General features: G+C 42.0%; 1 protein-coding gene across 1 annotated transcript; it reads left to right on the forward strand.

Annotated features, from left to right (window-relative positions):
- The first annotated feature begins 43,499 nt into the window (after positions 1 to 43,499).
- TAF4B (TATA-box binding protein associated factor 4b) lies at positions 43,500 to 120,825 on the forward strand. The gene is made up of 14 exons (XM_054985235.1): positions 43,500 to 43,628; positions 44,506 to 44,607; positions 49,678 to 49,833; positions 50,855 to 50,977; positions 51,725 to 51,814; positions 52,678 to 53,355; positions 56,245 to 56,380; positions 64,198 to 64,303; positions 71,582 to 71,751; positions 76,493 to 76,623; positions 80,408 to 80,533; positions 86,466 to 86,522; positions 106,204 to 106,323; positions 119,158 to 120,825. Exons 1-14 carry the CDS (start codon positions 43,515 to 43,517, stop codon positions 119,299 to 119,301), a joined length of 2,253 nt encoding a protein of 750 aa, XP_054841210.1. The 5' UTR covers positions 43,500 to 43,514; the 3' UTR covers positions 119,302 to 120,825.
- The last annotated feature ends 23,354 nt before the right edge of the window (positions 120,826 to 144,179 follow it).

Consider the following 144,179-nt stretch of genomic DNA (forward strand, 5'->3'; position numbering starts at 1 on the left):
TATATTTTTTCAGCTTTTTCCAATCTTCCAAAAATGTTTTTGGTTCTTGATCCTTCAGGTTTCTTGTTAATTTGTCCATTTCAGCCATGTACAACAATTTGCTTGTTCATTCTTCAATTTCAGGTATTTCTTCTTTCTTCCAGTATTGAGCATATAATATTCTTGCTGCTGTTATCATGTAATATAGCAATGTCCTATCATTTCTATTAACATCCTCTAAATGCAAAGACAACAACAGCATTTCTGGATTTTTAACCACATTCTACTGGAGTATCAAAGACATCTCAGCACGTATTTTAGCCCCAAAGTCTCTAGCCTTACGACAAGTCCACCACATATGAAATAGAGAACCTTCATGCTCCTTACATTTCCAACACTTATTATATAGCTGCTTATTGGCTATGGCTAATTTTTTCGGTGTTAAATACCATCTATATAACATTTTATAGCCATTCTCTCTAGTACTGGTACATGTTGATATTTTTAACATATTTTTCCACAATTGTTCCCATGCTTCCATCCTTATTTCATTATTAGTTTATTGCCCACTTTACCATTTGTACCTTGACTGTTTCATCTTCTGTGAACCATTTCAATAACAATTTATACATTTTAGAAATTGCTTTATTACTGTCTCCTAACAAAAGTTCCTCAAATTCTGAATTCTTAATTCTAAAACCTGTCTTCCTTTGATCTGTATCAAATAGGTCTTCAATTTGTCTGTATTGTAACCAACCATATTTAAATGGCAACTCCTCATTTGGTTTGAGTTTTACCTCCTTATCTACTACTTCTGTTAAGTCCTTGAGGGTAAGCCATTCTTTTCCTTTATATTCTAGGTTTGGGTTGATCACCTCAGCTGGTATAATCCACAGTGGTTTCTTCTGATCTATAAATTTTTTATACTTTAGCCAAGTCAACAATAAATTTCTTCTCAGATAGTGGTGCTGAAACATTGCATCCATTTTATACTTATCGTACCACATATACGCATGCCATCCAAAAAGTTTGTTATAGCCTTCCAAAGTTAACAATTTATGATTGGCTAAAGACACCCATTCTTTTAACCAGACTAGACATATCGCCTCATGGTAAAGTCGAAGATCAGGTAATTGCATTCCACCTCTTTCCTTAGCATCACAAAGTACTTTCATCTTTACTCTTGGTTTCTTCCCTGCCCACACAAATTCCGATATTTTCTTCTGCCATTTTTCAAATTGTTTTTTGTCTTTTATGATTGGTATTGTTTGCATTAGGACCATAATTCTAGGCAGCACATTCATTTTAACTGTGGCAATCCGACCAAACCATGATAAGTTTAATTTATTCAATTTTATCTTATCTCTTTCAATTTGTGTCCAGAGCTTTTCATAATTATTCTTGAATAAATCAATATTTTTAGCTGTCAGCTCTATTCCCAAATATTTAGTCTTGTGTACCACTTCACAATTTGTTAATTCACTCAGTTCCTGTTGCTTCTTCTTGGTCATATTCTTGGTTATTATTTTTGACTTATTTTTATTCCTTTTATGTTGTCATCTTCTCTAATCTACCTTAGTAATATTTCTAAGACCATAACAAATAACAATGGTGATAGTGGACATCCTTGTCTTGTACCTTTCCTTATTTCAAACTTCTCTGTCAGGTCGTCATTGACACAGATTGTCGCTCTTTGTTCCTTATATATTGTTTTTACTGCTTCTATAAATTCTTTACCTAAGTCCATCTTTTCCATTGATGCGAACATAAAGTCCCAGTTCAAGTTGTCAAAGGCCTTCTCTGCATCTGCAAAGAAAAAGCCAACTTTTTTATCTGGTCGCTTGTCAAAATATTCAATGGCATTTATAACCACTCTCAAGTTGTCTTTTAGTTGTCTGTTTGGTAGGAATCCAGCCTGGTCCTCTCCTATAAAGTCCATTAGCCATATTTTAAGTCTGTCTGCTAATATTCTTGCCAATATTTTATAGTCATTATTTATAAGTGAAATTGGTCTATAATTTTTCACATCTGTCAAATCTTGTGATTCTTTCGGGATCAGAGCAATGCTCGCTTCATTCCATGTATCTGGAAGCCCTTTTCCTTGAAGTATATTATTCATTATATTTTTCAATATCGGTACAAGGTCTTCCTTCATTACTTTATAAAATTTAGCTGTGATCCCATCTGGTCCTGGTGCTTTTCCAATCTTTGCTACTTCTATTGCTTGTACAATTTCTTCCTCTGTTACTGGAGCATTCAGTCTCTGCTTCATTTTTTCTGATATCCTTGGTAAATCCGTTTTTTGTAGATATCGGTCTATTTCTTTCAAGTTTACTGCCTTTCTTTGAAATAATTTTACATAATATTTGTAAAAGGCACGCTTAATTGTTTGCTGGTCTTTCAGTTCATTTCCTTCTTCCATTATCCTGTTAATAATTTTCTTCTCTTTTTTCTTTTTCAATTGCCAGGCTAGGTGCTTTCCTGGTTTGTTTGCTCCTTCAAATGATTTCTGCTGAAGTGTCTTTAACCTCCATTCTAGTTCTTTGTTACTAATGGCTCTTACTTGTTCCTGCAGTATTTTGATCTCTTGTCTTATTGACACTGTGACACTGAGAGATCTCTGCCTTTTGGTGCTACACCTCTGAAGATGCCAGCCACAGCTGCTGGCGAAACGTCAGGAACTACAATGCCAAGACCACGGCAATACAGCCCGGAAAACCCACAACCACCATCGTTCTCCGGCCGTGAAAGCCTTCGACAATTAGTAGCTCACCCTTCTCCGAGGGGACCTCAAGGTGGTGGGGAGAATCCTTAATTCAGAACTCCCCCCCTCACCGAGATCACACTCTCTTGGGGTGCATAGCGTTCAAGCCCAACTTCTCCCTGAAGTTGGGTCGGTAGCAGGCGTTCTGGCACCTCGCTTTCCAAAAAAATAGTGACTCGGACAGCCCAGATCTCTAGGCTCCTTCAGATCGCAATTAATCCCAAACCGGAAGTCGGATGTGCAGGTATTAGGAACCTTAAAATATCATGCAGCTCAACACAGTGCATAACCTTTAATACAAGAGGCCTAGTCTGGCCTAAATCAGCCCAATACACAACACCAATGTAAAATCTTTGTCCCTTTAAATTACTAATTATGGCCCATGCATCCTAAGTAAGACTAATCCACCACTTAGGATTGTATGTGGAAGGAGAACTGAGTTTCCATCCAGGGCTACATTTTATGGTGACTCAAATGCTCTGAATACTAGTTATGGTATTATCACTGGCTCAATCCTTTTTTGGAAAGCTGCCACCATGATCACCTGGGCAACCATTTCTCAGTAAGGTTACTGATCTTTAACGCAGAAACTATCTTTAGAGAGTCTAAGGCAGTGGAAGAAGTTGCAGTCATATCACCTTCAGTCTTTCTCACCTGCTTGGGAGAACCCAGTATATTCCATTGTTTTCTCAAGGTGTAGCAGAAAGGGAAGTGCAGGGAAGATATGACTGGATGATCAGCCGTCACATTCTTTTTCAATTAACTGTATAGGCACACTCTACAGTTAAAAGCTTTATAACTATGCACAAAATAGCTATAGCCTGCATCACTGTTAGTAATAATGGATCTGTTAGAAGTAATCGTGTACTGTGTACACCACTGAGCCTAAGCTGAACAGTTCTTTTTCTGTTGGGGCTCATTCACACACAAAAGTTTAGCAAGTGAAGTTTTTTCTCCCCGGAGCATATGGCTAAAATAACAGGAAGAATTTTACTTGCTAAATTGTCACCTATGAAAGGGTTGTCCTGAATAATCCCTGGTTTGTTTGTGACATACATCAGTCTAGCTGTCAGTTTAGTCCTGGTTAAGACTCCAATTATTGGGAACAAAAATCTCAGCTGGGTGAAAAGACATACTTAATGGGAACAAAACACTCAGATATCAGGACCAACTGGTGTTAACTGAAGGTTTCTGTCTTCGGTTTTGGCACACTGCACAGAGGGAGCAGGGAAGGAACATGTGACCCTGGCAGTTAACTGGGTATGTGACAGTCAGCAAAAAACTGACTGTCACTTTTTTAAAAAATGTGTGAACTAAACCCAGGTGTTAGGAATGATGTACACTATGGCTTCTGAAAGGATCTTCTGGTTTGGTATTGACTCTCCAGAAAAAGATTGCTGCCATAACTCCTGAAGCTTGGAAACAGTGCTCTGTATTCCAAATTATATACATCATTTGTTTGCTTTCTTTACCTGTTCACTCCAGCAAAGCATTATTTACTTTCTGTTCATGTGCTTATTGTATAGTAGGTTGTACAGTGTATCAAAAACCTAGGCTAGGCACCGGAAAAAAGAAAGCAGCCATTGCTGCTATGAGTGATTAGTTAACCAGGAATAAACAAACTACACCTGTATAGAATTATACAAATTATCCTAACCAGCAACTGTGCCTTTCAATTGAAAATTCATGAAGTGCACAAGGTGTCCCCTAGCATCTGGTGGTACAACGTTATGTGACTTTTGTAGTCTCTCTCTCTAGACTGATGATGCTGTGAGCTATAGTAATTGATGCTAATTTATAATATACTTTAAGAAGCCCCATATTGAGAACATTACGGGTATGAAAGGGTTCTGGGAAAGCATATGAAAACATAATTTTGTGTATTATTTAGGGGGAAATTACCATCCTAATTTCCACAGTGTGACAATCAGTTTTGTTAACATACAATTCTGAAGAATAGATTCTACAATTAATATTTCAGGGAAAACATACTGTAGCTCTCCTGATTGCTTCTGTGCATCTGCCACAGTGGGAAAGATATACTCCAGGCATAAAAAAATTAAATGGAAAAATATGGCATGCACAAGGATTTTTTTTATTACAAAAAGCAATTTTCCATCTTAAGTATGTAAACTATTTTGGTAATACAATCTGTAAGCACTGTCTGGTTCTACACAGATCCAGCTGTTTGTCTTCTATGAAGAGATGCCTGTGAAACTTTGTTCATCTTACACTTTTTGAACTGTCCAGCTATGGATCATGTAATGGGTGGCCCAATCCCATGCATACGTACTTGGAAGACAGTCTCACTGACTTCAGAGTCTTCCTGTAATAAAAAATCCCTGTAACTGATCAATGAAGGTATGTAAAATGTATGTAAAAATGATTTAGTTATGTTTGTATGATACCAACAGAATGAGAATGGAAGAAGTCTGGAGATTCTCTTCAGTAATTATATCTTTCTGCCCCATTTTAAAAAGCTCCGAAGGCTGCCTCGTATGCTTTAGTCATCTTGAATTACAGTCTATCATATCCCCAGAATAACATGTATTTGCCATGTGTAGTAAAATTTCCCTTTTCACCAAGCTTTTCAAGATGATTAAACCCAAAAACTAAGGCCTATTTCTGTTTCTTTTAAACTGGGGAATAGGTGGGGGACAGAAATGAATGCTTCGAACTATATATAAAAAAAGAAAATTCACAAAATGGGTGACTAGGTGTTGTAGAGGGCATATGCTTTGCTACTGTTTGCACACCTTTTAAAAATAAAGTTTCTAAAGGGTTGCATAACTACAGCTACACTATAGTTCTAGCGATGTCACAAGCATTATATACTAAATGCATGTTGCCATGCTACATTGCCATGCTACAGTGTCAGTAGCTGAGAAAGCAGCTCCACACTGACACAGATACTGCTGTTCTGAATATTGGGGGGAAACTTATTTCCTAATAATAAGTCATAGCTTGGAGCACCTAATGCAAAATCTTATGTGCTTCCAGATATTAGACACAATGGCACAGTCATACAGAACAATGACACAGTGTTCATCAAGAAACAACCAAGTCAGCTGTTGTTTCTATATGTATTATTCCATGCATCCTCAAGAAGACACGTGTACATTATACACTTGTCTGTAATGAATGAAAGCTGCTTCCTCCTTGGGTCCAAATTCACCCTGGGAATGTCAAACATAAAAGAGACACTACTTTTTTCTCACATTTCCATGCAAAGGAACAGTGGGCCTAAGATCTAACACCAGTACTAAGGGGAACGACATAAACATCTAAACAAAGGGACAAAGTTCAGGTGTAGAAGGAAAAATTAGGTGGGAATTTAGCAAAATAGAGAGTTTATTGTGGGAAAATGGGTGTATGGTCAACGCAATGTTCAAGGACATTACAAACTACTAAAATGACCACATTACCCATCCTGTTCCAACAGCAACACAGAACCCTTGTGTAATGTGACCCACAGAAAACTAAGGGTGGGTATTACATACAAATGCATACAGAGATCAAATGCAGTAGCTGATGAGTATTTGGTTACCTGATGAGCCACGAGGCCCCTGAGGTTCAAAGTTCCATGAAGGATCACTTGGCACGGAAGCCAAGTGGAAATCTGGCAAGCATTCAGGCAGTAATCCAAGGGCGATCCAGATAGGAAGTACATAGTGAAGAATTAGATGTGACAAGTGAGCCACAATGATGTACAATTTGGAATACTAAAAACAGCTCTTGTTACACAGCCCCAAGAATAAAAGATACAACATAACACTGACTTTGTTCACTGCTCTGAGTGGGGCACTCATCTGACCAGAAGAGTGGTATATAAGCACAGTCATTTTATTATTAATTTCCTACGTTTTGGAGAGGCAGGGAAAGTTATGTGACTCATTCTGCGGCTGCTTGCAGCTTGAGCAGGGAGTCAGTTTTGCAGCCCTGCCGGAGGAAGGAGGCAGGCTCCCCTCCTCCCGAGCATACGGGGCTTTGGCTGGGGGGCGGAGCCAGGAGCCGTTTTCTGGCGGCTCCGCTTTCCCCCGGCCGCAGTTGGACGCGTTCTGGAGGCAGCAGGAGCGTCTTTAGCTCTGCTCCACTAGCGCGTCTTGTGGTGGGCCCGGCATTGAGGCGCTGCGTTGGGGCAGCGGGGCCGTGGAGCAGCGTTTCTTCAAGCGGCGTTTCTGGCCGCTTCTGACGGCGGTGGCGAGGCCTTTGGACGGCCGCAGTCTCGCGGCCGTGGGCGTCGGTGGCCGCTTGGCGCTGGAGCGGCCAATTCCGGCGGGCCGCTTTTAACTCGGCCTTTTGTCTGGGCGGCTGCTTTTCCGCAGCTTTTCTGTGCCTGTGGTAGAGGCACAGTTGTGCAAACAAGACACATGCCCGGGGCGGGGCAGGGGTAGCTCAGGGTTTCCCCCTCTATTACTCCCCCCCTTCCCTCCCTCCCCCCCTCTTCGGGTAGCCCCTGGTCAGTCGGTGGCGGCCATTGTTCGGTCTCAGGGGGTTTATAGTGGGACGGGCAAGGCGCAGAGCGGGATATTAATCTCTCCCGATAGGTTCTTTGGCACCAAAACGGCCAATTAGGCAGCTGCCACCCCCCCCCCTCCAGTGGCCATTTTAATTTGGCTTCTGCAGAGGCTGATTTTGTATATTGGCGCCACCTAGGGGTGGCCCTGTGGCTTGGCAGGGGCTCTCAGGATTGGTACGCCATCTGGTGCCTGGTTTGGGTTTCTGCAGGACCTCTGGCTAGGCTGCTTGTCGGGAGCGCCCCCTGGGGGATAGCTGGGACTGCTACAGCAGTGCCCTGCACCGCGGAGTGGTAAGCTGCGGTACTGCAGTCTACGCTTTGCACGCAACCTTAGATTATTTGTGACATAGTGGGGTTAGGATACCCAGTATGAAGGGTACTGGCCCATCCAAAGGGAAGCAGCCAGCAAAACGGCGTGCGCCTAAGAGGCCAATCCCAGTGATTTCGTCCTCCGATGATGAGGATAGCGGTCCCACTAGGAAGGAGCTCATGGAGCGCATAGCGTTGTTAGAGAGGGAGCGGGGGGCCAGTTCAGTGACAGCCCAGGCACGCCCGGGCCGGGCGGCCAAGAAGGTGCCTAGGGAGGTCTTTTATAACGAGTTCTTGTCTCATTTGTCTGCCCTCGAGGGATCATCTCGGGATGTGCCAGGTCCTGTTGGTGGCGGTGGGCAACCTGTTACGTCTATGACTGACGTGGGAGGCGAGCTGGAGGGCACAGCGGAGGATGCTCAGGTGGCCATAGCGGTGGAGCCACCTTTTGATGACAGTAAGTCCCCCACGCACCAGCAGGAAGGTTCTTGGCTGTGGGGGCCGATTGGCCACCAGGAAGCCTCGGGTGTTGCCGTCCAACCGCCAGTTTATCCCTCTATGGGGCAGGGCTGGCCTTCCTATCCTTCCACCTCAGCGGGTTGGCCTGTATCAGGCCCTTCGGTATTGCCAGCCTGCACGCACCAGCAGGCCCCCCCCCGCGTTTGGGGGTGGATTGCCGCCTGCGGCTGCGGGCTGGCCATATGGGTATGGCTCCCAGTTGGGGCCTTTTCCACCGGCCTATGGCACTGGTCCAGCGTATGGCACTGTTCCATATAGTGCCTTGCCCCCGGGGGATACGGCATTGCCCTTGGGGGATCATTTGACGCAAGCTACCCGAGAGAAAATTATCCGTGGTGAATATGTGGACGTCTTTACCCTTCTCTTCAGGGAACTGGAGAAGAAGGATAAGGATGATCTGGACGACAGGGATAAGGAAAAAATCCGTAGGCGGAGGATTGACAGGTCCTGGGATCACTGGCTGCCCGGTTTCCTGGTATACGCTGGGGTTTTGGCTAGGGCGCAGCCACATAGGGCTCTCCCCTTATTCCAGTATATGAATATCATATACAGGGGGTATACAGATTTTGAGGGGGTCGCCTGGCTGCGCTATGATGAGGAGTTCCGCATGCGTGCGGCCTTGACCCCGAGTCTTCCCTGGGACCAGATCTTAACTCAGCTTTGGGTGCAGGTCATGGGTCCCACCAAGTCCTCTGGCAGGGATAGGACCGACAGCGGTCACACGATTATTCGGCCCGCCCCAGGTTTTGGTTCCCGCACCTCTGCAGGGCAGCAGGTTCAATCATGGCTGCTCTGCTGGGACTTTGCGTCCAAAGTTGTGTGCAACAGGAAGTTTTGTAAGTTTAGGCACGAATGCCCAGTGTGCGCTGGATCCCACGCACATACCGCTTGCCCCAGAGGAAGACAAGGGGGAAAACGCTTTTGGGGTGGCGGCGGTCAGCAAGGGCCTGGAAAAGGGGCCCAGCCTAGTAAGGCTGAGGGTACTTGAGCGGTTGCTGCAAGTATATCCAAGGCGCAGGGACGCTGACTATTTACTTTTAGGTTTTAAGCTTGGATTTCGCATCCCTTTTCAGGGCCCCAGGACTCCTTTCATGGCAGCCAACCTTAGGTCAGTGGCTGGCATGGAAGATGTAGTCCGCCACAAGATTTTGAAGGAGTGCGCTGAGGGCAGGGTATTAGGGCCTTTTGATGCCCCACCTGTCCCGTCCCTGAGGGTCTCTCCTTTGGGGGTGGTGCCAAAGAAGGCGCCGGGGGGAGTTTCGCCTCATTCACCACTTGTCTTTCCCCAAAGGGAGATCGGTGAATGATGGCATCCCCGATGAACTCTGCTCGGTGCACTACACTTCCTTTGACCAAGCAGTCAAGGTTGTGCGCCAGTGTGGGGAGGGAGCTGAGATGGCGAAATGCGATATCAAATCTGCCTTTTGCCTGCTCCCTGTTCACCCGGAAGACTTTGATCTTCTGGGTTTTGCATTTGAGGGCAAGTTTTATATGGACAGGGCCCTTCCTATGGGGTGTTCCATTTCTTGCTCTGCTTTTGAGCGCTTCAGTTCCTTTCTGGAATGGGAGTTGCGTCATCGCTGTGCCTGCCCAGATACCGTTCATTATTTAGATGACTTTATGGTATCTGGGCCTGCCGGCACTGGGCAGTGTGCCAGGCTACTGGCGCGGTTCATGGAGCTCGCGGAGGAACTAGGGGTTCCCTTAGCTCATGAGAAAACGGAGGGACCAGCTGTTGTCCTGACGTTTTTGGGCATCGAACTGGACACAGTTCAACAGACCTTGAGGTTGCCACTGGAGAAAGTGGTAGACCTTAGAGCTAGGTTGGAAGATTGCTTGAGCAGAGACAAGGTATCTCTACCTGAGTTGCAGCAATTGGTTGGCCATTTAAACTTTGCCTGTAAGGCAGTGGCGCCTGGGAGGGCATTCCTCAGGCGGCTGTGCGATGCTATGGGGAACTTGCGGTTGCCCCATCATCGCTTGCGAATCAACAAGGGGATGCAGGAAGATTTATTAGTGTGGAAGGAATTCCTTGCCACCTTTAATGGGGTGACCTTCTGGAGGGAGGACCTGCTGTTAGAAGCTGAACTCCAAGTCACCTCTGATGCCTCCGGGTCCACAGGCTTTGGAGTCTTTTTTAGGGGGCATTGGTGTGCTGACCAATGGCCCGTAGATTGGGTAGCCCAGGGATTGTCCAAAGACCTTACGTTCTTTCCCTTGTTAGTGGCCGTGTGGCTGTGAGGATCCCAATTGGCTAACCAAGCTGTCCACTTTTGGTGTGACAATTTGGCTGTAGTGCACGTGGTCAACACCATGGCATCTAGGTCCCCCAGGGTGATGAGGCTGGTTAGAGCCTTTACATTGAAATGTTTGCAGATGAACATTTTGTTCAGGGCCAGACACGTTCCTGGGGTTGACAACGGGGTGGCAGACGCTTTGTCTCGCCAACAGATGGAACGATTCTGGCAGCTTGCCCCCTGGGCCGACAGGCAGCCGGTGAGGATGCCCCAGGAGCTGTGGGAGCTTGGACGGCGGAAGTAAATAGAGCAATCCAGCTGTCCATTGCCCCCAGTACGCGCCGGGCCTACGACTGTGCGGTAGAGCAGCTTTTCCAGTTCAGGGCATCAGCGGGCCTTCAGCAGTCGTGGCCCATCCCACCTGGGCACCTGCTGCACTTTTGCGTTGTGCAGCGGGGCTGGGGCCTTGCCGTGAAGTCCATCAGAGGACAGCTGGCAGCTTTAGCCTTTGCCAGCAAAGCACATGGCTTTCCTGAATTCACGGGTGACTTCAGGATTAAGAAGATGCTGGAAGGATGGGCCAGGGAATCAAAAACACCAAGTGACCCGAGGCAGCCCATCTCCCCATCAATGCTGAAGGGGCTGGGAACCGCATGGGCGGCAATCTGTACATCCGTTTTTGAGCAGAAGCTTTTTCATGCTGCTGCATTGATGGCATTTTTTGGGGCCCTGCGGGTTAGTGAACTGGTGGTGTCATCACGAGCTGATGCATCTGGCCGGGCCTTGAGCGCCCAGGACATTAAATTTGTCGGGGCCAAAGTTAGCATTGGAATTAGGAGGTCCAAAACAGACCAGCGGCAGCGGGGGGCCACCTTGCTCTTGGGCCCCTGCGCTGAGAAGGAGCTATGCCCTGTTAAGGCCCTCAGGGAATATGTCAAGCTTCGTGGGGACGCCCAAGGGGTCTTATTCCGCCACGAAGATCAAGCCCCTTTGACTAAATTTCAATTTTGGGCTGTGACTGAGAGGGCTCTTAAAAAGATGGGCTTGTCGGGGGTCAAATTCGGAACCCACTCCTTCCGGATTGGGGCGGCCTCCACAGCAGCTGCTATGGGATACCCTCAGCAGGCGATCCAGAGAGTGGGCAGGTGGCGGTCAAGGGCGTTTTGGTCCTATATCTAGCCCCTGCAACCGTTTTAAATGGCGAACTAATTGCTCTTTCCTCAGGTGCCGTGTCGGGCCATGCGAGGAAGAAGATATAGATTTGTGGCCACAGCATGGTGTTCTGGGCAGCTTACCAGGCCAGGAGAACGCCGCATGGATCCCAGCTTGGTTTGAGCGTTGTGGCCACTGTGGAGTGGCAGGGCCGACGGGGCCTCAGATGGCCCGGCCTGCTGCCCCTCTTGTTCCAGGACTGAAAGGGTCTTCCACCGCACATTGTGGTCATTCACCTGGGTGGGAATGACCTTGGTTTGATGCAGGGCAAAGCCCTGTCGTTGCAGGTAGCTGAGGACCTGAGCCCTATAGGCAGTCAATGGCCGGGCGTGCTTATAATGTGGTCAGAGACGCTACAGAGACGGGTGTGGCGGGAAGCCTTAGATCCCAGGGTGATAGAGAGGGCCCGACGCAAGGCTAACCACGCCATTAAGAGGTCTTTGGGGCAAGGCTTCGGCATTTATTTGCCACACCCCAGGATTAGGGCCGAATTTGCCCACCTCTACAGAGGAGATGGCGTACATATGTCGCCGGAGGGCAATGATTTATTCATAGACGACCTACGGCAAGGGCTCCGGTTGGCTTTAGGCCACCTGTGGGGCGCGAGGGTCTAAGCCGAGGCTTGGCCCTTGCGTTGGCAGGAGATTTTGGGAATAGGGTGTGGGATGGTGAGCTGCCAGTGGCGTTTCCCCAAGTGTGGGGAACAGGGTCTGCCATTTATGGCGGTATGCTTGTTGACGGCTACCGTACCACAGGCAGAATCCTGCGGGGATCCCCAAATACAAGGCTTCCCCTCATGCCGTACGGCTGCGGCGTTAGGTGCTTGCTGGGGGGATCCATTGCCTGGCTGGACCGGGTGGCAGCCATTCTTGGAATGGCCTATATCCGGGGCGATGGGGCAGGTCAAGGCGGAGGTCCCGGTGTTGACCCCAGGGCTTGACCTGTACCGCTTAGTTGGCCCTTGCCTTGTTAAGTTATGGTCTTGTTAATAAATGGCCCTTTAATCCAAGCCTGTGTCTGCCTCTTCATTCCGGTTGGGGTTGCAATGTGACTCACCCTGCGGCTGCTTGCAGCTTGAGCAGGGAGTCAGTTTTGCAGCCCTGCCGGAGGAAGGAGGTAGGCTCCCCTCCTCCTGAGCATACGGGGCTTTGCCCGGGGGGCGGAGCCAGGAGCCGTTTTCTGGCGGCTCCGCTTTCCCCCGGCCGCAGTTGGACGCGTTCTGCCCACCCACCTCTCCCTGTTTTAGTGCAGGATTAGCTGGCTGCTGTTTCAGAGCCAGGTAGGAATTTTTTGCCCATTTTTCCCTGATTGGCTTTGGGAAAAGGGTTTTTTCGCCTACCTTGCACTAATGGTAGGGTTGAGGAATTTATGAGGTGGTTCCGTAGCTGGTCACTTGCAGGAGATTTTGGGAATAGGGTGCGGGATGGTGAGCTCCCAGTGGCGTTTCCCCAAGTGTGGGGAACAGGGTCTGCCATTTATGGCGGTATGCTTGTTGACGGCTACCATACCACTGGCAGAATCCTGCGGGGATCCCCAAATACAAGGCCTCCCCTCATGCCGTACGGCTACGGCGTTAGGTGCTTGCTGGGGGGATCCATTGCCTGGCTGGACTGGGTGGCAGCCATTCTTGGAATGACCTACACCCAGGGCGATGGGGCTCGCCCAGGCAGGTCAAGGCGGAGGTCCCGGTGTTGACCCCAGGGCTTGACCTGTACCGCTTAGTTGGCCCTTGCCTTGTTAAGTTATGGTCTTGTTAATAAATGGCCCTTTAATCCAAGCCTGTGTCTGCCTCTTCATTCCGGTTGGGGTTGCAATGTATGTGTAAGCTTTCTGACTGGAGCATGGGAGAAGTTTGAGGCAGGCAGGAAGAGTGCTTTCATGGTAGAATGCTCTACATTCAATGTACAGCATTGCTAACTAACCATTCTTGCTGTTACAAATTGGATATTTTTTTTAGCTCCTTTGGCCAATGCTGAGTTGCAAGTTTAAAAAATACAGAAGGAAAAACAAGTGTTTCAAGACTCATTGCTATTGGAAGTGTCAAAATTGCACCACACTATCAGCAGCTGAAAACACCTGGTTACTACATTAAGGTTGAATTTTGAAACCTGCTGTGCAAGCAAATAGATTTTAACTTCTCCGATTAAAAGGAAACTGCTTATCATTAGGCACAGTTTTGTATTTAAAAGGTTTTTAATTGCTATAAATCTGTACAACTGTTCTGGTGTTTCATTAAACAAACATAAGACTTTTTCAAGATACTGTTCAAGATACAGATAATTATGTCTCTATTTTAAGCAATAGTTATTATTAAAAATACTAAGCAAGTCTCATGAGAATTGGAATAAAGACTTCAAACATGGAAAGCAATCCTAATCAGAGTTACACAGAATTCTACTTGATGAGAATGAGAATAACAAATTGCGAAGTGGTTCAGAAAACGAAATACCTAGGAATTGAGTTAACAGTACATAGATTTGTTTAAGAACAACTACGAAAAACTATGGGCTCAGATAGAAAAAGATATGATTAAATGGAATAAGCTAAATCTGTCTTTGTTAGGTCGCATTTCAGTAGTTAAAATGAATGTATTACCTAGAGTGATGTTTTTATTACAAACGATTCCAATCGTAAAAGACAAAAAGCAGTTTGATAAATGGCAGAGAAAAATTGTAGAATTTGTGTGGGCAGGGAAGAAACCAGGAATAAAAATGAAGGTGCTATGTGATGCCAAAGAAAGGGGGGGGGCTTGCAATTACCAAATATGAGAATATATCATGAGGCAGTATGCCTAACTTGGCTGAGAGAATGGGTAAAATTGTCTAATCATAAATTATTGGCTCTAGAGGGACACAATAAGCTGTTTGGATGGCATGCATATTTGTGGTATGATAAATACAAAATGGACTCTATGTTTTTTCATCATTATGTTAGAAAGAATCTCTTTGTGGTATGGCAAAAATATAAGATGTTTTTAGGTGAAGAAAGACCATTGTTGATAGTACCAGCCGAAGTCGTGAACCCAAGTCTGGAATATAAAGGAGAAGAATGGATAACCTACAAAGAACTGTTGAAGTGGGACAAAAACGAACCTAGGATTAAAGACAATATAGAGTTATCATTTTAATATGGATGGTTACAATTTAGGCAAATTAAAGATCTATTTGAAACTGATAAAAGAAAGGTTTTAGACAGGAGCATGGGAACCTAGAAGAACTTTTGTTAGGTGAGGGCCTAAAAATTATCTCTAAGATATATAAACTTTTGTTGAAATGGTACACGGAGGATGAACAGTTAAAGTTCAAATGGTAAAATGGGCAATGAATTTTAATAGAGAAATTACAATTGACACTTGGGAATATCTTTGGAGAAACACAATGAAAATATCGACAGCTACTAGTCTAAAAGAGAACAGCTATAAGCTATAAGATGATGTACAGATGGTACACCAAAAAAACTAGCAAATGCTAACAATCAAATGTCAAACAAATGCTGGAAATGTAAAAAACATGAAGGTTCAATGTATCATATGTGGTGGACTTGTGAAAAAACTAAGCTATTTTGGTCTAAGATTTTTGCTGAAATGTCATCAATTTTGAAAAGTAATATAGCAAAAAGCCCGGAACTGTTATTATTGGGGTTAAATATGGAAAATGTTAATGTTAAGGATAGAGTCCCGGTTTATTACATGACGGTGGCTGCAAGACTACTGTATGCTCAACACTGGAGACAGGAGGAGCTACCAGAAATTCAAGATTGGTTTCAGAAATTGTTGCACATGGCGGAAATGGACAAATTAACAAGGAAATTGCAAGAACGAAATCCGACTTCCGGCTTGGGATCCATGGAGGTCTAACGCAGCTCAGGGAGCTGGGCTGTCCAAGTCGCTGTTTGTAGGGCTGGAGGGGTGCAAACTGCCCGCAGCCCCCTGTTCTCAGGCGGAGAACAGGCAAGTACGCTCAAGACCTTGAGGGCGCGTTGATCTCGGGTGTGAGGGGGGTTCTACGTAACGAGCCCCCATCCACCCTTGAGGTCCCACCCGAAGAGAGGTTGCTGAGATCTCTGCAGCGACTTTGGAGTCAAATTTTGGCATAAGACCTACATGCCCAAGCTTCAGCAAACTAAGAAGGGAACCTGAATCGATTGGATAATCGAAGCAGCGATTACAACCCAAGAGAAACATCTAAGAAGGTAAAGATTGCTATATCTCATTACGGGACTGATTACAATAAGAAATAAAGTGACAAAGAGATTTAGAAAACTGCAAAAGACTTGATATATAACTGAGAAAACTCCGGAAATAAATTATTAAAAAGTGACATTGTAAAGAAAAGTTAGAGTGGAAAAACGATTATTGTTTACATACCTGTGGCTAGAGAGAGATAGTGGACTGTGAGAAACTTTCAACATCGCGAGAACTGCTGTGAAACGGAGAGGAACAGGAAGTGCATCAGAACCATAAAGAGCTTGGCGAGAAGCGGCTTGTAAGCAGCGGAAGTGGAATATCGCCATTTTTGAAGAGGGCAAAGCTGCGGCTTCAAGGAAAACGGAAGTAGGCCATCTTAGACAAGGGTAAGGGCGGTTGCCTCAGAATAAAACCATAGAGAAAAGACGCCCAACATTTTGGACCGAGTAAACATCAGTTTTTACAAAAATAACTTAAACCTTGACTTTTAAAAATAAAGGAAAATAATAAAATCGTGCCACGGAGCTAAGGAAAAGAGCAGACTCATGGGAGCGAAGTAGAGCTAGCCCCACGATGTCGAAGAAGGAATGGCAAATGGCACTGGAAAACCTAGACAAAAAAGTTTCGGAAGGGAATAAAGAGCTTAAAGATATGATGCAAGAGATGGCGAAAAATTTGAAAGACTTTAAAGAGACACTTAAATCGGAGATGGCAGAATTAGCGAAGAATATGGATCAGGTTCAAAAAGAAATGCAAGTTACACAGAAGAGAGTTAACGCAGTAGAAAAGGCGGCAGATACCTTGGCAGACGTGCAGAGAATGGAGCTGAGAGGCGTGAAGGGAAGAATGGCCGTAGCTGAATGTAAACAAATGGAAAGACAAGTGAAATTTCGTGGAGTCCCGGAAGTTTTGGAAAAAACAGCCCAAGAGCAGATTACAGAAATTTTGGCGGCATACCTGGGAAAAGAAGAAGAGGAGATTGCAGCGCTTCTGGACATGGCATACAGAATTAACTCAAAATTTGCAGCTCAAAGGAAGTTACCAAGAGATATGATTGTGCAATTTACAACTAGAAAGACAAGAGAGTCAATTGTGAGTAAACAATTTCAGGACCCATTAGAGGTTGATGGGAAAGTGGTGAGAATCATGAAAGAACTGCCCAGATCGGTGTTGTTGGAGAGGAAGAAGTATAGAGAGCTGGTCCAGATGTTAAAAGACATGAAAATCAGATACAGATGGGAAATACCTGAAGGACTGGCTTTCGAATTTGGTGGTGTAAGGAAAATCATCAAATCTGGCCAGGAGATGGAAAGGTTTATCAGGGACAATGAAAAAGACTTACCAAAAGGAGCTAAAATTTGATCATGGAGTGTAAAATCATATCTTGGAATGTAAATGGACTAAATTCACCTTTTAAACGTAAGACTATTTTCCACTGGCTTTTAAAACAAAAATGTAATATAGTGTGTTTGCAAGAGACACATATTAAAAAACAGGATGTGAAATATTTGAAACTTGCAAAACTTGGAAATGAATTTGTAGTAGCTTCCAAAAAGAAAAAGAGAGGAGTTGTATTATATATAAAGGAGGAGCTACAGCCAAAACTGGTTCTAAGTGATACAGAAGCTAGATATATTGCAGTGGAAATAATTTGGAACTCTAAGAAGTTTTTGGTGATTGGAATTTATGCGCCCAATGGGGCAAAAGAAAATTTTTTCAAGGACTTACAGGAACAATTAGATGAATTGACTTATGATCAAATAATTTTGGCAGGTGACTTCAATGGAGTTACAAATTTGGAAGAAGACAAGAAATCTAAAAGTGCACAGAAAAAGAGAGGACTTTTGCCAAAATCGTGTTTTGCGATTAAGGAACAAGAAAGTCTGGAAGATGTGTGGAGGAGACAAAATCCGAAAAATAGACAATATACATTTTACTCTGCAAGACATTTTACACTATCAAGAATTGACATGATCTGGGCCTCCAAAGAACTGGTGGTATGGACTAGAGATGTGGAGATAATGCCCAAGGTAGGCTCAGATCACAATCCAGTTATGTGGAGATTTGGGAAAAATAAAAAGAAAAGAGGATGGAGGATAAATGAAGACTTGCTGCAAACGGAAGAAAATATGCCGTTGTTACGAAGAGAGACCAAATTTTTTATACAGTGCAATTTGAATAAGGATGTACCAACTAACAAGGTATGGGACACATATAAAGCTGTTATTAGAGGAACGCTAATGGATCTGAATGCAAGAGCTAGGAGGAGTAGGGAAGAAAAGAGACTTGAAATTATGGAAAAAATTAAAGCCAAAGAGATACAACTTAAAAAAAGACCAGGAAAAAAGAAAATATTTCAGGATATGAAAATCCTGCAGGAACAATTGACGGCAATGAACAATAGAGAATTGGAGTGGAATTTTAAAAAAATGAAACAGAAGTCGTTTGAAGGTGCAAATAAGCCTGGGAAATATTTAGCGTGGCAATTAAAAAAAAAAGGGAGAAGAAAATCATAACTAAGATTCGAGAGGAAGATAAAACATTGACAGATAAATCAGCCATTAGTAGAGCCTTTTTTAAATTTTATGCAAAGCTGTACCAAAAGAAAGAGGTGAACAGAGATTCAATAGCGGAATATTTGGAGAAAGTGAAGCTTCCAGTAATTTCAGAGGAATGGAAAGAGAAGTTAAATAGGGAAGTGACAGAGGAAGAAATAAAAGAAGCTATACAATCAACAAAATTAGGGAAAGCACCGGGACCAGATGGAATAACAGCAAAGTTCTATAGAATGATGGCCAATGAGCTGACGCCGTTTCTAAGTGAGGTAATTAACGGAATATTACAAGGCCAAAAGATTCCTGATTCATGGAATGAAGCTAATATATCATTGATCCCGAAAGATGGACAGGATTTGACCGTTAAGAATTATCGGCCAATTTCGTTGCTGAATAATGACTATAAAATATTTGCGAAAATTATGGCGGAAAGATTAAAGGGATTGATGTCGGAATTTATTGCAGAAGAACAAGCTGGATTCCTACCCAATAGACAAATTAAGGACAATTTAAGGACAGTAATAAACACTATTGAATATTACGATAAGGTGCAGGGTGGCACCTGCAGGAGATCCTGTTCAGATGAGCAAAGCTGCCATGGAGAAACATAGGGAGGGAGGCGGTCCTGTAGGCATGTCACACTAAGGCCATGAAGAACTTTATATGTGATAACCAATACCTTGAACTGAGCATGGTAACTGATAGGTAGCCAATGGAGTGACTGCAAAATGGGAGTGATGTTCATGCTCCTGCTCACTCCTGATAACAGTCAAGCCGCAGCGTTTTGCACCAATTGGAGTCTCCTAGTTAACTTAGACAGGAGACCTATGTATAGTGAATTACAATAGTCAAGTCTTGATGTTATCATAGCATGGATCAAGGTGGCCAGGTTGGCCATGTTAAAGGAAGAAGCCATCTTACAGGCTAGAGGGAGACTGTAGAAAGTATATTTTTGCAGCTGCCTTAATTTATTTTTCTAGTAGTGGCACTGGATCCAGTATAACCTCTAGGCTCTTAAATGAGTCTGCAAGGCTCAGACAAATTCCAGCAAAAGTGGGGAGTACATGTCCATCAAGATCTCTGCCTTCCCAACAAGAATCACTTCTGTCTTGTTTGGGTCCAATTTCAAGTTGTTTTCAGCCATTTCACCACAGCTGTCAGTCAGTGATCGAAGATTTCTACTGCATCCCATGGGGACCTGGATAGCGAAATATAGAGTTGGATGTCATCTGCATATTGATGACATCCAACTCCATAGCTGCAAATGAGTTTTCCTAAAGGCTTTATGTAGAGGTTGAATAACATGGGGGATAGGATTGTGCCCTGTGGAACCCTGCAAGATAGTTCCCATTCTGGAGATAGCTGATCTCTGATGGCAACCCTTTTGAGTCCTTTCCATGAGAAAAGATTTAAACCAGTCCAAGGCACATCCTTTGATGCCCACTTCTGTCTCTAAACGCGTCAACAGGATGATTTACTGTGTCAAAAGCTGCAGATCCAGGAGGAGCAATAAGGAGGCATGGCCTTTGTGTATGTTCAGACAATCATCCACTAACGCTACTAGTGTCTTTAAAATGACTTTAAAAGGGCAGCAGTATATTCATTGCTTCACAAAAGGCCATCATATCTAGTTTGACTCTCAGCCTTCTATGGTAGGCCAGGATCAAGCATCATTGCCAAATTACAAACCTGCTCCATCAGGGAGTGCAATCCCCCCATAGGTTAACTTTTCAGCTATTGACCAACAGCAGCTCAGACATATGGAATGAGCTTCAGTTTACTGACCCTCATCCATCCAGTTACCTTCTCAAGGCACCTGTATAAAACAACACGGGAGACACTGGATCCCTACAGGACCACATAGTAAAAACTGAGCAGCAGTTTTGACCTTCAAAACTGGCAAATCGACAGTGGAAACACTGAACCTAACCTAGCTAGCTTCTCCAGGATTCTTGTACGCAAAGATCAACAGACATCTCTACGAACATAACAGCATGCGTGATTACATATAGCCAGTGAAGTATTCCATGATAATTAAATGATAAAAATACTCAATTATATATTGTTTTCAGGGATCAAAGTGGTTCACAGATGTTGCCTTGTAATATTTACAACAACTCCGCAAAGCAGATAAATATTATTATTAGCTCCATATTGAAAGATGAGTAGCTTGCCTAAAGCTATCTAATGAGTTTGTCGCAGAGGAGAAATTTGAATCAGGGATCTTATGAAACATAATTATTCTCTTAGCTATTACACTTCAGTAGCTGTCCTAGGCCATGGTATGAGTGAACTGAATTTGGTATTGGGAAAGAACAATAGCTGAGTGAAAGCTTTGAGCTTATGCTGGCAAGAAGTCTAGACTTGTATTCAATGGAAAAGATGTGAAAATAAAACAGTAGTTAGACTATTTTGCAGTTAAATGCTTTGAGCAGTATAACAATTGTGGGGTAAAAAAGCATTAGCTTCAACCTTGCCAATGAGTTATTTCCTCAGCTGGCCTAGGTCTCAAGGTACTAGATCTCAATGAAGAGTTCACATCTTCAGCTTTATTTACACTCTCCCCACTTTACTCTCAGCACTAACCCAATGGTTAAAAGAGCATTTGTATGCCTGGTACCCAGACTCTTGTCTCTTAAGAAACTTTTTTCTAGATCCTCTTATTGTAGCCCCACTATGGAAGCAAGAAAAACCCTATCAATTTCACAACTGAACAACTATTACAAGTTGTATTCACACGGTTCAATATAACAGGGATGTAAAATAACTGCACCATCAATAGCAACTGACTCAAGGCAATTCCAATCCGGGGCCATGGAGCTTTTATGGTGGTTTGCCGTTGCCTTCCTTTGCACAGAAGCCCGTTTTCTTTGGTGATTTCCTCCAAATTCTCAAACGATACTGGGGAGGGGGAGGGCAACCAGTACGACACTACTTATTACCACTCATACTTGTGATTGTTCGATACCTGTCCACACCAGGACGTAGCCACGAGGCGATGCAAGAAATCACATATTAGTAACTCATTAACATTCTAGTAAGAGAACCCCTTAAAACAGTGGTTACAGAGTTCCTCCTCCTCGACTCAGCGACGTGCCTTACTCGAGACCTTTGCTTTCCACAGCAACCTCCTCCCCGAGTTCTCCTTCGGTCGTGCGGGTTCTTGCCTCGATGACGCAGCCTGCGCTGTCTCGCCAATGAAACCGCAGAGGGTCGAAGGAAGCCCCGGTTTGCCGTCCTGCGCGTTGTGGCGCGTGCGCCGGGGCTCCGCATGGCTACATAAACACAGCCAATGGAGACGAAACCCCGGGCTTCGTCTCCGTTGGCGGTGGGAGGAGACCAGCTAAGCTCCAGGTGACGCAAGCTGCTGGGCGGGCGCTGTCGTACATAGCAGCATGTGCGTCTCTTTGCTAGGCGCCGTCTGCTGAAGGAGGCGGCCTAGGTGGACCCGCGTGCGCGTTTGCGAGGAGGCGAGGAACCGGCAGCGGATGCATGACCATGTGTTTATTGCTTGGAGGTCAATAGCTGCTGCTGCTACCGAGTCCCTGCGCGGTCTGGCGGCTGAGGCAGCCTGTGCGCTGGGGACCCTCCTCCCGTTGCCGCATCGTTAGCTGCTGAGTCTTCTCCCGGCTCCTGGGAACTCGTGGCGGCTGCTATGCTGTGGAGAAACTTAGGCTCTAATGGAAGCTCCCCTTCGCTGCCTTTCAGCGCCGACCACCTCCTCCATGAGCATCCCGCCGCCGGCGGTACCGGCAGCCCGAGGGAAGGGGACGCCCCCCAGGCCTCCTAAGCACGCTGCCTTGGCTGCAGGCCCGCCTGTGAACGGGGCCAATGGACTCCGGGGAGCCCCCGCAGTGTTGCGCGTCCAGACCTCGGTTGCCTCAGTCTCGTGTCCAGGAGCGCCCATGGGGAGCATAGCTGTGGCTTTGAGCCCCGCGAGCACGAAAGCTCCTCTCAGCCTGGCGCCTCCCGTCTCCCAGCAGCCCCGAACGCTGTCTGCTCCCGGAGGGACTCTGGTGGCCAAAGTGGCTCCCGTCGTTCCTGACCAGCAACTTTCCAAACTTCCCAGTGCGGCTGCGAAGCTGGCCCCCCCAGGTGTATCTAAAGCCCCGCAAACGGCTACGGTGCAGTTGCCTGCAAATTTTCAGATTCCTCAAGGTAAGCAACTTCCTTGGATCTCTGATAGACAGGACGGTTCTTATTGATGTGATGTTTCTGCAGATGTAAAGGGACTAAAATGAATTTCGTGAAGGTTTTTGGTGATGGAAGTTTATGATGAATTGTTTGTGGTTAGGAGGACAACTATTGTGTGTGAATTTCTAGAAGAGGTAATCCAGTTCGTAAAAGTAGAGAAGACAAAACGGTAGACTTTGTGAACTTGAGAAATTAGAGGTCAGATCAGTTGCTTCAAAGTTATGTTTTGTGTGCTGGTACACAGTGGTTATGACATGTGCTGAAATGTAACTACAGAACTTTTGCTAAATTACTATATCTTGTTAAGGATCATGACTACACTTTAGCCAGACTTCCTGCCCTGGTTAAATGGCTGGTCTGTCTTTTTTCAGAAAGTGTGCTGCTGATCATGTTTTGGCTCTGCAACTTGTACATCTAGCTTAACTTTAAAAAGTTGTGTTATCACTTATAAAATACATTTTAAATCCGGTGCTGCTTGGAGTTGTTCAATTTGAAAATCAAGTGCACCCTTCTAACCAAGCCTATTAATTTTCTGTGCCCAAGCTTTGTTCTTGATGGGTACAAATGGTAAATATTCAAGTCTGAGAATATTAGGAGTAGAACAAGCTAAAAGAACAAGAACGATGACTGGACACCAAAATATAACACATCTGCCCCCATATAATACTCTCGGAGAGGCAGTAAGGGTTTGTTCTATCATTACTGTCCCTGACTTCTTATGCATAACAACATATAGAAAGGAATGTCTGAATAAGCTGAACTTATAGTTTAAATGTGGGTAGGATAGACCAGAGAAAGCAACTGTATGTCATGCTGTTTACTTAATGAGGAAATAAATGGCATTCTAGTTGCTTTACTTCATTTACATGCTGTTTCTTTGACTGAAGACAGATGTGGTAGTATAAGAAGCTACTGCTGTTCACAGCCTCCCTGCCTTTGGAATATAGGACCTTTTTCTGTATTACATTCCTTTTTTGAATAAAAGATCTGCTTTGAGTTCCAGTGAGAGACGCTATCTATAAGTAGGTGAAGTACTGATGGAGTTGTTCTTGGTCATTTGGAGACCATTAATTGCCATATGAGAGTGCCAAATCACAGGATAAGCAACAAGTTAAGAAATGAAATGGGCAACTAATACTACATTTACCCCACTGGTAAAAGTTTACTAGTTGAGGGAGGGGACAAAAAGGTAATATGCAACAAGTGGAAGTCCTTCTATTCCTAGAAATGCTAAGCAGAATCCAAAACAGAAATGGCGGCTGATTCTTCTTTAAAAATCCCAGTACTAATGCTCTCTTCCCATTGATAGGTGCCTGTTAGTCAACTCTTGTTTTGAACTGGATGAGGTTTCAACTGACTAGCTAGTATCAGTTTTTTAAAACAATGTTGGTAAACTTTGTTTCAAGGGTGAGGCATACAAATCTCCCATTTTTGTATTGTTCTAGTAATTGAGCTGTTGGATTATGTGCCAAACTTCTAGTTTATGTTAGAAGCAACTGCTTGTTGTTGTTGTATAAATGTCTTCAAGAATGTTGACAGAATATTTTGGGTGGCAAAAGCCACTGTTGTTCAGGTAGAATTTGTGTTCATCGTGGCTGATGATCAACCGTTTTGAGCTGAGTAGATAGTTCATTCACTCCTAAAACAAAATATTAAGAGACAGTTCTTAAGTAGATTTTGAGGTGGCCAAACTTCTCCAGGAATTTCTAGATGACATGTGCTGGGAGATGGACAGAGGGAGTGCAACTCAGTTGATTCTCCTGGACCTTACAACAACAATCTATTATGGTATCTTTCTGGATTGGCTTTCTGGGCTGGGAGGCACCATTTTACAGTTATTCCAGTCGTAATTTGAGATACAGGTTTCAGAAGATGGTGCTGGGGGACTGGTTCTCAGCCCCTTCACCTTTGGCATCTGAGGTCCTGCAAGGATCCATCTTGTCCTCTGAGTAACATCTATATGAAACTGCTAGGTGAGGTCCTCTGGAGATTTGGGCTGGTTTTGTCACCAATATGAGATGATACTCTAATTCTCCTGGTTGATCCTAGGGAGACAATAGAAATCCTGAATTGGTGTCTCAAGGCAGTTTTGGAGTGGATGCAAGCTAATTAACCGAAGCTTAATCCCAACAAGATGGAAGTGCTACTGATGAGCAGAAGGCCTGACCCAAGATTTAAGGTGTCATCAATTCTGCAGGGGGCTGCACTCCCCTTGAAGGAACAGGTCTGTAGTCTGGGGTGGCTCTTGGACTCTGGCCTAGTACTGGATAAGAAGGTGGCAGCTGAGGCCTGGGGTGCTCTCTATCAATCTTGACTGGTTAAGTGCAGCCTTTTCTAGGCAGAAAAAATGTTTAAAACCATACCAATAAACTGTATGAGTGGTACAGGTGTCAATCAGAATCTACACCCTCAAAAAAGGCCCAGCCATATTCAGCAGTCTCGCAAGTCTTCCAAAAGGCTGGAAGGAATAGAGTAGTGATCCCAGTGTGGTACTGCTGGGCACCACAGTGCTTATGAATGTATTCACTAGTGCCCATATGCATCTCTCCCAAAGTAAAGAGCCAGTCCTGGTATTCATCTACTTCACTGAAATAGTAGGTGATTCTGAAAAGCCTTGGAGGCATTCGTTCTGCCTTGGACAGGATCACCTATTTGGAAACAGCTACATCAATCAATCATAGCATGTAAGCTTAGAAACTCAGCATGTTGCTGCTCCTGCCAACGTGTTGTGATTGGTTTCTCTGCCCACTCCAGCAGTTATTTTGTTGTGGTGCCTGCCACCTTTCAGAACATTCCAGAAATACCCAGGTGTTCAACATGGATAGGGTCCATGGGCTGCTTCCACAAGCCCTTTATGGAGGGTAGGAACAGCAATAGAAATAAGTTGTGTGATCAGCAGTAAGTACAGCTTGCAGTGAGGATGCTGCAAGGAGCTGTTGGTGTATCCTTTTACAATTTTTAAATTGTATGTACCTTGTGTTGGATACCAGGTACAATCTGGTGCTCCTGCTGTTACACAAAGGGTTTAATGTAATATTCATGTGATGGTCAGATTATTATCTACTTAAAGGTAAAGTTAGTCATGATGTCTGTGTCCTGCAAAAATTGGGGAACCACGTAAATGTCTTGCTCCCAGAAACAGGGAGTTGTTTTATACTGCTCATTCTACCCTAAGAAAATCCAAGACCATAGATACTTCCTACAGTCCCGTACAATAGCACACAGCAAATAAAAATTGTACCTAACATTAGAAGTTGATTGACTGGCCATCAGGCACAAAGGATTCATTAAATGCATGCCTGGGATCTGTTATCGTATAAGCATGCGCATGCGCACATTTATACGATACACACACTTGTATAGTTAAAGCTGTTTTGTGCTAGACTCCCTTAGCTGTTTTTTTAGGAGGCTTTGGCTGGCCCACCTGTTAGCAGTCAGACCTCTCCTTAAAGGAAAGTTTATGGATGGAATATCATAAACACCCCTTCTTCATATTCATAAGTGCAAGACACTGTCTGTCTCAGAGCAGATACCAGCCAGCAGGAGCCTGGAAAATTACCAGCGTGCGAGTCAGAGCGGCTTATTGTCTGATGCCCCTCCATGCCCAGACAGACACATAACTTAGAACAATGAGGCTCCCAGGACCTCCTGACTTAATCTTTAAATGCCTGAACTCACCTACCCTGATCAAAACTATTCAAAAACTTGGTAGCTTTTCCCATCCAGTGCTTAAAAGGTCATCAAACACTTTTTCACCTATAGTCTACCTCAGATAGGAACCATCAAACCTCTCCCATTTTATTGTCCAACCTCTGGATGACCCATTAAGATTGTTTTGGGGGCGAAGATGTCAGCTTGTCCCAGGGATCAGGTATAATTGGGCTCCCTTGCCATCAGCAAGCTTGTGTGTTTTTTGCGATCCACTATACACCTCCAAATATGTTTGGGCCTCTTCTCTTTGTTGTGAAAGGCTGATCGTTTTGCTGCTGTCTTTGTGGATTTCTATCTTCAAGGCTGGTAATTACCGCCCTCCTCAAACTGCTTTCTCCACCTTTCCTCCCTGATTTTCTTAGCCTTGTAGGCATGCTGTGTGTGGTTTTCTGTACATTTGCCCTTTTATTTCTCTTTAATAAGAGAAATAAAATAATAATATTAAATAAAATAATATTTTTCTCCTTAAAGTTAATTCCCCCAACTAATTAGGAGACTGCCTATTTGGGTAACACACTGTCTTGATCCTAATGCTTAAGTTACACTCCAGGGTAACTGTTAACATCACTCTGATGTTTTATAAAATGCCAGAGCTAGCTTTTAATTCAGTTTTTTACTGATTAGAATAACTACAGTGGAGACTACATAACTCAAGGCATAGTCTTTTCCTTAGTAGAAGAGATGAAGACTTTATTACTTGCTATTGTGCAGCAAGAGGAAGTTTGACTGCGCTGTTTGACAGCAGAGAAAATTACTTTTTGGCCAAGACAGTGGCATCAACCTTTCATCAGAGTGGCACACTAATCCAGTCGACGCAACAAATGTTAGTATAGCTCTTTCTTAGAACAGAGCTGAATGAGTGTGTTATGACCCTTGCTTTCTCTTGGGTAGATTTTACCTTTAATCTTTCTCTTACACCCTCTGGGTAGATTGCTGCGACCAGGAATATTATATTCCAAGATATTTTATTTAAATTTTCCCTTTGGTAACGTGCCTAAGCGTCAGGCTCCTTCATGGTTCTATGTGGCCCTGAGGATAGGAATGGGATATAGCAATGACAGCTACTCTGGGATATAACAAAAACAAAATAAACTTTTATTTTTTCAAGAAGCATATCGGTTTCATAAAAGTAGTTCTCAGTTCTTAAAGTTACTTCATTTAAACTCATTCACACAGATCTCTTCTAAGGCTTCACGCACAGTTAGCCTCTTTCTCTGACCCAATATTTCTCACAGACGTGCTTAAAGTTACTCAGGCTGCACACAGCTTGCCTGCTTTCTCTTGACTATTATTCACAGAAATAATAAACCTGCTCAGGCAGCACACAGCTGGCCTCTCTTTCCCTGACTGAGTGTTCTTTCACAAACATGCTCTGTTCAGGTTCCACACAGGTTATATTTCTCATAAATATTTCAACATACTCAGGCAGCACACAGCTAGCTTGCTTTCTTCTGACTGAAACTTTACTCTCCACTCTCGTTTAAACTGCATTCGCTCCGCCCACACTCTCAGTCATCAACCAATCATATCACTCACCCTCTCTTTCACCCCTACTTCTTACCTATCTCACACCAAGCATTTAAAGATACATGCACACATTTACTTGAAATCATTACAGAGTGCCTCATAATTACGAGTAGAAAGAGCTAACATTGAGGAGATTCAGGGTGTGATGTTTGTGGATTTCATTTAGGGATCCCCTTTTTCTCCTAGAATTCAAGCACTTTCATCTACCATGCAAAGTAATTGGATGCAATCTATTCATAGTCGCAGAAGGCAAACTGGTGTTTTTGCACAAATGGACTTGAATCTGGTTTGCTGGGTGAGGGGCAGCACTGTGACAGTAGATTGTTGTTGTCTGTCTGGAGGTCATAGCTGAAAAACTGTTGAAGTGTAGATGACAATTTATGGTTTTCCGAGGTTATGTTTGGATCTGTCTGTATTCACACAATGCTTACCTCAAGTGCAGGAACAGGTAAGTTAAGACCACACTTCACATGAGTAAAACTTCCATAATATTCTCTTGTGCCACAGTTGTTCGGCTCTGAAAATCATAACAGGCAATAGGATGGTTTCTGTACAGAAATACTTTGTCTGTGGCCATATTTATCTATAGTACTTATCCATTTGTAACAGGATATATTTTTAAAGTTAATTTCTCTTATTTCTGTCTTGCTAAAATGCTTAGTAATATCTTGATTCTCGCATAAGATGCTAGACTAGCTTTTAATAAGGCTGCCTTGGATAAGTTGTTCTAGCAGTTCTTGAGATTCTCTCTGAATGTTAATGGTCTCTTGTGTTCCATGGATAGAGATACACATCCCCTAAATACGAAATACACTGAAACAACAACGCTTCAGTGGCTCAAGTTTGTGTATTCCAATGCTTTTAAGACCCTTGGGGGGGGGGAAGGTTTGATACTTAACTAATTTGTTTTTGTAGTTAGCTTAAATGTTGAAAAAAATTATTAATTTTAAACGTCATTAGGTATGGTTAACAATACTGAATTATTTTTTGTAACTGAGACTGATCCTGTTTCTTTTTTGAGCTCTTATTCCAGAACAACAAGGTAGGGTCATCTTAAACTTTTAAAAATGGGATTAAAATAATAGCAGCTGTTCAAAATAAGGTAGTTTTGTTATGTAGACCAGTTTTTGTTCTTTTTATGGCAAAGTCTGCAGTTGTAGCAGTGGTCAGTAGGAAAAACTTTCTTATACTGCTAGAGGACAATGTGTGCTTTTATTTTAGAATTTAGTGACTTTGTTTGCACATTTACTGATTCCTCAGAGCTAGAGAGATGAAATTTCTCAAAATTTGGAGAATTTTTTTGGGAGAAATAATTTATTTCTCTTTTTCAGGGGGAAAAGTGAAATGTAGAGAGGAAATATGTAATACTGACTCCTATTGAACCAGAACTTTGCTGATTGATTGTAAAATGCATCGTTTATAGCTTAGTTAGCATATAAAATCATGCTATTTGACTATGGAATTTAAAAGTATGTATATCCATTTTCTATAAAAAAAATTGCAAGTACATCCAATAATTGAGAAAGAGGTGTGAACTGCTGCACCTTCAATTTTTGTTATTTGAGAGGTAGGGGGAAAACATGAAGGGTAAGTGAGAATGTATCATTCAAACAGAAACTTAGTCATAAAGCCAGCATTAAGTATTATAGCATATTAATTGTTGCCGACATTATTTACATTTGAACAAAAAAAAAACATGGAAATGTTGTATTCCTATAGTATATGAGGGTTTTTTCAGTGCTCACTAAAATTTCCCATTTCCCCCCCTGGAAAAATCAAGAGTAGAGGTGGGCACGAATCGAATTACGGAACAAAAAAACACATGGAACTGGCCAATTCGTGGTTCATTAACACGTGTTCCATGGGGCTGCGTGTTAACGAACCTCCACAACATTTCAGGCCAGTTCCGTGTGTTCCATGCACAATTTGTGAGCCCTGGCGCCTCTCAATTGATTTCCTAGGCAGCAGAGGCCTGGAATGTCTGCAGGCCTTTAGTTACCGTGGAAACCCCAATCTTAGCCAACTTTACCTTGATAGGCACGTCTCCCTTCCAGCCATGGAGCTCCTTGTCTGTTATATGGGAGCCAAGAACTGGGGTGGGGGGAGCCTTGTAGCCATGAGAACTCCAATCTCATCCCTCCAAACCCTGTTGGGCAGGTCTGACTGCCAACCAGAGAGCTCCAGTTCTGCTCTATCACAGCGTTTGTTATATAAGGCACTGCTCTCTGCCTCCTGCTTTCAGTTTCAGCAGACAGTGGGAGAGAGAGGAGCTGTTGCTGGCATTGGAGGGAGAGAGAGGGAGAGTGGAAGGGAGCTTGGCTGGCTGGTTTGTGGAGAAGAGAGACAAGCCTCTCCAGCTCCACTCTTGGCATTGCTGGGAAGGGTGCCTTTTCCTACACCCCACCCCAGTCCCCCAGCTAGGGCCTGAGCCACTTGGCTCTGCCTGGGGCCAAGCCTGGCTGAGGCCTACCCTTTTTTTTCCCTGGGATTTTCTTTCTTTATTTTTCTTTATTCCTTCTGGGTTTTATATTTTGTGCACCACAGTCCTGCCTGCAAAGATCAGGTCAGGTGGTGTCTGTGTGGGGTGGTAGGGCTCTAAGGGGGGGTTTCAGGGCCACTGTTCGGCTCTGGGGCCAAGCTCAGTGGGCACCTCGGCTGAGGACTCACACTGTTCTTTGTTTTATTTGATAACTATCTTTAACTTATATAGTGTGTGTGCACCTGTCCTCCCCACAAAGGTCAGGCCAGGCCTCTCTCTGTGGGGTGGTAGGGTTCTGCCCCCCTGGTCTCAGGGCCACTGCCCAGCTCTGGGGTCAAGCTCAGTGGCCACCTCGGCTGAGGGATCACCTTTTTCTTTCCTTTTTAAGTCTATTATTCAGCTCTTTTTTACTTTGTTCACCTGTTCTAGTTGATCAGGTCAGGTCTCTCTGCATGTGGTGAGGTGGTGCTCTAGAAATCTCGGGAGGAATTAAGGAGGGGCCTTATTTTGTGACTCTGTCATGCCTTGCCCAAGGTGCGTCAGCCCCTCTCCCTGCCAGGGTGGAGAGAGGCCTTCTTCCTTGCTTCCTGCTGTTTGCTGTGGCGGGACAATGGGTTTTGTCTGTAGCCGCATCCTCCAAGGGCCCAAGGGGCCTTATTTTGTGTCCCTGTCCTGCATGGTCAGGGGACCATCAGCAGCCCCTCTCCCCACCGCGCTTGGCAAAGGGCCTTCTTTTGCTTCCTTGTCTTGTGCGACCATTGGTGCGTCTGCAGCCCCTCTCCCCGCCGGGGTGCAGAGGGGCCTTAATTTGTTACCCTGTGCCGCATGGCCAAGGGTGTGTCTATGGCCCCTCTGCCCAAGGGGGTGGAGAGGGGCCTGCCTTTGTTTCCCTGTGCTGCCTGACCAGGGGTCCATCAGCAGCCCCTCTTCCCGTGCCCACACAGAGAGTGAGGCCACCAACAAAGCCCATCATCCTTTGGTGGTGGCCGCCCATAGAGGTGGGCGGGTGGGGGGGTGCCACCAGTTGGCAGCGAGCCCGCACGGAGAGGGCGACCACCGACAAAACCCGTCATCCTTCAGTGGTGGCCGCTCGTAGAGGCAGGCAGTGGGTGCCACCAGTTGCTGGCAAGCACACACAGAGAGGGCAGCCACCGACAAAACCCATCATCCTTCAGTGGTGGCTGCCCGTAGAGGTGGGGGGGATGCCACCGCTGTTCTTCGGTGGTGGCCACACGTAGGGGTATGCTGGCCTCCGCCTAGGAGGGAGGCAGCCAGCTGTCTCCCTGACATTGCCCATGTTTGGGGGTTCCATAGTCAATTGGCATGGATGGCTCCAATTGTATTGAATGGGACTTTCCTGGGGGCACCGGCTTTGGGGGTCTATAACTTGGAGATCCGTATTGGAATCTTGTCCAAACTTGGAGGGTGGCTGGAGGAGAGCCTGCTGAAAACTCCCTGTGAGTATAGCCTCTCTGAGCATGAAGGGGGCTGCCTTGGGCTCCCAAGAACAGCAAACCGGTTTGTGAACCAGCCGAAGTCCGTTAAAGTTCATGTTCCATGTTCATGCCTACGTCTAATCAAGAGTCCTCAGTCTTTTTCATGCTGACATTTGGAATGAGTGAAATGTTTTGTAAGGCTAAGGTTTTTTCCTAACTCAGATAAAATATTTTAAGGAAGGGTTTTTTAGTAACTGAAAAAGTCTTCAGTCTTCTTACTAAACTCTTGCGTGTGAAAGACCTTGCCATTAAGAAGTAATTAACTCCTTCAAAAAGACAAAATATTTCATAGAGGAGGAAGATTCAGGTCCAGTAGCACCTTATACACTGACTAGATTTCCAGTACATGAGCTTTCGAGAGTAAAAACTCTCTTCCTAATCAAATTGGCCGTTAAGATGCTACTGGACCTGAGCTTTATTATTCTACTATAGACCAACATGGTTACCCAACTGAAACATATTTCTTAGCCTTTTTAAGTGTTCCTCTAAATTTTTGTAGGGTTGATAAAATGCACAATGCTGCTTTGAAGAAAAAAACCCTTCACAAAATAGTCCCTACCCAACCACCCTGGTGTCTTTTCCCAGCCGCAGCAGTGCAGAAAAGAGTATATAGATAAAATCCATCTCCCTTGCTTTTATAAGGATGATGTGTGGATTAGTTAGATTTCCTTTACAATCAGTTCTTTGCCTTTCCTGGACTTTCATTACCTGTCTCTTGCAGTGAACTCACTAGGGTCTGGTATCCTGCCCTGTTGCTCCCCTATTGCTCTTTGAACAAATTGTATGTGGATTATAGAATGTATAACTTGGGTGTCTATGGCAGAACAAGCTGAATCTAAAGAAGACAGAAGTGATACTGGTTAGGAACATGCATGTTCTAGAGGGACTGAAATCTACTTGTAGTGTGTGGAGTGTTGGCTTTTGCAAATCATATTAAGAACTTGGCAGTGCTTATGGACCCAGCCTTGCTGTTTGAGAAGTAATTTGGTATCGTGCCAAGAGTGATTTCTGTCAGCTGGGTTCGATTTGCCAGCTCTCTCCTTTCTTGGTCTCTGCTTATCTGGCCATGCTGATCCATGCTTTTGTATCCTTGATTGTGGGTTACTCTAATATGTTCTAGGTTGGACTGTAGTAGGTTCAAAATATGGCAGCCTGATTATTGGAACGAGCAATGAGAATATATCTCACCCCTCCAAAAATAGCTACATTGACTTTGTTTCAGAGTCCAGTTTGGAGTGTTGGTTATGAACTTTAAAACCCTTGATGTCCTAGGTGTGGGCTCTGGTATATCTTAGGAATGATCTTAAGTCTGATTAAGGAGTTAATGAAGAGAGTTTATTCAGTAATTACAACTTTGACATAAAGGAGAGAAACAGAATAGATACTGACTACCTCAGTAAACAGGGAGGAGGGAACGATGAGGAAGGACAGAAGAGAGGAGGAAAGAAGGATCCCACTCTGCCAACTAACTGTCAGACCCACTGCCTCTTGCAGGTATTCTGTGTCTTCTGCCTTCTCTGTATACAATATTACAATACAGAGAGTAACACTGTAAGAAACTTACAAAAGCAGAGAAAATTCCATGTAAAATTACTAATAAGAATTAGTATATCAATCAAGATACAAATGTAAGATATTTAATCATAATCTACAACAACTTAGGTCCACAGTGGAGCTTCTTAATATACAACAACAACCTTATAAGAACTCAGACCCAGGCCATTTCCAAACACATTGAATAATGCACGTTCAATGCACTTTCGCAATCCTTTTGAAGTGGTTTTTTTGTTCCACACATGGAAAATCAGTTTCAAATGTTCACTAAAGAGTATTGAAAGTGGATTAGCCAACGTGTGTGGAAGCAGCCCCACTGTTGGAGCAATAATTCATACAAGTGCTACAATATTACAGACCTTAAAATATGAATATAAAGTGCTAGTGCTAAAGTGCCTCCTAATTATATTATTGCATGTCCCTTACAAAGTGCAAATACAAACTTAGCACAACACAAATACACAATATATAAGTCATAAGCACTATGTATCCAAAAGGAGATGAGTCTGTACATAGGACATGGTATTTCCAACACCCCTTCTCAAGGTCTAGTGTACAAAGTCCACAAGGTTTAACTTCTTGTGTAGACTTTCAAACTTATCTTTAGGGAGTGGCTTAGTGAGTATATCAGCGATCTTCTGTGTGGCAATACTCCAACTCAATAAGCCCATCCTCTTGCATATTTCTCACTAGATGTTGTTTCGCATAAATATGTTTGGTTCTAGAGTTCATCTTTTCTGTTTGTGCGTTTTATGCACCCTTGATTGTCCTCAGAGTTTTATTGTAGTCTTCACCGTATTTCTGAGTGTAGCCTTTAGCAACCAATCTCACCTTGTATCTTTGCACTTTGCGTTCTGCAATAAGTTTGGTTTTGAAAATTCACTTGCATTGAACTGTTCTCTTCCCTGGAGGGAGTTCTTCAAGGGTCCATGTCTGATTTTTGATGAGAGATTCAGTCTCTTCCTATGCAGACCTTCTCCACGTCTCTGCTTCTCTGGCAGACATTTTTGTTATATCTTCCCATGTGGAGGGTTCAGGCACAACGTCTGTCTTTGCCAGATAGGAAAGTCTTTTCGGTGGTATGTTTTTGTTTACTTTCCCTGATTTCTTGGTTCTGCAGCCCCTTCTGGCTTTGTGGCCCCTTCTGGCTCTGCAGCCTCCACTGCTGTGTCGTGTGTGCAGTCCATGATGGGTAGTTGTACTGCTCTTTGTTGCTGTTCTTCATTTTCTCCTGTTGGTACACTTTCACCAATGTCTACTATCTTCCTTTCATTAACATAGACAATGTGACATATTTTTATAGCTTCAGTCTTTGGGTTAAGGACTCGATATCCTCTACATTGCTGTGCATACCCCACAACAATTTCTTCTTCTGCTCGGCGCTCCATCTTAGACCTTTTTTCTTTAGGAACATAACTAGGCTTTTGATCCAAAAACCTTCAGGTGAGTCACACTTGGTTTGTACCCATACCATAGTTCATATGGGGTACTGCTTGCACCTTTGGTGGGCAGTCTGTTTTGCAGGTTGGTAGCAGTGTTAATTGCTTCTCCCCAGAATTTCTCAGGTAGCCCTGCTTCAAGGAGCATGCACCTACTCATTTCAGTGAGAGCTTTTCTTTCTCTCTGCTCGTCCATTCTGCTCTGGCATGTATGGCACTGTGACTTGATGCTGAATCCCCAGCTCGGTCATGTAATTTTTCATTTCATGTCCTACATATTCATCTCCATTGTCAGTGTGGAGTGCCAATGGTCCTTTCTGGAATCTGTTACTGACCATTGCTACATAAGCTTTAAATTTTTCCAGCACTTGATTTTTCTTCCTGATCATGTATGTTACAGTATACTTGGAGAATGCATCTATGAAGATGAGAATATATTTGTTGCCACTTGGTGTTGCTATTCTCATTGGACCACATAGGTCACTGAGTATTAAATCTAATGAGATCCTTGCTCATTTTCCTTAGCTTCTTTCCCTTTAAAGCTGGGTCCACTTGCTTTGCTTCTAATGCAGCATATACATTTTTCTACATAGTTTGTAAATTGCATGCCTTTCATCAGATTATTGCTTTGAAGTTGACTGATTGCATTTACATCTCGATGCGCAAACTGCCTGTGCCACATTAATGAGCAATTCTTATGTTTACAGGTCTCCTTTGCATTTGCAAAGTCAGCTACTTGCTGGCACATTTCCAGGGCATACAGACTGTTCCTCTTCTTAGCTACAGCTATTATTTCTCTGTCTTCCTTAATGAGACATTGTTTACCAAAAGATATTTTCATGTTTTTTTCTGCAAGCACATTTACAGAAAGCAGGCTAGTTTCCAAAGTTAGCCCATAGAAGTACTTTGTTAGCAAGATTTCCCAGGTCTGTTCATTTGGAAGTTTGCATCTTAATGTTCCAAACTTTATGCTTGCTATTTCTACAGATCTACCATCTGCTACATGCAGCATCTCCCTTTTTTCTTCCTTTATTGTTTCAAAGAAAGCTTTATTCCCTGTCATGTAAGCTGTAGATGCAGAGTCAATATACCAAAATTGCTCTGTAGGTTCCCTTTCTGCTAGCATAAAGCATTTCCTTGCAAGCTTTGGTTTGTCACGTTGGAAGTTCCTCCCTGCTCCTTCCTTTCCTCTCTGGGAGGGAATCCCTTTGTTTGGAGAGAGCGCAGTTCTTTTTGAAGTGACTGTCTTTCTCACATTCATGGCAAAATGCTTCAGCTTTCTTGCTTAACTTTATAGCACCCATAGCACTTTCACAGTCCCTCAGTCCAGACCCTCTGTCTTAATTCAAGAGGAGTTAGCCGTGTTAGTCTGTAGTAGAAAAAATCAAAAAGAGTCCAGTAGCGCCTTTAAGACTAACCAATTTTATTGTAGCATAAGCTTTCGAGAATCAAGTTCTCTTCGTCAGATGCCTGATCCAAACTGGGCAGATACAGATACACCACAATATGCTAACATATTCATGGCGGACTTAGAGCAATGCTTCCTCAGCTCCCATCCACTGGAACCACTTCTATACTTAAGATTCCTAGATGACATCTTCATCATTTGGACCCATGGGAAGGAAGCCCTTGAGAGATTTCATCAGGACTTCAATAACTTTCACCCTACTATCAACCTAAGCCTGGACCACTCTACACAGCAGGTACACTTCGTGGACACCACTGTACAACTACATAATGGACGAATAAATACCACCTTATACCAGAAACCAACAGACCGATACTCATATCTACATGCCTCCAGCTTCCACCCTAAACATACCACTCGGTCTATTGTCTACAGCCAAGCCTTACGTTACAACCGTATCTGCTCCAATGCTCTCGACCGAGACTCACACTTAAGAGATTTACAACAAGCATTTTTGGGACTACAGTACCCACCAAATGAAGTGAAGAAACAAATCAACAGGGCCAGACTAGTACCCAGAAACAGTCTGCTCCAGGACAAACCTAAAGGAACTAACAACAGAACACCACTGGTTGTCACCTATAGCTCCCAGCTCAAACCCATCCAACGTATCATCAGTGAGCTACAACCCATCCTGGAAAACGATACCTCTCTCTCAGAAGTCCTGGGTGGAAGACCTTTCCTTGCCTACAGACAGCCCCCCAATCTTAAACGACTTCTCACTTACAATCATGAATCGGCTAGCAGAGTCACCAGCACAGGTACCAGGCCCTGCAACAGACCCAGATGCCAGCTCTGCCCCTATATCTACCCAGGGAATACAATTACAGGACCCAATGGCATCAACTACACTGTCTCTGGCTCTTACAGCTGCTCATCCTCCAATCTGATATATGCCCTCATGTGCCAACAATGTCCTTCTGCTCTGTACATTGGACAAACCAGCCAACCTCTACGCAAAAGAATAAATGGACACAAATCTGACATTAAAAATGGAAACGTCCAAAAACCAGTGGGAGAACACTTCAATCTACCAGGACATTCCACCAAAGACTTAAAGGTCGCTGTGGTTCAACAGAAACCTTTCAAAAACAAAATCCAACGGGAGGCTGCTGAATTGGAATTCATATGCAAATTTGACTCTGTCAAGCTGGGACTGAATAGAGACTATGAATGGTTATCACATTATCACAGGTAACAGATTTCCTTTACAGAGGCGTGGTCGGGGGGAGCCCAGTGACACCTGGTGTGGGCTTTCGGGGACCACAGTTCTCTTTGTCAGATGCAGCTGGCAGGGAGAGCTGTGGTTATCGAAGGCTTATACTACATAGGAATTGGATACTTTCACTGCTACAAACTAATACGGCAAACTGACTGCACACCAAAAGGAGATGTTTACATTTCCAAGCAAAGGAATGTTTTGATTGCCTCCACGCTAATTGCATTCTGTCCCCTTGTGATATATGTCCCCTTCTTTCCTCTCTCTCTTCTCCCCTCCTCTTCTGTATCTGCCCAGTTTGGATCAGGCATCTGACGAAGAGAACTTGATTCTCGAAAGCTTATGCTACAATAAAATTGGTTAGTCTTAAAGGTGCTACTGGACTCTTTTTGATTTGTCTTAATTCTGGAATTCCTTGTGTCTATTATACTCCTTATGGTTTGACTTGGAGTCAAGTCTTTCTTAGCTTCTACTTGATTTATAAAATTTTCATACTCTGGTCGCAGGCTGATCAGCAACAGTACTATCAGATCTTCAGCAAGGAGATCTTTTCCAGCTGAGCAAAGCTGCTGGACAAAAGCCAGAAAATCATCCAGGTGCTCACACAAGCTCTAATGCTCTCCCATTCAAATACTGAACAACATCCTTTGTAAAAACTTTCTACTCTTAAATGAAGTATCTACATGGAATTCGTTTTCGTTTTCTCAGCCATGTCGGACGCTCCTCTTCGCAGAACCGAGAGGAAGCGCCCGAGCACCCTGTCCGGGCGGCTGATCTGCGAAGATTAGCCCCCAAAACTCCCAGTGAGGGAGGCTGGGTCCGGGACGCTGCGGGAAGAGCCCCCCGGAATCAATGCGGGGGGTTAATTGCCCATTTGTCCCTACGGAGGCCGGCAGACGTGCGCGGCGCCTCGAGTGCTGCCGGGCCATGGAAAACGGCAAAGAGCAGAATTAGGCGAAAGCCTGCAAGTAAGCGAATCCCTTCTGTTACTACAAGCGCACGCGAAGGAGTGGTGGGATCTGAAGCTAAGAAGGCTCGTTCTTCCCCTTCGCTGAGTTTCAGAATCTGGTTGGCGGTTTCCCCCCCCCCCCTAAAATGGCAACGAAAAAACAAAGTCCCGCTCTGGGCAAGTCAGTTTCGGCTGCCCTGAAGGGAGAGTCGTTGGAGGAAGTAGTGCGGAGGGTGGTTGGTGAAGCCATAAAACCCTTTGTTGACAAGCTGAACGAAACAGATCAAAGGGTGGGCTTAATTGAGAGCGAAGTGAAAACCATTAAGGAAGCAGCGGGGGGAGGCAGAGAAGTCTGCTCGGGAAAGTGTGTCACTCGTGAAGGCTACGAGTAAAGAGCTTAAGCTGGTGGAGAACCAGCTGATCGGGCTACAAGTGGAACGAACACAGACAATTTTGCGCCTCCAGAATGTGAAAGAGGAGGAAAATGAGGATTTACGGGGTCTGGTCTCGGAACTACTGGCGACACCCGCGAGGGCAACTAAAGAAGAAGTAAAAAGCGCCATTTTGGAAGTCCGTCGGGCTACTTCAAAATATGCAATGAAGCGTCAGCTGCCTCGCGAGATCATCATTGATTTTTCATCTAAGAGGATCCGGGACACTATCCTATATAATTCATACAATGCAGATTTGGACTTTTTGGGTAATAAAGTTAAGATATTGAAAGACGTCCCATTTCTAGTTCGGAAAAGACGTTTTAAGTATAAAAAGTTCGCAGCTCTTCTGAGAGAACGTGGAATAAAGTACAAATGGTTATTTCCGGAAGGAATCTGGTTCAGTCACAAAGATCAAGCTTTCAAGATATTATCAGAAGATCAACTAAGGGATTTTGAGGATAAAAATCCGGAATTTCAGTGCACCAAGCAAGACGAAAAGGAGAAGTCTGAGGGGGGGGGGAGGAAACGAGCACTGCGGCTGCAGTTGCTCAGAGAGAATTGCATCCGGGACCCAGGAGGGGAAGGAAAATTTAATTTGAATTTAAATTGTAATTTGCATTTAGTAAGGTCAACCACTCCATCAATATAACATAAAGCTTTAACTTTTGAATAATCGCAGTATGAAGGGAAAACATTTTGTGTAGCATAGTTGTTACATGTTGTAGTTGTTGTGTTTTTTTTTTCCCTTCCTCCCCTTGTTCCCTTTCTTCCCTTTGTATTGTTAGTTAATGTAGTTAATAAAAAATAAAAATATTATTTAAAAAAAAATGAAGTATCTACATAACGTCCTTGAACTTCTTCCCAGATATTTTTAGCTTTATCAATACAAATCACTCACAAAATATCCCAGTCCACCATTTGCTTCGCTTTTCAGGTTCCTCATTTGCTGGTGTTGAATCTTTAATTGTGTCCCAATGAGATGGATTCCATGAGATGGGTCTGCATGCGGGCTTTCCAGATTACATAGTTTCTTTCGTCCAGCCTTTCTATCACTGCAGCTTGCTTAATGCCATAGGCAGCCATTTTGTCCCTTTTTTCTTCTCTCTCTCTCTCTCTCTCTCTCTCTCTCTCTCTCACACACACACACACACACACACACACACACACACACACACACACACACACACGGAGGGAGGGAGGGAGGGAGGGAGGGAGGGAGGATGGTTTGTGGATTGATCTCCGATTAAAAAAATAAGGCTCACTCACTCGCACACGAGCGTGCGTGCGCACACGCACGCACGCGCGCACACACACACACACACACACACACACACACACACACACACAGCCTCTGGTGAGTTAATCGGAGATCAGTCCACAAACCATCCTCTGCTACTATGTAGGCTCTGGTATATTTTAGGAATGATCTTGAGTCTGATTAAGGAGTGAATGAAGAGAATGTATTCAGTAACTACAACTTTGACATAAAGGAGAGAAACAGAAGAGATACTTAACTACCTCAGTAAACAGGGAGGAGGGAACTTCTGTATACTGATCTTCAAAATTTTCTGGATTATCATACGAATTTGTGAATAAAATTTGTTTTGCTTTAAGACAAGTCCACCAAAGACGATATCTTGTTCCTTCATATTGCTCACGTTGCCAACATTTGTTTGACATCTTTTACTCATTTTTGCTAATTTATCAGGAGACATATACCACCGATACATCATTTTGTAAAATTTTTAAGTGTGGAACTCAAAGTAAATTTGAGCCCCTTTACCCACATTATTTTCCCACTGATCCATTCGTATATTATACCCAAAATGTTTAGCCCATTTTACCGTACAGACTTTCATCTATTCTTCTTCTGTTTCAAATTTCAGCAAAAGTTTGTGCATTTTGGAAATAATGTGTTCATCATTTGTGCAAAGCTCTTTTTCTATATCCGATACAGTTCTAACATTGTTTTTCAACTGTCTTTTGGGCAAAACCCCCACTTTGATCTTCATGAATAAAACCTTTGAGAACATACGTTAGTCTTTCTGCTGTTATTGTGGTAAATAGTTTGTAGTCATGATTAACAATATTAAGTCTATAATTTTTTACTAGTGTCAAATCTTGCCCTTCTTTGGGTATCAAGGTAATGTTAGCAACTTTCCAAGTTTCTGGCATCTTTCCTCCCAATAAAATCAAATTCATGGTATTTTGCAAAGGTACTAAAATCTCATCTTCAAGGCATTTATAATATCAGCCTGATAGTCCATCAGGATCTGATGATTTCCCAGTTTTCATCTTTTTAATTGCTTCCACCACTTCTTGAATCGTTATTGAGTCATTCATCACCTGTTCTGTAATTTTGGGTGGCTTCTGTTTTGTTAAATAATCACTCAGTTTCTTTGAAGAAATATCCTGCCTTCTTTATACATTTGAATAATACTCTTAAAAGGTCTTTTGAATGGCCCCATTTTCTGTTGGCATAGTATTCCCATCTTGCAATTTTAAAATCATTTTCTCTCTCTTTTCTCAGTCTATACACCAACCGCCTTCCTGGCTTATTAGCAAATTCAAAATTTCTCTGCTGAGCAAAATCCAATTCTTTCTCTAAGTAACAACAGAATTTTTCTTGAAATCAGTGCACGTTAAAGGGTCGGACAACTTCTTGTACAGAGGCAGTTGCTTGCATTTCAGTGTGCCAAAGCCAGTTACTAACTTTACCATTAGATGGCAGTGTTAGACAGCCATAGTATGTTGTACTTCATAGACTGGTTTATAGCAGCTTTTATAGTTGCTACTTGCTAGGCTATGTGCCTTGTTCTAGAGGTATTTTTGCACATAGTGCTAAAAGTGCCTTTGAGCCTCAGGTATCATGCACATGAATGCTGATGTGTAATAACATTGCAAAGATGCTAAAACTGCATACGCATTGTACCCTTTGCAGGTTTTACAGTTTGTATTGAATGGGAAAAGATGAAAGAACATATAATCCTCACTGACAGACTTTGTAGTTTTACCCTAAGCATGCATAGTCATAACTTAAGTGCACTCATTTCGCTTGTTTATTGTTGCCTGAAAGCAGGGTTTTTTTCTGGGAAAAGAGGTGGTGGAACTCTTAAGAGGGAAATGAGGAAGAAACACACAGGATTCTTTGAAATCATATTATTTTCAAACACTATTGCCGAGTATTTTCAAGAGGTGCCAGAACTCCATTCCCCTGCGTTCCCCCTGAAAAAAAGCCCTGCCTGAAAGTTAATACATGCTCCTAGGCTGAAACAAATCTGCCGCTTCTACTCTCTTTTGGAAAAGGAAGGAAGAAGAACTTTTGGATGTGTAGAAGTGGATAAGTACAAACATGGCCTCTGAAGGAGGAGGAATGCACAACAAATTGTTTGTGATCTTGGATAACTTAAAATATCTGTACATATGAAGCCATTGCTCCATCTTCCCAGACTGAGATCTCAGGCAGGGAGAGGTCTTCTCCTAATGCATCCTTTTAATTGGAGTTGCCAAGGACTGAATGTAGAACCTGAGCAGGAAGCAGTGTGTTCTACCACTTAGCTACAGAAAACTCCCGAATTAGTTTCCGGTGGGTCTGTAGTAGAAAAGGAGATATCTGATGAAGAGAGCTCTGACTCTCAAAAGCTCATACTCTGGAAATCTAGTTGGTCTTTAAGGAACTACGGGACCCGAATCTTCCTCCTTCCAAATTGTATATCTAAGAGCCATCTCTCTCACACACACATGAATCAAAAATTCCTCAAAATTGGGGGCATACAGGTCTATGGTATATATCTGCAAACCCAAGGGCAACCGCAGGCCTGTAGGGGAAAAAACCAAAAGCTTTAAAGCAAGTTGGTGGCTAACCATCCCAACAGTAAACTTCTCTGCATGCATGCAAGTTGGGGTGGAACATTTTGGTTTGTCAGAACAACTTAAAATGGTTCCTGATAGACAGTAAGCATGGGGTGGTGGTTCTGGTGGAAGCAGGAACAGCAAGAGAACGGGTTGAGAAGTGGAGCCAAATGGAATAAGTAGCTGGAGGGGGCAGCATAAACTGTGAGAAAGAAAGCTAGAAAGGAGGCAGGAAAGCTAAGGCAGTGTTAGTGGGAGGAAGCAGGCACCAAAATGAAACTGGGAATCTCTGGTAAGAAGGCAGTTGGGTGAAGAATGGAAGATCAGGCGGTATATTACAAGGTGGTGGAAAAAGAAAAGAGCAAGGGGGATGAAATTAGGTGGAGGGAGGGACAAAGTAAGATGGAGCAGAGGAGAGAAGTGGGACCAGTAGGGGAAATGAGATTTACCCCTCCCTTGTGTCCCCCAACTTGTTCAGAGTAGCAATAAGGCAAGCAGATTTAGTTACATAATACTTACATGGGTGCGGAATCTGTATTTTACAAAGCTCTAACTGCCCAAACTGGTGAGCAAACTCACTGTAGACTGGATTTCTTGATTCTTGAATGTGCTTATTTGGTTTAAGAACTGAATTTGTTATGAATTGGAGCATTCTGCAAAAGTGTAGTAGGCAGTCATTCAAGTAACTTAGATTGAAAGTGTGTAGTAGTCATTTAGAAGTACTATGCATGAGGCAGCAGTACAAATTCTCTGAGTTTAGCACATTGCATTTTGACATGGATGTTGGCAATTCTGTTTTGTTTAAATTATGGAATCTCTTCATTAATCATTCCACATAATCTAAAGTAGGGCGCTTTTTTTTTTTTTTTTTTTGCAGGAACAGTTCTTGTGAGAAGTAACACTGGCCAGCTGATGTTAGTATCTCAACAAGCTCTTGTGCAAGCCCAAAGCCAGACCCCAAATAATACAAGTTCAAGACAGTCTTTGCCTACAAATGCACCTACAGTCAAAGTACGGACTGTACAGGTAATTTCAACAATAACTATAGTCTATTTCTAAATGCCCAACTATTTATTTTCTAAATGCTATAACTTGTTTTCATAAAGCTTAGATTGGTGTCTTATTACTTCCTTGCATGTTGGCTTGTAAATGAAGTTGGTCTAGTTTAGCTTCAGGATGGCTTTTACAGTTTTATTAGTGCAGGTTGACTAGGGAAAAGAGCTTAAATTTTTAAAAAGAAATTTTAAATCTGACCAATTGCATAATTGTCTAGAATTGAACAGTTTTGAGTCCTTATCTGCAGCTGTTAACATACTAGTGGGCTGATGAGAGAATACACGTGGATTAGAGATGGGCACGAACTGTAAAAATAATGAACTATGAATTTCATGGTTCATCGCATTTTATGAACCACGATCTTTCACAAACCTGCCCCGGTTCGCGAACCAGTTCATTTGGTTCGTGAAAATGTCATTTCCAGGTCAGCAGAAGGTCTGCAGAAAGCCCAATCCCTGTTGCCTAGGAAAATGATTGATTGGTGCCAGGCTGTCTGCAGTGAGGAACCAAAAAACGAACCAGCCTAAAGTTCATGGTGGTGTGTCAGAAATGGGCTCTGACGAACTGCTGGTTCGTGAACCAAAAACCGGCCCGGTTCGTGCTGAACTTTGGTTCGTATTTTGGTTCGTGCCCATCTGTAACATGGATATAAACATGTACTACCATAGACTGAAATTTCCTGCGAGTTGCCATTTATTAGCATACTGCTAGCATTCTTATGTACATCTTCTCATGCAACTATGTCATACTTCCTGCTTCCAGTATGCAAAAAGCAATTGTTAAGTGTCTGTAGAAGAAAAGGATACCTGAGATTGTTTCACTTTTTACCATGTGTTTTTTTATGAAGAATTCTGCAACTCAGATACTTAAAGTACTAGCTGCTCCTGTAAAAACAGTGCCTCGGACAACTCTTGTTACGTCAGCTGGTAAGAAACCTGCTGGAATACAGGTATGATTTGTCTTACTTTCTGCCATTTAGAGTTCCAAATAGAATTTTAATCACTATATTAAAAAAAAATTGCAAGGTTGTTGATATTCTGTCACATGTTTTTAAATAGATACCTGAAAGTGCATGCATCAAAGTGGCTCAGGGTAGCAAGGAACTTGTTCAGCTCATCATATGAGCAAATGAATGGTCAGTGCTCTCCACATTTGTCAAGCCCATGATCCGTGTTGTCCAGCACCAATGATAGTTGTCTGGGTTCCTCAGAGGCCATGGGGCAGTAGAGCAAGTTGCTTAAATCTTAATGGTTTAAGCGTGCTCTGTGTGTTCTCAGTTTTTAGTATCTGAAAGTAATGTAAATGTGTATCGTTTCTTTTTTTAACTTATCCTTTGAATTGTATGAATTGTATAGGTGCTTGTACTAATGTTTCCGGAAGATTTTAGTACATATAAATGGGGGGAGAGATTTGAAAAGAGGAAAGGAATGGGTAGCTTTTGCTCTTGCATACCTGTAAAGTTCCTTGACTAGTAATTCTTCCAAAGTTGAGTGATGCTGGAGACTCAAGGAAAAGGCACAGGATTTAGCAAGTCAATGAAAGAATGAAGCTGCCTAGGTGAAGTGGAAAGGAAGAAGGGTCCAAAGCAGGGCCAACTTGTTAAACCCAGTCAGAAAATGAAGGGGGTGTCTGGGGGAGACGAGGGATGTCATTGCTGGAGGAAGTGATGCAAATGTGGCAACTGATGGAAACAAGGAAAACTGGAATCAGAAGCCAGAGGAATAGAAGGCAGGTTAACCAAAAGGAAGTGAGTAGTGGGGTCTCCCAAGGGACTAGTGCTATATGTTTTATTTCTAAACTTGAAATTTTGAGGAAGAGCAGAATAGTGACCAAGTTGGCAGATAATGCCCAATTATTCAGGATGATGAAAACTAAAATAGATTATGAAGTGTTACAGAAAGATCTCTAAATTGGGTGAGTGGGCAGTAAGGTGGCAAATGGTTAACTGCAGATAAGTACAGAAAGGAATAAAAGTTCTAAAAGTGAATATATGCTGATAAGGTTTGAACTGGCTAAGACTGACAAAGAAAGAAAGCATGGGGTTGTAGTGGATAGCTCCAGTGAAAATGTGAATACAGTGTGGAGCAGTGGTGAAAGGCAAGCTCCCTGCTGGAGATTATTAGGAAAGGGACTGAAAAGAGAATACCTAATATTTGTATAGAGCTGTGGTCCAGCCGCATTTAGAATATTGTGTACAATTCTAGTTGTTGTCTCTCAAAAAGGATACTGCAGGCCTGGAAAAAGTGCAAAAGAGGGCAACCAAGATGATTAAGAGTAGAACATGATTGGGAAGCAAAGACAGTCCGGGGGACGGAGTTTTAGAAGGCCTCCCTTGAATGGTTCTGGTGACGTTTAAGGGTGGACCCTAGTAGGTCAAAGGAAGCAGAACTAAAAAGGTCCCAGCAGCAGCAGGAAATGAGGTGTGTGTGTGTTGGGGAGGGGTTGCATTTTCTCTTGTGCAGAAACCAGGGTTGGGTTTTTATCACTGTTCAGGGCAGCTCCTTAATTTTATTCACACAACAACCTTGTGATACGTTAGGCTAAGACAGAGAAACAGAGAGCAACTGGCTAAAAGTCATGAAGCAAACTTCCTGACTGAAAGGGAGATTGTCCTGCATCTCCCAGCCCAACACTCTAACCACTACAGCACACTCGCTATCAAATATTTTAGGTGGGGACTAAGAGAATGGTTTGCCTAAGGCCACCTAGTGTGAATGTGATAAGAACTAGCTACTTTACAGAATATCATGAATGTAAGAACAGGCTGTGAGCTTTCTATATCAAGCTCAAACATAATCAAGATAAGCACATAGTGGCCACTGTTCCCCCTAACATGTGCTCGTGTGCAATCACGCACAAATTTCTACCCCTTAGCACACAACCAGGAAGCCCAGCACACGGAGGGGTGCCCTGGGCCCCGCCTTTGCTGTTTCCTGCCCTTTTGCAGGCCCACCCAGAGGGCCTGGTGGGACCCTGGTGCAGAGGAATTCCCTTTCCACAGTGCCTGCCAAACAGCCTCTTAGTCCTGGCGCTGGAAGCTGGAGAAGGAGGTGGCGGCGGTGGGCAGGTACCCGTGTGGCCTCTCCACCGTGCCTGCCAAGCAGCCTCTCCATCCTAGCGCCAGGAACTGGACGAGGTGGCGGCGGTGGGCAGGCGGCTGAGCAGCCTCTCCACCCATTGAGTGGCCTCTCCGCCCCACGGTCCCTCTGTCCCAGCACTGGGAGCTGAAGAAGGTGGCAGTGGGCAGGTGGTTGAGTGGCCGCCTGGTGAATGACCTGTCTGCCATGCCGTCCCATCCCAACACTGGGAGACGGAGATGGAGGTGGCAGGAGTGGGCGGGTGGCTAAATGGCCTCTCTGCCCATCAAATGGTCTCTCCACCACATGGTCCCTGTATCCCAGTGCTGAGAGCCGGAGAAGGAGGTGGCAGCGGTGGGTGGGCCCCATGCAGCCTCTCCGTTGTGCCGCCCAAGTGGCCTCTTCATTCTGGCTCCAGGAGCCAGAGGAGAAGGCAGCAGTGGGAGATGCTGATGTTGGAAGGAAGAAAGTAGATACACCCTACATGAAATTGATGACTGGAATGTGTTAGAAATTTTACAGAGCATTGTCGCTCCTTTTTATCTTTGCAGCCCAGATGAGGATGCTCAAGTTAAAAGAGACACAATGTTAGCAGGGACTTGTAGTTTAAAAAGACAGAATGGAAGGCTCTGTCCATACCCCTTCTCCACAGGCAGGCAGTTTAAAAAGACAGCAGGCAGATATGCTCCTCGGAAGGTTAGGTAATTAGATGCAATTAACAAACCCTTTGAGGAGTGATGGGGCTCTGTCTTTTCAAACTACCCTCCTGTGGAGAGGGGAAATGGACAGAGCCATCAACTTTTAAACTATGACTTCCGGCTATCATTGCATCTCCCTTCATTTGACTGTCCTTGGGGAAAAGTATTGTATAGAGAGACTCTTAGAAAAAGTCACAGACTGTACTAGTCTTTTAATTATAGTGTTTATACTTTTTCTCTATATTGTGTGCATTGTTGAGGGGATCCATTTTGGTCATATTCTGTATGGACCTCCCTTTTCTTGTGTCTGCTTTTAAAGACCAACTTTCTGGAGTTCTTATCACTGAACTCCAGCATCAAGTGTACTTTAATTTCTACCAAAATCCAAGTCTGAAGCTGTTTTAATACCTTTTGAAAATAATCACCTTATACCTACAGATATTTTTCACATATAGTTTCAATAATCTAGAGAGGCTGTGTTAGTACAACCAAGATATATAAACCACATTTTCCAAATTTCATCCTTGGACATTGAAATAATAAAAGCATTCAAAGAAATATATGAATACATTGATTAACAATTGAGATACATAAACACTGGTCTGAGTTTCAGTGGGGAGAGCATCAGTGCAGTTTTTATGTTGAAGCATAAGAACGTTTTTTACTCAGGAGAAGGTCCTGTAACTCTACAGCAGGCTCTGTAGAGTTAATAAGGGCAGGGGGAATCAGCTGACTTTCACTTCAAATTCAGCCACAGTGCTAGGAATAAGGACTCCTTCTCCATAGGCAGTGATTGTGATTTTTATGATCTTACTTAAATGAGGATTACTTTCAGCTAAACATGTATTAGGTGCTGGCTGCAATCATAAACACAGCATACTCACAAGAGAAGGTGCAGCTTTGGGATTACCTTAAAAAACAAAACTTGAGCTAGGCTGGAGCTGCCAGAGAAACAATCGAGGAATCTTTTGAAGAAGGGAGTCCCAAGCAGCTCTTCCCTTCCAGGACAGGGCCACTTCTCTCATTATATCCCCTCAATTGGCCTCTGTCTCTCCTTGCACTCTGTTTCTTTGTAGATGCCACTGTGACTGACAGCCCCTTTAGTTTTGTCACTGGACCTCCAGGGACGAGGCCCACTAAGAATTGTCCTGGTGAGATTAATGGCCCATCCACCCCGATTTAGGGGTTGAAACAACTTTTATGTGAAGAAATGCAAAGGAGTCTGGGAAGATCATTTTAGAAAAAAAGATGCGTAAGGAGAGGCATGACAGATTTTATAAAATTATGGATGGGATGGTGAAAGTGGATAGAACTTTTTCTCCCTCTCCCATAACACTGGAACTTGGGGGCATCCAATAGAATTGATTGGCAGTAGGTTCATGGTAGACAAAAGGGAATTCCTCAGTGAGCGATTGAATTGTGGAATTCACTGCCAGCGGGCATAGTGATATCTAGGAGCAAAGATGACTGGAGAAGAGATCCCATGGTAGGTAAAGGGAACTTCTATATACGGAGGCAGTGAACCTATGAGTGTCAGAGCTTGTATGTAGCATCAGGGAAAGGCCTTAGCCTCTGTGCTCTGTTAGTTGGCCCCGTAAAGCAGGAGTCCCCAACCCCTGGTCCATGGACCGGTACCGGTCTGTGGCCTGTTAGCAACTGGGCCGCACAGGAGGTGAGTGGCGGGCAAGCGCAGAGCCGGCTCCAGGGAGCAGGCAAGGTAGGTGGTTGCCTATCACCCCCAGATGGGACCGTCAAGTAGCAGGAAAACAAAGTCAGGGCTCCCACTGATTCTGCATTGTGGTGAGTTGTATAATTATTTCATTATATATTATAATGTAATAATAGAAATAAAGTGCACAATTGTATCATTCTGAAACCATTCCCCCGCCCCCAGTCCAAGGAAAAATTGTCTTCCACGACACTGGTCCCTGGTGCCAAAAAGGTTGGGGACCACTACCGTAGAGTGACTGGTTTGGCTGTTGTGTGAACCAGAAGGCTGGACTAGATGAAAAACTGATTGTCTGTAGCAGGGCTCTGTGGCTTGTCACTTGCTCATCCATCTTCAGTCTCTCTTCCATGCCATCGAGTCTTTTGGGTATATCTCATTAAGATATTAATGAACTGATATACTTTAAAGCTAAGCTTCTTGGAAATGCTTATGGTTGAATCATACCATATGTTGCTTTTTTATTGCTTATGCATCTTGAAATAGAAATAGGCAGTTAAATGTTTGATTTCTTACAGTCATCAGCATCCACAAACAGTACTATTACTACTGTGAAATCTTTTCCTGGACTGCTGTTAAAACCTCCTGCTTCTGACTGTCCTGCATTCTCTGTTACTCAAAAACCAGCTCCTGACCAAGAAGACATAACAGGGACACAGACCAGCCCTTCTACAGTAAGAACAAAATGGTCTGAGAGTATTATTTTATCTAAAACATTTGTATCCTACCTTTTTGCCTAATTAGGGTCTTCAAGGCAGTGAACAGTTTTAAAAAAGACATTAAAATTGTAAAAACAATGTATAAAACAACAATTAAAACAAACCAGGCGAAGGGTCAATGAGGTAATGCTAAGCAATGCATGCCTTTACCACTGATGGAAGACAATGATAGAGGGGGACAGACTAATCTCCCTGGGAGGGAATGCCATTTTTGTAGCTACAACATGATGGCTCTTCCTTAGGTGCCGCCTGTCTGCCCTCAGATGACTGAGGCACCTGAAAGAGCCCCCAAAAGATTACCATGAATGATGGGTAGATTTGTATGGGAACAAATGGTTCTTCAGGTATGCTTGCCCTAAGCTGTATCAGGTTTTAAAGGTGAACACTGGCACCTTGCATTGGGTCTCAAAACAAATTAGAATCCAACATAGGAAGAACAAGATCAGAGTTATATGGTCCCTGTGATCCACTCCAGCCAGCATTCTGTATCAGTTGTAGTTTCTGGATACTCTTCAGGGGCAGCTCCACAGAGAGTACATTTCAGTTATCTAATCTGGATGTTATTGGGGCATGCACTACAATGGCAAGATCTTTTTTACCCTGTATATTCAAAACTGGTGGAAGATTGTCCTGGCTTACCATGCAACCTGCTTATCCAGGAGTCCCAATTATAAAGAGGAAAAACCTTGGAGGTACACTGAAAATAAATTAATAAATTAATTTATTTATGGGTCAGTCCTTCCACTCCCCAGTAATACTTCCATCTTGTTGGGATTAAGTTACTATTTTATTTATTTATTTATAACATTTATAGTACGCCTTTCTCACTGAGGCTCAAAGTGGATTACACAGTGTGAGTCAGTACGATGAGCATCAAAGAAAAAAAAAATACATAACATCAGTGGAACACCTGAGGGGAAAGGTAGGTCTTCATACTCCTTTAATTTACCTTGTTGTTCTTGACTTCTGCTGTCAGGAAATGTTGGAAAATGTGAAGAAGTGCAAAAATTTCTTAACAACATTAATAAAGTTGGCATCAAGTGGACCTCAAGCTCCTGAAATGGGGCAGAACGTGAAGAACCTGGTACAAAGTCTGTTGGTAAGTGTTCATTCATAAGCACTTATGTACTGATCCAAATGCTTAAGTCTTTGGGATATATAGTTGGAAAGAGGCTAATTTATCTAAATAAGCATACCCCAAGTGGTGGGAACCTGGGAATCTAGTTTGTGAATACAAATTCTTGAATAGCTGAAAAGATCACTTCTACATGTAGAATATCCATTAGAGTTACAAACAATATTATCAAAGACCAGGCATTAATCTTGTTTAATTTCCTAGTTACTGTGTTGCATAGAGAGACTATGTATGATGTCATATTTTCTAGTTCTGTTTTTATCTTGTTCAATACAAGTAGAACAAGTACTGCCGCTTAGTTCTCGTAGTTGGTGATACAAAGGCTTTTGCAAAGCTAGGCAGTGGAAAAAGTAAGGCTGAAACAATAGGAGGGAAATTCTCACCAGTTGATTCTGTTGTAAAACTATAAGCATATTCTAAGCAAGTAGAAAACTGCCTCAGTTATTCTAAAGTGTTCTATTGCATCTCCCCCTCTGCACACACCCTGAATCACAAAATTGCAAATATTCATTGAGAAGAGCTTGACTTCAAGGATACCACCACCTCCATGCATGTTGGTTGTAAACAGCATTCTGTTTGTAGTCTGTATGTATTGGAATATAATAGTCCACACACAAAAGTGTGGACTCTCATAGTAGGAAGATGGTAAATTGGTGGGTTCTGGAGGAGCTACATCCTGCATTTTTTGCTACAATTTCTTTTTCTACCTAGGAAGGTAAAATTGAGCCTGAAGAATTTACCAAAAAGCTGTACATTGAGTTGAAGTCTTCCCCACAACCATATCTTGTTCCCTTTCTTAAGGTATGTCTTGAGAACAGTATTCTTAATTTTAAAAAAATCTCCATGATGATGCCTTCACAGGCAAGGTTTGAAGTACCAGGGCAGTTAAATGGTAAGGCTCAGTTGCGTGAGCCATTTGGGGTTGGGTGGTGGTGGCTGGGATGGTAAACTCTAAGGCTTCAGTAATAAAATTTGGTCTCTGCAGTGTGGTGGTGCAGCTGCATCACCACTGAATGTAGAGATCTTGTCACAGAGACCTTTGTAGCTGTATTGTCTGCCTATGCAATGTCATAGCAAGTATAAACATAGAGGATTGGTGGGAACTCTTTGATCCCGTAATGGCTAACATTTGTTGTCCAAGAAGATGCAGTTTAAAATCCATCAGGTTCTATTTCAGGCTTTATGCTCACTGAATACTTACTGCTTTCAGTTCTGAAAAACTTGTATAATTCAGCTTGATTATAATTGGGCATTTCCCATCACAGTGGAGGAGATGAATTGAGCACAATTTAGGGCTTGGTGAACATGCTTAGGATGTGTCAGATGTTAATTTTCTAGAACCAGCCTGCAACAATATAGGTATCGTCTTTTGAACATTAACTGCATATGTGCTAGAAATATTCTGTTACTTTGCAGAAAGTTCTACATTATACATCAGACAGTGGCACAGTTTGTACTTGTTACAGGTGATCGAAACGCTTGCAGCAACTTCCCCATGGAATAAATTTGTAATATTTAAAGTCTTTAAAGTCCTGCTAGTGATAGTCATAGTGATAATTTCAGTGCCTTCATTTAAAATTGTCAGTGTTTTCTCATAAGTAAATTCCATGTAAGTTATGGAAAGAACATGGAATTGTGATTTTTTTTTTCTGTTTCCATCTTAGAAAAGCATGCTTGCCTTGCAGCAGTTAATGCCAAACACAGAGAGCTTTGTACAGCAATGTCTTCAGCAACCTTCAGCAGAGACTACTGTTTCAGCTTGTACTACAGTCGTAACAGCTTCCTCCATGGTTGCCTCCAGTGCTCCTTTGAATACAGCGTCTGTTCAGTCTGCTAGACCTGCCTCTCGGACTCAAGTGGGGATACCTTCTCAGTTCTCAAACTCTATCTCTCATACGTCATTGGTGACAAGAGGATCTGGTTCTTTTCAGATTGCACATCCAGTGCAAGCCTTACTACCTGGGGTACTCCAGGCAGCAAATCCTGTCCCACCCTCTCACATGACAACAGGGTTAGTTACTGAGACTGTGCAGCCACCCAATTCTATTGGAAGGACAATAACAGGATCCACTTCCTTTCTGGCTGTGAAACCATTTCTCTCCTCTACAGTGTCATCCCCAGCCCTTACTGCTGTTGATGCTGTAAAATCAGTCACCTCCTCTTCTGCTGTGGTAAAGCCAGCTTTGACTACTGCTATAGCAACACCTACTATGGCAGTAAATACGTCTCTTCAATCTGTAATTCCAGTCGCAAGGACACCAATCACCCTCAGGCTCACCCATCCCAATTCTGTCCTTTCCCAGCCAGCTCGAAATTCACAAGCTGTTAAAGTGAAACAGTTGGTAAGTTTGTTTGTTACTGGAATATACATGACTTCAGAAAGTGTTCCTTTTTTTGCTGGAGGTTGCTGGCTTTGTAACCAATGTCTTTTGAAGTACAAGATGGATCCCTGCCCTGAGAAGTATACAATCTTAAAATTTCATGTAAAAGAAATAACCCAGGGAAGGAAGGGAGGTGGAGATAAATGCAGAAGAATAGACGTTCATTCCAATCACCCATGTTTTTAGCTTCATTAACTTTATTTTGTAGCCTTCTTCAGTCTGTTGAAAATGGTTAATGTTTAGCAAGAAAATATAGCAAATAAAAATCTATGGCAGCAGGTTGGTTTAATCTGTCATCACATGCAATTTTAGCATATGTTTATTATCTGCCACCAATGGGCAGCATCCAGAAACAGCAATAGAATAGTTTCCCCCACCTTGTGGGTCAGAATTTTTCTACCTCTCCCTGCTGGTCTTGCACCCTCCAAAAAGTCATTTCTGAGAACAAAGGAATCCTTTTGAATCACATGGGAAGTGACTGGAGGTGGAGGTGTGGCTACAAGGCAATCTGTAGAAATTGCAGGTCCTGCCCCCTTCTGCTGTAGTGTTTAGTCAGAGAGGCATGGGCGCTAGACTTGTCAATATGAATCTGGCCCACTTTTCACTAGTGTTGTGCAGCAAACTCTCCTCCTGCTCTTTTTAATTTCTGTGCTAAAAGAGCTGCTGGCTTAGTTCCTGTACCTGGCTGAAAGGATCACCCCACCACTCCAGTCTGGGCAGTGAGCAACACAAATGGCTGTAGGGATCTATTGCCAAATAGTGAGGTGCCTCTACCAACCTGGAAAGAATACCAAAGAATCTGGAAAAAGTAATAACGGAAAGCTTGAGGGAGAAATAAAGTACTCTGGGCTGGAATATTAGTGAACTGAAGCAGTTAAAATAATATCAAACCTTAAACAATTACTTCCTGCCCTAGAAAACCTATTTTAAGAAATCCAAGCATCCACACACTCTGCAGCATGCTGCACTTGTGGGGAAGTGATGATAATAATAATAACAACAACAGCATTCGATTTATACACCGCCCTTCAGGATGACTTAACACCCACTCAGAGTGATTTACAAAGTATGTCATTATTATCCCCACAACAAAACACCTTGTGAGGTGGGTGGGGCTGAGAGAGCTAGAAGCTGTTACTGACTCAAGGTCACCCAGCTGGCTTCAAGTGGAGGAGTGAGTAATCAACCCCGGTTCTCCAGATTAGAGTCCCACACTCTTAACCACTCTTAACCACTACACTGAACTGGTAGAATTGGTGTGTCTCTAGGCAGAGAGGAGGTATTCCAAAGGCAGTGTTGGTCAGATTGACATTTAGCTTTGGCAGGAAATGCAGATGTTACAGTCATATTATCAGCATAGTCTGCCCTGTTTGTTGAGTCTGCTAATTTAGTACAGTTCCTTCATTGGCAGCATGCTAGTGTGCCAGGTTGCTTTTGTGGCTGAAAGCACTTGAGGCATTGACTAATAGTTTGCCTGATATTGGGCAAGGCTCCACTTCTTTAAGGATCAGCTGTTTTCCTTAAGTGTGGCAAGATTGGGTGCAGTCCTGCTTATTCTTCTGGCATGCCTACCTTTGTAGTAATAAACTAATGTTCATCCATTGCAAGACAAGGAGAAGGGAAAGCTGTTTCTGGCCTTAAAATGGAGGAATGGCCATTGGGAGAGCAGAGAATGCATAGCACTGACTTCAGAACATTCTTCTGTGGAAAAAAACTATTCTTGAAAGCCTCCAGGAAATAAGCTCGGAAAAACATCCAGGAAAAAGGCTCCCTTTTCCCCTGGGACATTCCTCAAGCTGTTGGTGGACTGGCATGGTTTGGAGTATTTTATATGTATTTAATGCACTGAAGCAATCTGAACTCCTAATGAGCTGTGTAGTGGGGGAGCTATTGCTTCTAGAGGATTCTTTATTCTTTGCCTTAAATTTATTTTTTAAAGAACCACCAGGTGTTCAGAGAAAAACTGCTGTTCGACTCATTGCTGCCTGCTCTTTTATTATCTGAATAAGTGAGCTGTGACTCAAATTTTGTTAGTATTATAGATGTTACTGGACTCTTGCTCTTTTCTACTGCTCTTAATCTTTCTGACTCAGGAAGCACGGCAGGTCAATTTGATACACCTCAAGATTCTCTCAGATCTTCTCTGCTTTCTGGCAGAAAAAAAGGGTGTCCCTGGCTCCTGAGCTCTGTAGTTAGATAGTAATGGCTTCAATTTTCTTGATCCTCTTGGCTCTTTCCTCTTTCTTCTGAGCAGTTGGGAAAGAATGAAAAAAGAATGGAAAAAAAATGAAATTTCTCATCTTTTGTTGCTCCCTCTCATCTCAGGCAGTAAAAGGGTAGAGAAGCATCAAAGGCACTCAGAGAATTTGCTCTTGTTCCTGTTGCCATTGTACTTGTGGGAAGGGACTGTGTACACAATGGGCCAAGCAGAAAGCCTTATCAACAAATGACAAGTGGCAGCTCCTGACTTAACTAGAAAATCTGGTGCAGAAAACATCCCAAGCATGGAAGTTGTTTTGCTGGTGGACCTACCTTCTTGTGCTCTACAGTTTTTCAGAGTGGCTAAGCATCTTTTTGAGGAGAGAAAGTTTTCAGGCCAGCCATCGTAACGTTAGTCACCATACAGCTTTATCAGATGCTGGAAATCAGTGAGAAAAATGTTCTACTCTGAAGCTATCATGTTTTCCCTCTGAAGGAGAAGGCAGTGGAATTCAATTGTGAGACTTCATGGAAGGGCTTTTTCTACTCTGAAATATATACATGAAGTGATTGTAGTCACTTGTATTTTTTTGAAATCTGTGTTTTGTATCATTTACCTTCTTTTAGAATTTTTATGCCCTTTTCCCCTAGATAGTCCAGCAGCCATCAGGAAGCATTGTGGAAAAAGTGACCACATTCCAACAAACGTCATCACTCTGTGTTGCAAACAAATTGGGTGAAAAATTACCATTAAATGCATTGATCCAGACTAACCAATTTCCTACAGGTATGGTTGAATTTTCTCTTCTTTAAATCTAGTAGATTGGTGTGGTGGTACTTGGGATATAGCTGAGGTGATAAATTGTTGATAATGACATGTTTTCAAATGAGGAATAATACTTTATATTAGACCATCCTGTTGCTGGAAACATAACAGCACGGAGCTTGGGTAGCATTTCTGCAGGAGGATAGCCAAGTTGCTTAAAAATGAAAGTACATGCTCTTGTGTTGCAGAGGATACTTACAGGTTTTTCACAACTCTGAGGACAACATAAAGACATAAATAAAGCAGTGGTCAATCTAGCCCAGCATACTGTTCCACACAGCAGCCAACCAGTTGCCTTGAAGGGCAAGCAAAAAGGGTATAGAGGCTGAGGCCCTGCTGAGTTATATGAGCACAGCTCCATGGTGCTTGGCCTCTAGAGGATGGAAAAGCATTACGTTCATAAAAATGTACTGTATAATGAATAATATAAAGGAGGGTTTGATATTTCACATGGTGTTAGACATCAGTAGGTATCCATGATATATGGAGAGCAACATTTTACAAAGTACTCATACATGGGGCTTCCAGTGATGAACTATGGTGGACTGATGTTTCTATGAATGCCGAGACACATCATGGATGAAATTAATGGCTGGAAAGTCATCAGCCTCTCTAGATAAAGAGAGGGCACAAAGATCATCCACTTTCTCTTCAACAGTGACAATCCAGTTACATTTAGAGCAGAGACAAAGGTCTGTGTTGTAAATCAGGGAGAGATGCTGAGCAACTAGGGTAACCGCTTGCTCTGACTCGTGATGGATGCCCTGAGGGAACTCAAGTCCAACCACCCTTCACCTCTTAATCTTTTGAGGAATTAACTTACCAACATCTATCTGCTGTGGAAAGAGACTGACCTTTTTGGGGGGGGGGGGTTATAAGAAAAAAAGGCAAGTATTCCAACACAAGAAGGGAATCTCAACCCTTTGCCATCAAGTGTCAATGCAAACACCCAGGCTACAAGCTTAAATTGTTTTTATTTAACATTCAATTCACAATTCTTATCAAACAGCGGAGGCTTGGTTGCTGGAAAATAATTTCACAGTGTCTACAAGAAAAATGGCAGGATCTGCAGATGTACCTAGTGTTCAGACGATTACGCCAGAGTTTATTCAAAAATGGTTTGAACAGACATACTAATCGGGAATCTTTTGAGGATAGAATGGACCAGAGATTTTGAAAATTTGATGATAAGAGTTTCAGAAATGGAAGATAAATTTGGGAGAATCTGAGATAAAATGTCACAACAAACTAAAAAATTGGATAACTCGTTCAAAACTATAACCACTCATGTAAAACCGACTATTGATAAAATAGAAATTTTGGAGAGTGGTAAATGAATTAACAGGACAATCTGGCACTTTTGGAATTAAGAGAGAAGGAGTTTTACCTGAGGTTTAGCGGTATACCAGAAAGTTCTGGGGGAAATATTAGAGGCAAGATTGTTGAAGACCTAGCAGACCTGTTTCAGGTGGAAGAAAAGGACATGGGCTCAGAAATTACCAGTGTCTACAGAACAAACTCATATTTGCTAAATAAAAAAGATTTCAAGAGACACTCTAGTTCATTTCTAAAGGAGGAGAGTAAGAGACCAAGTCCTACAACAGCATTTCAAAACAAGGTTGAGGATGGACAACATGGATATAATTGCTATGAAAGAAATACCTGTAAGAATTTTACATAAGTGAAAAGACTGTACCTTTCTTAACTCAGAAATTAAAACAGAAAAAGATTTCATTCGGCTAGGATGAACTTGGAGGGGTAGTTTTTACCTATAAGCAACAGGGATTCAGACTTGATTCCAGTTTGAAAGCAAGGGAATTTTTTGAAAGATAGTGATCTGGAGACAGGTACTAAAAGAATCAGCAACACATCCACAACAGATACAACTGGATTTGGAAAGCCAGAAGAAGGATGCAAAAATGGATTTTCTTGAAGATTATTAGATATGGAATACAAATCTATAACGTGGAATATAAATGGAGTAAAATCTCCTCAAGAGAGAAGATATTTCATCATTTGAAAAAATTAAAATGTGATATGTTTACAGGAGACCCATATTAGAAAAAAGGATATAAAATATTTTGTTTATCAATGCTTGGGAAAAGAATTTGTATCAGTTGATTCTAAAAAGAAGAATGGAGTAGTATTGTATATAAATCTACAATTGAAACCGGAGTTGGTGATATTGTATGAGCAAGGAAGATTTGTAGGTATAGAAATTACTTCAGGTCGAATAAAGGTAGAATTAAAGAATAATAAAAATGAAAGAGATTATATTTACTATTCTCCTAGATTTAAAATTCATACTAGAATAGATTACATCCATATTTCTAAATCATTAATAGAAAAAGTACTCCAGGCTAACACTGGATTAAAATTATGGTCTGACCATGCATGGATATACTGTTTTTTGCTAGATACAGAAAAATCACAAAAATCATTTAATTGAATACTAAACAGAAATTTATTTATGAGGGAATCAATGGTGATGGCTATTAATAAAGAAATTTCAGAATAATTCAAGCACAATGTTAACTGTGCAGTATCTCAACCCATCCGGTTGTGGTGGTGGTGGTGGTGGTGGTTAAACTGAACACTGTGTAAGCATCTACAGTTTTATGTAGACTGAAGTTTGTCTCTGTTGGCATTTGGTTATATCAAGTAGATCTGACATATGAAAGCTGGTGTTTGATGGGAGATTGGAATTGAGTGATCTCACCACAAATAGATAGATCTTCAGAGAAAAATATTACAATTACGCAAGGTAAATTACCAAAGGCTTTTTGATTTAGTGAATAATCTAGGTCTAATAGACATTTGAAGATTGAAAAATGTTTTTTCTAAAGAGAGTACTTATTTTTCAGAGAGAGAGACCATTCTCAAGAATAGATATGATTTTGACCATTAATGACCTAGTTACAAAGGTTTCTAAGGTAGAAGTTTTACCAAGGACTTTTCAGATTATAACCCAGTTGTAAAAGAAGATCCAATGCATTTAGATAGTGATTAAACGAAGCCTTGTTGCAAAAAGAGGCGATTGTAAAGGATTGTAAGGAAAAATTAAAAGAATTCTTTGAATTTAATGTAAATAAAAATATTGACAAGAGAATGGTTTGAGATGCAAGTAAAGCCTTCATGACAGGCTACTTAATACAACATAATAATTGTTCCAAGTAATAAAATCATTCATCAAATAAGAATTATACAACAGCAGTTATTCATGTTAACAATAGGAGAAATAGAAATGAAATTGAATTAAACTTTGAATTGGCAAATAAACTGTGTAGATGGTTAGCCTATAATTTAAGAAAAGAGAAAGAAATGATATGAAAGACACAGTAAGGAGACAAGCTATTAACAGATAACATGGACATTCCAAAGCTTTTAATAAATATTATTTAAATTTATTTAAAAGTCAGGATATTCCATTGATGAAAATAGAGGACTATCTTAAAAAATAAAATCTACCTGAGGTCTTTGAAGAACAAATACAATCTATGAATGGACCTATAACAATTAGAGAAGTAATTGAAGCTATAGAAAAGATTAAATTGAGGAAGGCGCCAGGGCCAGATACTTTTATTATAAATGTTTTGAAGACGAAATATCAGTAACATTTACCAAATACAATAAACTCTTTTTTACATGGGGGTAAGATGCTAGAATCTTGGAAAGAGTCTAAAATTACTTTAATACCCAAAGAAGGACAAGATTTGACTTCAACAAAATGAAAAACCAATTTCATTATTGAGCAGTGATTATAAGATTTTCTCTACAGTTTTAGTGGAAAGACTTAAAAGATTCTTGCAAGAACATATTCATGAAGATCCAAAGAGACAGCTGAAGGCCAGTGTTAGAATTGTACTTAATATTTTGGAATATTTTGAAAAACATCTTTATAGATGCAGAGAAAACATTTGACAATTTGAACTGGGCTTTTATGTTTAAGATTTTGGAGAATATAAATTTTGAAGATAATTTTATAAAATGGTTAAAATCGATTTATACCTTACAATCAGCAAAAAAAATTGTCAATGGAGATTTAACAAAGCCATGTGAAATTCAAAAAGGAACAAAACAAGGCTGCCCCTTGTCTCCCTCTTGTTTCTTTTAGTTCTGGAATTTTTGAGTAGAGATGTAAGACAAGAAGAAAGATTGGAGGTGTAAGATAAAAAAGAACTATACATTGAAAGCATTTGTGGACGACTTAGTTTTAATATTAGAGGACCCATGCATAACTTAAAAGAATTTGGGGTGTTAACAGGTTTTAAAATTAATAACCAGGAAAGAAAGATTTTAACAAAAAAAATATGAAACTACAAGAACAAGTTGCCTTGATTGAAAAAACAGGTTTTTAAGGTAGAAAAGAAAGTAAAATATTTGGGTATTATGTTGTCAAGTATGAATTGTATGTTATTTCACAATAATTATAAGACATGGAAAGAAATCAGAATAGACTTATTAAGATGGGGAAAGTTACAATGTCTTTGATAGGGAGAATATACATAATTAAGATGAATGTTTTACCTAGAACGTTGTTTGTGTTTCAGACAATACCAGTATTGATATCTGATATGCCATTTAAACAATATATAAATTTGTGTGGCAAGGAAGAAACCGCTTGTTAAGTATAAAATATCAGAAGATGAAAAAGAATGAAGGGGTTTAGGCCTTCCTGATTTGAAATATGGTTTGATATTTGCTGTTTGGTATGGTTGAAGGAGTGGCTAAAATTGAAAAATAAAAGGCTATTGGAGTTGGAGGGCCATGAGCTAAGATTTGGATGGCATGCCTATTTATGGTATGATAAAGTTAAAGTTAATATGGATTTAAAAAAATCATTATATTAAGCATACATTCTGAGAGTATGAAATAAATATAAATTTACAACACTCCAAATTTCACAAGAAGCGTTTTTTAGATGAAAAATGATATTCAGATATAAATGGCTAACGCTGCGAGATATAGAATTAGACTTTTTGCAAGGTGAATGTAAAATGAAATTGAGAGAAGACTTGATTGCACAAAGATAGTCAATCATTTTTTTCTGTGCACAATTAACAGGATGTTTTATATTTGATAAAAGGCTGTATGGATTTGATCAATGTTATATTCAGTGGGAGAATATGTGGCCAAAGGGACTCAAATTTACATTAAGCCTGCTCTGAAAGAAAACTTTTATAAAATGATGTATAGATAGTATATATCACCAGAAAAATTAGCAAAAATGTATAAGAACGTTTCAAACAGATGTTGGAAATGTGAACAGCAAGAGGGGACATTTTATCATCTGTGGTGGACATTCAGTAAAGCTTAAAAAAATGGGAAACAAATACACTCAATTATCCAGTAGATTTTAAAGATTAATGTACAAATGAAACCAGAGGCATTCTTGTTGGGATTAATCGACAAACAGTTAGAACCTACTCTTTGTATATAATAACAGCAGTGAGACTGTTATGTTCAAAAATGGAAAGCTACAACATTACCTACATCAGAGGAATGGCTGGACAAGATTATGGAGTATGCCGAAATGGCTAAACTTGTGTATTTGATTAGGGAAAAGTCATTGGATATATTGTTACCCGGAAGCCCATTATAGACATTTTTTGCAGGAAACAGAGAAATGAACTGATGGTTTGTGCTTTTGAAAATTAGGATGTGGGAAAAAATGTTTAGAGGGAAAGGAGAAGTAGTCATTTAGGCTAAATTTGGAGTTAAGCTATAATACTGATTTTTAAGAGTAAATTTGGAGTTAGGGTATAATATTTAATACTTATATATCTTTTTACAAAAAAAATGGTACTTCTAATTTTTTTGTTTTTTCTCTTTTTAGCTATGTGTTTTTCTCTTTTAAATTTGTTTTAAAATTTTCTATAAAAAAATAAAAGTACTCATTCACAGTAGATGCACTAAGTATAGAAGAATCGTATTATCCCATTAGTTGCTTTGAGTATTGACCCAGTTCAATATCCATGCAATAGATAAGCAAATTTCAGGAAAGCAATCTGTATCTCATGCAAAATATGCATAAATGGACACCTATGCTAAAAATGAAGTCTAGAACAGAGGCATAAGGTCAGTGCTGTGCCATGTTCTTGCACTACCAAATTCATAGCACAATCCACCAATCACGGCATGCCCTACCATACATTGTGCCATCTTTTGCTGCTGGTAGGAGAGACTGAAGTGATGCTTGTTGGGAATGCAGAGATCTTGAAAGACATTGTACTCCCCACTTTAGATGTTCATCTGACCTTTGCAGATTTGGTTAAGAGCCTACGTGTTATACTGGATCCAGCACTGCTAGAAAAATAAGTTAAGGCAGCTGCAAAAATGCTTACTAGCCTGGAAGATGGCTTCTTACCTCGACACGGCCAACATGGCCACCTGGATCCATGCTGTAGTAACATCAAGACTTCACTATTGTAATGCACTATACATTGGTCTCCCATCTAAGTTAACTAGGAGGCTCCAATTGGTGCAAAATGCTGCAGCTCAACCGTTAGCAGGAGCGAGCAGGATCATGAACATCACTCCCATCCTACAGTCACTCTATTGGCTACCTATCAGTTACCGTGCTCAATTCAATGTATTGGTTATTACATACAAAGCTCTTCACGGCCTTGGTCCAGCATACCTACAGGACCACCTCTCTCCCTATATATATATCCCTCAACAGCAGCCCGTACATGGGCTTTTTCTGTGGTGGCCCCTACCCTATGAACAGTCTGCCTGAGGAGGTCAGGAGAGCCCCCACTCCCCTAGCATTCCGCAAGCGATGCAAAACCGAGTTATTCAAAAAGGCTTTTTACTGAGATAGGAGGGCAGTATTGTAGGAGAGGGGTCTCAAATGCTTCGCTAATGAGTTAGGGACCATAGACTTCACCACTATGTTGTCTTACATATCATCTGTTGCTTTAAATTTGTACTCCTATATATACTACCTATGCTTCATGTTGTCTAATGTCAGTCCTAGAATTGATTATGTTCTGATTCAGCAATTCTTCAACTCTGTATTGGATCCTTGCTAATGCTGTCTTTGTAAACTTGTACTTATTTATCCTATGGCATTGTCTATGGAAATGTCCTTGACACTGTATGGAAATGTCCTTGATACTGAGTGTACCAATCTCACACTATGTAATCCATCTTGAGTCTCAGTGAGAAAGGCAGACTATAAATGACATAAATAAATACAATAAATGGATGGACTTACCAAATCAGCTGATAATCAAGAGGTGTGGATGGGTTCTTCTAGCGCTTCTGTAGTGCTCATTCTCATACACTTCATCCCAAATCTCATTAGTGGTAGCTAAATTGGTAGGCACCTTCTCATAAAGAACTACATGTCTCATGTTTTTGAGCCACAAGGCAGCAGAAAAATTTTTGTGCATCTCTGTCTTCTTCCAATAGTCTGGAAATGCCCTTGGTGGCTTCTGTTACAGGAGACAAAGCTTGCTGAAATATGGACGTTACCAGTGGCTTTCCTAGTTGAATACTAGTTGACTAGCTTCTTTGTAAAGCTATGTTTTTTTCATTAGCACATACAGTGCTTACTCATACATTATGGGCACTAATTTGCGTTAGTGAAACTAACAGTAAAATAAACGTGCAGGTAGTGGAACTGACTGAACAGAAGCTGTGACCTTGACACAAATATGCTGCTTTCATTTAAAAACTGGGCTATCCTCACAGCTTTTTCCTTCTGAGTATGCATTGAATGTCATCTTGGATTTTGCTTTCTGCAGTGGATTGTTCATCTTTCTTTTTTTTAGGCTCCATTGTGAAACAAATTACCCTGCCAGGAAACAAAATTCTGTCGCTTCAAGCATCTCCTGTTCAGAGAAATAAAATAAAAGAGAATGGAACAACATCCTTCAGGTAAAGATAAACAAAGTCGGAAGTTTGCGTCGCTATGGGGAAGCCTGAGTTAAACAAAAGAAAGTAGACAGTGACAGAGATGGAAATGACACCTAAATAAATATTTAAGACTTCTGATGGGTGCTTTCATTTCCTTTGTTGCAATTTTCTTTTGCTAATGAAGAGCCTAAGAATTTTGCTGTGACAGCTTTTTCAGGTATGTAGTATTTTGCAACTTGACTGGAGTTTTGTTTCTGAAGTCCAGGCTTTTGGGGGGAGTTTTTTTGGCCTGGCTGGCTCTGGTTTTCATGAGACCCTTAATTTGTATTGTTTCTGACAGATTGCAAAATCTCACTGTAAGTGACCTTTTAGAGTCTTGGATGACAGAGTAGCTAAAGTACAGACTTAAAATTCACAAACTAGTTGCTCTTGGTGGTGGTTATCATTTTGGCTAATCTTACGTGCTTCATAAGATTGGCTATTATTCCTTATGAAATAAAGGTAAAGGTAGTCCCCTGTGCAAGCACCGAGTCATTAATGACCCATGGGGGGACGTCGCATCATAACGTTTTCTTGGCAGACTTTGTTATGGGGTGGTTTGCCATTGCCTTCCCCAGTCATCTACACTTTACCTCCAGGAAACTGGGTATTCATTTTACCAACCTCAGAAGGATGGAAGGCTGAGTCAACCTTGAGCTGGTTACTTGAACCCATCTTCCGCCAGGATCGAACTCGGGTCATGAGCAGAGCTTGGACTGCAGTACTGCAGCTTACCACTCTGTGCCACGGGGCTCCCTTATTTCCTTATGAAATAACATTAGCAAAATTACTTATGGAACTTTGAATTCAGTAATGTGAAAGAAGTATTAACAATTTTAAGATGAACATGGTTGGACTTAGTTGGAAGAAGTGCCATAGCTGGTCTCTGCCCTGAAAAGTTACATACAGTACTAGCTTTGGTCATGAACTGGCAGGGAAATCTTCCTAGTTTGATGTAAAAGTTAGCTAGGGATCATACCAGATCAAGGAGGATGGCATACATTGGGTATAGCTTTTAAATTGTTGTGAAAATTCTTTATATATGTGGGGATGAATAGAGCTCCACCATATGTCCAAACTTGGATTTCTTCTCAAATTCTGAAATTGGAAGTATTAAGTATATAGGGGCATATTTAAAGTTACCATTGCTTTGAGTATTTAACAGTTGATTGCCCATGTGTTGCCAATGGGTTGGTTTCCATGGAAACTTAAAAATAATAGAAGGGCCAGTTTGGTGTAGTGGTTAAGAGAGTGGGACTCTAATCTGGAGAACCGGGTTTGATTCCCCACTCCTCCACTTGAAGCCAGCTGAGTGTCCTTGTGTCAGTCACAGCTTCTAGGAGCTCTAGCCCCACCCACCTCACAGGGTGATTGTTGTTGTGGGGATAATAATGACATACTTTGGTTACTCTTGAGTGGGTGTTAAGTCTCCCACTCCTGAAGGGCGGTATATAAATCGAATGTTGTTGTGGTTGTTGTTATTTAACCAACCCCATGCTGTTCTGGCAAGATGTCTCTGACCCCCAAAGATGTCATTTCAGGGATTTTTTGGGCTGGCATGGAAGGGATTGGGGAATCTCATTCTGCTAACAGGAATTCCATCCATCAGTACAGATTTACTATGGGATCCAAACCATAGAAATTTACTTTAACAACAAATTGTGGCCTAGCTTCCAGTTCTGCAGTGTTATTGCAAACACATCAAGGAGTCCTGTCTATTAAGTTCAGATGCTTAATTATGCTTGGTTTGGCAGAGGTGGAGGGACTGTTCTTAATGCAAGGGAAGACTCTAAGTATAGGTAGGAGCAGGGCTTTTTTTCAGCGGGAACATGGTGGAATGGAGTTCCGGCACCTCTTGAAAATGGTCACATGGCCAATGGCTCCACCCCCTGATTGCCAGACGGGGGAGTTTAGATTGCCCTCCGCATGGAGTGGTGCAGAGGGCAACCTAAACTCCCCTCTGTCTGGAGATCAGGGGGCGGGGGCACCAGCCAGGTGACCATTTTCATCGAGGGCAATTTAAACTTTTAAAAAACTCCCCCCTTGTTCCAGCTGACCCAAAGTGACGTCATTGTGCAGTCCTGAGTTCCACCACTGAGTTCCACCACCTCTTTTCCCAGAAAAAAGCCCTGGGTAGGAGTACATAAATTTTTAAGTTGTCTATCTTATTCTAGATTGCATTTAATTGTTCTATGTGGTTTATGATTAGCCATTTCAAATTTAGATTTATCAAGATAAAATTCAGGATTTTTAAACCAGAGTTGAATTTTTTAGGGAAATTGAATAATTAAAACAATTGTGTGACCAATGTTGGGACAGCAGAGGGTGCCAGAGGCTTGCTTGTCCAGCTCTTGTGAATGCCACTTCATCCATTTCAGAATTAGTTTAATGGAAATATGTAGCTGCCTTCAGAACTTTTTTGGAACAGGTGTGGCTGCTTCAGTGTAATGGTTGATTAGATGGATATCTTTCATATACAAGTATTTGATTAAGTTGGCTCAAACCTGTCTGCAAAAGTAGAGAGAAGTTCTATAGTAGAAAGATTAAGTTAAATATCGTATTATTTAACTGAAACGCTGCAGTTGGAGGAAAGAGGCAGAAAATTTCCACTTTGCTATTAAAAACTTTAGTCTGGATCTAACCCAATATGTAATTAGAGCAATAAAATTGTTGAAGACATTGTCTTCATAAGCACTGTAGGTAGAGCAAGAAAAACTGTCTATGTGGCTAACCCATTTGACCCCAAGAAACAGGAGACATTTTTCTTGGGACCAAGTATGTCAGCTTGCTAATTCCTGTGTGAAGATCTATTACTAAAATGTGTTCTGCTGGCTTGTTTACCCCATCACTTCAAAATCTTGAATAATTTACCTTGGTACCCACAGACCACAGGTTCAGAGGTACAGCTGGATGTTGGTTTTTTCTTCCTCCTCTTCCTTAGGCATAGTTTTAAAACTTTCAGAATGAAACAAACGATGTGTGTGTGAAAGAGCCGCAAAAACTTTCAGAGGGTAATGTAATTGCTCAGTTTTACTAATTTCAGAAATTGTGGTAGGTGATCTTAATCCCCAAGACATCTATGAGTCTTTGTGGGATCAGTGGTGCTGATGCAGAATTCCAGCTCAAGTCAATACTGTGGAATCTATGTGCCCATCCTTCGTATGTCAGTGCCTAGGAGGCTGGTGTAGGTTTCCCTGTTTGAGCCGGGGGTGGGGAATCGCCTTGTCCTTCACCTTGTATTATATGGCTGAATCTAGACTAAATTGACAATTTCTGCCTATTCCCCCTTCCTGCTACAGATCCCCCTTATGTCATTCCTTATCTCTTACGCCCCAGGACCAGCATTTTGTGGAGATCAGTGGGCCAAGGGGGGGGGGGTTGGAAAGTTCCATTCTGCTGCTGGAAAACTTAGTCTGGATCCAACCTACAATGAGGGCTCCCCCCTTTCTACTGATAGAGGCTGTGGATCAGTAAAGTGAAGCAAACACAGCCCCCTGCTGAAAAAAAAAGTCAGATTGTAAGCTCATGCACTCATCATTATCCTTTAAACTGCAGCTACTGCTCATACTTTGTGGGAAGTAGCTGGAATTTGGCCTTCCCCCTGCCAATTGCATTGCTAACACAGCATCCTCTCTATATACCCATCATCTTTAGCAAGCCTCCAAGCTGGCTTGAGATGAAGTATGGAGAGGGTGGGGGCCAGGAAGGAATGTGAAAGCTGACAAAGGACAGATAGAAAAGGAGCCAGTGTGTACAGGATGAAGAAAGCTAAAAGAAGGCTTATGCAAGATCAGGCAGCAAGCAAGCTAGTGGGCACCAGGAAACTCTCTGACAGATGCCTCCATGTGCTGCTCTAGTCCATTGCAAAAGCAAAATAAAATGAAGTGAAGGAACAGTTCCTTGAAGAGGTGTGCACCTCGGCACATACTTAGGTTTGCCACTTCGGGTTTACTGAAACAGGAAAAAAAATCGGGAAAACACGGGTTTAGGTATTTAAACCACTTCAGGATTATTAGGAAACATTCTGCCATTGTTTCCGATGGGAAATGCTGCTCCTGGCTATCTGGGAGCTTGGGAGGCTGTTTTCTTTCCTAATAATACCAAAGTTGGTGGGGGTCTTCTCCTAATTCTCCTCTCATGACCACCCAAGTTTCAGAAAGATTGGACTTTGGTGGGCCATGTTATGCCTCTATCCACCTTCAATTTCCCTTATTACCTATGGAGAAAACTAGGGGCCTTTATTGGTGGCTGGGAGTGGGTGGCATTTTGCAAGAGGACCTATTCCTACCTGTTCTCTCAAGATCCCCAAAGTTTCAGAGAGATTCAGCATTGGGGGACCATTTTGTGCTCCCCCCCCAAGATGGTGCCCTTATTTACCTCCAATCTCCATTATTCCCTATGGGGGGAAACTAGTGGGGCTTTCTAAGAGATTGGGGGTGCCATTTTGCAAGCTAATTTGGTGCAGTGCAGCACTACTCCTACCTGTCCTCTCAAGACCCCCCCCCCAAAGATTTCAGGGAGATTGGACTTCGGGGGACCATTTTGTGGCCCTCCAAAGAAGGTGCCCCATTCACCTCCAATCTCCATTATTCCCGATAGGGAAAACTAGTGGGCTTTCTAGGAGGCTAGGGGTGGTATTTTGCAATCAAAATGTGCCAAATTAGCAGGGGACCTTATCCTACCTGCCCTCTCAGGAACCCCCAAGTATCAGGGATATTGGACCCTGGCAGGCCATTTTATGGCCTCGCAAAAAAAGGTGACCCCAGCCACCCCATTTGTTTCTATTGGGGGGAAGAGACTTCCACAGCAGAAACACATGGATTGTGGCATGTCCACAGGCACACTTACTTACCATCTACACCCCAGATGGCCCAATAGAACCAAACTGAACCCCCGCCCCCCAAAGCCCAGCACCTCCAGAGCAGGCTGGCCAGCCACTCCCCATTGTTCTCTATGATGAGAACTTTTAAAATGTCTTTCTTAGGGGCACTTGTGCACAGGGCAAGGATGCCACAGTCAAGGCATGCTCCTGAATACAAGATCGTCCCTGGGAAAGCCCAACAGAACCAAACACACAAGCCCCCAAAACCTCCTACACCCCAACAGACTGGCCAGCCACTTTCCATTTTTCCCTATGAGGACCAACCTTCACATCAGAGAATCACACAAATTAATTTAAACAAATTTTATTTATTAGATTTCTTGCACGCCCTCCCCACAAGGGGCTCAGGGCAGGTAACAGCATTAATGTTACATTTACATTGCATTAATATTAAAATACAACATACAGTCAAACATGGAATAAACAGCAACATAAAATACACAAAACCATATGACGCAAGGGGAACAACTTCACACCAGAGAATCACATCCATTACACCCTAACCAAACTGACCCAAGGGACACTCTTGCAACTTAGTCCAGCAGACGCAGTGTAATTCACTGCAACCAGGCACTGAATTCAGGCAGTGGGGAAATATCACAGACAGAACAAACACTAACAGCACGCAGCCACAAGTAGCATTCACTGAGCACAGCTGCAAAAGGGACCTCACTGCCTTCAGGCTCAGAAACACACTAAAAACTCTCAGAAAACTAACAATAAGTGAAAACCAAGTAAAGCACACACCTCACACAACACCCCCAAAACAAGCCAAACAATGCACCCCTATACAGCAAAACCATTCAGCCAGCAAGCAGCAGAAATCATACAGAAAATTTAAAATGCAAACTAATAACAAATTTCCCTTCCCTTAACCCTCCAAGACAACCCCGTTCCCCCCCAAGAGAGAAAAAAAACCTATGAATCTAGTGACTCTCAAACCAGTCTCCTCCAGGTGCAGTCAGTCAGGTATGGCAGTCGTCAGGTCCAGGTCCATCTTGGTTCAAAATGCCACCCTCAGCCACCTAGAAAGCCCCACTAGTTTTCCCCATAGGGAATAATGGAGATTGGAGGTGGATAGGGGCATCTTCTTTGAGGGGGGTGTAACATGCCCTCCCCAAGTCCAATCCCCCTGAAACTTGAGGGGTCTTGAGAGACAGGTAGGAGTAGGTCCCCTGCAAATTTGGTGCATTTTGCTTGCAAAATACTAACCCAGCCACCTAGAACCCCCCCCCCCCTAGTTTTCCCCTGCAGCATTTAAAAAAGCACTCTCCTCCTGTAGAATCCCCAGGAAAGGAGAGCTGTTGCTGCAGGGATTGGCTTGTTCCTTAAGGAACAGCAAGGAACACTTACTAAGAAACGGCATGGGAAAAAAGTGCTGCCATGCTACCCGAAGCATTCGGAAGCACTTCAGTAAGCTTTGCTTTGGCATTCCTGAATTGCTTCAGCAATGCTGAGGCTGATTAGGGAATGCCAAAACATCCCGAATCAGGCCTAATCTGGGTTAAAAGCCCAGATCCCGAACCCGAAGTGTACATCTCTAGTTCCTTGTATTAATTATTCTAGTTGGTCTCCCAAAATTATCAACCAATTATCCTGTTGGACATAGCTTCCAAGTTGTACAGCAAATGTTTTCTGCACAAACTGGAGGACTAGGAGACCTCTAATAACATGCCCCCCCAAGTCCAATCCCCCTGAAATTTGAGGAGTCTTGAGAGACAGGTAGGAGTAGGTCCCCTGCAAATTTGGTGCATTTTGCTAGGAGACCTGTAATCCATCCTGAGCAAGCAAAGTTTAGGAAAGGAGTAGGCAGTACTGATATCTACTTGACTCTTTACCAGCTGGCTCAACATAGTATTAAGGGCCTCACCAAGGCTATGTTGCAGCGTTTGTGGATCTGACTGCTGCCTTTGAATCAGTAGATTGGAATCAATTGTGGGCAAAGTTAGCAGGCACTAATATTGATAAATGCCTACTGTTTCTGATTCTTTACAGTACCAGTAAAGATAATATAATAATAATAACAACATTTGAGTTATATACTGCCCTTCAGAACAACTTAATGCCCACTCAGAGTGGTTTACAAAGTATGCCATTATTATCCCCACAACAAACACCCTGTGAGGTGGGTGGGACTGAGAGAGCTCCAGAGAACTGTGACTAGCCCAAGGTCACCCAGTTGGCTTCAAGTGGAGGAGTGGGGAATCAAACCTGGTTCTCCAGATTAGAGTCCCGCGCTCTTAACCACTACACCAAACGCGCTCTCCCGTTTGCCTAAGGTTATGCTAAGTGAGGATTCCAAATGATAGTACTGAATAATACATTCTTGCTTGCCTTATGGCCCTGTACTAAATATCATGGAAAATATTTACTTGTAGGGATGAAGATGATATCAATGATGTGGCTTTTATGGCTGGGGTCAACTTGAGTGAAGAAAGTGCATGTATATTAGCAACAAATGCTGAAACAGTTGGTACGCTTATCCGGTCTTGCCCAGAGGAACTTCTTCTCTCTTCAGATGCATTGCAAGTGAAAATCTTAGAAACAGGTGAGAGAAATACAAGGCAGGCTTTATCATGCCTTAACTATGATGCCCATTTGTGCAATGCATTGACATCACTCTGTATTGAGTAAAAGAACCTGTTTTAAGTAAGGGCATGGAGTTCACGTGATAACACATGGTGGCATCTTTCTGGAGTACCAGTGCTAAATTTGATCATGTACTTCATCTGTAGTATACCATTTTGTAATCTCTGTGCGTCACACTGGGCTTTGCATCATTTCAGTGATTCAGTTTGGAAATTTCTAGGGCTAGCTTTTAGAAATGGAGATTTCTCCCCTTGGAAGCATAATCTTGACACCACATGCCCAAGAAGTGCTTTCCACTCAGGGTTTTTTTTTTTGCCTGCCAAAGCAGCATTTGGGAATAGATTCCTTTTATGCAAGGTAGATTTCATCCTCCTTTAGTGTAGAGGACAACCTGTCAAGCATTGACAGTGTGGAGGAAAGTTGCCATCAGCTGAAGGCCATGTTTGTTTTCTCCTGTGCTTCCAAGAGACTTGCATCCACTGCCTGACATTCACTAAAGAGGCAAGGCACAGATGGTCTCTGAGCCAGCCTTTGAGAGTAGAATCTTTCAGCCTCTGAAGCAGTAAGTGAAAGCCTTGACTATGCAGAAAGCCTGCTTGGAATCAGTGTCGCCAATACATTCTCTGACACTGGACTCTGGAGCCACTGATGACAAGCTCCTCATTCTTATCACTGAGGAAAACTTGGATCACCAAGAAACATCTATAAAATGGCCGTCACCTACCCAAAGTTCCAGCCCTGCTGTCTCAGAACTACAGTAGGGTGACCTGGATGATACAAGAAGAATTCATGTGGAACAATTCATGTGCCCTGAAGGAGATACACCTGAATGCTAGGAAACCATCTCCTGATGGTCTTATGAACAGAAGTGGAAGTTCTTTTGCATCTTTATTTTAGTGCAAGAATGGGACTCTCTTTCCTGTGAGTTGACTTTGTCTTAAGGAACCTTCTCCACTTCAGTGCTCAAGGTTTGGGACATTTCATTTCTAGTTGATGGCAATTGACTCATTATGCCTGCTTGTGCTAAGTTGCCCCCTGCTTGCCAAGTCTTGGTGGATGAACTCTTCAAGTGCTTTACCAGACTTCATGTTCCATTTATACCATCAATAATAATAAAAAAATAATATTTGATTTATATACCGCCCTTCAGGACAACTTAACATCCACTCAGATCGGTTTACAAAGTATGTTGTTATCTCCACATCAATCACCCTGTGAGGTGGATGAGACTGAGAGAGCTCCAAGAAGCTGTGACTGACCCAAGGTCACCTAGCTGGCTTCAAGCAGAGGAGTGAGGAATCAAACCCGGTTCTCCAGATTAGAGTCATTCCACTCTTAACCACTACGTCAAAATGATTCACACACAAACCACTTTCCTTCCCCACAACAGGTACCTTTAACTTGCTGTAGCGTGTGTTTGAAATAACTAAGCAGGAAGCTACAACACCTCTTTCTCAGACATGCACAGTTGAGACTATGCATCTGGGGTGAAAAGATTCATGAAAGAACCTAAAAGTTACACCTAGAAGCTTCTGAATCGAAGTTCTGCTCAGGTATGAAACCCATCAGATGACCACTTGAACACCAAAAACAGATAAGCAACTTGTTTTGTCTCTCATATATAAGATTTCAGACTTTGAACCCATGACAACTGAAAATTTCAAACCAACTGTGAAGTTGGGATCCAGGTGAGAGGTGTTAAAGTCTAGGAACATAAGGAAGGAGTCAATGATTCAGCAAACCAACTACCAATTTGAGGATGAAGGTCCTAGTATAGAAAAAATTACCAAGTTGCAGGGGCTCAAGAAGCCTACTTCATACATTTTGAAGTAGGTAATGTTCAGTGAGGAGTTTTGGTATTGGTCTAGTTCCATGCAGGTTCCCAGAAACTGCAGCAAGGTTGGATCAAGGAAGCCAGTTCTTGTTTCCTATTGGGGAGTTTGAATTTGGGGTGAGTGTAAACAGATGAGTCTTTAAGGAATAAATGGAGGTCTACACATAGGCAGGCTAGGTCAGAAAAGCAGGTACAGCAGAGACAACTCTGGTGGGGTTATTGAGTTACCTGAGACAAAATCTGTGCAGTGACTAGATGGCATACCCTTGGTTTGGCATTGAATTACCAGGGTAGGCTCTATTTTGAGGAGGGTTCCATAGGCTCTGGTCATTGTTCAGCAAACAAGTTGAGTCCTGGCTGTGGGTGTGAAGGAACTCTAGAGGCTGAAAACAAAAAAGTCTTTAATCAGTGAGTTCTTCTGAGCATTTCAGCAGGCAGGCTCTTCTCAAGTAAAAATGTCTTGCTAATTAGAGGCCCAAACTTTGATAGCAAACTGGATATTTTATCCAGGTCTTCAGCAGTCAAGACACAGGATTTTTGGAAAGGGTGTGTGTGAGCAAATATAGGGGTTCCTGTGGGGAGCTATCTCATCCATTTGAACATGAATACCTTCTAAACCATTAGTCTGACTCAGTATAAGGCAGCTGTATGTGTTTGTTTGACTCTGGCAGAAAATGGCTTTGTAGCAACAGCTGCATGAAAACATCCGTTGTGCACTGGCTGGCATCATCTCACCCAAGTCCAAACATCTTGAAGAGGAACCTCAGAGGCAGCTGCATGACTCCATTCTCATGCCATTAAGGGTGGGATCTTGCTATCCCAATAGTGGTGCCCCACTTGAAGCATTTGGCTTCAGCTGTGAAGGGTGAGAAAAGGGGTCTTGCAGAAAGTCAGGTGCACCTTTCAACCTTTGCACCTAAGAGGAGAGGCAGATTTTCTTGGATAAGCTGCTTTGAGAAAGTAATGACATTCTTTTAGAGGGGAAAGTCTTGGTGAGAGATGTATGACCACCAGAGAACAAATAAAATTGCTTCAGATCTTTATTTTATTTACTCTTACGTATATTCCGCCTTTCTCCCCATTGGGGGGGGGGGACCCAAAGTAGCTTACAATATTCTTCATTCCTCCATTTTATCCTCTCAACAACCCTATGAGGAAGGTTGGGCTGATAGTGTATGTGACTGTCTCAATCACCCAGTGAGCCAGTTGAGTTTGGAACCAAAGCCTCCCACACTGCAGTCTAAATGCTACACCACACTAGCTATTACCCAAGAGCTGCCATAAACAAATCCCATTTTTAATCTATCAGCAGATCTCAGCATATGAATTTGAAGAAATGTTGAGTAAACTACTGGAGTAAAATTAAATGCTATTAATAAAAAGTGTTTCCTAAACATGATATTTAGTGGTAGGTAGAGAACACTTTCCCACAGCCTTATAAGATGAAGATCTGATGCTACACTGACCTTGTTTCTGGCTACTGTCTATGATAGCAGTTGGGATTGGAGGCCTTACACATGCCTATTTTGAAGGCTGTGTTCTTGACAGGTCATGGTATAATACAAAATATCTGTGCATCAGAGGACTGGCATTCCTCAGAAATAACACTTCGGAGGGAGTGTGCAAGGATAAGAAAAGTTTGGCAAGGATTTAACAGAAGCTTGTAGGACTGAAGCAGCCAAGGCAGTCACTCTGCCCAGCTAAGCTGGTGAGGTTAGTTGTCAACCATAAAATCCCTTAATTAGTTTGCAGGAAACTTGAGGACATAGATGAAGTTTAATGCTTAGATACAAGCAGCTTTGTTTAAAGTGCTCAGGACTGGTTCCAGGTTTGGGGGGCCTTGGGCAAAGAGTACCTGGGCCTCCCTCCTTTGCTTACTGCCATGCCTCCAGCATGTGCCCACTCACCCACATGCCCCTCTGCTACTGCCTGCCCATTCCCCTCTCCCCACCAGCTGATTTACAAACCTCCCCACCAACCATGTTATCAGCTACACACATGCTCCTTCCCCAGCAGTGGTGTGTAGAATGTGTGGCTGGAAGCATGGGTGGAGGAAACTCTTGCAAGTAAGTGCATGAGCAGAAGAAGGGCACACTGATGGGAGGACCTCCACCTTCTACCAATGTCACCATTGGGCCTCACCAGAATCCCTGGGCCTCTAGCAACTGCCCGTTTCGGGTTATGCTAGCACCAGCTGGTCCTTCTAGAGGGACTAAGGGAGGTGCTGTTGAAGAAAAGGCAAAATCAAGCTCATCCTAATAAATTGCAATTGTAGGAAGAGGTGACAAGGGAATGTTTGGGACCCTAATCAAGTTAGCTGTTTTTCCAGCCACCACCTTGTGTGGGCCAAACTGCCATATGCTGTTGGTTGGGCTGTGGGTGTGAAAAGGGCCTGGGCTAAGATGCCTGGAATATGTTGTGGGGGAAGGGGAAGAATCTGTTCATTAACATGTCAGGATTTAACAAGTGCAGTGTCAACAGGGCAAAATGTAATTTTCTATTTCTTTTTAATTACTGAAATTAACAGAATATGGCACTAATTTCTACAGCTCCTGTTTCTACCCTTTTCCGAACCGCAAGGCTTGATTTCTGTGTTCTTATTAACTTTGTCCTATAAATGACCTTGCAAGGAAAATGATTCTAGAGGCTAAGTGAAACAATGTCTATTTTCTGAAGCTGTAGGCTAGGTTTTATTAATGTAATGTCTAAGATCTTTGAAGTTGTTACTTTACCAGGAAAATCACAATCTCCAAACCTTTATTCATAATGGGTATGACTTCCAGGGGGAACAGAATACCTGCTGTGCTAATTATTTCAATTATCAGCTAGTACTAAAACATGTAATGGATTTTCTCTGCCTCCACAGGTAAAAGGCATGACATTACGGAAGTTAATTCGGATGTTCTGAGCTTGATCTCCCATGCTACACAGGAGAGGTTACGAGGGCTTCTGGAGAAACTGACTATAATTGCTCAACATCGTATGGTGACCTATAAGGTAAGGGAAATCATCATTAACTAAGTCTGTTGGTATCATTGTTTTGCTTGATTTTTTGGGGTAACTTTTGGCTACATTCGAAATGTGTATCATAAATCTACCCCAAAGAATGCTTATATTTTAGACCTATTGAATATCAGCTATTTTGTTCTGTGGTTAATAACAGGAACAAAATCTGCTTATGGAGGTCTTGTGCCTTTCTGGAAAATTCATGAGAAGTGTTATTTAACCTGGCCTGTAGTAATGTAAAATTCCTGCAAGTAAACCTTAGTACATTATATGGCAGTAAAGGCAGCCTTCTTAGAAGTTAAGCACTATGATGCTGTAAGAGTTTTAACAAAGAGAAGTCATCTCTACTCTTGTATGGCCACAGTTCACTCTTCTACAAGTCCTAAAGCCTCATATGTCTGTGTATAACCCATAAAGATGAGAATGAAGATGGATGGCTACTGCTAGACTTGATATGGGTGCTTCACTAGCAGCCGTAGGGAAACTTAAATCACCACCACCACCACCACCACCTCAAATTTAAGCATTTCAAAATATTTAGTGAACTTTCTGACTTGATATTCAGGGAAGTAAGTAGAATGATTTGTGTTTTCAGAGAATTTGAGATCAAGTCTAGTGGTCCCTTTCTACCAGCAGATCCACACTGATCTGCTGATCCACACTAGTTTTCAGAGAGTCGTTGACAGTCCTCTATGTTGGCTGATCAGTGCTGTATGAAATGTGGCATGAAGTGAGATTCGTTGCTTGTATTTTTAAGGCCCTCACTATCCCAGCAAGACGGAAACATGGTAAGGGCTCCAAGAAACCGATGTAGATGCACAGAGAGCTCCAGAATAAGCTAAGGGAGAAAAAGGAAATGTTCAGGAAATAGAGAGAAGGACAGACCTCTAAAGAGGAGTATATGAGGGTTATTAGGTACTGCAGATCAGCCATCAGAGAGGCCAAAGCTCAGTACGAGCTGGGTCTGGCCAGGAGGGCTTGCTACAATAAGAAAATCTTCTACAGATATGTGAGAAGCAAACACAAGGTAAAAGAGGCAATTGGACCGCTGTTGGGAATAGATGGAGAAACTCTGATGCAGGACAGAGAAAAAGCAGACAGGCTTAATGACTTTTTTGCCTCTGTTTTCTCCCTGAAGAACTCAGGCACATCTAGAGATAGTAGAAAATGTGGCAGGACACCTGAGTGGCTAATTGACATTGACAGAGAGGTAGTGGAGAGGCATCTGGCTGCACTGGATGAATACAAATCCCCTGGGCCAGATGGGGTGCACCCAAGAGTGCTGAAAGAACTTTCCAGAGAACTTGCAGAACCCCTGTCCATCATCTTCAAGGCCTCCTGGAGGACTGGGGATGTGCCACAAGATTGGAGAAGAGCGAATGTTATCCCAATCTTTAAGAAAGGGAGGAAGGATGACCCGGGAAACTACAGGCCGGTCAGTCTGACTTCTGTTGTTGGGAAGATATTAGAGCAGATTTTAAAGGGATCAATCTGTAAGCATCTGAAGGACCACTCAGTGATCCGGGGAAGTCAGCATGGTTTTGTTCCTAACAGACCTTGCCAGACCAACCTGGTTTCCTTCTTTGATCAAGTGACCAGCTTACTGGATTGGGGGAACTCTGTTGACATGATTTATCTGGATTTCAGTAAAGCTTTTTATAAGGTTCCCCATGACATTCTGATGGGCAAACTGGAAGACTGTGGAGTAGACTATAGGACAGTTCGGTGGATAGGGAACTGGTTGGAGGACCGCACTCAAAGAGTGGTGGTCAACAGCGTTTCATCAGATTGGAAGGAGGTGTCCAGTGGGGTGCCGCAGGGCTCGGTTTTGGGCCCGGTACTTTTCAATATTTTTATCAATGATCTGGATGAAGGAGTGGAAGGACTGCTCATTAAATTTGCTGATGATACCAAATTGGGAGCGGTAGCAAACACCCAAGAAGATAGAATTAAAATTCAACAAGACCTGAATACTCTAGAGAAGTGGGCAGCTGTGAATATGATGCAATTCAACAAAGACAAGTGCACAGTATTACATCTGGGCCACAAAAATGAGAAGCACAAATACTGGATGGGGGATACACTTCTGGGCAGTAGTATATGTGAAAGGGATCTTGGGGTAAGAGTGGACTGTAAACTGAATATGAGCAGTCAGTGTGATGCAGTGGGAAAAAAGGCTCATTCAATCCTGGGTTGTATCAAAGGGGCCATAGCATCGAAATCGCAGGAGGTCATAGCCCCTCTCTATACTGCCTTGGTCAGGCCACACCTGGAGTATTGTGTGCAGTTCTGGAGGCCTCACTTCAAAAAGGATGTGGACAAAATCGAGAGGGTGCAGAGGAGAGCGACAAGAATGATCAGGGGTGTGGAGACTGAGCCCTACGAGGAAAGGCTGAAGGCCTTGGGAATGTTTAGTTTGGAGAAGAGGAGGTTGAGGGGGGACATGATTGCTCTCTTTAAATATTTGAAAGGCTGTCATTTGGAGGAGGGCAAAGAGCGGTTCCAGTTGGCAGCAGAGGGTAGGACACGAAGCAATGGGCTAAAACTACATGCACAAAGGTACCGGCTGGATATTAGGAAAAACTTTTTCACGGTCAGAGTAGTTCAAAAGTGGAATCAGCTGCCTAGGGAGGTGGTGAGCTCCCCTTCACTGGCAGTTTTCAAGAAGAGGCTGGATGAATACTTGTCAGAGATGCTTTAGGCTGATCCTGCACTGGGCAGGGGGTTGGACTAGATGGTCTGTATGGCCCCTTCTAATTCTATGATTCTAAGATGTGTGCCTATTGCAGTGAAAAACAACTTTCTCTGTAGCCATCAGTGGTTACTTCCAAAATCTTTTCTAAACAGATCACTTCTGCTTTATCATGGCTGCCTGCCTGTTCTGTGTATCTGGTCTCTACCCCCTGCCAAACAATAAAAACAGTTTTTCAGAATGGCTTCAGTTTACATATCCTGCATTACTTGGAACCCCAGTTAATACAGTTATTTAGCAAATTGATTAAAACAGTGAAACACTTCAGCATGTGTCAATCTGCTATTGTAGCAGTTGCCATGTATTTTCCCAGCAATTGCCTCTGTGCAATTGTTTGCAAGGTGGATGCAGACAAAGGTGTTCCGGTGGAGCAAGAGACATGAGTGAAAGCATGCTAAACAAAGACACATTTCATTAAGCCAAATGTTAAATTCACCATGTTTGACTACACGGCAGCAATGCCTTTCAACACTTGGAGAAACCAAACTTAGACCTATTCATCTTGTACAATGTGTTATATTTTCCCCCTTCCTTAGTAGATTATCAGTTTCCCAGTTACTTTCATAGATTAAATTACAGTGCTGAGAATGATCATCTCCCGTCCTTCACTGCTTGCAAATTTTCTTGGGCTTCCCTGTGGCTGTTATTGAATTCTGGATCTGTCCTAGGGCTTGGCAGCTTGAAATTGGACACAAGCTTAAATTCTTTCTTCAGATACCTACTAGGATTAGTAACAAGGATTGAAGGGAGAGTCCTGGGTAATATTGGTCTATATATGAAAATTGTGTGTTGTGTGTGTGTGTGTGCGCGCGCACGTGTGTGTGTGAACCATGAAACAAAGTATTTCACAGACTGAGATCTCATATGTTTATAGACACTGTTTAAATTAAGTCATCTAAAATGTTTGCATCTTAGTTGTTACCAGAGTAAATGAGAAATTAGTTTTAAACAGGGACAGAATTTGGGATGGTGATCCTTCTTGATGTGTAAAATCAAAACCAACAGTCCTTTTTTTTCTTTCAGGACAACAAGAAGTATTTTATATCTAGTGATACTCAGACTCAGCTTAGGTTTCTTGAGAAACTGGATCATATGGAGAAACAGAGAAAGGATGACGAAGAACGGGAACTATTGCTTCGAGCAGCTAAGGTGAAAGAATACTGAAAGGTTTTGTCATTCATAAGACCCAGAACAGCTGAACACCCTAGACCTTCCTTCTAAATGTTTTCTAGTGCTACGTGATGGACCCATGTGAGAGCTTTTGCAGGGACCTTGGGTGTTTGGACATGGAAGAAATTAAAAATCCACAAAAGTTAAAAGGGGGGGGGGGATGAGGTTTCGCAATGTAGCATTGTGAGATCTCAGCTGCCATTATGGGGGTTGCTAGCTATCCCTGTAAAAAATGCTGTAGCTTGTGGCAGCAGTACTTGGGGCGGAGGAGGAAAAAGAACAGAGATGGAAACAGTTATGGCAAGAATAGAGGAGAACACAGCAGTGGTAGAGGGAGGGTTGAAGGATGAAAGTTGTGGTAAGGAGGAAGATGGCTTCTCCCATTCTTTAGGTTGGAGCAGAAAGTGCATCATGTGTGCTTTCTGTTCCAAGCTACTGCTTCAGCCCAGCTTATGAGACGGGTTGTAGGGAAAGCATTTCCAGTCCACAGGCCCTTGTCAACTAAGTGGTGTTGGCAAGAGGCTTGGAGTGACTAGGGGTGGGGGGAAGAGATGGAGAGTGGTGATGGGGAAAAGAAGAGGAAGCAGTGATAGGAAAGTGGGGATGAACAAGAAGGAAAAAAGCAGGAACATAGGGTGGGATGTCCTCTTGTATACATATACACAAAAGGCTCTTCATGTAACTTTCCAGCTCTAACTGTTCTGGCCTGACAACAATTTAGCTATTCTTATTTGAAACTTCCGGTGTACGCCCCACATCCTCATACTACTTTTCTAGGTCCCAATATGTTGACATGGGAGAACATATGCCAACTCTGATAAATATGCCCATGGTCTAAACTTGCCCCTTTCCCACAAGTATTGAGGAAAAGTACCCCAAAACTGCAACACTGATTGTAGAAGATAATAATAGTCATAAATGTATCTATTGGCAGCTTTAGAATTTAAAACTACAATTCCAAGGGGATAAAGTTAGATTAAAAAAATGAAAATTCTACAATGGCAACAGGGTACTATTATTAGAAGTACTGTACAATGTTTGTTACATGACCCATCAGCCCTTTCAATGGGCATTCAATGACATCAGCCCTTTCAATGGGCATTCAATGACATTGAATGGGCATTCAATAGGAAACAGAGAGTGAGCATAAACGGGCACTTCTCACAGTGGAGGGTGGTGAGCAGTGGGGTGCCACAGGGGTCGGTATTGGGTCCAATGCTTTTTAACTTGTTTATTAATGATTTGGAATTGGGATTAAGCAGTGAAGTGGCTAAATTTGCAGATGACACGAAATTGTTCAGGGTGGTGAAAGCCAGAGAGGATTGTGAGGCACTCCAAAGGGATCTGTCGAGGCTAGAAGAGTGGGCATCCATGTGGCAAATGAGGTTCAATGTAGCCAAGTGCAAAGTAATGCACATTGGAACCAGAAATCCAAAATATAAATACAAGTTGATGGGGTCTGAACTGGCGGAGACTGACCAAGAGAGAGATCTTGGAGTCATGATAGATAACTCACTAAAAACGTCAGCACAGTGTGCGACTGCCATAAAAAAAGCTAATGCTATGCTAGGGGTTATTAGGAAAGGGATTGAAAACAAATCAGCCGGTATCATAATGCCTCTGTATAAATCGATGGTGAGGCCTCATTTGGAGTACTGTGTACAGTTCTGGTCGCCACACCTTAAAAAAGATATCATAGCACTGGAAAAAGTACAGAGAAGGGCAACTAAAATGATTAAAGGGTTGGAACACTTTCCCTATGAGGAAAGATTGAGGCGCTTGGGGCTCTTTAGCCTGGAGAAAAGACGACTGAGGGGAGACATGATAGAGGTTTACAAGATAATGCACGGGTTAGAGAAGGTCGAGAAAGATGTGTTTTTCTCCCTTTCTCACAATACAAGAACTCGTGGGCACTCTATGAAATTATTGAGCAGTCGGGTTAGAACAGATAGAAGAAAATACTACTTTACACAAAGGGTGATAAACACATGGAATTCGTTGCCACAGGAGGTGGTGGCAGCTACAAGCATTGCCAGCTTCAAGAGGGGACTGGACAAATATATGGAGCAGAGGTCCATCAGTGGCTATTAGCCACAGGAGATAGATGGTATTCTCTTTGTGGGGAGGTGGTGCTCTGTTGTCTTGGTGCTGGAAGGAAGGCAGTGGGAGGGCTTCTGGTGTCCTGGCCTCACTGACAGTCCTTTAGATGGCACTGGATTTCTAGCCACTGTGTGTGACAGAATGTTGGACTGGATGGGCCACTGGCCTGATCCAACATGGCTTTGCTTATTAATTTCAAATTCATGATGAATATTGCTATAGTGAGATTGGGTCTGGAAGATGAAGCCAAGCAGGGTGCATGAAGTCTAAGCAAGCACAATGTGTGAAAATCTATAACAGATTTACTGCTTACATGGTGTTTAAGTTAAGGTTAAGTTAAACTGACATGTTTCCCAGACATGCTAACTCAAAGAGATGTTTTTTGTGTGGCACAGCATTAAATGATTGGAGCTTCCGCTGGGAATTTTAAAAAGTTCATTCCAGACACAGTTTACAACATCATGGACACCTAGGCTTTATGTACCAGGGCGGAATATGCATTTATTTAGCTTACTAATCTGAAGAGTAAATTCAGGTTTGCATAGCATATTATAGTAAGTAAAAATGAAAAATAACTTGGCAAATTCTCCGTTGCATAAAAGGGACTGTGTAAGCTAAGTCCCTTTCCAATCATTGCTTTTAAAAATTCACTGATCTTCATTTCCCAGAGCCTCTTACTGGTCAAAGCACCTCTTCTCCCAAACATGCAACTAAATTTCATTTCCTTTTAGCCTTCTTTCATACACTTCGTCACAAGACCTTTGTTTTCCCACTCATTTGCTTGGTCCCTCAAACCAAGGCTAGTTTTCCTCTGTGGTTGTCTTTTGCCTTTCTCCTGTCTATGTAGGGAATGTCAACAATTGCTTGCCTAGAGAGACAAAGTACCTTAAGCTGACACAATTTAGAAGATTTCAGATTACTTCTCTCCTTGCTGCAAATGTAGATACGTACACCCCCTTGGTGGCAGCTACTGCTGAACTGAGCATCCAGGACTGCCCCAGATGTCTTGGAGTGTGCCTTCGAAGCTGTGACTGGGTGGTTGAAGAATAGTCTGTTGAAATTAAATCCCACAAAGACGGAGGTCCTGTGGGTCTTGGGGCCATGGGCATGGGACTCCGGCTCTCCGCTCTTGATGGAGCACCACTTGCACCGGTTTCAACAATTAGGAGCCTGGGGGTGATCCTGGATGCCTCCCTGACTATGGAGGCACAGGTTGCAGCGGTTGCCTGGTCTTCATTTTTCTATCCAAGACAGGCCCGGCAGCTTGTCCCTTACCTATCAACCCATGACTTAACTGCAGTAATCCAAGCAACGGTCACCTCTAGACTAGACTACTGCAACTCGCTCTACGCAGGGCTTCCCCTGGGCCTGATTCGGAGGCTACAACTGGTCCAAAATGCAGCTGCACGAGTAATTGCAAGGGTCCCGATTAGGGAACATATAACACCTATACTACGCCAGCTGCACTGGTTACCAGTTGAGTACCGGGTCCGGTTCAAGGTTTTGGTGTTGACCTATAAAGCCCTATGTGGACTGGGCCCAGCATATCTGCAGGACCGCCTCTCCCCATATGCACCCCAGAGGATGCATTGTTTCAACAAATAGACAACTGTTGGTGGTCCCTGGCCCAAGGGAGGCCTGCTTGGCCTCGACCAGAGCCAAGGTCTTTTTGGTTCTGGCACCAACCTGGTGGAACTCTCTGTCTGAGGAAACGAGGGCCTGGCGGGATTTGTTATCTTTCCGCTGGGCCTGTAAGACAGAGATGTTCTGCCAGGCATATGGTGGAGGCTAGGTTGGGCCCCCACTGGCCATACTAAAGATCTGTCCACCACCCTACATATGAGCCTACATATGAGCCAGGGCTTGAAAACCAGTATTTTATCGTCACCATCTGAAGAGAAACTGTATTGTATTTATTGCATAAAGCTGTTTTAATGTTATTTGTATGATGTTTTATCTGTTTTTAATTCTTATTTATGTAAATTGAAATGTTGTGCTCCGCCCTGAGCCTGCCTGGTGGGGAGGGCGGACTAAAAATCTAATATAATAAATAAATATAATAATGTGCCAGCTCCATCTGTCTCAGACGAATTTAACATGGGAACTGGAAACCGTTGTAATGTTAAGAGTCTGCCACTGGTTTTTCAAGCTAAATGCAAGTCTTACCTGGGAACACTTGAATGTCTGTACCTCCAGACAGATAATTTGAAACTGTTTTGCCATCCAGTGCAGGAAATCCCTTCTGTCGCTAGTTTTTAAGCTGTTGCGTATCTTGTGCCCTCCATCCTTTATTTTAATTTTTTTAAGGACAGCTGATACAACTACCTTAGAAAATGTTCTGTATTGAAATTTTGTAGTCAAAAGGCAATTCGTAACCAAGAAACAAAAATGTCGTAATTTGTAATGTGACCTGCCATAGTCACATAACTGTTCCTGTGGCTTTATTGCCCTTGATGGAGGTATCGCCTAAGTGCTCCAAGTGGGTGTTTGTTTAATATTGGTCTGGTGTGGGTGCTGCCTCTTTGCCATATCCTCAAGAATGCCAGAAGAACTTGCCAAAGTACCTGGCATATCCAGTTTAAAGGATCTCTGGTAGCAGGAACAAGAAAGATCTTGGAGACTTATGAAAGCTGTTATGACAGCATTGATTAGCATCACCCCATCTTCAGTTATAACAATCAAGGTGGTGTATGCAGGGTTCTCAGAAAGTCCTGCTTCCAAGCTCTGACCACAACACATATGTACTTAGCTTTGGCAAGGTTGCCATATCTTGCATTTTCAGGCTATATCCTTGTATTATAGTAAACAGTGCTGGGTAGATGGATCAGCGATCTGACAAGGAAAGTCAGATCTCTTAACCAAGATTTATAAATTTAAAGTTAACCTTGAAACTTGCCACTTGTTTCCTCTCTGGAGTAAATGTATGTCCTACTTCCTTGTTAATCATCATTTTGATTTACATATGCATCAACCCTAACCCCTGTTCCTGTGTTCTGCAAGCCCACTTCAAACCAAGGTGTTGTGTAAGCACTGTAAACTATGGCTAATTATTATCAAAGAAAATAAAGAGAAGAGAGAATATGTCCCAGGGATTGGTTCCAGTGTGTGTAAGAATCTGGTGTTAACATCTGCAGTGGACCACTGTCTTCAGTCCTTTAAAATAACCCTGTAAATTAGTCAGTTTTATTACCATATTAGAGATAGTTGGAGCTGCCTGATATAGCAGCTTGCTAAAAGGTGCCTAGTGAGTACATGGCTATGCTAACATTTGAAAGGGAAATGTCCAACTTGTACTCATTATAGCTCAGCTACTTATATAGGAATTTTTTTCTTCCTTAGCTTTGATTGGTTGAGAGATACCTCTGATAGTTAGCTACAGTATAAAATGTAGCTGGTTATCATAACCTTTGTAAATGACATTTCAGACTCTACTTACATTCCACCATATGGGAGCTAAAATTGGCTACTTAAGGAAGCCTGCTGTATTCAACTAAAAATGTTTTTTTCTACTGTCCCTTACTAACTTCCCCCAAATGTCTGTTGCTGACATGAACATCATCATGCTTAGACTGGACCTGACTGACAACGTTAGCATCATTTTTTGTTTTAAGCTTCCTCTGGGCTAGAACAAAGGCAGCAGTCCCTGGTGAAGGGGGTGTTGTAGGGCGCCAGTCCAGACTGAGGCATTAAGCACTTGGAGCTAGACTTTCCAATCAGAAAGGAAAATTGTAACTTTCTAAATATTTCAGGAGATGTTGTACTAGCTGTGTTTAGCTGTTAGTAATCTATATTACCTTTCTCTTTTTGATAGAGCCGTTCCAATAAAGAAGATCCAGAACAGCTGCGATTGAAGCAGAAGGCAAAAGAGGTAGGCCTTTTCAAGTTACCATGTTTCCCTTTGTGTTTTTGAGGGAAGGTTGGCAGCCCTCTCCTGGCAATTAGGTCAGGGTTTATTTTTCTGTTGCATACCATTTGCAGAGGCCTTGGGGAAGGACAGGAACTGCTACAGGCAAGGGCAGCACTTCAAATGAGGTCAATGAATTATGAGCTCTTAACGTTTTATTTTCATAGTTTACAAAGAACTGTTTCTAGACAGGCCTAAACTATAGCAATGTACTTGGTAGGAATATAATGTGGGATTAGAAAAAAAAAGACACTTTGAGATTCAGCATCTGGGACCATACAATAGACTGCATTTTTCCAGGGTAATTGTTCGTTTTGTAAATCTGATACTGCTTATAATTCTTTGGCTGGGAGGCGGTGCTGGGATTTAGTTTTAAATGGAAAACGCCTCTGGCTTTTAATTTTCTGGGCCCAGCAGTTTTCTGTTCTGGAATGGAGCCCTTGTTTCACACAGTTCATGTTTAGCTGCAGGGGTTTTAGTTTATAGCTTAGACTGGTTAAGCTTTTACTCCCAGAGGCCTCTGCATAGCAACTGCAGAAATCAACAAATAAGTTCATTTATGTCTGCTGCAGCCTCCTCTCAGTAGCTGACTTTTTACATTTCCCAATATCCATTTCCTGACTTTTCTAGCCGGAGAGAAAAAAGCTCCACTAATTGGAGCTTATTTTAATTGAGCCTTAATATTGGATCTCACTGGAGTTGCCCCCAGAGCTAGTGGGAACAGAATTAAATGAAAATACCTAAGGTTGAAGACTGTGTGTGAGAGATTTTTTTTACTTGACCTACAGATTCTTTTCCCCGCTGAATAAATCAAGCCTGTTCACATTTCTGATTAAGGATCTGACAGCAGACAATAATAAAGACAATTGAGGTGTGAGATGTGTGATACAGAGCTGAAGAAATTGGTTTCTATAGTTACTTGACTGATTTCATGCCATTTTTAAAGATCTGTGGTAAATGAGTGATTTTTTGTTTAGCAACCTTTTTCTTAACGGTGCCTTTTGAACTATGAAATTTGTTGTTGCTTAACATTGTCATGGTTGACTTCTAGGTGCCAATAGCAGCAGCAGCAAGTTATTTATGAGTGCTATAAAGTCCCTTATTGTTTGGATTAATGTAGGAGCTGAGGCAAAACAAATGGCAATACAGAGAAATGGCCTCAAAATCATTTCACCAGAGTACAACCAAAGTGGAAGAAATTCTACAAAATAGAGGAAGAGCAGAGAGAACTTGGCTTTCTGTATCAGGCTTTGTTTTTGTGGAAATTGACATCACACACATCTTGCCTTAGTCTCAGCCCATCATTGTTTCCGCACCATTGGCTGTAACACATCTATACTCCTTTTCCCGGAGTCAAGGTGGCCATGTTAGAATATTCTAATGACAATGTCTTGAGCCTTTAAATACTATAGTGACATGAGGCAAAATTCAGTCGCTCAAATATGACTGAGGGTGTGGTAGAATACTGTTGAGAAGGTTGTACTAGTCTAGACAAGAAATGACAACACAAGAAGGATGGTTTCTGCAGAGGATTCAGAGAAATAAAATGTGTTTCTACTGTGGGACCAGATACTGCTGTACTGTCTGTGTTCTGTTTAGCTAGGATGAGGCCAACTGCAATAACTCCTTCCAGATAACATCAGCTGTTGCTTTTCAGGGTGTGTGTGAGGGGAGAGGGGGAATAATTTGAAATAGCAACTGTGATAGAGCTATTTTTCTTTACAGAGAGCGTACTCAAGTCAGTTGGTAGCTGCTGGGTTTGAAGCTCTGGAAATCTTACATATGAATAGCTGCAATGACCTCTGTACACAGGAGACAATGAAGAAAATGCTGTACTTGGAACAATTTTGCTGCCTTCCCACCTTGTTTAAGGGGGGAAATGCTTGAGCATTTCATTCTACATAGTTTTACGACAGATTCCTAGCATCTGCTTCCAATATCATATTGTAATATGGAACTTTGGTTGTCCCATCATCTGCCCACCCTTGACAAAATCCTTATGATGTTGAGGTCGTTAAAGAAATTGGGGAGGCAGCTAAAGAGAGTGTGACAAATTACTTCCAACAGTCTCTCATTGCCTTGGTAAAATATCATCTGAATGTACTGTTAACATATGTTGAGCTTATAAGGAGAAGTGATTCTAATACTGGGAGGTGCTCAGGATCTGGTTAGAGATGTATCTGTTGGCAAAACACTTGGAAACACTGACCATAGTACAAGCAACTTCAACATATATGCAAATGAAAAATTGCTTAAAAGTCCAACACAACCATCCTTGATTTCAAGAGAACTTTTGACAAATGAGAGGATTAATTAACATAAAGCTGAAAGGAAGGCTTATCAAGGATCTTATCCTTAAACCATTGCATTAGAGGTTCAGATAATTATTTCAACAGATTTTGAAAGATGTGTATAAGTTCAAGAAGATAACAGCATATTTAAATATCAGTGTCAAAGAAACCATAAAAGTCAGAAAGCTGGAAAGTTAGGTGGTATACTATTTTACATAATTGTGAAAAGAGGTATATTGGAGGTCAAGAAGTTTAGTGGGGTTTTTAATTCTTTGCATTGGTAAAAGATGGGAGGAGGGAAAAGAGGCCCATGTCTAAACCATTCTTTTCATGGGTGGTGTGAAAGTGATGTCAAATCAAGGCAACAGGTGAAGTTGTAGAGGTAATTGACATATAGTAGTATAGCTTAATCTTTGAAGAACTCGGATATATTTAACAAATATGCAGTTGATCATTAAAATGTTGTCTTACCACATGTTTTGTAGAGAACTGATATATCTCCAGTTTCTTAAAAAAAAGTTTCCAGGAGGCAATATGGGAAATTATGTCTGTCAACCTAACTTCTATCTTAGGAAAGTTGGTAAAACTGCTAAACACAGAACATGGTTTCTTTAAAGAAAGCCCTGTTTCACTAACTTACTCGAATCTTTGAGAATCAATCCTAAGAGTACAACATTATAGCCATTTCCAAAACATAATGCTCCTAACTAAATTTAGAAATCATGTGTTATGAAGACAGGTCCTGTCATGAATTGGTAACTGGCTTTAATATATGGAAGGCAGGTCATAAGAGTAAATTGGACACTTATTGCAATCGATGGAAGTAACAGTTGGTTCTCTCAAGGATCTGCTTTGCAACTGGTGCAATTTATTCATAAATGATCTAATGTTGTGATTAAATGAATCATCTGATATTTGGATTCTGTACAGAAAGGATTTGGGTTGTGATGCTGTGATCTCTAGTCACTGTGAAGCTTGACTTCCTTTCGCCCACATGTAGCCTAAAAGTTCCTTAGTGAAAGAGCCACGTGTTCCCCATAATAGGCAAGTGTCAAAATGCTACTGATAAGAAGCACCACCTTCAGTGTGAGATCTCTAAACTACTTCTTCATTGGTTGTGGCCATATAAGAAAATCGTAAAACTCACTCCTGTCCAGGTTCACCGAAAATAGCCTACATGGCAGGTTTTAGTAGAGTTAGGCATGTGTCATGGTTGTAGCCCACATGTAAATGAAAAGCACCTTTGGGGTAGGGACTGATTTAGAGTGAAGAAACATTATGTGTGTGATGCTTAACCATTTACCCACCATCTCTGAATCTGCCAGGTTTTACCAAAAAAATTCCCTATTTTCCACTTACATAGGATTTAAATACATGTTTGTACTTAACTTTAATATGGCATGCCCAGTCCTTTTGTAAGTGCTCAGTAGCAACTTATAAAAGGATGAAATACCAAAAGAGCTCAAGTAAGGTTTCAAGTCCACTTTAAAGCAGAGATCAGAGAATTCAGACTAGGGAATAGCTGTATTGTTTCAACTTGAATTATATTTTTCTTGCTGTTGACACAACCTGTTCCCTCAGAGATCCCTATGTGACTTAAACAGTCGTTAAAATTTTCAAAAAAAGGATGAAGGAGCCAGATGCAACTTAAATGTAAAATGCTTGAACATAGATCTTGACTTGCCTTCATCTCAGCAGCAGTTTTCCTTGAATGCTGACTTATACACTGTTGAGAAGCATCAAGACTTAGTCTGATCAGATCCTCACGGGGTAACATTTTGAAAAGTCCCTTTCAGGTGGGTAGCTGTGTTAGACAGCCATAGAACAGTGAGACTAGAATCCAGAAGTTCCTTAATAAGATTTCCAGGGTATAAGCTTCTGAAAGTCAAAGCTTCCTTCTTCAGACATCAATCTTGTTGGTCTTTAAGCCTCTACAGGATTTTTTTTTAAAAAAAAAATATTTGACTGTCTTTTGTGTCTCCCCAAAAATTCTGAGAGTATAGTAAAGGTCAGGATGAACTCCAGACAGCACAGACTTGGCAGCCAACAGTGGATATCATTTGTAAGGGATGGCAGAAGAGCCTTTAAGACTTATTGAGTGAAATGATTAGTGTATGTTCCATTGGTTTAAAAAGTGATAGTAGTAAATCTTGCTTGGTTTTACTATCATTTTGAGATTCTGGTTATGGTCATAACTCTTCACCATCCTTTAGAGAGCCTCTGATCTATATACCAAGGTCTGATAGTGTATCCAAATTAGAGATGGGCACGAACCACAAAAAACCAAACCATGAGGTTCGTGGTTCGTGGGTTTTCATGAACCAGGAACCACGAACTGGGATAAACTGGGGCAAGATCATGAACTGGTTCAGGTCATAATTCGATTCGTGCCCATCTCTAATCCAAATTCCTACGTGTTCCAGCTACTTAGTTGTTGAACAGCAAGAAGGTGATGACAATCTTGACCTGTAAGTTCTGTCTAAATTTGCCAAAAGAACCTTGACAACCTGGTGTGGATAGAAAATTGTTTATCTTTACAGTAATGATCAGAGTTTCTTTTGAATAAGAGCCTAAAGTTCTGTACCTACTCAGATGGGTCACCTATCATGGAATCTCTTTTCCTGTTGATAGCCAAATTCCATTGAAGGCAACGCAGGTTTCTCCACCTGTGGCATATAGTTTTCTAAAGGAACCTGGACTTGCTGTTTAGATCTCAGAAACTATCCAAATTTGAGTAGTTTCCAGTAGAATGATTTTTTCTATCAGCTGATACATTTTGCAAGTATTTATATTGAAATATGAATAAGGAGTTAACAGCTTTAATTTGAAAGAAGGAAAAATATCAAATTTTGTGTTCCAGGCATATGGAATCAGAACTGTCTTTAACAGAAACAGGAAAAAAGACAAATGGAAAAAGCCCCAAAAGCTTGGTCTTTTTCCCTTCTGGAGGTACATGGAGGTATTACACTTTGGGAAAAGATAAAGGGGTAGAGGGAAAAAAAACTTAAAAGCACATTGTATGAAGCTTTCAGAATAAGACTATCCAAAGCATGACCTGGAAAGGTGGTCAAGGGCTGACTTCTGGAGAATTGTTAAGCAAGGTAAGCAAAACTATGACTGAGAATTGTTCCAAGAATTTAAATTGAAGAACTTGAAGAATGATTTTGAAACAGATTTTGGTGGATGAGAGCCATATTGGGTAGAATTGGAACACAAAGAATTGAAGTATCAAAGCACTTTATATACCCTGAGCTTGGAAGTAAAGTTCTGCATTGGGTGGGGTATAGAAAGGTACGTTTCTAGGTTCTTTTTTTTTTTTAAGGCATTGGGGACCATAAGAGAACATTGAAATATCTGCAAACCTAAATATTACTACTTAATGTAAAAATATTAGCACAAAACACTACTGTTTTGATCATTAATGAAAGTTAAATGTATTTTGTTTTATTAAAATAATGACAAATAAACTCGAAGACAGTTGCAAGCTGCTTTACCCTAAAGTACCAATTTTTTTATCAGTTGAGAAAATTGGGGGTAAGGATGAAAATGGACTTAACTCTGTAGAAAGCTTTTAATAATTTGGCTTAGAAACAGTTGCTTGTATGTTACTTGATAAAAATGGAAATCTTCCTCCATCCTGAGAAGGCTTCCTCCAGTGGAAGAGCTGCGAAGAGAAGACTCCTTAGTCTGGAAGGCTTCAGGCACTGATTGGAGTGGTAATGTGATGGAATGTAATACTAGTCAGATATTTTTATTATTTTTATTTTAATTATTGCCTTTCTAGACTGGCCTCCTTGTCAGATGGGCTCAGGGCGGTGTAACAGCATACAATTTGTAACATTCAGTTTAAAAAAAATAAAAATATTATAAATAAACATTAAAACACATATACAATAAAATTTCTCAATTTGCAGATATAAATATTAAAATACAGCATTTTAGGCGCAGGGCCTGGCTCTTACATCATGCCCTGCACCAAACTTATGAGCTCCTGCATGGGTGGTGGATGGTCTTCAGTGGTATGGCCGGTGAGAGGACAGCCTAGCCCCCACCAAATGCCTGGCAGAACATCTCCTTCTTGCAGGCCTGCCGGAAAGATAACAAATCCCACTGGGCCCTAGTTTCCTCAGACAGAGTTCCACCAGGTCAGAGCCAGGACCGAAAAGGCCCTGGCTCTGGTAGAGGCCAGATGGACCTCCCTGGGGCTAGGGACCATCAGCAACTGCTTATTAGCTGATCGAAGAGACCTCCAGGGAACATATGGGGAGAGGCGGTCCCGAAGGTGTGCTGGGCCCAGTCTGCATAGGGCTTTGTAGGTCAACACCAGAACCTTGAACTGGACCTGGCACTCAACTAGTAACTAGTGCAGCTGATGGAGGATGGGTGTTATATGTGCCATGATTGGAGCTCTGGCTACCACTCGTGCAGCTGCATTCTGAACTAGCTGCAGTTTCCGGATCAAGCCCAAGGGCAGCCCTGCGTAGAGCGACTTACAGTAGTCTAATCTGGAGGTGACCATTGCCTGGATCACTGTTGTAAGGTCGTGGGTCGATAAGTAAGATATGCTGCACAGTTCACATATTATTATTATTATTATTTTATCATATTTATATTCCGCCCTCCCCGCAAGCAGACTCAGGGCGGATAGAATTTATAGTTATGCTCGACTTGGAAGGCTTAACTGCATCTTACTTAGATTTTTTTCCAGGATTCCTGTAAAAGTTCCTTTCTTCAGCCTTGAACAAGCAGGCCAAAATGATGAGAGATATTTTGTTGTTCAAATAAGTTATGAACGGTTGACCTTCTGCCAGACTAGCTTTCAACACAAAGAATGATGCCACCCAGTTGGTTTGATAACCAGGGGAAAAAATTCCATAATGGTTGTACCTGTAACCCCTGAATAGGGGTGTGCACCCCAAAAAGATTTGATTTCCCACTTCAGGAAAAAAAATCAGGAAAATACTAATCCCGAAGCGGCAGGCCGAAGCAAGCCGCTTTGGGTTTGGGTATTTAAACTGCTTCAGGATTATTAGGGAAGATTCGGCCATTGTTTCCAATGGGATACGTTGCTCCTGGCTATCCGGGGGCCTTCGGGGCCATTTTCTTCCCTAATCCAGATTTGCAGGGGACCTTCTCCTAATCCACCTTTCACAGCCACCTAAGTTTCAGAGAGATTGGACTGGGGGGGGGCACGCTATTGCCCCCTAATGAATGTGCCCCTATCTACTGCCAATCTCCATTGTTCATTCTCAAACCAGTCTCCTCCAGGTGTAGTCATCAGATCCAGTCAAGTCCAAGTCCATTTTGCTTGCAAAAATGCCACCCCAGTCACCTAGAAAGCTCCCCTAGTTTTCCCCATAGGGAACAATGGAGACTGGTTTGAGAGTGATTTTTTTTCTCTTTGCGGGAGGAGGAATGTTTCTTAGTGTGATTCTCTGGTGATTCTCTCATGTCAAGTTATTCCCCTTGCATCAGACTTCCAGTTTGGGATTAATGACGATCTGAAGTAGCCTAGAGATCTGGGCTATCCAAGATACTGTTTTTTGGAAAGCAAGGCATTTCAACGCCTGCTACCGACCCCCCTTCAGGGAGAAGGGGGTCCTGAATGCCACGCGACCCTGAGAGAGTGTGATCTCAGTGGCGGGGGGGGGGTTCTGAATCAAGGATTCTCCCCACTACCTTGAGGTCCCCTCGGAGAAGGGCGAGCTACTAACTGCAGTACCTCTGGAGTCATTTGATTGGCATAAGATCGTCAGAAACCAAGCCTCAGTACCAGCTTTGACCATTTATAAATGGTGGAAACAACACAGACAACCCGAAAAAGCAGTGCAAGGTAAAGATTGCTATCGGACTGTTTAAACGAGAACAGAGGCAAAAAGACCAAAGTAAAAGTTTTTTTAAAGGCTTAATTTAAGAGAGTAAACAACAAGGAACATTTATCGAGCAAAAAATTTAATACTGGCGAGTTTTTAAGGACTAAAAAAGCGATAAGAAGCATTGTTTATGCATACTTGCGGTTAGAAGAGAGATAACCGGAGCGGAAGAGGCGGAGGGAGCTGGGAAAACGCAGGCAACATCGCGAGATGGGACAAGACTGAGGGAGGAGACAACTTGTTGCCTAGAGAAGACAAGAAGCCAGGAAACAGGAAGAACAGCGAGAAGAAAGAAGACCCGGAAGCAAAATAAAGGAAGCAACGTGAGAGTATCGAGACCAGAGGAACCGGAAGCATGCCATCTTATTTGAGGGAAGAAGTGATTCCAGCAACCATAGAGAAATAGCGCCTGACATTTTGAGACTAAATTAAAAAGTTTTTTTAAAATAGTGAGGCCAGTGATAGTGAAATATACTAAGAGAAGGAAAGAAAAGAAGGCAAAACAGATCTGAGAAGGAGAGCAGATACATGGGGTGACTCCAAGCCGAGTCCTACGATGGCGGAGGGAAAAGCTGATAAGGAATGGCAAACCTCAGTAGACGCAGCGATTGAAGGATTGGGGAAAAAAGTTACAGAAGGCTATAAAGAACTGAGTCAATCGATACAAAAAATGCATGAAACTTTGGCAAAGGATTTAAAGGACATAATTAGGGTGGAAGTAGCAGAATTGACCAAAAATATGGATGGAATTAAAAACAAACTACAAGCAACAAATAGTAAGGTGCAAGAAGTGGAGCAGAAGACTAATGATTTGGCTACAAATGTAAAGCAAGAAAACCAAGTGATGCAGGAAAGGATGGCAGTGATGGAATGTAAAGCAACAGAAAGACAACTAAGATTTAGGGGCGTGTTAGAATCGACTACGCAAAGTGTGCAAGAACAAATGACGGATATTTTAGCAGAATTCCTGAATAAACAGCCAGAAGAAATTACAGCAAATCTGGATCTAGTATACAGGGTCGATTCCGCCTATGCACAACAAAAGAAGCTACCAAGAGATGTTATTGTGCAGCTAATAACAAAAAGAATGAAAGAGGAAATTATTAGAAGACATTTTGAAAATCCCCTATCACTGGGTGGAAACAGGATTAAGATAATGAAAGAGATGCCTAGAAGAATTCTCCAAGAGAGGAAAAAATATAGAGAGCTGGCCCAAAAGTTAAGAGAGAAGGATATCAGATACAGATGGGAACTACCAGAAGGGCTCAGCTTTCAATTTAAGGGCTTGAGAATTACAATTAAAACAAAACATGAAATGGAACTGTTTTTTGAAGAAAATGTAAATGACTTCCCTAGAGTATTAAGGAGATAACAGAATGGAGTACAAACTAATATCATGGAATGTAAATGGACTAAACTCACCTCAAAAAAGGACAATTTTTCATTGGCTAAAGAAACAAAACTGCAATATAATTTTCCTACAAGGAACACATATCAAAGAACAAGATGTTAAACTCTTAAAAAATAACCAATTAGGAAGAGAATATATAGCGTCAACAAAACAAAAGAAAAAAGGAGTAGTGATTTATATTAAGGAGGAGCTGGATTCTAAATTAATTTTTTGAGATCAAAATGGAAGATATCTGGCTGTGGAAATCAATGTAAATGGTAAGAAAACCTTAGTAATAGGTCTGTATGCACCTAATGGTGCAAAAGATCAGTTTTATAGGGAAATAATAGACAAATTAGATCAGGACTCATATGATCAAATGATAATGGTAGGAGATTTTAATGGAGTTGTGGACTTACAAATGGACAGGAAAACAAAAGGCGGCAAACAGAAAGCTCGGAAATTACCAAAATCTTTTTTTGAATTAATAGAACAAGAAAAATTGGAGGATATTTGGAGGAAAGAAAATCCTTAATGTAAAGATTATACGCACTACTCTGCGAGACATTTATCATTCTCAAGAATTGACATGATTTGGACAACAAAAGAACTAGCTTTATGGACAAAAAAAGTGGAAATAATGCAAAGAGTGAGTTCTGACCATAATCCAGTATTATGGAAAGCTACAATGGGACAGAAGAAATTACGATGGAGAAGAAATGAAGATTTATTGCAAGATCAGGAAAATATGGAATATATACAGGAAGAAACAAAACAGTTTTTTCAAATTAACAATAACAATGAAGTTTCAACCCAGATGGTATGGGATACATATAAAGCAGTGACAAGAGGAATTTTAATTACATTAAATAATAAGGATAAAAAGAGAGAGAAAGAAAAATGGCAAGAGATGCAAGAGAAATTACACAAAAAAGAACAGGAATTGAAGAAAACCCCGGGGGGGTGGGAATCAATAATACAAGAAATCAAAATATTGCAGGAACAAATAAGAGCGATTGGAAATAAAGAACTAGAATGGAAATTGAAGACGTTACAGCAAAAATCATTTGAGGGAGCAAATAAACCAGGAAGGTACCAAGCCTGGCAATTGAAAAAGAAACGAGAAAAGAGAATAATCAACAAGATAATTGAAGAAGGGAAAGAGTTAAAAGATCAACAAACAATTAAACATGCTTTTTATAAATATGCGAAATTATTTCAAAAGAAATCAATAGCTCAGGAGAATATTGATCAATATCTACAGAGAATAGATTTACCAATTATACCAACGAATATGAAGGAGAGGTTAAATGCTCCAATAACAGAAGAAAAAATCAAACAAGCTATAGACGTGGCAAAGATTGGTAAAGCACCAGGACCCGATGGAATTACAGCTAAATTCTACAAAGTAATGAAGGGGGACCTTGTACCAGTATTAAAAACCGTAATGAATGATATATTGCAAGGAAAAGGACTTCCAGATACGTGGAATGAAGTGAGTATTGCCTTGATACCGAAGGAATCACAGGAACTGACCGATGTTAAAAACTATAGACCAATTTCGTTGATAAATAATGACTACAAAATATTTGCAAGAATACTAGCAGACAGACTTAAAATATGGCTAATGGATTTTGTAGGAGAAGAACAGGCTGGATTTTTGCCTATAAACAACTAAAAGACAACCTGAGGGTGGTCATAAACGCCATTGAGTACTTTGATAAACGTCCAGATAAAGAAGTTGGGTTCTTCTTTGCGGATGCAGAGAAGGCCTTTGACAACTTGAATTGGGATTTTATGTTTGCATCGATGGAGAAGATGGATTTAGGAAAAGAATTTATAGAAGCAGTCAAGTCAATTTATAAGAAACAGAGAGCGACAATCTGTGTCAATGACAACTCAATAGAGAAATTTGAAATAAGAAAAGGAACAAGACAAGGCTGTCCACTATCACCATTACTGTTTGCTATGGTCTTAGAAATATTGTTAAGGCAGATTAGAGATGATGAAAATATAAAAGGAATTAAAATAAAGGGATCTTCATACAAGTTGAGAGCTTTTGCAGATGATGTGATGTTTATAGTAGAAGACCCAATATAAATTCTGCCAGGATTACTAGACAAGAGTAAAGAATTTGGAGACTTGGCAGGTTTTTACATAAATAAAAAAGTCAAAAATAATAACCAAAAATATGACCAAGAAGAAGCAACAAGAATTGGGGGAAGTAACAGACTGTGAGGCGGTACACAAAACCAAATATCTGGGAATAGAGCTGACAGCTAAAAATATTGACTTTGTTTAAGAATAATTATGAAAAGCTTTGGGGACAAATCGAAAGGGATATGATAAAATGGAACAAATTAAATTTATCATGGTTAGGTTGGATTGCCACAGTTAAAATGAATGTGCTGCCTAGAATTATGTTTCTGATGCAAACGATACCAATTATTAAAGACAAAAAACAATTTGAAAAATGGCAGAGGAAGATATCGGAATTTGTGTGGGCAGGAAAGAAACCTAGAGTTAAAATGAAAGTGCTCTGTGATGTGAAGGAAAGAGGAGGAATGCAGTTACCTGATCTTCGATTATACCATGAAGCAATATGTCTAATATGGCTAAAAGAATGGGTGTCTTTATCCAATCATAAATTGTTAACGTTGGAAGGATATAACAAGCTTTTTGGATGGCATGCATATTTGTGGTACGATAAACATAAAATGGATGCAATGTTCCAGCACCACTATTTGAGAAGGAATTTATTTCTAACCTGGCTAAAATATAAAAGGTTCATTGATCAAGAGAAACCACTATGGATTGTTCCAGCTGAAGTAATCAATCCGAACTTAGAGTAAAAAGGGAAAGAATGTCTTACCTTTAAAGAGCTTATAGAAATAGAAAATAATGAGTTAAAACTTAGGATAAATGAGGAACTGCCATTCAAATATGGCTGGCTACAGTACCAACAGATCAAAGACTTATTCGAGTCAGAACAAAGGAGGACAGGTTTTAGAACTAAAAATTCAGAGCTAGGAGAACTTTTGCTGGGGGATAATAACAAAGCAATTTCTAAAATGTATAAATTGTTATTAAAATGGTATACAGAAGATGAAACAGTGAAAGTTCAAATGGTAAAGTAGGCGATAAATTGTAATAATGAAATTATAATGGATGCTTGGGAGCAATTGTGGAAAAATACATTAAAAATTTCAACTTGTACCAGTATTAAAGAAAATGGCTATAAAATGATATATAGATGGTATTTAACACCGAAGAAGTTAGCCATTGCGAACTAACAGCTATCTAACAAGTGTTGGAAATGTAAGGAGCATGAAGGTTCTCTGTTTCATATGTGGTGGACTTGTGGCAAGGCTAGAGACTTTTGGTCTAAAATATGTGCTGAAATGTCTTCAATACTCCAATATAATGTTAAGAATCCAGAAATGTTATTATTATCCTTGCATTTAGAGGACGTTAATAGAAAAGATAGAGTACTATTGTATTATATGATAACAGCGGCAAGAACGTTATATGCACAATATTGGAAGAGAGAAGAAATACCAGAAATTGAAGAATGGACACAAAAATTGTTGTACATGGCAGAAATGGACAAATTAACAAGAAAACTGAGGGATCAAGATCCAAAGGGATACTTTGAGGATTGGGGGAAATTGAGAAAATATTTAGAGAAAAAATGGGATGTTAAAGGACAATTATGGTCTTTGGAAAGTTATTAAATAAGATAAGATATAGTGTAGATCTTTACCAGTAATAAAAAAGTGACAACTAGGATTTAGAAATAAGATCAGAAAATGGGGGGTTGGAGTGTTGTTGGAAGTCAACGCAGAAAAGGGGGAGGGGAGGGTGTGGGAAGCATATAACCATGGGAAACAAAGGAAAATGTAACTGTTATAATCTTAATTGTATGTTAACCCATCCAATAAAAAATTATATTAAAAAAAAGTTGTTCCCCTTGCATCAGTTTAGTTATATGGGTGGGGGCTTCAATTTACTTCTAGTTGTAAGAGTTTACCTTGCTTCATATGGTTTTGTGTATTTTAAATTGATTCTCCGATGTGAAGATTAGTCCTCATAGGGAACACTAGAGATCGATGATGGATTGGAGCACCTTCTTTGAGAGGCCATAACATGCCCCCCAAAGTCCAGTCTTTCTGAAACTTGGGGGGTCTTGAGAGGACAGGTAGATGTAGATCCCTTGCAAAATTTGGTGAATTTTGCTTGCAAAATGCCACCCCCAGCCACCTAGAAAGACCCAGTAGCAGCGGAAGCAGTGTTTCCTCTTGGCGTTCCTTAGGAAAGGCAAGGGAAAGACTGCTTCCATGCTACCTGAAGCTTTAACAAAGTGTTCTGAAACACTTCAGTAAGCTTTGCTTTGGCATTCCTGAATTCCTTCAGCAATGCTAAGGCTGATTTGGGAATGCCAAAATATCCCGAATTGGGCCCAATCTGGGTTTAAAACCTGGATCTGTAACCCACATCTGCACACATCCCTACCTCTGAGTTTCTCATATTTTGAATTCAGCAAGATCTGCTTTCCTCTTTTTGGCAAAGCCCTGGATAAGAAAGTAAGAAATTGAACTCTCCCCCCCCCCTAAAACATTGTTAAATAGATATAAAGAACACTGGCATGCTCCCTAGAAATCAAGGGCATATAAGTAGGATTGTGCACCAAACCAAATCCAGATCTGGGTTTCAGGGATCCCAAAATATCCAGGATTTCTGGAATCTGGAAAAGATTCCCTGCTCCAATTAAGGTTAAATCAGAGAATCCCATATTCATAGAATCATAGAGTTGGAATGGGGTTTACAGACCATCTAGTCCAACCCCTTGCCCAATGCAGGATCAGCCTAAAGCATCCCTGAGAAGTATTCATCCAGCCACTCCTTGAACACTGCCAATGAGGAGGAACCCCCCACAACCCTAGGCAACTGATTCCACTGCTGAATTCTTAATGTGAAGAAGTTTTTCCTAATGTCCAGCCAGGCAGACAAGGAAAGCCCCTGCACAGATTGGCCACTCACTCTCCCTCCTGCCTCTATCTCACTCCCTTTTATTTCCTTCCTGGTTGGTAAAAAGTGGGAGAATCATAGGATTTATTCAGATTTATCCATGGATCTGCATCTGAGTTCCCAGATTGGATCCAGGATTCTCTGATTTGATTTGGGAAAGCAGGATTTAGTTGGATTGGCAAAAATAAGGACCCCCCCCCCAAAAAAAATCCCAGATCCAGATTGTATACCCCTACTTATAAGGATACATATTATTCCTGTTCTACCAAAATTGTTTTTATACAATCAGATCTAGAGTTATCAGATTGTTTTAAAGTAAAAGTTTTAATATGTTGACTGTTCATTGGCTGTAAAATACAGGCGTTACACTTTGAATCTGGAACAAATAAATAAACTTCAGTTTCTCCCTTTGAGTTTGAGGGCTGATTTCTGCAAGGATCCAGTGTTTTAAGAGGAGAGCATTCAGTTAGTAAGTGGCAGTGTGATGCATTGCTTTAATTTAGCCGGAGGTCTCAGTTTCCATGTTTGAAGAATTCCCCCTCACAGGTGGGTCCCAGTGATTGCCATAGAATAAGCCAACTTATAGACTTCCACGTTAGTATATGAGTGTTTTCTGGGTCTTACGCCAATATGTATCTGTGTAGTACAAAACCCAGACATTCAATTACAACTTAATTCTATTGATCTTTGCATCGTCTACAGCAAGTACCATGGTAAAAGTAGGTAGACAAAATTGGCCATCTCTTACTATATCCTACTCTATCAACAGTAAATAGAATTCTTGAAAATAAAAGCCTAACTCAGATTTTTTTTCTCCATTATGAATCTGTCTGAAAGATCTGTCATTTCTGATCCTTCAGTCACTTTGCGCTTCATGCATTTGAGAAAACAAGAGGTTTGCATGAAGTGAAAGCGTGTGCTCTTTGATTTTTGTGTGGGTATATTTTTAAACCATTCATTGCTTCTTTTGATACTGAAGGATGGAAGAAATATGGGTAGGTGAGAAACAAACTGAGTCAAGCTGTTTTATATAAAAGGCCTAGCCAATTCATTGCAAGAGCATGTGTAAAACAAATGCCTAAAGCGAGACAGTATTTTGCAAAAGCTGGAAGTACTCTTCCAGTGAAATGCAAAGAGTGTTGCTTGCTTACTAAACCGGTTAAATGTCAGATCATCGCTGATTTTGAAATGTGGCTTTAAGAGATTTATAGCACTATCTATGTAATGTAAAGGGATTCAATGGAGAGGGGCTGTGGCTTATTAGCAAAGCATCTGTTTGGTATGCAGAAAATACGAGGTTCAATTCCTGGCATTTTCAATTAAAGGTGCAGATGGTAGGTAATAATAAAGACCTTTGCCTGAGACCCTAGAAAGCCACGACCAGTCTGAGTAGACAATATTGACTTTGATGGACCAAGGGCCTGATTCTGTATAAGGCAGCTCCATGTGTTCAGTGTGCATGTTCATATGGGGAAGCTGGTGACAAGAGTGTCTGGGTCTTTGTGACAAAGAGTACTGGAGAAAGCCAGCATGCTGGGATTTCTGCAGACTTCATTAGTGCTTAGTAGTACAGATGATTTGGTAGGAAATGTCAGTGAAACCTCAAGCTATCAGTATTACAGCTGTCACTGAAGGGGTTAGATGATGGAAGCAGGAACCCAAAACAAGAATGAAATTGGAACAGTCTTATTTACTGCTCTGCATCTTGAGCAGGTCATTTAGATCTTGCTAAAACAGTCATAGTAGCCTCTGTCCTGTATTTCCCCTGGACTATTAAAGGTCAGTGTTTTCTTTCATTGTAATACTGTGCAAGTGTGTCACATTTTAATGAAATGACAAATACTTTTCTGCACTGTATGCCATTCAGATCCAATTCAGACGTATAAAACATATGTAGTATGGTTCAGATTTCTACCACTTTCAGAAAGTGGGAGATCCAATAGTTTTAAAGGAGAGAGGATTGTTCAGGGGAGAAATGTTAGTCTCTGCTCAAACATAGATATCAATCTTGGGCCAATGATTCTCTAATCTGCCTCACTGGCTAGTTGTGAGGATTTTTATGCTACCCTGAGTTTCTTAGGGGAAAGGGCAAGGTGCAAATGACTTTCTTTTCTTGATATGGTAGCTTTTGTGCAAGGAATTTTTTTTAGATGGGTAGCGGTGAAATACACTGTCCGTGTTTCAGTTTTGAAGTGCTACAATTTTATACTTTCATATTCAGGTTCATTCTCCATTTTCTGAAAATACAGTAGAAGGCTCAAAACCAGTCTCTGGATGTAGTTGGTTTGGCTTGAAGTTGACCACTTTCTTAGATCACAACTTCAGTACCAGAAAAAATGTAAAACCTTAGAACTGTATTGTTTCAATTAATATATACACCTGTTATGCCATTTACCAGGTTACATTAAATGACTGTTTCGTTCTTAAGTGCTCGCATGGCTTACTGGTGGGATGTGACTGAGAAATTTGCTGACAAAGTCTTCAGGCCATGAGTGAAAGATTACTCTCAAATTACGCATCTTCACAAGTGATACTTGGCTGTTCTGGTCTTTTGTTGACCTTTGTGCAGGATATCGCATCCCTGCACATGAGACAAATCAAGGCTTGTTTTCTACCTCTGAAAGACCCGTTCCATGTTCAAGATGGCATGGTGCCAGGGCAATGTAATGCCATAGTAAAAGTGATTGTGAACTGCTGTCTCTAATAGCAGATGCAGAGGAGTTAGCCGTGTTAGTCTGTAGTAGCAAAATCAAAAAGAGTCCAGCAGCACCTTTAAGACTAACCAGCTTTATTGTAGCAGTGACCATGAACTGCTGTCTGTACCCATAAATGTTGTAAACCTGTCCTTTTGTAAGCAGCAAGCTGGTATACTCTTACCAAATGAAGACTAGGGTTTCCTAATTATGCTGAAGTACAGTATATGAAAACTTTCTAAAAGCGAAAAATCCAATTTCTGTGGTATGGAAAAGTCTGTCTTAGAGCTGAGCAGAGAACAGAGAAGTCTCCCCTTCTTAAAAATTGCTTCATGTGATTACAGCTATGCTGCAAATGCCATTTCACTATTGGGAAGGGCTTTAAAAATGTACCTCACTTTATTTGTGCTTCAGGTCAGATTAACTAAAATGGTTATTGTGTCACCTGGAAACTCCTGTCTGCTTCAAGACCAGACTTTTAAAACCTATATATTATTATTAAAAAGGCCAGCAGCAACAAAGACCATTTTACAATTTCTGAGACGTTTTCATAGCAATTTGATCTTTACGCAGGTTTTTTAAAAAATCTTTGTACTTGAAGCAGATGGAAAAATCGAAGAAGGAAAAATAGGCTTGAAATGCTTTCTGGCCAGCTTCTGATCTCCTTTCAGAACAAATATATAGTAATGCTGATACATGTCTGATACTCCACTAAGTTTCAGAAAGGTTTGCTTTCTGGTTGAGAAAGAAAGAAGTAACTTTTCCATCCCGTCAGCAACTGGGAAATATTTCAACCCTCAAGCTAGCTAATATAGAGCTGTTTCATACAAGCATGATGATCATTTAATGACTGGTAATGATTATCTCCATGTGTGAACAAGCCATGACAGTCCTAACATCTTAGGAATCATGATGTCACTTACAGGGCAATATTACTGACGGGCATTGTGTTCTCACATGACATGTATGCATGTGTAGCTTGGATGAGATTCACTCTCATAATGGTCTTAGTGGACCTAGAATTCTTTTTCAGTTATACCTTTCTCCCTAACGGGGACCCAAAGTGGCTTACATAATTCTCCTCTTTTCCATTTTAGTTTAGAAGTGATAAGTGTGTATGCTTACGTATTGCAACCTTGGACAGATGACAGCTGGGACTGGAATTTATTCTGTTGGATCCAAGATCAGTTTCTGCCACTGGAAGGAAAGGAAATTTTTTTTGATGACTTGCTCCTCTTGCTGCAATCCAGTTTCCTCCTTTAGCTATTTACCTCTGAGAGGGGGTTCTGTCTAGAGATGGGCATGAACTGAAATACGAACCAAAATTCATCACGAACCTGGCCAGTTTGTGGTTTGTGAACCAGCAGTTTGTCAGAACCCATTTCTGACGAACCGGGCCAAACTTTAGGCTGGTTCATTTGGTTCATTTTCGGTTCATCACTGCAGACAGCCTGGCGCCAATCAGTCAGTTTCCTAGGCAACCGGAGATGAGCTTTCTGCAGTAGAGGTGTGCACCCAGCTGCTTTTCAGCTGATGGGAGGGGGCTCCCCCATGAGCTGAAAAAAGCACCGGCATTTGAAAGGAGCAAGAAAAGTGTTGCTGCTTTCAAATGCCGTCTGGAACTTTAAAGTGTTTCAGTATCTGTTCTTCTTCCTGTGTTTGCAGAAGTTTGCTTATTCCCTGCTGGCTTTAAAAGCCAGGAAAGGGCTAAATGGCTGTTTTTCCTCCTTGGGGGTATGCACACACACACACTTTTTTTTTCAAAGACAAGAAAGTGTAGCAATGTCGTAACATTGTAGCATTGCAACATTGTAACATTACTTCACTTTCCTCCTGGCTTTAAAAGCCAGGAAAGGATTAAATAGCTGCTTTCCCCTCCCTCCAAGGCATGTTTCAGGCTTTGCAAAGAGAAAAAAATGCAAGCGTTTTGCACAGCCCTTTGGAAACAAAGTGGCAGAGAAGCAGCAGCAGTTCACACCCCTATTTTGTAGACCTTCTACTGCCCCAGAAGTGACATTTTCACGAACCACATGAACTGGATCGGGAATCGGGGCAGGTTCGTGGTTTGTGAAACTGTAAAAACCTCGAACCTCCCAGTTCGTTGTTTTTTTTTTGGTTTGTTCCCATGTCTAGTTCTGTCCCCCATAAGCCATATTTTGAAGCACTCACCTAGTTACAGCAGGAATGGGGAAGCACACAAACTGTTAAGGCAGATCTGTGTGTGATAAATTCTAAACTCTTCTTTTGTTTAAAATACTGACTTTGTTTAAAAGACAGGCCAGGGTCAGGTGACTTGAATCAAGGTGAAGGCTTCAAGGCACTGTAATCTAACTTTAATTCATACCTTTCTCTTTTTTTCTCTGAAATTAGATGCAGCAATTAGAACTAGCACAAATGCAACAAAGAGAGGCTAATCTTGCAGCTCTGGCAGCCATTGGACCAAGAAAAAAGAGACCATTGGATTCATCTAGTCTGGCTTCTGGAGTTGAGGTAAATACCACAAACCCCATGGTGGTTTGTTTCAGGTTCTTTTAGCTGATCATTAGTTTGCTTTGTAAAATGTGTTGTCTATTACAGGATGTTTCATACAGCTGAATGTATTTATCAGTTTTATAGGTGGAGAACTCAAATTCGGGGAAGAGAGGTTATTCAAGCCTAGCAGCTAAATGCAGGAAGAGTGACTTTTTTTCATCCTCTCACAAGTGTTGCTGCACTGTGAAGTTTTTTGTTTTTTGGGTTTTCTTTTGTTGCTACAGATATATGGCCCTCCTGATGTCACAAGTTCTCTGTAAGGAAAATCACAGGTCCCTTCTACTATCCACTTTCAAAACTTGTTGCCAAAACCTTTTCTTATATACTCAATGTCCAGTAGTGTGCAAGTAGTAAGTCAAGTAGTAAGTGAAATTGGAATAAATTTTAACAGTGCTCTGAGCAGTTCTAATTCACCTTTAGGAAGAGATCTACTTTATTTCGGGGAGGCAAATAGGCTAGTCAGTACAAAGTATATGTTAAAACAAATCACAGTGGGAAACTTCAAGTCTGTATTTGAGCCATACCATGTTCTATTACACAGAAGCAGGAAAAACAGAAGTGACAGTGGCCTGGACTTCTGCTTGCCATGCTTCTTTCGGCATCCATTCAGACACCACAAGTGGGGCACATAAGCTTTGGTTGGGATATTCTGCTTCTCAGAGTACAGGTGGTGAAGGACTGACCATAATAGCAAACTAATCAGCCGTTGGAAGTATTAACTTGCCTCTGAGCTTGGGTGTGTACCTTGAAATTTTAATAAATTAGTGGCTGTCTTCTTGCTGCATGTAGAATGTGCTTTTATCTACTTTAATTACTACTAAAAGACTTTAAATCATGAGCATGATAGAAGAACTTTCCCAGGTCCCTCCCTTTACCATTAAGCTTTCATTAGGTAAATCATGGTGTTTAATACTAAGTAGGCAAAGGCTGCAGGAAAATAAGGTAGTAATTATTTCTAGCTTTTACTTTTTATATAATTCTAGAGGGTGCGTAATGGCTGCCCCTTGGACATATTCTTGCTGTTGCTGATGTGACTCTGACCTTATTAAGCACTTGTGCTGTAGTCTTACATAGCACTTAAGGTGCCAAGTGCCTATGGCACAGGAGCATCAACATTTTGCGCTTCATAAATAAAGACACTCATTAAGGCATACTGTGTGTATATACACACACACAGAGTGTTATAGGCAAACATAGAAGTATGTGTAGGTTGCTGACTTTCTCAACTTTTACGCATCTTCAGGCCATTTCACATGTGGTTACAGCTCTCTGTTGGGCACTTGGTTGCTTCCCAATGATCATTACAAAAGAAGATTGTTAGGTGTCCACCTGCAGCATCCCTTTACTTTCACCTAAAAACATAAAACTGTGACATAGCCCTACTTTGAACCCATAAGTGTTACCCATAAAGAAAGGTCTCCTTGTGAATTGGAGGGAATTAGCAGCAAGGAGAAGGCAGCGAGAGGGAGTAACTGAGGGATCTTCACCAATGTATACGAGGATTGTCTCAGGTAGAGAACTCCTTTCAATAATCAGACAGATGTTCTAACCAAAAAAGAGAATTGGAAGTAACAGAGTTCAGCAGCACACAAAACACACACAACATGCATTTAGAGTTAACTAGAAAGCAGTGGTGAAAGTTGGATAGAGTTTGAGGGATGGGGTGATATTTACCTAACCAGATGTCCAGGAGAGAAGAGCAGCGTTAAGTGGCCTGCACTTCAAGGTAGAAGGGCTCGAAAAGAGGTTTGAGGGTGGATACTGGATCCAAAGCATGCCCACAGCTTTATGGCAGAAAGGCAGTCTATTTTATACCATGGATCCTACCCAGGGGCAAGATTGCGTCTTCTACCCTGAAAACTAAGGCTTGAGTGATTGTTCTCAGGGTATGACAAATAACTAGGAAGGTTTGATTGGGTTTTCCTAAAGTCATCAAATTATGATTGCCGACCTGTGAGGTGGATGGATAAAGCTATCAGCTCACTGAGTTGCCTAAGAATAGGAAAGTGGTTAAGGTGAGTTCGATAGGGTGGGTTGCATTGATTAATTTAGGAACTCCAGGAAGACCCTATTATATCAGGATTGTTAGTGCATCTCTGGGGCATGGTAGAGGATGAGCTGGCCTCGCCTATTCTCCCCATGTTTGCACGTTCCATCTCCCAGGCAGGATCTGGCTTACCGGCTTGTGCAGCAGCTTCCATGTTTTCTGCCTGCTTGGGTAGTAGTTTTAGCGCTAGAAGTACATTTGTAGAAGGAGTTTATGGCATAACCATAAGCCTTCTAATATTATAGTGGTGGTGCTGACTGCTAACATAAGTGAGTCTGAAAAACTTGGTTGTAAAATGTTCACGTGTAAGTCAGCCTCTTTTCTTACTTTTTAACGTGTTCTTGAGTTTCTTTTCTGTGCTTTCCCATGTAATGGTTGAGGGAAGGAATACCTTCACTCACTCCTACACACATGCATGTAAGGATATTTGGAAAGCTTGCCTTCAGATGCTCACATCTCCAGTCATGTAGTCTGTTCTCACTCCCAGTGCTCCAGTCTGTTGGAGCTTCCCGGATTTCTCTTGAGGCTATTGCTCCTTGTGCCACAGGCCATAGAATAGTCAAGTAGAATCTATTTCTAGCTAATGTATAAATAGAGAGTATGTAACAGTTGCATCATGGGTATATTTTTGCTGTTTGTGCCTTCTGTAGAACCTAAGATCTTAGATCTTAAAAGGTACAAAAAGGTGAGCCAAATGTGATTTATTCCACTGTTTCTGTTCCGTGTATGTAGACTTCCCTTGGGAAAAGGGGAAGTTTACTTCAAATGTAATTCACGCACATCTTTTCTCGCCATGGTGAGAGACTCCTGTTTACAGCAGATGTTGTGCCAGAGAACCGCATCAGCAACTTGCATGAAAATCATACATCCCAACATAAGTGTGTGTGTGTGTGTGTGTTGCATATGGATCTGAAGGAGTACAAATAGGAGTGTTACAAGCATTGTGATTGTAGATTATTTGGTTAAGGAAACACTATCTTGGAAACACCTATTTTTAAAGAATCAGAATGCTTGCAGGTAATGTATAACAAGGAATGAAAGAACATCCTGACAAGTAAACAATGTTCTGTCCTTCAGAGATGAAAGTATGGCCTTGGAATGGAAGAACATGGCTTTAGGCCCCTATACACCATGAATCACTAAAAGCTTATTTTCAGGAAAATTTACTGATTTAACACGTAGCATTAAATCATTACATTACAAGGATGAATGTTTCTAAGGCTGATAAATATTTGTGGCTAAAATAGTATGACATTCATCATACTATCCATACTAAATGTTAGAAATGACAGTCTGTATAACTATCCTATGTATAGAAGTTCCATTGCTATCAAAGTCTTGGGTTATCTGATGCCAAACTGAGTTGAGTTGAACCATGGATTCAAGAAGTTGACCTCTTTAAAGGGTCAGTGGTGAATTGTATCAAATAGAACATCATGGTGTTTACAGTATTGAAAAGAAGCTCTTAATCTTTTAGATTGCTGTTTGTGGGTATTGCATGAATTTAACTCCCTAATAACCTATTTCACCCTTGGGGTTATTCTTGTAAAACACTGTCTAGTAAGGTGATACTTAACACCATACTACAAAAAAAACCCAGCAAGGTCTTTCCAAAACCGAACATCATGATTCTCACACATGGACTACCCTAGAGTATCAAGCTAGAGGTTTCGATATGCAGTAGTGTCCCAACCATCCAGTAATTTCTTGTAGTCCAGAATATTGTTGGTAGGAAAAAGGGGATGGTCTCTGCTTTGTTTCAGTTCCAGAATGAGCTTCACTAAGAAACATGACATTCTGTTTAAGCTGCAGTATGTGTAAGTTTCTGTAGCGTAATACTTACCTCATTGGATTTCCATACTCATCCCATTTCAACTGTATCCCATTTCAGTGCATAAACAAGAATGTTCTGGATAACTCTGTTTCATATATAAGTCCTGAGCATCTAGTTAGCTTTCCTGTATCAAGTCATTTAACTCTTGGCAAAAGGTATACCACAAGTAACATTTTAGGTTCATTACCAGGCATTATACACGTAATACAATTTTAAGCCTAACTACATAGATCATTAAAGGAGAGAAATTACATGAGTCAAAAAAGGTATCTTACCCAATATACGAAGATCACAGGCAAGGAGTCCCTCCAAAGAAGCTCACAATTATTTTATCTTGTCATATTTATAGGGTTTCAGAACCTTTTCTTAACAACAGCTGCTTCAGAGACTCAGGTTCTTGACTGTTTCGTACACCAAACAAGATTATCCATATTTGAAACATTTTCTTGAAACATATCACAGTAGCTAGTTCATTCTTGCTACTTTTGTATTAACAAAGTCTGTGTAGAATTAGCTATTATAAGTTTCTCGTACATCTGAATATCTTTTGTCCCTCCACCTATTTTACTGCATTTACTGAGGAGTTTACTATGAGACAAATGATTCTAGCCTATTTGGCAATTGTTTGAATAATCATATTCAAAATGAATAATGAAGATGCAGTTGCAGCTAACTTGAAGTAGAACTGTAGATCACCAGCTTGTGTGTGATAGTAGCTATTTCTTTCGGTATTATGGTGTGTGTACAACTTGACTGTCCTGCTTGAGTTTGGTTTTATGCCAGTGTGCTCTACCCAATGTACTGAAGCCAAACAAGGCTTTGAAAATAGTGTCAGGCAGCAGTAGAAGAGCAAGATTCGAGTCCAATAGTTTCTTAAAGACCGACAAGATTTCCAGGATATAAGCTTTTGAGAGTCAAAGGGAGCTTTGACTCTCAAAAGCTTTGAAAAGTTAAATTTAAAACATCTGAGCTTCAACAATAGTAAACCAACCAAATTATTATAGCCCAATTCAGAGTGCCTGCTTCAGAAATAGAAGCCTCTGTGTTTTTAATACAAGAAACACTAGTCTCGTTAGCAACTCAAAGAACTTTGTAGACATATCAAATACAGGCTGGATGAAGATCAACAGCATATTATGAAGGCATGAGGCAAGTGCCTCGGGCCTCATTAAAACAGGCAGTAATGGAATAGGGGATTCCTTGATAACAGCCTAAACCACTTTCAGCAGTGGATCTTGTGATTCTGAATCAAACAAGGTTGGCTTGTGAATCCCATGGCTTGTGAAAAGAGACTTCCTCTTTCTCGGAGAGGAGTCTTTCAGCTCATTAGTCACTGTATAGAGATGAACTGGCCTTTAAGGTGCAAGTGACTGGTGTGTTGAGTAGTCTACCTTTGTGTGTGGCTGGGGTGAGGAATTCATTGGAAGGGAGTAAAATGACAAGTATGTTTTGTGCATTGCAAAACTGGAGCACATCTTTGTCCGTTAAGGTGCAGTGTCATCTCTAAATTTGTCAGTTTGTGCAGAAAATGTTTGCCTGTAAATAGGCTAATATATTTTGGCTACTATTAACGGGATTAAGAAATGCAGCACAGCTTATTGTCTTAAAGAGTGCTTTCCCAAAACAAACAGAACTTATTTTCTTATGCGTGAAAAATATATTCAATTTAAGTGACTGATTGCATTGTAGCTTTGGGCTAAACATATCAATAACACAAATGTTGATGACATGTTGAAGGGTCAAGAGTTTTCTAATTTTGTTGGTAATATATTCCTTAAAATGATATGGCAAAGAGTCAGAATATGTCAGCTTAATGACTGTCTGTTAACGAACATGACACACTTTGTTCAGTGTTTGTTACCTCCAGGTACAGATTTAAGAATAGTTGGGAGCCACCGAAAGTGATATTTATACATGAATCTTGGGCATAATAGTACATAAACTGACATTACATTTACAGTAATTTGTCTCAGTATGTAAAACACTTTGTTAGTTACATTTGAAAGAACTTGTAGAAATGTCATAATGAAAACGTGGGAAGGAAGGCTGTATAGATGAATATTAATATTAGGCTCTTTGAGATCTGTGACAGTTTAGTGAAGTTCCAGCTTGAATGCATATAACAGGATTATAAATATACACACTTATTCCTGAGTTGTTCAAGTGAAAACATGTCTCTTTTTCATGCTACTGCATGATTTATCCCTAGAGTTCTGTCTCTTAAAAACTACTCAATTTTCAAGCATGTATGAATTTTAGTGCCAGAAAACTAATTCTTGTAAGAACTTTCACCCAAATAAGATTCCCAGAACCTATTGCTGAAAAGCTGCTTTTGTCCCAAATATGAAACTTCAGTGTAAAAATGTAACATGACACTTCTGATTGGTAGTTCTGATGGTGTTTGCAATAGGAATTACCCAGTTTTAAAATATTTCCAGATGGAAGTCACTTTGCCAAACAATTTCATTTAAGCTTTCAGACAACTAAGTTTCATCTGCCTATCCTTAAACCTGTATCAACTTAAGTTCTGATTGGTTTTCAGACATGAGTTTATGTGCTCTGTTGAGTACAAAATATCATTTGGTTGTATGTGCATTTGAGGAGTTGACCACACTTCTTCATGTGTGATGCACTGTGTGAGGGATGCCCAAATGCACTTGATGCCATCACTTGTGAAAGTGCCTTTAGTCTGGTTCAAGCAGTCCTTGATGATGTAAGATCTCTGAGGAACTGTTCACCTTGAAAAGCAAGTGGGGAGAGCGGAATATAAGATTTATAAATAATAATAGTAATATTAACAACAACAGCAACAACAAAAACAATAATAACGTGATTAAGCATGATGCCTTTCAAATCACCTGTCCTTAGAATGCTTTCTGCTGCATTGTGGCTCAGAAATATGAGCCTATTCTGCCTACACTTTTTGTAACATTACACTATGATGATATTAAAATAGTTGGCTGCCACCTGTGGTGTTATAGGAGGTACTGCCACTGGCTCATTGTTGTTCAAATTGTTCGAGTCCTGGGAAGGGTCCTTCAGGATGGATTCACTACCACCGTCAAAACAGCTGGCACTAATTTTTCCTTACTGAACAGTCACCAAACCTGATAATTCTACCCTTCTTCAAGTTATGATATGAAAAGATCACACACTTCCCCAAGTAAAGTTGCCCATACCCCCATGCTGCACTAACTGAATGTCATCCAGGTCCTCCATCACTGTACCTAAAGGAGGAGCTTACTTCTCTAGCTTCATTCTAAAATCCTTAGAAAAAATGTGACTGTTTGTGACCACCAAAATCTTGTATAGATATAACAATATTTATGGAGACTACACCATCTTTTTTTCTCTTACGTATTTAAAGAATCATGGGCTTTCTCTAGCCACCTATTTCAATTAAAGCTGTCATGTGTCGGTAATTCAAACCCAGGCAGAAATGTCCTCACCTTTGCTTTATATCTTGGTAACCATGTGCTCAGTTTATGCTTTTATATATGGACAAAATTACTAGAGCCAGTTTGGTGTAGTAGTTAAGAGTGCGGGACTCTAATCTGGAGAACCAGGTTTGATTCCCCACTCTTCCACTTTAAGCCAGCTGGGTGACCTTGGGCTCTCTCAGCCCCACCTACCTCACAGGGTGTTTTGTTGTGGGGATAAGAATAACAGACTTTGTAAATCGCTCTGAGTGGGCATTAAGTTGTCCTGAAGGGCGGTATATAAATCGAATGCTGTTGTTGTTACTGTGAGCCACCAATTTTGCCAAAGGAAAATCTGATTTATATGCCCCACTCCCATTCAAGAGAGAAGGTTGGATCCTGATAATAGACTTTGCTTCTGGTCACTTTTTAGATCTGAAACTGACTTCCCTGTGATGGTGAATTCAGAGTTAAAATCGTAGTTACGAAGTTTCTTTTTCCGTATTTTTTGTGGACTTTTCCTAAAACCCTGTCTTCTGCTAGTCAAGTGGCTTCTCCTTTTTTTTTTCCTGGTAGAGCCAAACCAAACTATCTTTTCCTTCTCCAGAATCTGAGAATATGCTCCCAGAATCCCTTGGCAAAGGAAACAATTATTTTATGTACATCAGTCCTCACTTTTTCTACCTGGTGAAAAATTCTAAGTAGAACTAATGCCTCCATTGAGAAAGTGACTTAAAGGCAGCATAAAAACTATATAAATATGCAGTAATTCCATTTGATTCAAGATGCTAAATATTAAATGCCGTTTTCCTAGGCAGGCAGATCCCAGTCTGAAGATTAAACTGAGGACCTTGTTTTTAGATTTTACACCAAATAGACTTCTCAATCTGACTACTGGCAGACAGCAAGTTAAACATTCCTTGTATTGTAAACTTTAATCGAGGGGTGGGCTACCTTTTCATGGCACTTGACAACTGAATTCACTGCCTTCTTGTTGGAACATCTTGTGATGATTCTGTGTAATACTTGCCAAATTAGTTCCGTGTAACCTCTCCCAGAATCGGCAGCACATGTACTGATGGGAAGAGGCTGGGAAGCTTTCAATGAATTTCAAAATAAGCGTTCATACTTTGTTTAAAGCATACAGTCGATGTATAATTTTTTGTCATACCCTTATCAAGCATCCCAGAGAAACAAACCTCTAACCACCAGCACCCCCCAGTAAAACCCTGAAATCATCCACCACCCTAATGAGTTAAGAGTGTTGTGGCAACCAATCGTGTGAACCCTCTGTTCAGGATGCAGATATATTTATTCAATGTATAGTTCATTTTTCTGACTGAGACTCAAGGTGGGCTACATAATTTTTAAATGGTATAATGCATAACAATGCAATAAAAAGGATTTTAAAATGAGAAGGAAAAGCAGTAAAACCGTACAGTGCATACATACTATACTAAATTGCCTAAAACGTTAAAAGGCTACAATCTTTTTCCCTTTTATTAAGATGTCCTCCTGAACAATTCAATTTTACACATTATGTGGAAGAATAAAGTGTGGGAGTGTTCCTGACCTTGACAGGCAAGCTGCTCTAGCAGGTGGGAGCTGCAAGAGAGAGTGCTGTGGTATGGGGCAGGCAGCTATTGGTGTTACCAATGTATATGAAAGGTGGCACCTTCCACATGGCTTTGCTCAGAGTAGCAAAACTGTTGCAGTGGAGCATCTTGGGAGCGGCAGTCCTGCCGATTTAAAATGTTAATAGAGATTTGGCTGAATAATATCATATACAACTGCAGCATATTTTAATGAGGGGGGGCAGCATTAAGAGCACCACACAGATGAAAGATGTAATTCTGTCTGGTCAAAACCATGTAATTCCTAAAACTGAGCAAGTTCTAGTCCATATTTGTGAACATTCAAGACTAACCCTCTTTAGATTGGTGAGTTTGTGCCTTTTAATTGTTACACATGTTGTTGGAAATAACTCTTTTTCTGCTGATGACTAGTATTTAAATTCCATGCACAGTTACCTGGGACTGTGTGGAACTTGCATTTTTGTAAGCAGTCTATAGAAAAGGGTGTATTCTTGGCAAGCAGATTGATAATTGGAGTCAGAAGACGTGAATCATGTACACAATGTTTTTCAATGGACCAAGTAAGAATGGATGGATTTTTTAATGTGCAAATTCTCAAGCCCTGTAAGCAAATTTATTTTTGAAAGAATGTTTCCACCTTAAGTTCTTTGATTTCTGAAGGACATGACTACTGAATTGCTGAGAATCCCTTGGGGTTTGTTTCATTTATAATATTGCCTAGAGCTGCATTCCATATCCTGTTGGAATGACCTCCTTTTCAATGCTGTAATGGCAGCTGCACTACAAAGCTAATTTTTTCCCCTCCTCGCACTCCTTAAGGGGTTGTCTTTTATTTGAACCTTGACCTTTTTGTGTCTTGCCAGTTCTGCAGGACCCTCACTGGCTAGTAATCTTTCTTCCACGCCTGTTTGGTTTGCAGCCACTGAATAAAAGGGAAATTTCAAATGATGGCATTTTTATTGTTTTGTCTTAAATCAGTAAATAATGGAGCAGCAGCAGGGAAGAAAAGCATATTGTATTGTCTCTTCAAAGTGCCCTTATAAGTTTTCTGTTTTTAATTGGCTTAAATGATACTGTTTGCAAAACATTACTTGATGCACATGTTTGCTTCTTACACTAACTCTCAAACTTTGAAGTGTTTCATGCTTAATTGTTCAACCTGTGCGTGTTCCACAAACTGCCATACTGAATTGTGTCAAATTTTACAGTTACTATGGAATCTTAATTTGCTTCCATTGCTTTCTGTTTTTTTAATAAAAATATTTCAAGTACATTTGGTTTGGGAGGAGTTTGTCCCATTTCCTGATGAAAGCACAACTCCTAAAGTCACACACAATAAAAAGAATGCAACCTACATACCAACATAAATTGAATATTATAAATTTTTGAAAAAGCCTATTCAATAAGCAGTATTGTGCCTGCCTTGGTTTTAAGGTTAGATGGTGGTGCACTGCTCTGTATTCCTTCTAAACTTAGTAAAAAACCATGCCTTTGGTGCTCCTACTGGATTTATCTGCCACTTTTTGACACAGTGGACCATGCCATCTTGTTGATACAATTAGAAGGAGAAGTAGTTATCAGTATGTGCTTTGTGTTCTTTATAGACCAGACTCTTAAGGTTTGCCTCCGGAGACCAGTTGTCATTGATGTGGCATTCCATGGCCACAGTCCCATCCCCCATGCAGAGGAATACCTGTGAAGGGGGAATTATAGTTCTGGAACTGGGTGTTGTCAGTATACTGATGTCTCTTGGCTCTATATCTCTGTCCAAACCTTCTGGTGATTCAGTAGAGGTTTTGAGCCACTGCTGAGGTCTTGAAGGACAGAACATCATGCTTCCCACCTTCAGTAGGGTTCTGCAGACCCTTGCTAACTCAGTTAAGAACCTAGAACTACACTGGATGAATCATTACTGCTGGAAAATCAAGTTAATGCATTTGCCTGGGGCCCTAAACTTAGTTTAGCCTTACCTTCTCAGCCAATCTGACCACCAGGATCCATGCCACTAGTGTAATCGAGACTACTGTAATGCAGTTTACAAGGCTCTACCCTTGAAGTCAACTCAGAATCTAGCTGGTATAGAATGCTGCAGCTTGACTATTGGGAGCTAGCTGGAATATGCATATTATGCCCGTTCTGCAGTCACTCTATTGGCTGCCCATCAGTTATAAAGTTCAGTTCAAGGTGCTGACTGTCACATACAAAACTTTTCATGGCCTTGGACATTAATATCTACAGGGCTACCTCACCTCCTGTGCTCTGCTACAACAGCTTCTTTCATCTGAGCAACATCTTCTGCAGTTGCAGTGCTGTAAATGGGCAAGCTCAACAATTGCCTGTACTTAGGCATTGACTGTTGTGACCTCTACCTTATGGAATGGCCTGCCTGTGGTGGTCAGGAAAGCTCTCATACTTTTGTCGTTCCATAAAATATGTAAAGCAGAATTGTTCCGGAGGCATTTTTTTAAAAGGTAATAAGACTACATTATAACAAAATGGTTCCGGAAGGCACTTTTGTGAAAGGAACGAGATTGTGAACTATACCACTGTGTATAGTATGTTATCTATTTGCAGTCTGTATTACCTTACACTCACTGCTTTGTTTTTATAAACACAATGTATTCTGCCTAATATTCTACTCTTTGTCTCAGACTGCTGTACTCCTAATTGTATTTCATTGCTTACTAGACGTCACATCCTGTTAATTGTATTGATTTACATTCTGTAATCCACTTTGAGTCTCAATGAGGAAGGCAAGCTATGAATGAAATATACATTAACAGAAGTAAGTTTGGTAGATTCACAGGACAAATGCCTATTTAGTTGCAGCCTCAAAACTAGATGTTTGTCATGCCAATTGTCCTGGCCCTCCAAAAACCTGTTTTAATGCTTATGTGGGAGGGAACTGGGAATTTGGTTTTTCTTTTTCCAGCTCTGTTTTAATTTTACACTGCTTGTTTTTATCTGCTGTTTTTCTGCCATTTATTGGATTTACATCATCTACTGCTATTGCTTTTTTGTTTTGTATGACTTGCAAATGCTGTTCAACAGCCACACGAGTATAATCTGTTAGTTCTGTCTAGAGTAGATGGCATCCAGTGAGGGCAGCCCAGATACACATGCAAGCATGAATTTAGCAATGAATGGTGAAAGCATTATGGATGGTGAAGCTCTTGCTCTCACCACTGACTGCCCCAGACAAAAAAAAAACCCTGTATGTAATTGACTTTTATACTTCAGTCAGTTTTTAAAAAGTTTAATATATTCATTTATACCCCACTGGTCTCCCCAATGGGGACCCAAACTGGCTGACATCAGTCTCTTTTCCAATGCTGTGAAGGGGGTTAAGCTGAGGGTGTGCCTGGACCCAAAGTCACCCAGCAATCTTCCATGGCAGAGCAGGGATTCACACCGGGTTTCTCAGATCCTACATGAAACTTGCTCTCAAGACTACTCAAGTGAAGCTGTGGGAGTGGAGAAAGAATGAAGAAATATAACGCAGTGATGCCAGCACAGCATAGGATAATGCTAAGAAGCTGTCACTGATTTCAGGGTGCTCTAGTTGACTAACTCCCTGGACTTGTTTGGGCAAGGGAGAAGAGATGGAGGATGCGAACCTCTTCAGTTATTTTGTGGCAAATATGACTAGTGAAGTTTGGGCAACACATTTATGCAAGATTCTATCTATGTGAGAGAGATCTCTGTCTTTTGGTGCTACACCTCTGAAGATGCCAGCCACAGCTGCTGGCGAAACGTCAGGAACTACAATGCCAAGACCACGGCAATACAGCCCGGAAAACCCACAACAACCATCTATCTATGTGCCTTTTAAGTTGTACATTTTGAGTTTTGGGTTTTAATTGCTGTCATAGTTATCTCTCGTTTCTTCTTTTTTAGGGCTTGAACCGATCACCCAATTTTGCAAGACCATATCTTCGTCCAAGAATAACACGCATCTGTCTCAGGGACTTGATTTTTTGTATGGAACAAGAAAAGAATTTGAAGCATTCTCTAGCCTTGTATCAAGCCCTTCTTAAGTAATAATAAGACTTATTTTGCATTTTTGCTTACCATTTGTTGCCTAAGAAATACTGGGACACACTGTCCTATAGTATATTTTTCATATAAACTTTGTTTACAGTTGCAACCTTCTTATTAATGGCCACCTGTAGAGTTTCACTAAAGAGAGGGCCACTGGGAATATTCAGTGCACTGGAGACAAGGGGCTTCAGGTGCCTAATAAATGTCAGTCTGCAGCATTATTCTATGAATCTTTTAAGGTTGTGTTTGGGGAAAAATATATTTAATCTCAAATTGGCAGCTGGACAGTATGCTAGTACACATTACCTATTTGATCCATCCTTTCTAGTTCAAGAAACTAGCTGGAAGAGAAACCACTTGGGACCAGGCCAAGAAAATGCAAGTGGAGGATACTATAACCTGCTGCCTCTAAAGGGAGGCAGAGAAGAGCCATCTGCAGTAGCATAGCTTATAGTGTTCATACAGTTAGGCAGAAGTGCAAGGAAGTTGGAGCTAGTTAGGAGTTAAGGTGAAGAGTCTTAAAAAACACAGCTGCCTAAATAACTGAAGACTCTCTGGTGAGGCACTTAATATTTGTGGAAACTTGAGTTGTCAGTATAAATGTAAGATGCACTTGTTTTCATATCTGTTTATAGATTTTAAAGCAGAGAGGTATCCTTGTAAGACAAGCAAAGTGAAAAGCAATCTCTGTATTATGTAACATGCAGGTTTGTTTGATCTCCTCTGTCCTACAGCATAGGATTCAGAAAATATTTAATTATTAGCAGGGATTTGATAAGTTGGTGGCTTTAAAGTGCCCTTTATTAGCCTCTTTGTAGAAACAAAATCTGCTGTGGCACTTACAGAAGAGCACAAAATGGTTCAGGGAACTGAACAGAGGTTATGCTCGATTCCAAAGTTAGTCTGCCTATTAGCTGGTCATATATCATGAACAGTTTGAGGTGGTCACTTGTAGAGAGTCCCCATACAGTCATTTTTTCTACTAATTATATACTCCTTTGTATTCTTAGCACACCACTGCATCATGTGGCTATATGACAGTGAGTAGAAAAGATAGCAACTGAATGCTTTCATGGTTAAATTACTTTTTTTATTTAAAGGGGAAAGGTTAAAAACTGTGCTATATAAGTGTTACGGGTTTCCTATGACTTCTAGACTGCCTGATTTCTTGACACTGGGACCACTGCACTATGTTGAGAGTTTCTAATCTAGTCATAGTTTTCAAGTTAAAAATATGGCGAACCATGTTAGTTAAGCCAGTGCAGTACATTGTGTGTATATAATATGTGTGTGTGTGTGTGTGTGTGTGACTGTGTGTGTGTGAAAAAGTAATGCCATTGATGATGAATCAGTAAGTAGCAAATTATTGATGGCCCTGGGCAAAAAATATTTTGTATAGTAAATGCTTATCTTTACTTTTTATGTAAGGTGCAGCATTTCTCTCTTTGTGTATTTAGTCTTACTGACAGAACATGTTTAAAATTATTTTAAATACTGCATTAAAGTAACTATATTTTATTAAAATTCATAGTGTATTTACTCTAGTGAACATAAGAAATTTTGTCATGGAGCTGTAGGTGTCAGCCCTTTGTTTTAATATTTTCTATTTATGCACAATGAAGTCTTCAGCAGTCAGCACATAATTGAAATATTTGAATACTCTTACCTGTTAACGTGTGGGTTTTCTTCCTCTGAGCCTTTTATTAATTGACAAGTGAAGCTACTGCATTAAGTCGTTTCTTTTTTTACTATTATGTCATCCCATTTTCAAGTAAACCAATTTCCTCCTGTTTGTTGGAGTGCCTTAGCGTACAAGGAAATACTCTCCCCTGGAAGCTCAAAGGACCTGCCTACAGAGGGTGTTGCCCTCTGCTGCACCTCTGATGTCATCGCCTTCCAGCCAGCCTCTTCTGCTGGAGTAAGTAGTTCTTTCCACAGTGCAGTGATAAAGTGCACCAAACAATCATCCCTAATAATCATCTACTGTCAAAGGCTCATGTGGAAACATGGGCTGTAGTTTTCCACCTGACAAGATTTTCTGTTACTTTTTCAGTTGTGTGTTCTGAACCTCAGAAAACTCGTTCTTTCCACTGCTTCACCCAACACCCTCTCATGGTGGCAACAGTCTTCATAGTCATAATCCTTTTAATTATGAGACTGAGTGATTGCTAAAAATCTGATACTCAGAGATGGTCTATTTGTGCTTTGCTTGCTGCAGTTTAAGGTGGTAACATGTATCCAATGAATGTTCTCTGTGGATGATGGAAAGACTTTTCAAGCTATTCATCTAACTGCAAGCTTTCCAAAAAACGTGCTATTGGTTGGCAAGGTTACACTTGTCTTGACTTTTGCTTCTGCTGTCAACTCATGTCTTAGGTGTGAGTTTTAAAAGAAATACTGTTAAACTGACTAGCTATCAGGATGGTGAGAGATCACATAAATAAAATTAGGGGTTCCTGACCCCTTGAATAGCAATTTTAGGGGACAAAGTTATTCATAGAAAGAAGTTTCATCCAATAAGATGACAATTCCTAGAAAGGGAAATAAGTTGTTTAGGGAGGGGAAAATGCTTTGTATATCATGCCATCAGGTTTAAATTCGTGAAACTATAGTTAAAGAACTTAAGGTTTTGATAACTATCACTCTTACCCGCAAAAAGTTTTGGTTTGTTTATTTTATGCCCATTTGATGGATTGCACTTAACAGCAGGTTTCCAAAGTACAGCAAAATCGAAGAGCTGGGACGAGAAGCGATATTCCCTAGAATGGAGAGCTTGAGTAACAGGCTGCTCCCTGTTCTCTGATTGGTCAGTTAGAACCAATCTGAAGGCAGTCAATTGGTTTCTGACAGGATTTTGGAGTCAGTGAGTCTTAAAAGAAAAGTCAGGCAGGTTCACCTTTAAAATGAAGGGAAAGTGAAAGGAAAAGACTCCTTAACTGTAGTATTAACTGTCCTGAGGAGGAATTCTATCTAAGAATTCAAAGTCTAAGTGTCAGCATAAGCTGAAGTACACTTTACACACACAGAGAGAACTGGGTTTTGGGAACCTCTCCAAAGTATTACGGCTTGCTTTAATATACAAGCATTACTATGTACTTGGGCAAAAAACCTGCTTTGGGTGACCTCAAAATAAAGTTGTCAGTAGTTGAGCTTTGAGAAAGGTAGGGCTGAAATATCTGCCTGGTTGACAGTGCTGTAGTTCATTCCCAAGTGGAAGTTAGCTCTTGGCAACTGACAAGGAATTTTTGAAGCAGCCTAAGGCATTATAGAGCAACATCTGCTTCCTGTAGGATGCTGTGAAGAAAATACGGAATGCAGCCACTTCACTAATGCAGGCTGTTTTATTCCTGTGTCACAGATAAGGCACAGCTGAGGTAAACTCTCTTGGCCAAGGTACATATAAGCATAAATTCTGTCTGCTTCTTGCTAAATGCCTCATCTACATCTAAGGAACACAAGGGGGTAATTATGGAGCATAAGCTTCTAAAGCTGCTCTTTGTTGTTATATTACTGCTGCCCTGCTCTTCCTCCAGGGAGCTCTAAACTGTCTCCTGTCTTCACAGCAACTCTGTAAGGTAGAGTGAGCTGGGTTTGATTTGCCCTAGTGAGTCCCCTGTGAATTCTATAGCTGAACAGAGATTTGAGCCTGGGCTTCTGACATCTAGACCAATTGTTCTAGCCACTAGGCTCTCATTTGGCTGCATTTGACTCTTTCAGGCAGTTGTAGCAGTAAAATGACAAGTAGTAAATGCAGAGCTGTAGAGACTGATTAAGTTCCTACTCCACCTTCTCAATGCCTAAGGCAGCTTATTTGTAATTCAAAAATGTATATATTAGAATACAGAACCCCATTCTTAATAGACAACTAAACGGGATTTGAAATGAAATGGAATAGTTATAAACTGTTATAATAGATCTTTAAATATCTGGTGACATGATGCAGGACTTCTACTAGTTCCAAATAGCTATAGGAGTATGACATCAACTGTTCTGAAGGGTAGAAAAATGTTTCTCTGGGCTTTTGGTTTTTCTAGTCAGTGGCTTCTGTTTGGTGGTGGACAGGAAGGTTTGTTTAATTTGATCTCTATCAGTAAAAACTTGATTGTCTAAACTGTCACAAGACCTTCTTTTAGGTATGCCCAAGGCTGACATAGCTAATCTTCTGGAGTTATGTACTCCGACCTATGGATATATGACTGGAAAGGTGCTAAGAACATGTAAGTAATTGCATGTTGATACTGAGTTGGAGAACACAACAGATGTTGCTGCTTTATTTGGCTTGCAAGCTGCAGCAATGAAACTGACGTCCTTAGAGGTGGAAGGCATAGAAGTCAGTGGTTCAAGATAGAGATGGGGTAATGTCATCCTGTTAATCTGTTAATTTCCTCAAAGAAGCTAGAATAAATGTTAGTGGGGTGTCTTTTTTGGTCAGTGAGGCATGATGTAAAAGTTGGTAGCTGAGTATTTGTGTAAGAAGTGAAGTTTGAGAAATGAATTGTTTTAGTTTACTTAATTTATAACTCAAAGCAGCTTACATTATTTTGCTGTTCTCCATTTTATTCTTACAAATAATCCTGTTTGGCTGAAAATGTGTGACTGCCATGGAAGCATGCTGAGTGACCTTGGGCCAGAGTGGGAATTGAAACCTGGGTCTCTCAAATCGTAGTCCAATGCTCTTAACCACTACACAGCAACAAAGGGAGGTACCTACTCCAAATCAACGGCTAGACAGTGAAAACACACGAGTAGGAAGCAATTGCCAATTAAGTCCTTGCCAGGAATTGCGGGAGACTGGCTTAAGCTGCATGAACACATTGCAAGAGCACAATAAAATGTGTTGTATTAACAGAATACAAAAAGCTTGGGCCAAAGCAGGGCAGTTGCTGGAATGAAAAAAGATGAGACTGGGAAAAAATAAATCATCTCTAATTTGAGGGACTTGCCTGTGTAGAATGCTTATGGAAGCGTAGGATGATAATCCTTTCTTTGGAAACTATGGGTGTCTCAGAGTCTGTCTTTTATGAGAAAGCAGGCTCTAGCACACCAAATACTTTAGGAAGTGACTATAGCTATCTTACAGCCCAATCCTAACCCCCCAGGCAGCGTCGGCACTCATGCGCCGGTGTAAATGGGGCGGTGCTGCACAGCTCCCTATGGACTTTTGCAGGATAGTCCCGCTGGAGCCCAAGCGTGGCAAGGCAAGATGCAGCGGCCCCTGGGAGGTCCTGCCCCCCACCGTTCCCCTGACAACCGCACTCACACCAGCCAATGGCCACACCCCTCCCCTGAATCCAGGCAAGGGGCAAGCAGTGGCACAGCCAACGGGGAGTCTGCGATCCCTGCTGCCGCCAGTAGGCACCCCTCGTCAGAGAGCAGGCATCCCTGCCAGGGAGGGGGGCAGAGGTGACAGCAAAGATTCAGATCGAACACCCGCCCTCTCGCCCGTCCAGCCCCTGTTTCCGATGAGGGCCGGGCTGGTGGCTGCAGCTTGGTGTGCTTGCAAATACCCGCCGCCGCCACCGCAAGAAACAGGTTCCCCCTCCCTGAAAAGTAGGGCCGGATAGCAGGGAGCTGATCTCTGTTGTCTGGAGATCAGTTGTAATTCTGGGAGATCTCCAGCTACCACCTGGAGACTGGCAACCCTAAGTAGTCCCCAGGTTCTAGAGAAGCAGGTGGGCGGAGGCGGGGCCGTCAGTGACTGACAGGAACGCCCATTGGGAACCATGTGGGAGGCCGGGAGGCCGTTTGGAAGCAAGGGGAATGAAAAGCACTCTCAGACTTGCTGCTGCACAACTTGAACACATCACTGCATCTCTACAAAGCGAGAACGGGGGCCGGACCTTGATAGCTATGTCCCAGGCCAGGGGAGATGCCCTCCCCCAGAGTGAACTGACAAACCCTCCCCACACCAAGTCCATCCCTGCTTCTACAAACACATCCCCCACCCCCTGGCAGCAGCTTTCCACCTGCAGCGACCATCTTCCTGTCTTATCAGATGCCAGCAGCTCAGACTATCAGAGAATGAAAGTCCTCAGTGTGTCTCGCCCCCCCCCCGCCCCGCAGACATTCATGAGCCACAGTTCAATTCCTACCCCTCTGCCTGAAGTTACATTGAGGCGGGGAAGGGCAGGGAGGCTGGACGGGGTGCCGCTTGATACATTTGTGGGGATGTGTGAGTGGACATGTGTGACAGGGTGTTGAGAGAGGGGCTAATGACAATGTCAGTCAGGCATGCAAACACAGATGTTTGTTGTTTTTCAACACGTTTTATTGACCTGGAAAAAGTGCCACTGTCACTCGGTAGCCATCGCATTTTGAGTAGCCCTCATTCTGTGCTCCCAGGGGTGGGGCGAAGATGCTGACTGCCTTGAGATACTGCTTCCTGGGCTGGATCTGAATGACACTCGCAGAGGACTGGGCGAGGGGGGGCTGAAGCAGACATTCTTGGTTGTCTCCCGGCCGAGTCACGACGTGCCTGCAAGGGAAAGGCACAGATGTGCAGCAAGTAACTCAGCTGAGCCAAATCCCACACTCTAACATCTGAGAAGATGCACATAGTAGAGAGCAGCAGCAGGAGCTCCACAGGTGCAGCTGGCGACCAGCTGATGCAAGACCCTCTGGCAGGGAAGCGCTCTGCCTTGAGGTGATTTTACCTTTAAGGGAGAAAGTGAGCAGGTAGTTACAAATACCTGGTCAAGAGTAGTTTTCTGGGCATCTGCCTCTGGGGCAGGCAGGGGCTGCCACCATCATCCTCTCCCCCGCCAAGGCTAGCTGTCAGGCGAGTTCAGGTGATGGGGCAGCCAGCACAAATCAGCGAGCTGGGTTAGCTCCTTCTTACCTGTAAATGCTACCTCGCTCCTTACTGAGATGGAACTTCAGAGTCTGATAACCTGTAAGGAAACTTGAGTGGTTATTGTTAGCCAGACATTCTGGACTTTGCCCTTCTTCCCTTGTGCGAGTGCAAAGTTCTCCCAGTTTTCTCACAATGTCCCTAAAGTGTACTCAATGCCCGCTACTGTGAGTACCCTCTCTCCCGCCTCGTGTTCAAAGTACTCACGGCAAAAGGCAAACAGGCAGAGCTTTCAGCCGTGTGCTCACTTACCTAGGGTCACGGGCAGCGCTGCCAGATGTTTTGTAGGGTGTGTCTGCAGGTGATTGGGTGCGAGGAGGGGGGCTTGTCCACGCTGGAAGCGCACGCAGATTGGCCCCATGGTGGTTCCCATCCTATGCTCCTTAAGGCCATGGGGGCGGGGCTGGGTGCTCAGAGAAGAGGGTGAGGTTTCCCTGTTCAATGAGCACTTATGGACTATGCCTTATTTTTTCATAGCGTAGCTCTTTTGTGCTGCTGTGGACGTTCCTGCTTCTGGAAGGGCTTAGGGAGCAAACTAACTCTAGCCCCGCCCTCTGCCCTGCCCCCTCCTGCACCAATGTGGGGCCCTACGCCGCTTCTCTGCCTCCGTCCGCCCGCCAGGCATTTCCGCTGGCGGCGGCATGGCAGCGGTAGCACGCCTCGTGCCACCGGCAGCAGAACGGCATTTACGCCCACGTAGGAGCCAGTTACGCCCACATAACCCTTGGTTCTCTTCCTATGCACTCCCCCCCCCCTTAGGACTGGGCTGCCCAAGTTCAATTTTTGAGAGAAACTGGGCTTAAGATTTGTAGTGTTTGAGAGGAGCTCACTTTTACACTGTGAGAATCCTGAGGATGAGGGAATGCCAATATTCATCTCAGGAATAAAAGCTTGGCTGTTACCTGGCTTTAAACACCCAAGAGATGACAACTGAAATATTATTACCTAACGAGCCCAGTGAAAGCTATGTGTTACCTGCAAATAGTTTTGTGTGTTTTTCTTGAATATCCTTATTTATTCGCTCTGTTAATGAATAAAAGTTATTGTTGCTTATCCTGTTTCCCTGTTGTCTCAAATGAAAAAAATCTGTATTCAGAAGGCCACTTGGGTTCAGTCTGTCAGAAAAAGGCTGAGGACCACTCTGTTTAAACTATGCAGCATGCTACCTTTTCTTAAAACTTTAACTTTCACAATGGCTTCTTCAAGAGGACTCTCAGAACTGCCTCCCTCAAGGCAGCTAGGATATCACTGCCCCCTTTACACAAATGGCAACTCTTCATTGTGGTATAATACCATGAAGGATGCAGATTAAATATGCCACTTGCAGGACTTGCTCTCTCAATGTTCACCTTCTTGTAGCAACATGAAAGAGATCCAAAGAACCCTGATCGAGGTCTGTGAGCCTCATGAATTTATCCTATAGACCAAGCCAGAACAGATGTGAGAAATTTTATGTGTAAAGTGCTAAACAAAGATCAGATCACAGTGGCTGTCGTCACACGGGCTTTTATTTAGCGCTAAAATGGCGCTATTTCCCGGCAAACACCCACCTTATTCCAACACTGTAGCGATTTTCTCTCTTGTGCTTTGTGCTTGATAGTCGCACTATTTTGTGCCTCAGTGTGAATGCCTCACATCGATGTATTTCGCCTCGCAACGTCCTATGCCCTCCCTTCAATCCCAGAATCCAGTTCTTCCTGCGACCCCCTTTTTTTTAATTTTATTATGTCCTTATAACGCCATAACGACGTAACACAATGCAAACTTTCTGCTGAAGTAAAAATGACTCAATCGCCATGGCAGAGTCTTCAGTGATGGGGATCACGTCAGACAGGGAGTTTTCTGCGGGCAAAGGACTATTTATATAATTTGAAAGTTGGAAAAACAAAAAGGTCGTAATGTTTTGCTCTAACGGAATGTTTATATGCTGTTATTCCGTTATAGCGGAATTAAACGCCAGAATAATTTTTTTTAAAAAGGGGGAGGAGCTGCTTCTGCGCGGTTAGAGAGAACAGAACAGAGTGCTTCGGTGTGGACAGCTGGTGGCGCGAAGAGCCGTTAGGTGACCCAAAGAAACGTTACTGTGCCGATAACAGGTAGGATGCTATATGCTGTAAATTTAACGGAAGAGATGCCCGTGTGACGACGGCCAGTGATCCATCTACAACTGAAGATGGTAATTATATGCAGAAAACCCTCTGAACTCAGTAAAGCGTTATTGTATGACACTGCACAAATGCAGTGGTGATGGAGAAAAAATTTCTTTACTTCCCCTGGAGGTGCTGACTCTTAAGAGCCAAAACAGACGAGATGCCTGATGTGTGGAGGACACTCGTCAGTTTCCCACAAGGGTCCATGGGAAGTGTAGTGAGAGAGAACCTCTGCCAGGGAAAAGAGGGAGAGCTCCCTCTCGCCACCGTTAGCTCCCCTAAAAGCACTCTGCAGCCTCTTCACCTGCAAGGAGCAGCTGATTCCCTCTGCGCGTGGTCTCAGCAGCTCGAGGCAGAGAAAGGGAAGTGGGGCGGCTGCAGCTCAGCTGGGCTTGGAGGCGGTGCGCACTGCTCCCAATTGCACTCCAGGAGCAGGAGCGCCTCAGCCAGGCACAAGAGGCATGAGCCCCATGCTGGCTCCCTGCACTTGCACCATCAAACTTCCTGCTACCAGCAGCCCCAGAAGAGCGAGGATGCAGCGGGCATGCTCAGCTTTTCCCCTGCTCAGAACCCATGAATCATTCTCCAGCTCCCGCTTGGCTCCCAGCCCCTCAGTGTAAAGGTGCACCCCAGCTGCCACCACCTTGTCCCTCTCACCACCGTCAGTGTGCTAGGTTCCCTCTGGCTGCCAAGTGCATTTAGGGGAGCAGGGGGTGCAATTGGAAGCAGCGCGCACCGCCTCCAAGCCCAGCTGAGGTGCAGCTGTCGCCGCTTCCCTTTCTCCACCTCGAGCTGCTGAGGCCATGCAGGAGGGGCCCAGCAGCTCCCCGCAGGTGAAGAGGCTCGGCTGCCAGAGGTTCTTTCTCACTACACTTCCCGTGGACCCTTGCAGGAAACTGACTAGTGTCCTCCATGCGTCAGGTGACTCATCTGTTTTGGCTCTAAGCTCTTGCCTCTGATCAGACATGCTCTGAGTTTTTCTACCATTGCATTCTCATTATCAGCCTGCCTGCTTCATCACCCCTGATGTGGCTCTGTTTGGTGGAGAAGGACATCTTCTCATGATTGTCATTTAGTTTGATGTATTGTCGAAGGCTTTCACGGCCGGAGAATGATGGTTGTTGTGGGTTTTCCGGGCTGTATTGCCGTGGTCTTGGCATTGTAGTTCCTGACGTTTCGCCAGCAGCTGTGGCTGGCATCTTCAGAGGTGTAGCACCAAAAGACAGAGATCTCTCAGTGTCACAGTGTGGAAAAGATGTAGGTCATTTGTATCTACTCAGGAGGGGTGGGGTTGAGCTGAGTCATCCTGTAAGAATTTCCCAGGGTGTGGAATGCTAATGGAGGGAGGCTTCACTGTATCCTGAGGAGGTTCTTTTGCATATGGATTGGTACTTGATGTGCTAATCTTCTCTGCAGGGCTATTGTCGGGGATAGAATGTTTTGTTAGCCTGGTGTTTTTCAGAACTGGAAACCATGCTCTGTTCATTCTTAAGGTTTCTTCTTTCCTGTTGAAGTTTTGCTTATGCTTGTGAATTTCAATGGCTTCCCTGTGCAGTCTGACAAAGTAGTTGGAAGTGTTGTCCAGTATTTTGGTGTCCAGTATTTTGGTGTCCACTCCGACCCATTGTGAGTGCCATTGGTTCACCGACATATGAATTAGCTAGACATCTGGCAGATCTCCTGCAGGACCACATCGGGAAAACCTCGTCTTACATCAAAGATTCAGCAGATTTCATCAACAAAATCAGTTCTCTGAAACTCAATCCACAAGTCATACTTGTCAGTTTTGATGTTGTATCCCTGTTTACCAAGGTTCCAGTAAAAGACACTATTGCACTTATTAATCAGATTTTCCCAGAGGATGTAACAGCCTTATTCCACCATTGTCTGACAACCAGTTACTTCCAATAGGACAACGAATTCTATGAACAGATGGATGGGGTGGCCATGGGGAGCCCACTCAGCCCAGTTATAGCAAACTTCTACATGGAACATTTTGAAAAAACAGCTCTAGAATCAGCACCCCACAAACCTAGTGTATGGTTCCGGTTTGTGGATGATACATTTATCATTTGGAGCCATGGGGAGGAAGAATTGATGGGGTTTTTGAATCATCTCAACAACATCCACCTGAACATACAATTCACAATGGAGAAAGAAATCGAGGGAAAACTCCCATTCCTGGATACCTTGGTCATCCGCAAAGCAAACTTTCAGTTAGGTCACAAGGTCTACAGGAAACCAACTCACACTGATCGGTACTTACACAAAAACTCCAATCACCACCCCCGACAGAAAAGAGGCATAATGAAAACATTAGTGGATCGTGCAAGACGGATATGTGAGCCGCACTTTCTCAAAGAGGAAATTAATCATCTAAACCACGCACTTCAGGCAAATGGCTACTCCAGAAATGAAATCCGAAGAGCAATCAAACCCAGGATGAATCAAACAACCAAGGAAAAACAGTCTCCTACAGGAAAAGTGTTTTTGCCATATATCAAAGGAATTACTGATCAGATGGGAAAGCTTATGAAAAAGCATAACCTTCAAGCAGTATTCAGACCCACCCGAAAAATACAACAGATGCTATGATCAGCAAAAGACAGTAGAGACCCCCTCACCTCTGCAGGAGTATACCGTATACCCTGCAGCTGTGGACAAGTTTACATCGGGACCACAAAGCGTAGCATCCAGACAAGAATAAAAGAACATGAAAGACACTGCAGACTTGGACAACCTGAAAAATCAGCAGTGGCTGAACATAGCCTAACTCAAACAGGGCACAGTATCTTATTCCAGGACACCAAAATACTGGACAACACTTCCAACTACTTTGTCAGACTGCACAGGGAAGCCATTGAAATTCACAAGCATAAGCAAAACTTCAACAGGAAAGAAGAAACCTTAAGAATGAACAGAGCATGGTTTCCAGTTCTGAAAAACACCAGGCTAACAAAACATTCTATCCCCGACAATAGCCCTGCAGAGAAGATTTGCACATCAAGTACCAATCCATATGCAAAAGAACCTCCTCAGGATACAGTGAAGCCTCCCGCCATTAGCATTCCACACCCTGGGAAACTCTTACAGGATGACTCAGCTCAACCCCACCCCTCCTGAGTAGATACAAATGACCTACATCTTTTCCACACGGTGACACTGAGAGATCTCTGTCCTTTGGTGCTACACCTCTGAAGATGCCAGCCACAGCTGCTGGCGAAACGTCAGGAACTACAATGCCAAGACCACGGCAATACAGCCCGGAAAACCCACAACAACCGTCATTTAGTTTGTCCTTTACTTCCAAACAAAGAGTGATTAGAATTTTGACAGAACTATAACCTGTGTCAGTAGGAAAGTCCCCCCAAAGCTGTCAGGAAACCATATGGTGCTATGGTTAGAGGGTAGATGAACCAAACCTGTTCCTCTCTGCCCCTTAGCAGGCTGTTCTTGTATGATTACTATGAAGTGGGATAGGATGGATGTAATGCTGGGCTTCCTCTTTCAAGCCAAGCATTCATGCACAGCAAGGTACTAGTCTCTAGAGGAACTTTAGATTCAACATTTTTTTGGTAGTTGACCTAAGTATTACAGTGAAGAGGACATTGATGGAAAGAACACAGTCCAAATTCCTAAGAGCAGTACTTCAGACACCTAAGAATGTGTCAAATGCAGCTGTAAGACTGGAAGTTGGCATGGTAACGGTGGAAGCTCGATTATGGATAGCAGTTATACTGGCTAAAATTGGCTTCTACCATAAATGGCCTGGCACATTTAGTTTTGAAGGATAACTTTGTTCCTCCCTGGTTGAGATTGTTGAGGAGCAAATTAGGTCATTATGGTTTCTCCCAACAATATCTATTGTCTATGAATATGGCACAGGCAAGAGTACTGATTAAACAGAGAGTCCTAGATGTGGAAAGGTAACATGACCTGACCAGAGTTGAGAACTATTTATTGGAAAGTATTATGAATAGGGTTGCACCAATGCCCTATATAAATAGCTTGGAGAATCCTGATTATAGAAGAGCTTTTACCCTATTAAGATATGATGTCTTACCCTCTGCTGTCCTGGAAGGCAAATATAAGAAGATACCTTATGAAAAATGTTTGTACCCATGTGGAGATGGGAGTGTCGAGTCCCCATTACATGTTTTCTTTGAGTGTAAAATATATGATCATATTAGGGAAATATATATTAAACCTGTAATTGATAGTCTTCTGGGGAAAGAGAAAAAATTATATTACAATCATGTTAGCAGACAGGAATAGGGAAACAACGCTCCAAGTGGCAAAATATGGCTGGATGGTCATTAATAGGAGGAAATCCTGGCTTAGTGTGCAGAATCCTAGATAAGTATTGTTATAATTTGATAATATAAGGCAATTTGAATTTTAGGTATTTATATTATGTAAATTATAGTAAGCTACAATTTTAATGATTGCCTGGATATTTAAAGTTTATATTGTTGCCAAATAATTATGCTTTTAGGACTGATCAGTTTTATTTTATTTAAAGATTGGTTTATTAAGTAAATTTCTAAAGGCGGTAATTTGTTGAAATATGTACCTTTTAAATATTTATTTTAAAATGGCATGTGTCTCGCTGATGTACAATCATGTAATTTTGAATTGATTTCAAGAATGTGATGGCCTCTGGCTAATAAACTTTGTTGTTGTTGTTGGTAGTTGACCTTCTGCTGCAGCCATCAATGCATACCATGCACGTTCTTGCTGCCTGTCTCACCCTGGACTAATGTATTAGTATGGGGTTTGATCCTGTTGGTATCTTTTGGCCATCAGCTACAGCAAAATGTAGTTTGTGTGTAACACAGATGTGATCAGAGTTTAAAACTTGGTGTGAACCACTGAGCCTTTGTGCAGTGTGGTGTATGCATAGGCCTGAGGCCTTTGTGATAAATCTAATACTTGGTGATCCTCTGATGAAAGGTACTATATATGCAAAATACTTTATAAACATTCATTAGCTAATGCTGGAAACTTTGCCACTGGCAAAATCTTTTCCTTTCTCCCTCAGGTCCCTACTGACACAAAGTTAATGATTCTTCTGTGGGAAGACTAAGAGCACATATTAATTTGAGCTCTGTGACTTTGTTGGGAGCAGTGCTTTGCTTTACCTTGGTTATACCTCGCCAAACAAATTCAGCCCTTTCATTTTGGCAGATGATGTGCCAGACCCTCACTTGGTAGACTCACTCTCCCATCCTCTGTTGCAATCTGTAAAACTGGACAAATAAGGACATGGAGAATACCTGAGGTAGAGGGAGGGCAGTAAAAGTTTTTAAGACTGGAGATTTAAAAGTTAAGAAGATATTTAGCCACTCAGGTATCCTATGAGAAACTTATTAAAATAAGATTCCATGAGTTGTTGAATTTGTCTGATGTGTGGTGGTGGCTGGCTTACGGCGATCCCTGGTGGGGTTTTCATGGCAAGAAACTAACAGAGGTACTTCCATTATATTACTTGTTGTAACTCTTTTTTCTTTCTTTTTTAATTCTCTCTTAGAACCTGAAGTCCTAATACAGGAAGGGGGCTATGACATAATAGGCATTACTAAAACTTGGTGGAATGGCACTCACAATTGGAATAATAGGATTGAGGGATACAACTTGTTCAAAAGAGATAGACAAGGAAGGAAGGAGAGAGGAGTATCATGTAAAGGATGTATATACTTGTGAGGAAAAATACATGTATCTGAGCCTGGAAATTCAGTTGAGAGTCTCTGGGTAAAAATAAAAGGAATAAGAAATAATAGTGATATTGTGGTGGGGGTCTGCTGTAGACCACCAATCCAAGCAGAGGACTTGGATGAGAAACTCCTAGAACAAATTACCAAGTTCACAAGGAGATGGGACACAGTGGTCATGGGAGATTTCAATTACCCAGATATCTGTTGGAAGTCTAACTCTGCTAAAAATGAAAGGTCAAATAAATTCCTGACTTGTCTTGCTGACAACTTCATTTTTCAGAATATAGAGAGGGAAATTAGGGGTTCTGCTATCTTGGACTTGATACTCACCAACAGGGAAGAACTGGTTGACGAGGTGCAAGTAGTGGGCACCCTGGGTAGCAGTGAATTTACAGTCTTGGGAAAGGGAAAAACTGTACGAAGTCAGACATACAGGTTGGACTTCAGGAAAGAAAATTTTAACAAACTAAAAGCTATGCTGGGTAGAATCCCATGGTCAGAAGCACTTAAGGAGAAGGGAGTTCAAGAGAGGAGGGAGTTTCTTAAAAGCAAAATATTGAAAGCGTAAGCACAAAAGATTCCTGTGAGAAGGAAAAATGGGAGGATCTTAAAGAAGCCACGGTGGCTTCATAAACAGATTTCTAATGAATTGAGAAATAAAAAACAACTCATTTAGGAAATGGAAGAAGGGCCTTATAACCAAGGATGAATATAAATAAATAACCAGTCTTTGTAGGGAGAGTGTTAGAAAAGCTCAAGCTCAGTATGAGCTTAGGCAAGCAAGAGATGCTAAAAACAACAAAAAAGCATTCTTTGCATATGTTCAAAGAGCAAGGACATGGCAGGCCCATGGCAGGGACAGGGAATTTAAATTGTAACGTGATGAAGAAAGGGCAGAACTGCTCAATTCCTACTTTTCCTCAGTCTTCTCCTGCGAGGGAAACACTGCTCAACATGGTAATAACAGAACACATGATGGGGGAAGGGAGTTACAGCCTAGGATCAGCATAGAGGTAGTATGTAAACACCTAGTTTCTTTCAATGGAACTAAGTCCTCAGGCCCAGATGAATTGCACCCAAGGGTACTAAAAGAACCTGCAGATATAATTTCTGAGCCTCTGTCCATTATTTTTTAGAATTCTTGGAGATCAGGTGAGGTGCTAGAAGATTGGAGATGGGCAAATGTCCCTATCTTCAAGAAGGGGGAAAAGGATGATCCAGGTAACTACCGACCCATCAGCTTGACATCTATACCTGGAAAAGTCTTAGAACAAATAATCAGTCAGTCCTTGAGCATTTAGAAAGGATGGCTGTGATTACTAAGAGCCAGCATGGGTTTCTCAAGAACAAGTCATGTCAGACTACTCTTACCTCTTTTTTGAGAAAGTTACTGCCTTGCTGGATCAGGGAATACTGTAGACATAGTTTATCTCGCTTTCAGTAAGGCTTTTGATAAGGTTCCACATAATATCCTTGTTGACAAGTTGATAAAATGTTGTTAGGATCCTATTACTATTAGGTGGATCTGTAACTGGTTGACAGATCACACCCAAAGAGTGCTAGTTAATGGTTCCTCATCCCCTTGGAGAAGAGCGACAAGTGGAATGTCTCGGGGATCAGTCCTGGGACCTGTTCTGTTCAACTTGTTTATAAATGATTTGGATGAAGGAATAGAGGGAATGCTTATTAAATTTGCAGATGATACTAAATTGGGAGGGGTAATATGGTCGAAGACAGAGTAAGGATATGGGATAATCTTGACAGGCTGGAAAACTGGTCTAAAACAAATAAAATGAATTTCAACAGAGATAAATGCAAAGTTCTGCATTTAGGAAGGAAAAATCAAATGCATAACTATAGGATTGGGGAGACTTGTCTTGGCAGTAGTATGTACAAAAAGGATCTAAGGGTCTTAGTAGACATATACTGAACATGAGTCAGCAGTGTGATGTGGTAGCTAAAAAGGCAAATGCAGTTTTGGGCTGTATCATCAGCGCTGGTGTAGCGTGGGGGGCCCCGGGCACATAATTTTTAGGAGGCACGAGCCTGTGCCTGTAGTGCCCTGGCTGCCTGCCATGCTGATGGGGCGTCCAGCTCGCTGGGCGCTGAGCTGGCTGTCCTGCAGCTGAGGAGCACGCCAAGCTGGTGGCGATGCTGCAGGTGGCTGCTATGGAGGGCTGCCTGTTAAGCAGTGGGGAGGCTAGTGGCCCGAATCATGGGAGCACTCCCAGGGGGGTGGCCACACCATGCATGATGATATCACTTCCTGGAAGTGATGTCATCGTGTAATCCCAGGTGCAGTGCCAGGGACACCACCTCCTGCCGGGAGTTGCCCCGGGTGCTGCCAAGCCACGCTACACCACTGATCAACAGAAGCATAGTGTCCAGATCATGAGAAGTGATGGTATTGCTTTACTCTGCTCTGGTTAGACCTAACCTAGAGTATTGTGTTCAGTTTTGGGTACCACAATTTAAGAAGGATATAAAGCTGGAACGTGTCCAGAGAAGGGCAACAAAGATGGTGAGTGGTCTGGAGACCAAGTCCTATGAGGAAAGGTTGAAGGAGCTCAGAATGTTTAGCCTGGAGACGAGATGACTGAGAGGTGATATGATAACCATCTTCAAGTACTTGAAGGGCTGTCATGTAGAGGATGGCACAGAGTTGTTTTCCACTGCCCCAGAAGGTCGGACCAGAACCAATGGCTTGAAATTAAATCAAAAGATTTTTCAGCTGAACATTAGGAAGAACTTCCTGACAGTTAGAGCAGTCCCTCCGTGGAACAGGCTTCTTCAGGAGGTGATGAGCTCTCCTTCTTTGGAGGTTTTTAAGCAGAGGCTAGATGGCCATCTGACAGCAATGCTGATTCTGTGAACCTGGGGAGATCATGAGGGGGAGGGCAGAATAAGTTACATCCCTACTTAGTTCTCATGGTCCTTCTTACTTGCTCAGGGTAATGCTGATTATCACCTTGGAGTCAGGTAGAAATTTTCCATAGGCCAATTTGGCTAGGGATCCTGGAGGTGTTTTGCTACCTTCTGGGCGTGGAGCAGGGGTCCCTCGGGGTGTGGGGAGGGGATGTACCTGTGAATTTCCTGCATTGTGCAAGGGGGTTGGACTAGATGACCCTATAGATCCCTTCCAACCCCACGATTCTTTTATTCTTACTGTATCTGGTTATTTGTTCTGGTGGACCAACTTTGTTGGGGCAACTTTTAGCCCGCGAGGTGGGCAGTTACAGCCTCTCAAAAGTAGGCCTTTGTAAGACAGTAAACAAGCTGAAGGAGATGGAATGCTAATGAACTATTGTACACTTGGGAGCGCCAAATTAGTAACAAGCAAATATTATACACATTTATGCTAAGCAGCAGTGTTACAGTTCACTTACTCATCCTATTCCTGCCTCAGGTTACCTAAAGCAGAGACTGTACCTTGAATAGAGTGTACCAGTGATTGCAGCTGTGTCCTTTCTCAATCTTTTATGGCAACCATCACAACCTCAAATTCTATGCAGCAGTCCTGCATGCAGGAGTACCGTAACTCCCTTACTGCTCAGTTATTCTGTCTCCTAGGTTCAGAGTAAAGCTAAAACCTCATCACGACTTCAGCCCTATAAACAACACTACTGGCCCTGCAATGTTTCCAAGTCCTTGCCAGGAATTCCAGAGGCTAGCTTAAGCACAAGACAATGTTTTGTATTAAAATACAAAAGGCTTTGGTCCTAAGCAGGTCAGATGTTGGAATTTTTTAAAAGTGAGACTGGGAAAAAAGACATTTCTAATTTGAGGTATTTATCTGTGTGGAGTGCTTCAGTTGGATGCTTTCTTTTTTACACTTCGTATTTGGTGGAAGGGGGAAGAAGCTACTTGATATTAGTCCCATTTTAAATTTGTATGCTAACTCAGCATTTCTGCAGGATGAGTACAGGATCACTGCCTGAGAGCTTTTTTCCTCACATGTTTTACTAAGCCCTCCTGAAGAGTTCTAGAGAACTTGAGTTTTCACTCTTTTGTATTATATTAGTTGCTCCAAATAACAAAATAAGTTTCTTTTGTTTTGACAAAATATACTTTCATAAAGACAGCTCTAACATTGTTTGCTACATAAACATAGGAACATTGTATATCCAATTACCGTTTCACTAAGAAGGCCCCTTTTCATGTTAGATATATCTCTCGATCTCCCCCAATATTCAATTTCCTTTGGTGATGTGCAAGACTCAGGTCCAGCGGTTGATATTTAAGGTGCTACTGAACTCCAATCTTGTTCTTCTACTACCGACCAGGCCACCCCACTTGAAAACTGTCTTCATTGGTGATCTGTTATCTGCTCAGGGACTTGTAGGCCAAGTGTAGAGATAATACCCTTCCCTGTTTGCCTCCAGCATCTGGCGTTGAGGTTTAATTGCAGCTACTTTCCATATTGTAGCATCACTGTTGTTATACCTAACAGAAAGTAGCACAACCAAGGCACCTATATACAAAGCATTATCAAGACAGGTAGCTTTGGTTCTCCCTTTCCTCACAGACAGCAGAAGGGGCAATGGAGAAGGAGGCAAGCCTCCCCTCTCACGTCCACAGCTGCTTGTGAGGCAGGGATGGACCCTGGCCTGGCTGCTACCCCTGACCACTGAAAATAATTATTTCTAATGGAAGATAGACCTAGTCCCTGGATTTTGGAGTTCAGGTCTACTGCCTGTTGAAAATAAGGGGTGGCTGTGACAGGTGGGCAGAGATCCTGCCCCTTCCATCAAACATCAATCCCCTAAACACCTGCCTGGTATGTGTGTAGAGCAGATAACAGCCAACCAGGCCCATGGAAGGCTGAAGATACCAGATGGGAGGGGTGAGAGAGAAAAAGCTGTTACACTGCCAGTTCAGATAGGGTAGTCTGAAAATCCTTTCTCGGGAGACTTTAAATGACTTCGCATGTCTTGTGGGTAGACAGGCCAAAACAGTGAACAGAAGCTATGACTTCATCACAACTTCAGCCCTATAAATGACTTAACACTACCCACCACCATAATGAGATGGGGGCAAGGATTACCGAGAACTATATGAAGCACTTTCCATGATGGAAATGTACTGTAAAAGCGTAAGAAAAGCACGGCTGGATCAGAACCATGCTCTGCCTGGTCCAATATGCTGTTTCTTTTTCTTTGCTTCCAGTTTATCCTTCTCACATCACTGTTTTTCAGCCTTCTGTCTATTCCTCCCCTTTCCCACCTTGAAACCATTCTTGGATTCAGCCTCAGTGTCTACCCTCACGCACAACCCTACACAACTCTTCATGTTCTTAAATCATGGATTAGTGTTTCCTCCTCTCAACAATATGCCTTCCATCTATTATGAAGAGAATATCTTTATGGAGGTTTCCCTTTGCCTGCATGCTATAAGGAACTGCCTGCCTCTGTAACTGTGCTGTGTTCTAATGAATATCTGTGATGAAAACCAGAAGAAATTCTGATGGCTGAGAGAGGGAAAAGCAGAGGTTTTCAGGTGTCATCAAAGAGTTTCAAGCTAGTTCTAGTCAGATGAAAAGCCAGAGAGAAACCCCCAGGACCACATGGGGAGTAGACTTTGCAAACCAAGAGATTGGAAAGGACAGGACCCAAGCTGGGCTCATTCTTGCTTAATAAGGAACAGACGAGTAGCCATTGCCAATCCAACTACAGTGACAGAGCATTAAAAAGATATGTTCTGTTAAATATCTGGTCCTATTTGCTCTTTTAAAGCTACCAAATGGGAACTGTGCATAAGATAGGTTGAGTGACAGCTCTTTACCCAGTGAGGATGTTGCCCCTTTAGAAGCTCCGCCTATTCTTTCTTCAAAATGGATTCTTTCCCCTCCCAGTTTAAGCAGGCTTCAAATGAGAATGAAAACCTCCATTTGCTCTGAGCAATTGCTAGAATGGAACAAGGGGAACTTTAAACAAAAACAGCACATAAGGAAACTTGATGCTTTGTTTTCAAGAAGTGACAGCCTAGTTCAGACAGTGGGAGTGAGCAGGTGCAGCTGTGATGAAGCCAAGCAATGGCAACAGCTGAATTAAGAAACAAGATACCTGTATGTAACATGACTAGGCTTTTTCTTTCCCAAGGTTACACTCGCTTGTAGAAACATGATGCATGAACCAGCAAAACACAGATCCAGCAAAGAGTAGTTTATATGAAACATTTCTACCATGATCATGAATGTCTGTGGTGATCATGAGAACTAGTGAGGTGCAGTGGTTAGAGTGTTGGACATTGATTCTACGTGCAATTGTAAACACACATTAATGGTAAACACACATGAAATCAGACCCTTGGTCCCTCTAGTTCAGCTTGTCCTCTGTGACTGGCAGTAGCTCTCCAGAGTTTCAGACAGAAGTTTTTCATATCACCTATTATTTGATCCTTTTAACTGGAGAGGCTGGGGACTGAACCTGGGACCTTCTGCATGCCAAGCAGAGGCTCTTCCACTGAGCCATAAACCCTTCCTTACAGTAGAAGGTGAATTATCTACCAGTAGCCCCTTGCCTTTGGCAACTTTAGTTTTAACCAGCTCTGTCTATTTCTCTCTCTCTCTGTAAAATGTAGACACACAGAGGTTATTTTCACATTCCTTGTGGAAACAAAAGTTGGCATGTTATTCTGGTAGCTTTATGAAATAACCTAAAACTTTTGCCTTAGGCTGCTATAGCCAAAATATGAAAATGACTGCAGTGTGCAGCTTGCATTGCTAGGCCTGCTTAATGAGATGTGATGTTGAGGCCACATTATGAAAGGACTTCCCTCCCCACCAACCCCACCGTTCACAGCTTCAGCATCATTACCTCAGCCCTAACTCTGCTGTTAGATCGAACTCCTTGGGAAAGAGCCACTGCTGTTGAAAAACACTGCAAATTAACTGCACTTTTAGCCCTTTACAGTGCTTCTCATAAGACAACACATCAAATACCTTCACTTCTCTGTAATACTTGTACAGAGGTGATGGGGGCAGGGCGGGGGTGTGTGGATAAACAGCCTGAAACCAAAATGGTTTTCTCTCTTGCTCTGCCATGCTGTAGGCAAATGCCAACTTTTGCTCTCATAAAAGACAATCCAAGGAGTTATAGAAGAAAAGCAAATTCCACCCTGTCCTCTGGCAAGTAAGCAGAACAAGACCGAGGCATTTTTAATTGAGGCTTGAAGAACACAAACCTCTGAAGCTGGCATTACAGAGCATAGTTCTATCTCTCTTTATGCCAAGCACTTCTTTTAAGAGAGTCTGGTTTACCCAGGCACACCACCAAAGGGCATCATAGACTCAGCAGCCCTGTGGCGTTTGTCCTTGGGCAACTGCCAGTGAAACCGGTTTCAGCCAGCAGATGCGTGTGCAAGCTGCAGTAATTGGTTTGTCCTTTTCTGCCTCAGATTTCTTATCGCAAGCTGTTTAACTAGAACTTTCTCTTTTCAAACCTTTTGTTTATTTTTCATGTAAATGTCTTATTAGCAATTTTTAGAGCATTATACAAAACCCGAAGGTTTTCAGGGATCCTTTAAGAGTCCTGTCATTTTAAAAACAAACTGGAAATGGGGAGGGGGGGTGTTGCTTGCTTGAAGAATACAGCTGATGTAAATAAAAGGATGCTGCTAACAAACTAGCCAAACTGCTGCAACAAGCGTCAAGGGCACAGAAATCCTATCCAAAGCTATGTCAAACTATGATGATTCTGCACTATTTTGGGACAGTATGAGGTAGAATAAACAGACAATATTTGATCAAATCAAACAGCATTATCATTATCATGGGCCAAGAGCTTTGCAGTAGAGTTGAGGAATTTCTTTTGACTATTGCAACATTTCTTGGTCCCACACTAGGAGTCCAGTTCCTAATGGAAAATGTGTCTCTGGAGCTCTCAGGTCTTCTATTCAGTCCAGAAAGTGATAGCTACCCACTTCCACATGCACAGCCAAGTGGGATACAGATACACATATCATAATGTTCTTCTGTGCACAGTTGAAATGGCTAGGTAGATCTTTGGGGAATGTGTGTCCCCATCTGGAGTCACTAACAGCAGTGCCTAGGGCACCATTCTCCCTTCAATGTGGAGAGGTGGGATTGGGTAGCCATCTATGGTTCTGAGTGGGTGGACAGGCTACCCAATGGCGAGTGGGTACACTGGGCAACCTAAGTATGTCCTAGCCCTTCTCTGGGTAGCCTTTGCCAATTCATAATCATCTTGCCTCTGTAAAATGAGAAAAACCATCTGCCTCATAGGATTGTTGTTCATTAAGTAATTTATTCATTTACAGGTCAGCTGTTTGGAAGAGGGCAAGGCAAGTTCACTTTCATACACATGCACAAATGAAACTGCCTTATGAGTCAGACCAAAGTCTTTCAAAATTGTCATCACTGACAGCCGCTTTTCAAGGTCTTTCACGTTACCTGCTACTTGACCCCTTTCACTAGAAAAACTAAGAATTAAATCTGGGACCTTGTGCATGCAGAGCAGATACTCTCTCACTGAGCCATAGCTCCATCCCAAATAATTGATCTGAACACACAATGTACTGTATACATCTATCTTATGGATCTAGTGACAGATTTCCACTAAGGGAAGGGGAGTTTGCCGGTTTTCTCCTTTCACTGCAGTCCTCCTCCTTCCCCCCACCCCATGCTGTTCCTGATTCAGGAGCAGCATTTCAGAAAACATGTTAGGCTGCAGGAGGATGGGGAAGTGAGAAAGTGCCATTCATCTGACTGAAATCCCTTCCGCGGAGAGAAATTATTGCTCGATCCAACCTTTGGACAACAAAAGTCATGCACAGATGTGCTATTAATTATAGCTTGGCAGGAAGACTACCAGAACTGTTCACATCAGATAGTTTCTCCTTTATATTTTAGTGAGAATCCAGAGCTAGACACCTGCAGTTAGACTCTGAAAGTTCAGCTGATGCTCTTTTATAAAATTAAGAACATCAAGATAGAAGAGAAAAAAAAGTTTGACATGGTGGCGCTCCACTGAGCAGCCTGTCAAAGAGAAGCACTGGTAGGGTCCTTAAATTATGGCCTTGGAGTGGAAACTTAACTGGGTTGGTACACATCACAGCCACAGAGTCTAATGCCACTATGTGGAAATTGTTTCTAATGGTTGCCATATTTTAGGAAGGTATCCTTCAACATTCAAATATCAGCATTTTCATTTGCAAAAGTGTTTGTTTCAAATGCCAACATCCACTAATGGGTGATCAGTATTTTTGGAACAACGTTCTACTGTTTACATATCAAAGCAACAGCATGAAGAAAAAAACTCTGCTCAACCCCAGCTCCCCAGTTGTATTGTGGGCATAATGATAACACTGACTTTGTTCACCACTCTGTGTGGGGCACTAATCTGTCTAGAAGAGTGGTATATAAGTGTGGTGGTAATAATGGTAATAATCATCATTTAGTTGGAAAATCTCAGTGTGTTCCTGTATTACTTCAATTGCCTTTGAGCCTGTCTCACAACAACTGTTAACATCTGATCAGTATCCCCATAGAAGAGAAAGTGGCAGATGTAAAGGATTATACTGGCCACCAGCGCTGGTTTTAATACAAATCAATTTTAGCCAAAGCCGCTTTTAAGTGGGCATATGTTAAAATGCCCCAACCCTTTAAACAGCTTAAATGGTCATTAAGGACAATGCAAAAATCTCATCACTGCATGCCATTCACCATCAATGGATAAACAATGAGCAAGTCTATCAGCCAACCAACATTACGTTTTTTAAAAAAGGCTTGCCATTTGGTGTTTATCTAAATTTGTGTTATCAACATTATTTCACACGTCTTATGGGAGGTGTAGTTTCCCCCTCACATCATTTAATGACTTTATCTAACTATCCATGACCCTGGGTAGAATGAACATCACCTACTACTCAGATGCAAGAGCCCTCGTAAAGCAATGAACTCCACAACTGCAAGGAAATGAAATTCTATCACCAAAGTTACTGCAAAGCTCTTTGACAGACATTCAAAGCAGGAGATGGACAGGTGAACAGATTGCATGTCTAACACAAAGGTGATTATAGCTGTTGAACAAGGTATATTCGACTATCAAATGTGTTTGCTACAAAATTCATGGTATCCCTAACTGCTCTATGTTCATGCAAACAGGATACTCTTCTGTAGTATACCTGGACACAATTGAGAGGGCT

This window comes from Eublepharis macularius, chromosome 7, assembly GCF_028583425.1.
Source record: "Eublepharis macularius isolate TG4126 chromosome 7, MPM_Emac_v1.0, whole genome shotgun sequence".
Classification (NCBI taxonomy): Eukaryota; Metazoa; Chordata; class Lepidosauria; order Squamata; family Eublepharidae; genus Eublepharis; species Eublepharis macularius.

Coding starts and splice junctions, on each gene's coding strand:
- TAF4B (XM_054985235.1), top strand. CDS start 43,515: ATGTTAGTATCTCAACAAGCTCTTGTGCAAGCCCAAAGCCAGACCCCA. Junction 44,608..49,677: donor AGAAACCTGCTGGAATACAG/GTATGATTTGTC, acceptor GATTTCTTACAG/TCATCAGCATCCACAAACAG. Junction 53,356..56,244: donor CTGTTAAAGTGAAACAGTTG/GTAAGTTTGTTT, acceptor CTTTTCCCCTAG/ATAGTCCAGCAGCCATCAGG.